Raw genomic sequence first — 144,179 nt, forward strand, 5'->3', positions numbered from 1 at the left:
GATGAAGGCAATAATTTTACAATATAAATTTCTCAGTTTAAAATTATTACTTGCATGTTCTATTTAAATAAAGGATGGTTTAATTATCAAAATCTGTAAATTGATCACATTAACAGATTATAAAGAGAATAAACCGTTACGACTGTCTTAATAGATTCAGGTAGAGTAATAGAATTTAACAGCCATTCGTGATAAGAAAAATTAAACTTGACAAGGCTAGAAAGGAGTTTCCTTAAGCTGATAGTTCTATGTGAAATCAACTAGCCAAACAAAACCAAGCATCAGCTAAAAAGAGGAAACTTACTTCCTTTTAAAGTCAGAAACAAAGATGACTGCCCACTGTTACTGCTTACTATTCAAAATTGTGTTGGAGATTATAATCAGTGGAGCAAGACAAGACAGAAAAATGATAAGAAAAGAGGTAGCACTCATTATTTGCACATTGTTTTTATAGAAAAATCATTACTAGAAATAATAGGGTTTAGTTAGGTAGCTAGATACAACATTCGTTTTTAGAAGACAGTTGCATTTCTTTACACCAGTTACCTAGAAAACCAGGAAACACCATTTGACAATAGTATCAGAATCTTGGTTACCTAGGAAATTGACAATATATGTTGATGGCCTCCTCAAGAAAGAATTCTAAAACATTAAGGGATAATAGGAATTCAGTAAATAGATGTTAGTGGATAGGAAGACAGTATCAAAAAATGTCATTTGTCCCTCAATAGGCATAGATTCAAGGTAATCCCAATCAAAATTCCACTTGATTTTTTTTCATGGAGCTTGTTTAGTTGATTCTAAAAGTAAAAGTTAAAAAGAGCAAAAGGCTAGAACATTTCAGAAGAGAGCAGGGAGACAGGGACTTGTCCTGCTAAATGTCAGGACTCACTGTGAAGCCTTGTTAGTTAAAATAGCATGTTATTAGCTGATAGGGACAGACAGATATCTGAATTGAATAGATTGCCCAGAGAACTCTGCACGGACTGAACTTTGGTGTAAGAGAGAGGTGGCACGTTGCGTTCAGGAAAGGAGACTTCGATAATTAGAGCTAGAAGAATTGGTTTTCTGTATGAAAAAGGAAAAAATCCGTATGTTATGCCATAGGAAAAAAGGACTTAAAACAAAATTTGAAAACTCTCAGAAGAAAGATGGCACCTGTTAGGTCTTAGGATAGAGAGACTTCTTGGCCAGTTACAGTGGCTAACGTCGGTAATCCCATCACTTGGAGGCCGAGGCGGGCAGATCACAAGACCTGGCCAACATGGTGAAACCTCGTCTCTACTAAAAAATACAAAAATTAGCCAGGCGCAGTGGCACATGCCTGTAATCCCTACTACTTGGGAGGCTGAGGCAGGAAAATCACTTGAATCCGGAGGCAGAGGTTGCAGTGAGCCAAGATCGCACCACTGCACTCCAGCCTGGGTGACAGAGCAAGACTCCATCTCAAAAAATAAAAATAAAAAAAATAAGACACAAAGCATACTATAAATGTATTATTAATGAATTTATCTATTTAAAGGATATTTTATTCTCTGAAACACATTAAAGTATCTTCGAAGAATGTGAAAAGACAAGTTAAAGGTGGGAGAAGTTCCACTGCAAATGAAGACTACCCATTCAAGCAACAAAAAATTAATCTGTCAATATATAGTGTTGGCAAATTTCTGTGTGTTCTCGCATTGCTGGTGTTAGTGCAAAGTGGTTCAATCCTTGAGAAAGTTTGATACTGTCTTTTAAAGTGGAACTTTTACATACCCAATAGTCCAGAAATTGCACTCCCAAGTGCATACCTAGGAAAAACTTACACATAGATAAATGGGGGACCGCAGCCAGGAGCGGTGGCTCAAGCCTGTAATCCCAGCACTTTGGGAGGCCAAGGTGGATGGATCATGAGGTCAGGAGTTCGAGACCGGCATGGCCAAAACGGTGAAACCCCGTTTCTACTAAAAATACAAAAATTAGCCAGGCACGGTGGCAGGTGCCTGTAATCCCAGCTACTGGGGAGGCTGAGGCAGGAGAATCTCGTGAACCCAAGAGGCAGAGATTGCAGTGAGCCAAGATCGCACCACTGCACTCTAGCCTGGGCAATAGAGTGAGATTCCGTCTCAGAAAAAAAAAAAAAAGACAAATGGGGGACCACTACACGAAGTTTTATAGTGCTGTTTACAGAAGCAAAAGCCCAGAAACAAGTCTTCAAATCCCCAGTGAAGAAGAGTGGATGAATATAATGTGATATATGCATACACTGGAATAATACACTGTAACCAAAACTGCTGATCCATAGTGACACAACAAAATAGAAGCATATTATGCAAAAAAGTCTTCCAGTATAGTAAGCTTTAGAAATACAGGAAGAAGTGCAGTATAGTAAGCAAAACTAGTCTCAAAATATGCAACATGCTCACCTATAAACACTTTAAAATACATTTGCATGTAATAGGTTTTTTTTTTTTTTTCCCGAGATGGAGCCTTGTTCTGTTGCCCAGGCTGGAGTGCAGTGGCGCGATCTCGGCTCACTGCAAGCTCTGCCTCCCGGGTTCACGCCATTCTCCTGCCACAGCCTCCGGAGTAGCTGGGACTACAGGCGCCCGCCACCGCGCCTGGAGACTTTTTTTTAATATATATATTTTTAGTGGAGACGGGGTTTCAACATGTTAGCCAGGATGGTCTGGATCTCCTGACCTTGAGATCTGCCCGCCTCGGCCTCCCAAAGTGCTGGGATTACAGGCGTGAGCCACTGCGCCCGGCCGATTTTTTTTTTTTTTTAGTAAGATGGAGTTTTGCTCTTGTTGCCCAGGCTGGAGTGCAATGGCACAATCTCAGCTCACGGCAACCTATGCCTCCTGGATTCAAGCAATTTCTCCTGCCTCAGCCTCCCGAGTAGCTGGGATTATAGGCATCTGCCACCACGCCCAGCTAATTTTGTGTTTTTAGTAGAGACGGTGTTTTACCATGTCGGTCAGGCTGGTCTCGAACTCCCGACCTCAGGTGATCTGCCCTCCTCGGTCTCCCAAAGTGCTGGAATTACAGGCGTGAGTCACCGCGCCCAGCCAATAGATTTCATGTGAAAAGAAAACAGGATAATGATGATGAAAAAATTCAGAACAATGCCCTTAGAGGTGGCAAGGGATGTGCTAGTAAGTGGTACTATATGGTCAAAGCTCCAGCTTTCTTGGGGTTAGTAGAGTCAGGATGCTTATATTAGGAAACTAAAAGAGGCCATGTATGAACCAATGCTGAGAGTGTCTTGAACCAGGGATTATGATTAATCCAATATTCTGTACCTAAAGTCCAAAGTATCAAAAGAAGAAAGTTAATTATAAAGCTGTTTTGATGATCACATTTTAGAACTTGAAGGTTATGCAAGGAAAGGTGTTGAATCAGCCTCAGCATTAAATTTGTATTTCTTTTTAAAATTGTCACACATAAAAAACAAACATTCACAGTCTTCCAGTTTCACTACACCTAAATACACTGTTAATCAAGAGTTTTCTCGTACTTCAGTCTTCCATACTAATTTTTCTGGGATGTTTGTGCTCAAGTCTGGTGCAAAGTGTCCTCTCCCCTAGTTATCCTACAATGCTAACTTGTACTGCACAGTGCAGTCTTGAAATCATTCCTTTACTTCAAGCACAACTCAAAAGCCGTGTATTTTCTAATGTGAAAACAGTTTTTACTAAACTAACAATGGCTATACTTCCCCTTTCTCATAGTTTCCAGAACATCTTACCAAGACCAGCTCGGTCATGGAGACCCTAACCCAGCGGCGCTAGAGGAATTAAGACAAAGACACAGAGTGCAGAGTGGGAATCGGGGCTGACAGCCTTCAGAGCTGAGAACCCTAAACAGAGTTTGACCTGCATATTTATTGACAGCAAGCCAGTGATGAGCATTATTTCTATAGATTATAGATTAGCTAAAAGCCTTCCTTATGGGAAACAAAGGGACAGGCTCTGGCTTGTTATCCGCAGCAGGAACATGTCCTTAAGGCATAGATCGCTCATGCTGTTGTTTGTGGTTTAGGTACGCCTTGAGCGGTTTTCTGCCCTGGGTGGGCCAGGTGTTCCTTGCCCTCATTCCAGTAAACCAGCAACCTCCAGCGTGGGCGTCGTAGCCATCACAAGCATGTCACAGTGCTGTAGAGATTTGTTTATGGCCAGTTTCTCATGGCCTGTTTATGGCCAGATTTGGGGGGCCTGTTCCCAGCAACATCTAAAGAGATATTATTGGGAATTTAGGAAAGGATACTTTGTTGTGGTGTCTTTTCAGAGACTGGCTTCTTGGCCATTTTCCCTTCTTTTTATTAACACATAAGCATCAAGATTAATTCAGAAGGCCAGTAGAATAGAAAGTCAGAATGTGGAGATGGGAGACAGAATGTAACCAATGAAAGATGTTAACATCTGGAATGAAATCAAAGAATCTACGTAAAGACTCTTGAAACTTATAAGCAATTATAGTAAGATTGCAGGATAAAAAATACAAAAAAAAGGTGAATATATAATACAAAAGCCAATTGCTTTGCTATATACCAGCAATGAAAAATTTAAATTTAAAATTAAAAACACCATTCACACCAGGTGCAGTGGCTCACGACTGTAATCCCTGCACTTTGGGAGGCCGAGGCAGGCGGATCACGAGATCAAGAGATCAAGACCATCCTGGCCAAGATGGTGAAACCCTGTCTCTTCTAAAAATACAAACAATCAGCTGGGCGTGGTGGCATGTGCCTATAGTCCCAGCTACTTGGGAGGCTGTGGCAAAAGAATCACTTGAATCCAGGAGGTGGAGGTTGCAGTGAGCCGAGATCATGCCACTGCACTCCAGCCTGGCGACAGAATGAGACTCCATCTCAAAAAAACAAAAAACAAACAAACAAAAACACCATTCACATTAGCCCCAACAAGAGGGAATGCTTAGGTATAAATCTAATAAAATATGACAAGATCTATGTGAAGAAGATGACAAAACTAATCAAGGAAATCAAAGATCATTTCAATAAATAGCTATTTCATTTCAGTGCTAGGAAGACTCAATATTGTCAGTTCTTCCCACGTTAGTCTATAAGCTCAATGTGATTTCAGTCAAAATCCTAGCATGTTATTTTGTGGATAGCAACAAAGTAATTCTAAAGTTTATGTGGAGGGGCAAAGGCCCAAAATGGCCAATGCGATACTGAAGAACAAAGACTGATGCTACCCAACTTAAACACCTACTATAAAGCTCCCATAATAAAGACTGGTATTTGCAGAATATATCAGAGAGCCCAGAAATAAACCAATACAAATATAGTCAACTGATCTTTGACAAAGGAGAGAAGACAATTCATGGAGAAAGTCTTTTTCATAGGAATACTTTTTCAAGCAGTAGTGATCAGCTGTACATTTACATGCAAAAAAAGTCAATCTAGACACCTTGAACCTTTCACAAAAGTTAACTCAAAATTTATCATAGACATAAATGTAAAACACAAAAATGTAAAACTTAGAATATAAGAAATTCAAGGCAACCTTGGGTTTGGTTTCGATTTTTCTAAGTAAAACACTAAAAGCATAACTTGCGAAAGAAAAATTATTGATGATTTGGACTCTGTTAAAGTTAAAAACTGCTCTGCAGAAGCTGCTGTTAAGAAAATTAAAAGACAAGCCACAGACTTGGAAAAAATTAGCAAAACACATAAAGGGCTTTCATTTAACATATACAAAAAACTCGTAAAGCTTGATTGTATGAAAACAGTGCAACCTAAAAATGGGCAAAATATCTGAATAGATATCTCATCAAAGAAGATACACTGATAGCAATTAAAAAAAAAAAAAGCCTGCAGCCTCAGCTACTCAGGAGGCTGAGGCAGGAGAGTCACTTGAGGCCAGGAGTTTGAGTTTGGTCTGGGCAACATAGTGAGACCCCATCTCTAAAAAAATTTTTTAATGATTTAATAAAGTATACTTGGTTAAAAAGCAAAAGTGTCCACACAAAAACTTGCACACTGACATTTTAGCAGCTTTATCCTTAATTGCCAAAAATTGGGAGCAACCAAGATGTCCTTCAACAGGTGAACAAACAAACTGTGGAACATTTATACAGTGAAACAGTATTCAACAAAAATAGAAAGGAACTTTCAGGGCAGGAAAAGACATAGAAGAATCTTAATGCATATCGCTAAGTGAAAGAACCCAATCTTAAAAGCTACATACTATATGATTCCAATTATATGACATTCTGGAAAAGTCAAGACTACAGAGACAGTAAAGAGATAAGTGGCTGCCAGTGGTCCAGGGGATGAATAGAAGTAGCAGAAGGGATTTTTGGAAATTAAGAAAACAATCTCATTTACAATAGCTACCAAAAAACCCCCAACCAAACAAAACACTTGGGAATAAATTTAACCAAGGAGGTGAAGGACCTGTACACTGATAACTAGAAAACATCAATGAAAGAAATGGAAGAAAACAGAAATAAATGAAAAGATATGGCCAGGCGCGGTGGCTCAAGCCTGTAATTCCAGCACTTTGGGAGGCTGAGGCAGACAGATCACCTGAGTTGGGAGTTCGAAACCAGCCTGCTAACATGGAGAAACCCTGTCTCTACTAAAAATACAAAATTAGACAGGCGTGGTGGCGCATGCCTGTAATCCCAGCTACTCTGGAGGCTGAGGCAGGAGAATCGCTTGAACCCGGGAGGTGGAGGTTGCGGTGAGCAAAGATCATGCCACTGCACTCCAGCTTGGACAGACAACAAGAGCAAAACTCCGTCTCAAAAAAAAAAAAAAAAAAACAACATAAAAAATATCCCATGTTCATAGATTGGAAGACTTAATATTGTTAAAATGTCCATACTACCCAAAGCAATCTACAAATTCAATGGAATCCCTGTCAAAATTGTAACGATATTTTTCACAGAAACAAATGAACAAATCCTAAAACATGTATGGAACTGCAAAAGACCCTGAATAGCTAAAGCACTCTTGAGCAAAAAGAACAAAGCTGGAGGCATCACACTATCTGACTTCAACATCTACTACAAAGCAGCCAGATGTGGTGGCTCATGCCTGTAATTCCAGCACTTCAGGAGGCTGAGGCAGGAGGATCACTTGAGCCCAGGAGTTTGAGACCAGCCTACACAACATAGCTAGACTCCATCTCTACATTTTTTTTTTAAATATTGGCCAGGCATGGTGGCAGATGTCTATAGTCGCAGCTATGCAGAAGACTAAGGTGGGAGGATCACTTGAGCCACTGGGAGATTGAGGCTGCAGTGAGCCGTGATCATATTACTGAATTCCAGCCAGAGAACAGAGCAAAACCCTGTCTCTAAAGCAAAGCAAAACAAAACAAAATGAATCTACTATATAGCTATAGTAATCAAAACAACATGGTACTGGCATAATAACAGACATATTGAACAGAATAGAGAGCCCAGGAATAAATCCACAGATTTACAGCCAGTTGATTTTTCACAAAAGTGCTGAGAATACGTGATGGGGAAAGGACAGTCTCTTCAATAAATGATGTTGGGAAAATTGGATATCCACATGTGGAAGAATGAAATTAGACCCTTATCTCACACCATATATAAAAATCAACTCAAAATGGATTAAAAACGTAAACTTAAGAAATGAAACTGTAAAACTAGAAGAAAATGGGAAAAGTTCCATGTCATTGGTCTGGGCAATGATTTTTTGGAATATGAACCCAAAAGCACAGGCAACAAAAGCAAATACAGACAGATGGGATTATATCAGGCTAAAAAGCTTCTGTATAGCCAAGGAAACAATCGACAAGAGAAAACCTAGGAAGTGGGAGAAAACATTTGCAAACCACACATCTGATATGGAATTAGAATCTAAAATAAATAATGAAGTCAAACAACTCAATAGCAAGAAAACAAGTGACCTAATTATTAAAAAATGAGTAATGGATATGAATAGACATTTCCCAAAAGACATAAAAATGGCCAATAGATATGTGAAAAAATGCTCAACGTCATTATCAGAAAAATGCAAAATAAAACCACGATGAGATATCATCTCACACCTGTTAGAATGGCTATTATCAAAAAAACAAAAGACAGCAAGTGTTGCAGAGGCTGTGGAAAACAGGGAACCCTTGTACTTTGTTGGTGGGAATGTAAATTAGTACCGCCATTATGGACAACAGTATAGGGGTTCCTCAAAAAATTAAAACTAGTGCCACCATATAATTCAGCAATTCCTCTGCTGAGTATATATCCAAAGGATATGAAATCAGTATGTCATAGAGATACCTGCACCTCCATGTTCATTGTAGCATTATTCACAATAGCCAAGATACGAAATCAACCTGAGTGTCCATCAGCAGAGGAATGGATAAACAAAAGGTGTGTATACACAATGGAATACTATTCAGCCATAAAAAGAAATCCTGTCATTTATGACAACATGGATGAAGCTGGAGGACATTATATTAAATGAAATTAGCCAGATGCAGAACAACAAATACTGCATGATCTCACTTACATGTGGAATCCCAGAAAAAGTTGAAGTCAGAAGTAGAATAGAATGATGGTTACCAGGGGGTAAGGGCTGGGAGGTTGGGGAGATATTGGTTAAAGCCCACAAAATTTCAGATAGGAGGAATAAGTTCAAGAGATCTATTGGAAAATATGCTGACTATAATTAATAACAGTGTATTTTTTTTTTTAGTCCAACTGAGTCTTGCTCTGTTGCCCAGGCTGGAGTGTGGTGGCGCAATCTCAGCTCACTGCAACCTCCACCTCCTGGGTTCAAGTGATTCTCCTGCCTCAGCCTCCCGAGTAACTGGGACTACAGGCACGTGCCACCACACCCAGCTAATCTTTGTATTTTTAGTAGAGACGGGGTTTCACCGTGTTAGCAAGGATGGTCTCGATCTCCTGACTTTGTGATCCGCCCGCCTTGGCCTCCCAAAGTGCTGGGATTACAGGCGTGAGCCACCACGCCTGGCCTTATTATATTCTTGAAAATTGCCAAGAGAGTAGATTTCAAATGTTCTCAGGACAAAAAAAATGAAAAGTGAGGTAATGTTTATGTTAAGTAGCTCAACTTAGCCATTGTGCAATGTATACCTATTTCAGAATGACATGTTTTACATGATAAATACGTATAATTTTTATTTGTCAACTAAAAAAGTAAAAAAGAATTCTCCAGGTGTTGTCCCAGACAGCCGCTGAGATGTGGAACACATCTGACAACAACAATCAGAATCCTGGTGAGGAGGGAGGGCAGGACAGAATGCTCTCACACAGGATGTTCTTAGACAGAGTCAATCTACTTCTCATGCTGCATGTTATACTTTTATGTACATTAGTGATGGGGAGGTAAGGAAGAGGAAAACAGGATTGCTGACATTTATTGAGAACTTTCTGTGTGTCCCACAATATGCTGAGAGTTTTTGCAGGGGTTTTCTTATTTGATCTTCTAAACAACCTTACAAGGCAGGTATCGTTTTTATTATTTCATTTTTCCAATGCATGAAATTAAGATTTGGTGAGGTACAGTAACCTAAACCCAAACTCAATATGAACATTCTAGAAAGAGATTTCAAATCTTTCTTATTTGAAACCTTAACACATATATTCTTACAGCTGGGTGCAGGGGCTCACGCCTGTAATCCCAGCAATTTGGGAGGCCGAGGTGGGCAGATCACGAGGTCAGGAGTTCAAGACGAGCCTGACCAACATGGTGAAACCCCATCTCTACCAAAAATACAAAAATTAGCCAGGTGTGGTGGTGTGAGCCTGTAATCCCAGTTAGTCGGGAGGCTGAAGCAGGAGAATCACTTGAACCTGGGAGGTGGAGGTTGCCGTGAACCGAGATCGTGCTACTGCACTCCAGCCTGGGCAACAGAGCGAGACTTTGTCTCAAAACAAAACAAAACAAAAAACAAACCAACAACAACAACAACAGACATGTATATTCTGTTACCACATACTGTTTCCTTTTGTTCAACATCTAGGGAAAGGGCCACAAGGAAAAATCATGCCTAGCCAACTTTTTTTTGTGTGTGTGTGTGTGTGTGTGTGTGTGTGTGTGTGTGTGTGTGTGAGAGAGAGAGAGAAAGAGAGAGCAAAAGAGAGACAGGGAAATTTTAGTGTGGATTTATTGTTGACAAACTAAACAATGTTTGCAGAGAGAGGCACTGAGAATGATCTATTCAGCTATGCCAAACAGGTTGAATACAGAGGTTGTAACTTACGTGTCAACATTCCTCTGTATTTCTGGGAGCAGAGTGGGATCCACAGCTATAGCTCAAAAAGGCACCGAACATTTGGATGGGAAAAAAGGGATAATTCATATGGGAAAACTATTGAATATGTATTTAGTTATAAGAAAACAAAACAAAATTAGAAGTATTTTGTTGAAATAACAGTGAGGGAGAATCTAAAAAGTGGCTCCTGCTTTGATAATTGTAACAGAGAACTCATTATATGGTACACATTATTAAGTCAGATGGCAATGACATGTTCTTTATTTAAGGTGCTGCTTGTTATTTGTGAGTCTTGCAAATCCAGCTTAAATCCAAAATGGATTTGAGGTAGTATTCCATCAGAACATAGACACAATAGTACCTGAAACAGACTAAAGACAGAATTAAAGAGGGCAGGAAGAAGAAAATTTATATTGCAGAAAACCTAGCCCTGGTTGAGCTGGTTCACCTAGGACTTCATCCAATCCCCTTCTCCCCACCCTACAACATGCACTTGCACTTGAATTACTTACGTTCAGTTCCAAGATCCTCTAAATTTTGAACTCCTTTGAGAGGACAGACTGTCGTGTATATTTGCGCATGACATATATTCTTGATACTAAAATGTACTGGACACATGCCAAACCCATGATGCCCACTACAAAATGTGTACCATAAACATCACTGAGCTCAGACCTGAAAAAGAGAGGACACTTACTTTGCTGAAGTGCTTGACCTTTGACATAGTTTCCTCTTTTTCTTGACGACCATGCAGCAGCGCTGAGTGTTGCAAAAAACGCCACCCCATCCTGCTTCCCAGTGCAGGCAGTATCCACACCTTGCTTATCTGAATGGCAATTGCCAGCTTCTCAGAACCGTTGCAAGACATCAGTGTCCTGGATCCGGAAAGTTCTCTCTCAGCTCTCTTGTAAAGGAGTGAGGGACATGCTTTGTGTGAATGAGGCCTGCAGTGCAGTGTGTTGCTTTTTAGCATCAGAGGGAGGCATTAAATATGGTGCTACAGAGACCCAAACCAGCCTTCATTGCTGGAGATGCTGAAACTCACTGCGAGTCCTGAAAGTGTTCATACTCTTTGAGTCAGGAATCTTCCTTAGGCAATTGTCAAGGAAAAGGAAAACATTCTGTGCATGCACATCTTCACTGAACCGTTATTATTACCATCTAAAACATTGCGACTTCCTTAGCCAATGACAATGATCATAATGAAGCCTATTGGGCCTCAAGGAAAAATATTCAAGAGAATAAGGTAGGGAAAGACTGAAAAATTGCATCTATGTAAAGTTTATAAGGATGGAAAAGCCATGTGCATACAAATGGAATGAAAAAAAACATGAAAATGTGAAGACTACGTTGGTGGGATTATGGGCAATCTCTTTGTTTTAAAATTCTTTTTAAATAATTGTTGTGATATACGTGGCCAACACATTCTCTTCCAAAAAATGAGAAAGAAGAAATATAGTATACTTGCAAGTTATTTCAAATGCTGTTTTCCAAATAGAGAACAGCTTTGGCGTTTTCAGACACTGTGTATAATTAGTGGGTTGGTTAAGTCTATTTTAAAACTATGAAATCTTACTCCCTCTTTAGCCATCTCATCCCCACACCCTTTCCTACACATACATCTGCCCCACGTCCTTTCCCTAAAATACTTTGGTTTTCTTTCTCCAAGGGTTTTATCATTTAGGCTTTTGTTAACTTGTATGTATTCAGTAGAAGCTCCTGGCCTAGCATCCCCCACACAACACATGCTCCATAAAAACAGGAATTAAAGATGTGAGTTGCTGGTGTATCCCCATGGCCTGGCATAGGGCATGGGCTTATTAGTTATTGCTTCATTTCCTTTTGGTCAACAGTTTTATATTGATGACATGTATTTATGGAGCACCTATTCTGTGCCAGGTGTTTTGCTGGGTATTGACAGAGTTGCACATGGAATAAGAAAGCTCGTGGTTTTAATGGGAAGGAGCAGGGCAACTACAGAACGTGGAAATAATTCATTGCGTTGCAGCTGAGGACTAGCTTGAATTAGGCAGGTATCAAGTGCTCCCTGGAATGCCTCTTTATAAGGCCACCAAGTTGGGATACTCTCCTCTTCTTTTCCTCTTTCAGGAACCTACCAGAACAAATCAGACCACCTTCATTCCCTCCCCAGGGCTGACTTAAAAGAACTGAAGCCAGTCCTTGGCAGAGCCACTCAGGGCAGGAGATGAGAGCCAAGAGGCTGTGCCCAGATTACACTCCTTACTGGGTGATGATCACTGGTCACGCCTGGTGGACAGGCACCAGAGTGATCTCAGGGGCTAGGAAGGGGGGCTCAACAGCGGGCCCTGCTGGCCGTACTCGCTCCTCTCAAGCCGTCTGATTTCAAGCCCACTTAGCTCACATTATTCTGCCATCTTCCAGCCTCTTCTCCCTAAGCTGAAATGCGGAGCAGCCTCCCTAACTCAGCAGTCACTGTGTCACATTCCTCAAGGATCTTCAGGGAACCCTTGCCCAGACTATCGTCTACTTTTCTAGATTTCGGCCGGCATCCTGGCTGTTTAAAAGTGTACCTGAATCATTCACACCAACAATAACACAACGACACACTCTCCGGTGTGTTCCAAGTGTCCTGGCTGTGGCATGGTCTCAAAAAACTGCAGCTGACTGCACATGAGTGATTAGATAACACCTTGAACCCACCCTAAGATAGTCTGCCTTTCCCTTCTTCCCTGCCTTCCTTTTCTTTCTCCCTCTCTCTCTTCTCCTATTTCTCTTTTTTCTTTCCTTTCCTTTATCCCCCTCCCCTCCTTTCCTCTTTTTCCCTCCCTTCTCTCTCTTTCCACACACACATAACCTGTATATGCCAGGCACTATTCTAGGTGCTTCACAAATATTAATTCATTCCATTCTCATATCAACTTTGTGAAGTAGGAACTATTATCATCAACATTATACAGAGAAGGAAGCTGAGGTAGAGAAAGTTTAAGTAACTTGTCCAAGGTTGAGCATCTTGTCAACGTCATTTTACTACTGGCATGTGAAACAGGTGAGTTATATTTTTTAGAATATTAATTCTCATTAATTGAAGCCTTCCAAACAGGCCTAACTGTCCCCTTCTCTGACATACAAGTGGAAGTGTCATAGCTGGACGGAGCATCATGGTATGAAGGCAGAAAGGACGCGACTGGGTGTTCTTCTGAAGCTCAGGGAGCAGCTCTTGGGGAGAAAGTGTTTCCAGGAAGCGGACAAGAGTTCTGTTGAGCTGAAGAGCAGGGCAGCAGCCGGGGCGAGCGAGGCTGGAGTCATGCAGGGTAGAGCCTTAAATGCTAAGCTGGGGTTTGCTCTCGGTAGGACCAGCTAGCTGCCCCGAGCGGGGGCTGGAACCAGATCTCCCCGACGTGGACTCGCGGACAGGGCGGGGATCAGGACGGGGGCGGGGCCAGGGGAGGGGCGGGGCTCGGGGAGTGAGGCGAGACTGGAGGGCCTGGGACTCGGGTACCCGGGCCAGGGGAGGGGCGGGGCTCAGGGAGGGAGGGAGAGATTGGATGACCTGGGGCTTGCAGGGCGGGGCGAGGGGAGGGGCGGGGCGAGAGGAGGGAGGGTGAGACTGTGGAGGACCTGGGGCTCGCGGGGTCGGGGCAAGGGGAGGGGCGGGGCTCAGGGAGGGAGGAGAGACTGGAGGATCTGAGGCTCACGGGGGCGGGGCCAGGGGCGGGGCGGGGCTCTGGAAGGGCGGGCGAGACTGTGGAGGACCTGGAGCTGGCGCGGGTCAGGGTAGGGGGAGGGGCAGGGTTCGGGGTTCGGGGGCGGGGTGTTCACGGTGAGACCAAAAGTCAGGTAGGAGCCTCCGGGGTCCCTGCTGTGTCACCCGGACAGGCCGTGGGGGCGGGCAGGGGGGCGGGGCCGGGCCTGACCACAGCGGCCGAGTTCAGTCCTGCTCTCCGCACGCCACCTTAGGCCCGCAGCCGTGCCGGGTGCTCTCCAGCATGTCCTTCATCCCGGTGGCCGAGGATTCCGACTTCCCCATCCACAACCTGCCCTACGGCGTCTTCTCGACCAGAGGCGACGTGAGCAGTGGGGCTTTGGCGTCCGGGCGCGGGGAGGGAGTGGAGTGGAGTGGAGTGGAGTGGAGTGGAGTGGAGTGGAGTGGAGTGGAATGGAGTGGAATGAGGGGCGGGATGGAGGCTTGTGCCACTTTTCTCTTAAGATTCGTTCCGTGAGAGTGCCTATGGGCTCGAGTCCCGCCTCGTAACTTTCTAGCTGTGCACGTTGTTTAACTTTTCAGCCTCATTGTCCGCAGGTTTGCTGAGAATTAAATGCAAAATGAAATGAATCGTGTCACTCTCCCAGACAAGCAGAGCAAGCAGGATTCTGTTACCGGAAGCTGCAGCACACAGGCATGCTGCCTACTCCGAGGTGGTTGCGGTGTGTTTCTCTCGCCCAAGAGGCCAGGTCAGGGCTGGTGGTTCATCTCGCTGGATAGCCCCTAACCCTAGAACCCGGGAAATGATAACCCGGTATGCGTAGCAGGTCAGAGGGGCACGCGCGTTTCTTGGCTTAGAGTTGTGAGATCTAAGATGGCAAGTGTCTCTGCCTATAGCTGAAATTCTTTCAGCTCCTGGTGTGGGCTCCCTGGCATTCCCCTACTGATCAGAAGAAAGAGGGCAGGGAAACAAACTTTGACTAAGTCAGTGTAGTCTGATTGGTAGAAAGAAGTATTTGAAAACTGGGGGTTTATCAGCAAATAGATAATAAGAGGGTCCCTAGGTTGGAAAAGCAGATTCCCTTGGATTTGTTGATGATATTTTTGGCTTAGATTTCTGCTCCCAACTTTAAAGGTAAACTCCTGATTCAGCTCTGTAAGCCATAGAACCCCAGAATCAGGAAATGTTTGCTAAACGAGGGGCCTGGCAGTTGGCTTCTTCTTGGAAAGTGGGGTCCCCTCCTTCCCCCATGGCTTGTCATTGGATGCAAGTGGCTGGCCTTTTGTGGGCCTGTCTGCGGTAAGTGCTTTGGTCTAGAAGGGTCAACTTGTGGTTTCACATCTGGCCGGGCTGACCAGATGTTGCAAGGATACAGAAAGTGGACACTCAATCCCCTGGAGGACACAATCTGAGGTACATTAAATCTTAACTTGTGATGGCCAACAACCTTTCTGCAGACAGAGCCCTCCCTCTGCCCTCCTCAAACACTTTGCCCTCGGCAGATGTGTCCTCCCTCACCTTTGCTGGGAGCACAAATCCATTAGACAGAAACATTTGTGAGAGGCAGGCACACCCCAGTAGGGAGCTCTGACTTGCTTTCTCAGGGGAATCGAATTAATATCCGTTAGAGTGTGGCTGGGTGTTTTCAGACACCATGTCCCGCTGTTTCAACATCAGAATGTGCAGGGCAGCCACTACAGATGTCTGGAAGAGAGAGCCCCATTCCGCTGTCCTCTGATACAGTGCTGGGGGTGGAGAGTTGGCCCTTTGGCCTTCCAGCTGAACAGGCCTCTTCTGAAGCTTTCTCTGCAGGCATTGGACATTCCAACCGTGATGGCTGCCTTGCCAGGCAAGACTAGTTGCCAAGGCAAAACCTCCCTTCCCCCATGTCAGCAGTCAGCCTTTCCTAATTTGAGTGGAATAACAATGAATCCTGCCATCACTTTATTCATTTTTTTTTATTCGGCGAATGCTTATGAACCCCAACTCTGGTCCAGATTTTGCCCGGGCTCCGAGTTGGCATCAAAGACACAGGAGACGCCTTCCTTCCATTTCTGGTTGCTCATGGACTAGTAAGGTGTACAGGGGTGCTCCCTGTGAAGGTAGGGGTGGTGGCCTCTGAGAACGGGATTGTAGTAGTGTGGAGCTGGTTTTGCCGGGTGCCTTGTTAAAGTCCCCGTGGTCTGGCCGTGCCGCTGCCTCCTGGCCTCTGCTCTCTCCAGCCACATTGGCTGCCTTTGAGTCTCTGAGATGTGCTAAGAGCAGCTTCCTGCCTTCAGGCCTTAGCACATGTTGTTCCTTCTGCCTGGAATACTCGTCCTAATGCTCTCTATATGCTTGGCCCCTTCTCACTCTTTGGGACTCAGCTTAAATGTCACCTCCTAAGCACCCTCTCTGAATGAGCTCCCCGCTGCGGCCCAGCCTTGGTTATCTCTCACCACACCCTGTGTTTCCTTTTGCTTCTGGAGAGAAGGAACCACGTCACTGTTCCCAGGACCTCAGCAGCCTTTGTGTAATGCTGGTACTGAGAAGATGCTCTCTAAATGTTTGTGGCATGAATAGCGTCTACCCTGTGTCTGTTCTTGTGGTGAGAGATTTACAGATATTAATTAAATTCTCACAATAAACCTACTGTGAAGTTATTGTCCCCATTCTACAGATGAGGAAACTGAGGCCCAGAGAGGCAAAGCATCATGCTCCAGATCTCACAGCCAGTAAGAGGCAGATATGGGGTTGATCCCCACATCTGTCAGCCTCCCAATCTGTAAGGTCCAGCCCTACGGGGCTTAGCGGGTGTTCTCCCTGTGTGCGGAAATGGGAGATTGTAAGAAATAAAGACACAAGACAAAGAGATAAAGAGAGAACAGCTGGGCCCGGGGGACCACTACCACTGAGACACAGAGACCGGTAGTGGCCCCGAATGGCTGGGCACACTGATATTTATTGCACACAAGACAAGGGGGGCAGGGTAGGGAGGGCGAGTCGTCCAAGTGATTGATAAGGTCAAGCAAGTCATGTGATCATGGGACGGGGGCTCTTCCCTCTAAGGTAGCCAAAGCAGAGAGGGAAGGCAGCATACGTCAGCATTTTCTTCTATGCACTTATAAGAAAGCTCAAAGACTTTAAGACTTTCGCTATTTCTTCTACCACTGTCTACTACAAACTTCAAAGAGGAACCAGGAGTACAGGAGGAACATGAAAGTGGACAAGGAGCGTGACCATTGAAGCACAGCACCACAGGGAGGGGTTTAGGCCTCCGGATGACTGCGGGCAGGCCTGGGTAATATCCAGCCTCCTACAGGAAGCTGGTGGAGCAGAGTGTTCCCTGACTCCTCCAAGGAAAGGGAGACTCCCTTTCGTGGTCTGCTAAGTAACGGGTGCCTTCCCAGGCACTGGCGTTACCGCTTGACCAAGGAGCCCTCAAGCGGCCCTTACGCGGGTGTGACAGGGCTCACCTCTTGCCTTCTAGGTCACTTCTCACAATGTCCCTTCAGTACCTGACCCTATACCCACCGGTTATTCCTAGGTTATATTAGTAGTACAATAAAGAGTAATATTAAAAACTAATGGTTAATAATGTTATACTAATAATCGATAATTGTCCATGATCATCTGTATATCTAATTTGTATTACAACTGTATAGCAGTATAGCTACAGTTTGTGCCTTCGGTCTCTTGCCTCGGCACCTGGGTAATCCTTTGCCCACACCAATCCCATGCTTCCCCCTCTATGTCAGGCTGGGAGTTGGGTAATGCTTTCCTTTGGACAACTTTATATCAGATATGACCAACTATTTTAAAACAGAGGCAATGCACATTCATTCTCTTGAAGTTAGACAAATGCAGTCTCCCTTCTTAGTTTGTTTCCCTCAAGTTGCAGATGGGAAACTGAGGCCCAGAGACTTGTCCAAGATGATAAGATGGTGAATGAGGGAGCAGACTTGGAGCCCAGGAATCCTGGATCTGACTTGTGAGCCCCCTCTAGTTTTGTGCTGAAGAAAATAACTCCCAAGGTTGAAAGTAGAGGGACTCACTCTCTCAGACTTTTTCTGGGTCCTCAGGTCATAGTTTGAAGCACAAGTTTGAAGCTTCTAGGCTTTGTTTGCATTTGAGGCAGCAGGCAGCTGCACTTGTGACCCCAGTTTGGAAGTTGCTCACTGGTGGTGACTCCTTCTTGCCTTCAGCTGGGTGTGGGGACCAGGGTCAGAGATGTGGTCCAAGGGTCTGCCCTGCACATTCCCTGAATGGAAAGCCACTTGGATTCAGGTGGTTCAGCTCTTTGCCTAAAGCAGATTTGCCATTTTCAGGAGGGGAAGACTGAGGCCCAGGGAGTTGGCAGTGGGGCTGAGAATGAGTAACTAAGCTCTCCAGGCAGCCTCTTCTAGGGTAGGCTCTGCTGGGACCTCAGATGAGGAGTATGGCTCTGGTCTACCCCGATTCCAAGAGCTGACATGCATGGAGAAATGGTCATCTTTTCTCAGCCCACCCCAGTGAGCAGCCAATGGAGATAAGGCCAGCCAATAATCCCACCACTAAGCTCGCTGGCACTGAAATGGCCAAGCTGGTGGTTCAGGAGAGCTGGAAGCCTGGCTCAGGACAGAGCCCTGGGAAGTTGAGTCTGCAAACATGCCCTCGGGTTCTTGTTGACGAGCAAAGCTCAGGGTTGTGGGGACAAAGACCAGGACTTAACAAATATTTAAGACATCTTTGTTGATGCTGGGATTTTGTGGTGCAGAAAGGAACTTGCCTTGCATGTTCTGAGCAGTCTGGCTTCCTGCAGCTCCCTTACAACCCGAGCTCTCCTCCATTTGAGCTACAACAGAGCTCATTAATCCAAGCCACCTGGCCCTCAGCACTGTGCGTTGGGCACTCATGCTCCACCGCACAACTGAATTACCCTAGTCAAGGCCTAGAAACCTGGAAAATAATCCAACATCCTGGTAAGGTGGTGAGCTCCTCATCACTGGAGGCATTTATGTAATGCCTAGGGAACTTTGCAGGGGTCTTTGCCCAGGTTAAGTGGCTAGGACCAGGCTGACTGCTCTTCCCCCCGTCCAAGGGATATTTGATTTATTTCCCATTCAGGGAACACAGATTATTTTTCCTTTTAGTTCTGGAAGCAGAGATGGCACAAGGGAGCTGGGGCAGGATGCTGAGAACATGGTTCTTCAGTCCGCTCTGCATACAGGGCCACCTAAAGGGGGACCCGTGGACTCTTCAATAGACAGGCTTTCTGAGTAAATGAGCCAAGCCCAGCCAGGGGCTTTTTCTGGTGCTGACGGTGTCGTCTTCCTCCTAGCCAAGACCGAGGATAGGTGTGGCCATTGGCGACCAGATCCTGGACCTCAGCATCATCAAGCACCTCTTTACTGGTCCTGTCCTCTCCAAACACCAGGATGTCTTCAATCAGGTAGGACATTGTGAAACGACTTGTCCCTGACCTCAATGGCACTTACAGTGGATGCCAACAAGAGAATGCTCCTTGCATTCCATTTCTGATAGAGGTAATGCCATCGGAGGTCTCAGCGGTTATACTTGGATAAGGCTGGGGTTGTTTTGAGACAGACAAACTGGTAGGAGGTGGCCTTGGGACAATTCAGGGTGGCTTCTCACCTCAGGGCGAGTTCCTAGGTGAAAAAAGTGTCAGTGTCTGCAGTCCTGGGTCGTTCCTAGTTGTCTATGAGATGAAGCTCTTCAGGAACTCTGGTTACTTTTCTTGTCAAGCTGTTTGAGCCTCTGCCTGTCCAAGGGCTGTGTGGGCCCCCAAGGGAGGGAGCTACGAGCCTAGCCCTCCAGTTCTGTGGAAGCAGCCACGGAGGAGTCAGCCTGAAGTACATGTTCACATGGGATGGACATGAATTTGCTTCCCTGTAAATGGTCATCTACTTTGATGTAGCATCTTCTCATTGCATGGGTCAGGAAGGAGGGTGGGATTTATGGGTACCTCTTGTGTGCCAGGAGCTTCGCACACATCCTCTCCTTCAATCCTCCTGACCACCCTCTGGCATAGGAATTGGAATTCCTATGGGGGCCGGAGCATCTAGATGGGGACCTGAACTTCTGGAATGAGACATCGTTTTCCCAAGCTGCACAGCTAGAAGTATCAGAGCTGGGACTGGAACTCTGACTCTTAGAACCTACAAGGGCTTTTTCTGCTATGCCTCACTGGCTATAAAACCTCTTCTTTTTTTAAATTAAAAAACTTCTCGGCTCACGCCTGTAACCCCAGCACTTTGGGAGGCCGATGTGGGCAGATCACTTGAGGTCAGGAGTTCGAGACCAGCCTGGCCAACATGGTGAAACCCCCTCTCTACTAAAAATACAAAAATTAGCTGGGTGTGGCAGTGCACGCCTGTAATCCCAGCTACTCGGGAGGCTGAGGCAGGAGAACTGCTTGAACCTGGGAAGCAGAGGTTGCAGTGAGCCGAGATCACATCAGTGCACTCCAGCCTGGGTGACAGAATGGGAAAAAAAAAACAACTTTTTTTTTTTAATAGAGATGAAGTCTCACTATATTGCCCAGGCTGATCTTGAACTCCTGGGCTCAAGTGATCCTCCACCTCGGCCTCCCAGTGTGCTGGGATTACAGGCATGAGCCATCACACCTGGCCCAAAACCTCTTCTTAACTAACGTGAAAGGAATTAGTTTAGGCTGTGATCACTCTGCAGACTGGAGTGTGCCTCTACTGGAAGAACATGGCCACCTTCAACTGTGGGCTGGGCCAAGCTTAGCACAATTGCTGTGCCAGGTAGCAACTCCTGGGCTTGGACAATTGTGTGCAGGTGCACGAGGGCCTGAGGCAACGTCAAGAGAGGATATGCTTTTCTCCAGGTTGATGAATAAATGACAAAACTAAGAGCAGATGTCCTGAGAGTTTGAGTTAGCGGGAGAGAAGTGGCAAGGGCTGGCAGGCTGGCTGGCCTTCCATTGGAAGGAGGGATACTCCCTGGGTTTTCCTGTACCTGATCTTCTTTCTCCCTGTTTTGGTCTTAGCCTACACTCAACAGCTTCATGGGCCTGGGTCAGGCTGCCTGGAAGGAGGCAAGAGTGTTCCTGCAGAACTTGCTGTCTGTGAGCCAAGCCAGGCTCAGAGATGACACCGAACTTCGGAAGTGGTGAGAAGCACATGGTCATAGTGGGGATGAGGGGATGCAGCAGGGGAGATGAGGGGATGCAGCAGGGGAGATGAAGGCTGTGTGGTTGTCAGTGCCATTCTGAGTCACGGCTTGGCAGCCTTAGTGTGGCCAAGTCAGACCTGCCCTCATCCAGCCCCTGCCTGAGCTGCCTATTGATGGGAGGGCTTTGGGAGGACTGGGATTGCCTTGGCACCTGGACTGGAGCTGCCCAAGCTAGGCCAGGCCAGGCCCATTGGCCCTCTCTCTTACTCAGGCTGTCCTCATTAGCATCATCTGTGACCTCATCTGGTTTCTAGAGTAGGAAAGAGTTTCCACTTGTCTAGTCCCATTTCCTAGGGTAGAATATAGAAACGGCTTCAGTGGGTGGATGTCCTCTCAGCTGTGAAAGGTTCAGCATAGCTCTGGCCCCAGGCCAGCCAGAAGGTGCCCACTGGAGATTGTGGATAATCTTGGGGATGGTCTAGGCTGAGCCTGTGGGTGGGACCGCGCTTTGCTGCCTACTTGACTTTGAAGCCCCTGGTTCTGTGTTTCAGTGCATTCATCTCCCAGGCTTCTGCCACGATGCACCTTCCAGCCGCCATAGGTGAGTGCAGTCTCTTCACCAAGACAAGAATGGAGCAGCTTCGTGGGCCAAGAGGGCTGGCCAGGTGCTTTGGTTCTGCATCTGTGTGGAGGGTCCCTGCTGGTGGGGGGAGATGGAGGAGGGGCTCTGGGGCTGTTACCCCCTCCTCATCACTGACCTTTCCCAGCATCCAGGCCCGGCATTCACTCAGGCTATTATCTTGCCTCAGGTAGTGAGTTGCAGACTGCTCAAGTTCATGACTAGCTGCATGGCTCCCTGCACAGCAAATTGCTTTCCTTCCCCCAAAGGCTATGGGACAAATTCTCTGAGCTCAGTCCGTGAGTCAGCAGTTTTGAGGATAGAGGCCAGAGGGCTATGAAGGGCCCCAGTTTGAGCACGTGGCAGGATGTCTGGTTGGAGTGTCATTCAGGAAGTTGGAGCTGTTGAAACTCTCAACCTGAAGCAGAGAGAGAGGCTGGCTCAGCCTGTGGCCCAAAGCACAGCCCTCTTCCTTGTGCACAGGTCTCCTCTGCTGGGCTACCCGGGCACCTGTGAGCTGAGGGGCCTGTTGACCCTGCCCTGGGGTACACTGCCTCTCTGGAACAGCTCCTGCTGTCCGGGGAGAGTCCTTTGCTGCTGGGCTGCTTGGGCTAAGCTGACTGGAGGATGGGGTTGGGGACAGGGGCCGAGTCACCTGCCTCCTCCCAGCCCCTCTCACTCCCCACTCTCATACACTCATGGGACTGTGCTATGTTTTGGCAAACCAGCTGTTGTGCAAACCATATGTCTTTCAGGGATATCATGTCTGGTTGACTGATGGTGCCCTTTCTTGTTTTTTTTTTTTTGTTATGGATTTATTCTTTTGAAAAATCTCTCAGCTATTACTTCTGTGCATTGGGACTGAAGATGGGAAGCAGCAGCTAAGGCTCCACCTGCCCTGTGGACTTTTCTTCCTCTCCTCACCCTTCACCATGACTGTTGCTAGTCTAGGCTGTTGGTATTGATGAATATCCAGCATTTTTTTTTTTGAGGAGACATTTAGGAAGATAAAACAGGCAGACTGTCCCAACTGGTTTTTCTTTCAGATTTTTAATTCTCCGAATGGTAGATATGCCTACAGCTTGCTGGCCAGCCCGTTCAGTTCATCATAATCAACAGGCACTGATATGCATCTGCAGTGTGCAAGCCCTTGTCCTTGGCACTCGGGCAGAGTCCAAGAAAATGAGGACTGGGCTGGGGCTGTCCTGGAATGTCCACAGTCTAGCAAAGATGTGCACACACATAACTGGAGCACCAGTGGGAAGCGAAGCCTGCCCCAGAAGGATTCAGGGGAGGGGATTTGGAGGGGGAAGAGATCCTGCTAGAGAGAGCAGGGAGGGCTTCAGGGAGGAGCGGGCCTCAAAGAGTTGCCAGGATTTGAATACACAGGGACAAGGGAGAAGTCAATCAGTATAGGCGTGGTGAGGGAGCCTGTGGGAACTCGGGAATGGCAGTTGTGTGTGGTAAAAGTGGGGAGCCTGAGAAGGGGGGTGGTATCAGCCACTTGGTGTTCACATTCCACTGTCAGTTTCAGAAAGTCTGGACTCCTGATTTCTTATTTGTTTCTCAGCTGAGGGCTCTAAAAACAAATATTCAGTGAGGATATTTTATATTGCATTTGGTGCTGCCATTGCTGGCTGCAGGCTGAGCTCTGGATGTGTAAACAGTATTGTGTGCACACTCGTGGCTCCAGTGCTTGGAACAGTCCATTTTTCCTGAGGCATGTGGGTTGCTGATGGGATCTGTTGGGTCTTTCCTCTGCAGGAGACTACACAGACTTCTATTCCTCTCGGCAGCATGCTACCAACGTCGGAATCATGTTCAGGGACAAGGAGAATGCATTGATGCCAAATTGGTATGAACTGGGCCAAATGTTTGCATAAGTTCAAAGTCTTTCATTTCCAGCAGCATGTTTGTCTCAGGAGCTGCCAAGTTCTTCTTAAAGTAAACTGGGGAGGAAAAGCAGTTATGATGTTGTTGCAACCTCTGGAGGCAGTGGTCTCAGCTTCTGGTCTCCTGCTCAGCTTGGCTTAGGACTTGCTGTGGGATCGAAGGGCAAGTCCCTTAAACTTCTTTGGACAGCAGGGGTTGGAATTAGATTCCCTTAATCCCTATGCTCCTTCTGGAGTCTTTCATTTATAAGCTGTGTATTATTGTACTATGGGCAAGTCTTAGACTCTAGCATGCTCCATACTTACATTTTCTGATAAATGAGAATCCTCAAATGTGCCCAGTGCTGTATATTCCTCAACATGTGATTGGTTTCATTCATTTGTTTGATCCTCGTAGTAGTTCTGTGATGTCACAAGGCCATGATTGTAAGCCCCATTTTACAGACAGGAAAATGGGCTCAGAGAAGGATCAACTTGCCTGAGCACAACAGGGCCACAGCCTGTCTCCCAGCCCCCAGATCAGGCCATTGACCAAGCTGAGGATGCAGAGCTGGGATCCTTGCCCTTTGTTCTGTGTTGTCCCCTGGATGTGATGGTTCCTTGGAACTGAAGAGGGCCTGGACTCAGTGGCAGGCATACACTCCAGGCCCCAGTGCCATCAGTCACACACAGGAGCTGGGTTAGGGACGGGGCTTTACTCTCTCGCGAGTGAGTGTCTCCAGTAGGCTATGCCATGAGGGGAGGGTCTGTTAGAACCAAGATGAGGAAGAAAGAAAGGGAGACAGAGCAGTTCCAAGCCAGAGATGATGAGCAACAAGGCCAAGGTTGCAGAACAAGGCAGGGGTGAATCTGAGACCAGAACCCAGGCTCCAGGTTCCAGGCTCCCACGTGAGATGGGCAAATATTTGAGAATCTTGCATTGTACAGGCTCCAGGCTGTATTTGTCCCCAGCCAGCTTCAACTTGTCTATCTGATGGGTTGAGTGTCTATATGAGTGTCCTTGGCAGTGATGACTCAGTGGACTGCCCAGCCCCAGAAGAGCTGGCTGTCACCTGTGTGCCAGGATCCCAGTGGCCAAAGGGCAGGGGCACCAGGAAGTGAGAGGAGAGCCGGGACCTGGGAAATGAGTGTTGACTGTGTCTGAAACCGAGTGTGGGGGCCGCAGCCATCCTTGCCCCATGTCCTTCTGCAGAATAAGAGCAAACAGGCCTTCTCTAGCCATGTTTGATGCAAGATGGCCCGCAGCTGTGACTTTTTAGCTTTATGTACATAGTCTTTATTATAAAGGTAACATATATTTACTGGAATTAACCCAAATACTACAGAAAATATGTAAAGTAAACATTTACAATTAAAAATGTGTCTACTCTTTGACCTGCAATGCTCACTTTCATGCATCTATCCTACAGAAATAAAAGCACCAGTGGGTTGTATCCAAGAGCAAGGATGTTAATTAGCAGAGTTTCTAGTGGCCCAGAACTGGAAGTAATTTGAATGCTTATCAGTGGAGGAATGGTTGAAAAATTGGTCTATTCACAATATGAAATGTTTTGCAGCTAGTGAAAGATTTAGATCAAGAGAGATGTGCATTGATCTGTGTTAAGTGAAATAGGTAAACCATAGGCAATTAGGTAAAGTGTGTCTCACTTTTATTAAAAAAAGCACAAAAAATATATATGTACATACACACTGTATTAGTTTTCTGTTGCTGCTGTAACAAATTACCACAAACTTGGTGGCTTAAAACACAAATATATTCTCTTCTAGTTCTGGAGGCCAGAAGTCGAAAATCAGTCTCACTGGCTAAAGTCAAGGTGTCAGCAGGGCTGGTTCCTTCTGGAGGCTCTAGGAGAGAACCCATTTCTTTGACTTTTCAGCTTTAGAGGTTGCCTGTATCCCTTGCCTTTTGACCCCTTCCTCATATCACTCCAACCACTTGCTTCTGCTGTTACATTTCCTACTTCCTCCTTTGACCTTGCCTCTGTCTATAAGGACCCTTGTGATTACATTTAGCGTTCACTCAAATAACCAGGGAGAGTATCCCTATCTCAAGATCCCTAACTTAATCACACCTGCAAAACCCTTTTTGCCATGTAATAATATCGACAGGCTCCAAGGATTAGGATCTGGATATCTTTTGGAGGGCTATTTTTCAGCTTAACACACACACACACACACACACACACACGTACACATGCACACACACACACTTATGCATACATTATTTCCATAGGCCGGTATGAGCATAGAGAAAGGCAAAAAATATTAGACTCCAGATTAACATTGCTTTCCTCAGGGGAGTGGCCGGATGGGGAGAAACTACTAACTCCTTTTTTTCATCTGAATTGTTTGAATTATTACATGCCATGTAATTGCATGCAATGGAATTTTATAATTTAATCCAATAAAGGAACCAAAGTGGGTAAAAAAGGGAGCTCTTCCTCAGCCACTCACCAGAGGCAACTACTTTGAACAAGTTGGATGTGCCGCTTCCTGTACTTTGCTCCAGGTTACATATGCATGACCACACGTATGCACGCATACATATGCATTTTATTTCTTTAGTTAACAAAACGAGGCCATGCTGAAATTTGCTTTTTTTACTTCTTCATTGACATCATTGACATATCTCCATGTAGATAAGTTTAAATCTATCTCAGTCTTTTACAAAATAAGTTTTTTGGGGTAGGTAATACAAGACAATTACACAGTAAAATAGCATTTTTATAAAAAGATACGAAAATACAGTACAGTAGGGCTGGGCGCGGTGGCTCACATCTGTAATCCCAGCACTTTGGGAGGCTGAGGTGGGTGGATCACAAGGTCAGGAGTTTGAGACCAGCCTGGCCAATATGGTGAAACCCTGTCTCTACTAAAAATACAAAAATTAGCGGCCGGGCGTGGTGGCTCACGCCTGTAATCCCAGAACTTTGGGAGGCCGAGACGGGCGGATCACCTGAGGTCAGGAGTTTGAGACCAGCCTGGCCAACATGGTGAAACCCTATCTCTACAAAAGTACAAAAATTTGCTGGGCATGATGGCGGGTGCCTGTAATTTCAGCTACTTGGGAGGCTGAGGCAGAAGAATCACTTGAACCTGGGAGGCGGAGGTTGCAGTGAGCTGAGGTTGTGCCATTGCACTCCAACCTGGGTGACAGAGCGAGACTCCATCTCAAAAAAAAAAAAAAAAAATTAGCTGGGTGTGGTGGCGGGCGCCTGTAGTCCCGGCTACTTGGGAGGCTAAGGCAGGAGAATCACTTGAACCTTGGAGGTGGAGGTTGCAGTGAGCTGAGATCACACCACTGCACTCCAGCCTGGGCGACAGAGCGAGACTCTGTCTCAAACCCCACCCCCCACCAAAAAAAAAAGAAGGTACAGTAATAAAAGTGTATAGAAATATAGGGAAATGAGGACCATGCTGGTTTCCTCTAGGGTGAGGGGCAGGAAGGGAGGGAAGGAGAGTGAGACCAGGGAGGGATCCCAAGGATGCATTGGACTGGATAAGTGAACTGTTATTTCTTTAGCTCCTTGGCGGTGCATGGTGACTTGTGTTACTACATGTTTTTGTATATCATAAATATTGCAAAATAATTTATCAAACATTTAAAAAATTAAAAGCAACAAAAACAGTCAATATATATATACATGGTTGAGAATTCAAAAGGTACTCAAGGGTAAACAATGAAAAAAACAGAACTCAACCACCTATGGGCCACCATCCAGTTCCCTTCTCCAGAGACAAAACTGTTAATCGGTGTCATACATATATTTTCTTTCTCTTTTTTTTTTGAAACTGGGTCTTACTTGGTCACCCAGGCTGGAGTGCAGTGGCATGACCTTGGCTCACTGCAGCCTTGACCTCCCAGGTGAAGCCATCCTCCTGCCTCAGCCCCCTAAGTAGCTGGGATTAAAGGTGCACACCACCATGCCTGGCTAATTTTTGTATTTTTTGTAGAGATGGGTTTTCGCCATGTTGATCAGGCTGGTCCCAAACTCCTGGACTCAAGTGATCAGCCCACCTTGGCCTGCCTTAGCCCCACAAAGTGCTGGGGTTATAGGCATGAGCCACCATGCCCGGCCTTCTTATATATTTTTTCACAGATGTTTTTGCATACTTTGCCAGTTTATATATACAGTCATTTCTCTATTATTAGTTTACAAGAGTGTTTTATAGGTGATAGAAATTAACCCTTTGTTGCAATGCATTGCAAATATTTTCTCCCAGTATGTTATCTTTTTTCTTTGTTTGCCAGTCTTTCTAGATACAGAGTTTTGCATTTTCTTTTTCTTTTTTTTGAGACAGAGTCTTGCTCTGTCACCATGGCTAGAGTGCAGTGGCACCATCTCGGCTCACTGCAAGCTTCGCCTCCCAGGTTCACGCCACTCTCCTGCCTCAGCCTCCCGAGTAGCTGGGACCACAGGTGCCTGCCACCACGCCCGCCTAATTTTTTGTATTTTTAGTAGAGACAGGGTTTCACCTGTTAGCCAGGATGGTCTCGATCTCCTGACCTTGTGATCCGCCCGCCTCGGCCTCCCAAAGTGCTGGGATTACAGGCGTGAGCCACCGTGCCCGGCCTAGAGTTTTGCATTTTCATAAAGTCAGGCATGCCAATCATTTTCCTTATGGCATTTACTTTAGTGTAATGTTTAGAAAGGCCTTCTCCACCCCAAGAATTTGGAAGTTTTTTGTGTTTTTGTGTTTTTTTTTTTTCTAGTGTCTGTAATAGCCTTTGTTTGTACATTTAGATCTTGAATCCATCTGGATTTCCTTTTATGTGTGAGGTGTGGTATGGGTCTGTATCCATTTCCTGGGGCTGCTGTAAGAAAAAGCCACAACAACAGGAATTTATCCCCTCAGTTCTGGAGGCCATAAGTCTGCAATCAAGGTGTCAGCAGGGCCATCTCCTCCTGAAGCTTCTAGGACCATCCTTGTCCTTGCTGCTTCCAGCTTCTGGGGGCTGCAGGCGTTCCTTGTGGCTGCATCACTCCAGTCTCTGCCTCTGTCTTCACGTGGCCTTCTCCTCCTTTCTACATCTTCTCTTCTCTTCTGTCTCTTATAAGGACATTTCTAATTGGATTTAGGGCCCACCTGGATAATTCAGGATGATCGTGTCTCAAGATTCTTAACTTGATTACATGTATAAAGACTCTGGGAGTTAGGACATGGCTGTATCTTTTTTATTTTTATTTTTTGAGATGGAGTCTTGCTCTGTTGCCTGGGCTGGAGTGCAGTGGTGTGATCTCGGTTCATTGCAACCTCCACCTCTCAGGTTCAAGCGATTCTCCTGCCTCAGCCTGCCGAGTAGCTGGGACTACAGGCGTGCACCACTATGCCTGGCTAATTTTTGTATTTTTAGTAAAGACGGGGTTTCACCATGTTACCCAGGCTGTTCTCGAACTCCTGGCCTCATGTGATCTGCCCACCTCAGCCTCCCAAAGTGCTGGGATTACAGGCGCGAGCCACTGCGCCCAGCCCAGAATTTTCTTCCTTTTTGAGGCTGAGTAATATTGAACTGTATGTATGTACCACAGTTTGTTTATCCATTCATCTGTGGATGGAAACTTGTAAGCACCTTTTGATTTTTGAGCCATGTGTATATGGCCACTCTTTGTTTCTAGTTTTTGAAGTTTTTAAAGTTAATTGACAACATATAACAGTTCTGATGCCCTGCATTCTCTTGCCTTCCTTTCTCAGGCTGCACTTACCATTGGGCTACCATGGCCGTGCCTCCTCTGTCGTGGTGTCTGGCACCCCAATCCGAAGGCCCATGGGACAGATGAAACCTGATGACTGTAAGTGACCCCAGCGTCCAGGCCTTGCTGGTGCCCAGCTTTCTGTTCCCACACAGAGAGTTCTGTGGCCTCACTCACAGCACCCTTTTTTTTTTTTTTTTCTGGTGTTATTCCAGCTAAGCCTCCCGTATATGGTGCCTGCAAGCTCTTGGACATGGAGCTGGAAATGGTAAGTGAGCTTGGTGTTTTATTGCCGTGGGATCTATAGACACCCGGCAGGAGAGCCCTCTGGGATGGCTTCCCGCACCATGAGCCGCCCACTCCTCTCCTCTTCAGCCACATCGGCAGCCGCTCTGTGTCCCCACCTGGCCATCAGAAGGACAGTTGATCCTTATTACTTGCAGATTCTGTATTTGAGAATTCACAACTACTTGCTAACATTTATTTGTAAGTCCAGAATTAATATTCACAGAGCTTTTGTGGGCATGTGTGGACATGCGCAGAGCAGTGAAACGTTTGAGCTGCCTGGTGAGCATGTTCCTAGGTGAGGCTGGACAAGGTGTTACTCTGCCTTCTTGTCTCAGCTCATGCTGTAAACATGTGTCCTTTGTAGTCTGTTCGGTGCCATGTTTTTTGCATATCTGTGCTTTTTTGGCTGTTTCATTGTTTTTTTATAATGGCCCCAAGCGCAGTGCTAAAGTGCCGTCTAGTGTCCCTAGCACAGGAAGACTGTGATGTGCCTTATGGAGAGAATATGTGTGTTAGTAAGCTTTGTTCAGGCAAGTTACAGTGCTGCTGCCTCAGCTCAATGTTCATGAAGCAACAAAATATATTACATAAAGCATTTTTAAGCAGAAACACACATAAAACAAGGTTATATAGTTAGGTTTTGATTAGTTGATAAAAATTTTCTGACCAAAGGCTTGTAGGAACCTAATCCTGTGTTTCCTCTAGGAACAGTCATTCTATATTTGCTAATTCTGTGTTCATGGTGACTTTATAAAAAATAATTACCTGGCCGGGTGTGGCGGCTCACACCTGTAATCCCAGCACTTTGGGAGGCTGAGGTGGATGGATCACCTGAGGTCAGGAGTTCAATACCAGCCTGGCCAACATGGTGAAACCCCGTCTCTACTAAAGATACAAAAATTAGCTGGGGATGGTGGTGGGTGCCTGTAATCCCAGTTACTTGGGAGGCTGGGGCAGGAGAATTGCTTGAACTGAGGAGGCGGAGGTTGCAGTGAGCTGAGATCGCGCCACTACACTCCAGCCTTGGTGACAGAGCGAGACTCTGTCTCAAAACAAAAAACAAAAACCCAAAAATAATAATTACCACAAGTGACAAGAGTCAAGTGTATCAGCCCCATGGCTGGGCCCATACAACCTCAGAACTGTGGTCACTTTAGGCTGCATACTTTTTTATTTGTTTTTTGTTTTGTTTTTCTGAGATGGAGTCTCTGTCACCCAGGCTGGAGTGCAGTGGCACTATCTCAGCTCACTGCAAGCTCCGCCTCCTGGGTTCACACCATTCTCCTGTCTCAGCCTCCCGAATAGCTGGGACCACAGGCACCTGCCACCACGCCTGGCTAATTTTTTGTATTTTCAGTAGAGACAGGGTTTCACCATGTTAGCCACGATGGTCTCGATCTCCTGACCTTGTGATCCGCCTGCCTCGGCCTCCCAAAGTGCTTGGATTACAGGCATGAGCCACCGCGCTCGGCCAGGGCTGCACACTTTTTTAAATTAAACTTTTTATTTTGAGGTCATTGTAGACTCACATGCAGTTGTGAGAAATAGTACAGAGATCCCAATACCCTTCACACAGTCTCCCCCAGTGGCAACATCCTTCGTAACCATGGTGCTCTATCACAACCTGGATGTTGATGTTGGTACAGTCGGTCCCACCACCTGAGGATCCCTCATGCTGCCCATTTTTCAGAGGGGACACTGAAATCTGGGCAGCCCCCAAGGTGAGGGGACCAGGAAAGTGATGGAAAGGAGGAGCTGACCTGGGGGAGGCAGCGCTCCAGGGACCTGGCAGGGTCTTCAGCATCTGCTGGGTTGTCTGATGCCCAAGGTTGGAGTCAGTCTCCGTGTGGGAAATGCAGACAGGCAGTTGGAGGGGGCTTTCCCATAGTCAGCACCTACAGTTTTAGGCGTTGCCTCAGGAAGCTCTGAGTGCCTCATCACTGATGGTGTAGAAGAAGCTGTCATGGGGCCACCGAGTCAGGCTGAGGCAGTGGGAAGCTCTGATTGGTGGAGGCAGGCTGAAAGGCCCATCTGCTTTTCTGGAGCTCCCTCTCTCTCCTGGGCTTCCCTGTGATTTCTCTGGATTCAGTCCAGAGGAGGGAAATGAGTGGGCACTGCCAAATAGCCTGTGGATAGCAGGGCATTCCCTGCCAGCCCTCTGCCTCCTCCTGCCTTAGCAAGGGTACTATGTGAGACTTCGGGAGGAGGACCCCCAGCTGAGATTCATCAGAGCAGGGCATCTGAGCCCTGGTTTGGGGCCACGGTCTTCTGTCTGGGAGAACTAAGGACTCTGCAGGCAGACGCTTCACCTGTTGAGAGGGAGAGAGAAAAGACAGAGAGTCAGCATGTGGAGAAATGGTTGGGGCAGAGAACCCAGGTCGCCTGGACTGAAAGTCATGGGATTCTCCATAAGATAGTGCTTTTGGGTTCTTTTTTTCATCTTGATGAAAAATTTGCAATGTTTAACTATTGTCACAGAACAAATAAGATGGTGACTAAGTTTTGCAAATGTCATGGCTGAGTCTATGTTTTTCAAAGAGATTTTCCCAAATTTTTCTTTCTAATGATGCCTGGCTAGTCTGTTGGTTCATGGACATCACGTTGGTGCTGTTTTTCTTTAGAGGTAGTGGGATGATGGATAGGGGTTAGAGGCTGTGGGGTGTGCTCTCTCTGGTACTATTTGCTGCATGAAGGAGGCAGTCTTTTGGTTTTTCATTAAAAAAATTTAGTTTTATTTTTTATTTTTATTTTTAAATTTTATTATTATTATACTTTAAGTTTTAGCGTACATGTGCACAACGTGCAGGTTTGTTACATATGTATACATGTGCCATGTTGGCTTGCTGCACCCATGAAGTCATCATTTAGCATTAGGTATATCTCCTAATGCTATCCCTCCCTCCTCCCCCCACCCCACAACAGACTGGATTAAGAAAATGTGGCACATATACACCATGGAATACTATGCAGCCATAAAAAATGATGAGTTCGTGTCCTTTGTAGGGACATGGATGAAACTGGAAACCATCATTCTCAGCAAACTATTGCAAGGACAAAAAACCAAACACCGCATGTTCTCACTCATAGGTGGGAATTGAGCAATGAACATTTTTATTTATTTTATTTTTTTATTTTTTGAGACAGGGTCTTGCTCTGTCACCCAGGCTGGAGTGCCGTGGCGTGATCTCGGCCTGCTGCAGCCTTGACCTCCCTGGCTCAAGCAATCTTCCCACATAAGCCTCCCAAGTAGCTGGGACTGCGGACATGTGCCACCATGCCTGGCTAATTTTGTTTATTTTTTGTAGAGGTGGGGTCTCACTATGTTGCTCAGGCTTGTCTCGAACTCCGAGGCTCAAGTGATCCTTCCACCTCAGCCTCCCAAAGTGCTGAGATTATAGACGTGAGCCACGGTGCCTGGCCTGGTTTTTCATGACATGAATACAAACCCTGATAGTTTCAGTTTTACAAGCCCCATGTGGCTGTCAAGTCTTGAAAGACAAAGCCTGTATGGGATGAAGAGGAAAGAGCAGAGTGGCCTGGGATGCACTGAAGGGAGGGGAGGCTGCTTTGGAGCTCGGGGGCGCGGAAGGAAGGCCGAGGGCGGGGGCAGGGCACACCACTGCACGCTGCTTTCCTGAGGCGTCCATCTGACCTCTGACTTAGAAACACAGTGGATTCATGCCAGGCCCCTGTGGCAGTCCTGGTCCATGGCTGGAGTTTGGAAATACCTGACCTTTGCTCTCTAGGTGACAAGTGACCTGGGCAGCAGATCAGCTCCAGATTCTAATGAACTCTCCCCCATGTCAGGCTTTTTTTGTAGGCCCTGGAAACAGATTGGGAGAGCCGATCCCCATTTCCAAGGCCCATGAGCACATTTTTGGAATGGTCCTTATGAACGACTGGAGTGGTAATTACTGGAGCTCTGCTCCTGTAGAGATGACCGGGAGGAGACTGGGGACTTGGGGCAATTTCATAGAAGCTGAAGATCTGGTGCAGGTCAAAAGTGGCAGGTGATGCAGTGACTGAGAGTGGGGGTTTGGGTATCAAACAGACTTTCAGCTCTAAGAACTCGGGCCACTCACTTAACTCCTCTGAGCTCCAATTTTCTCATGAGTGGCTAGGGACATGGCTGACACCATAACTAATATTTACTGAGCACTTATGTGTCAGGCCCTGTGCTTAACACCCTACATATATTCTCCCGCTGATCCCTACACGGTATGTGCAATATTATCTTCCCATTTTACAGATGAGGAACTGAGGCACAGGGAGATTTCAGTTAGTTGCTGAACTAAGATTTGAAGCAAAACAGTCCAGCTTCTGAGTCTGAGCTCTCAACCCTTTGCCATACGTGGGAGGAAGATGGCACCGTAAGCCCCAGAAAGTGTCTCTCTCATAGTTTGAGAATGAGCTTCCAGCCCCTTCCTGGGAGATATCCTGACCATCGTTTGGTCATCCTTCTCTTTGCTGTAACCTGGCACGGTGCCCTCAGGACCTCTGTCCTTGGCATTGAATGCTCTTGCCCCTTTGTCCTGGGGCAGCCTGACTGGGGCTGATCTTTGTGGAGATGGCGGTGCTAGGTGTCTCTGCTCCTTGGTCAAGGGCAGGAGGGGGTCATTGGGAGATGCCCTCATCAGCCTTTGTAAGTCCTGGCTGTGCCCTTCTTCTGCAGCACGAGACATTCAGAAGTGGGAGTATGTCCCTCTCGGGCCATTCCTTGGGAAGAGTTTTGGGACCACTATCTCTCCGTGGGTGGTGCCCATGGATGCTCTCATGCCCTTTGCTGTGTCCAACCCGAAGCAGGTAAGCACATTCTCTGCAGGAAGCTCCCAAACCCAGCCCTGCTGCATCTGAGGCTGCTTGCCCACTGAGTGGACATGCCAGGCATGCAGACCATCAGGAGGGAAGCTCTGTGCCCACGGCATGCCCACAGCAGAGTGCCTGGGAGTTCCTGGCCACGATTACTTCCAGGCAGCCAGGGCATCATTCTCCCTTGTGGTTTCCCTGGCCCTGGCACAGTTCTTGGAGAAAACACAGAATTTTGTAACCTTAAGAATCTTGCAAGACCAGGGGATCTGGCCAGTTGGCAGGAGGAGTCCCTGCAGGTACCAACATTGCACAACCTCCCAGGTGGCCATCAAATCTTGTTCTGTGCAAATGGCGCCACCTGGACCCCAACTCATAGAATGCAGCTTGGAGCCCAGCAACAGGGAGTCCCTGCAGCCTCTGGTTCCCAGCACCGCTTGGTCTACCACTGGGTCTAGGCCTTGACCCCTGGTTCCAGTCCTCCCTTCTCAGCCTGTTGCAATCTGCCCCACTCCATCACTGGCAACACCTGGCCAGAGTCACCTGTGACCCGATAGTCAGTGTCATGACCTTGTGTCCCCTTCAGCATGGACTTCCTGTGGCCCCTCACTCTTGTTGGCATTCCCTTACCCCTTGGTTTCTGGCATGTGACCTGTCCTCGTTCTCCAGTGTCTCTGAGTCCTCATGATGCCCCTCTCCAATTCTGACCTCCCTGTGGGGATCCAGGCTGAGCTCCCAGCCATTTGCACATCCTCGCTTGAGCATCTCACCACGCATTTGCTGGGGGCCTCTACCAACACCCGGTGCTGGTCCTGCACCCACACTGCTCTCCCGTGCTCCTCTGCCTCTGGGGTCATCTCATGTTTGCTGTGCTACAAACAACCCTGAGGTCTTTCCTTGCAAGCCAGTTCTAGTGAAGTCCTGTGGGGCTTTCACCCTCATCCCTTGCTCTCTCCTCGCTGCTCCCTGCCACAGCACCCCCTGCCCACCCTGGTCATTTTCAGTCGCCAGGACTTGACTTTCTCTCTAGCCGGCAGCGGCCCTGTCTAGTCTCCCTAGGGCTGCAAGGCCACAGCCTCTCTTTGCTTGTCCTCCAGTCATCTGCCTTCTTCAGAGTCGGTCATCACAGGGTTTTGCCTGCCTTCCTCTGTGCCAGCCCTTCCCCAACACCATTTAGGTACAACACTACTATTCCCCCTCTGAACTATTATTTACTTAATGTTTTTCTTCAGAGTGCCTCCCAGTTTAAACTTAATATATTAAGAAGGGAACTTTATATTCCTACTGGCATCACTAGCTACCCTGTTTCATAACCATTAGTATCACCAAAAACGATCTCATGTCCCGTGGGTGACTCATGTACCATGCTTTGGAAAACACTGCTTTTGGCCAGAGTGCAGGCGTTCTGGCCCAGCCATCCAAGCTGCCTCCCTAGCTGGCTCCAGCACCAGCCAGGGCTGTCTGCTTCTGTTGTGACCCCTCTGCCTTCCAGGGGCCCTGCAATGCCCTTTCAGGCCCAGCCTTTCCTCACAGGCCAGGCTTTGTTCTCCATCTCGGCCCGTCTGCTGCCCACCTTCCCTTTCTCTCCCCTCCCGTGGCTTTCAGGAACATCTCTGGTTTGGCTCCTGTGACCTTTGACCTGCTGATGCCCCTTCCTTGGCTGCATTTCCTGGAGACCCACAGTATGATCCCCCCACTGCTATCCAGGGACACAGTGCTGGGTCCCTGGAGAGGGAATGCTCCTGCTGTCTCAGACCCTCTGCCTAGGGGAGCAGGTGCTGCCGGGGGCCTGGCTGGTATGGGGGCCCAGCCGGGTGAGCTCAGCCCACCTGCCAGTGACCTCTGTGCTGTGCTTTGCCCTCTCAGGACCCCAGGCCCCTGCCGTATCTGTGCCATGACGAGCCCTACACATTTGACATCAACCTCTCTGTTAACCTGAAAGGTATGTTGTAGGGGGACTGACATGGCCAGGAGCTCTGAGGCAATGTGTGCCTGTGTGCCTTGTCCTGAAGGCTCCTGAGCTTTGGCAAGGGTGGGGGCACATGCTACAGCCCTGGAGATGTGTGTGGCTCGTCTAAAGGAAAGAGGAGGGGAGGGGAGGGGACACCCTGGTGCTCACTGGGAACCTAACTGGGCCCATAGGGCATTAACCCTGTCACTGAGCTCTCAGTGGTAGGGCTGAAAGGATGGAGTCCAGGACTTCCATCTTCTGCTTGAATCCCCTCCCCAGCCTCTCCAGGGGCTGCCTGGCTCCTGCTCACATATCGCCACTGACCCTCACTTCCATGGTGGGTGGCACATTTCATTGAGTGCCTGTTTGAAAGCATGTCCTTGTGGGTCTGTTCGCTTGGCTGAGCCCCTGGGGCCACACAGAGCCAGCGCATCAAGACCCCAGATTCCCACCATGGGCCAGCCCCGAGTGTCTTGCAGACAGACCCGAGATCCCCACCCTGGGCCAGCCCTGACATAGACAGGGCCCACATCTCCCTGTGGCTGCTCAGCCCGCCTCCGCGAACAGACCCAATGGGGTGTTGGTAATAAAGAGACTGGCTCTGCAGGCCATGACTCTGCTGCTCAGCTGTGGGACTTTGGGCAAGTTGCCAAACCTGGCCATGTCCTCATTTGTCATCTATGAAATGGGATAATAGCGGCGTTACCTCATGGTGTGTTGTGAGGACCAAACATGTCAATTCATGCAAAGGTCTGGGACAGGGTCTGTACCTAGAAAGAGTCAGGTGTCATTTTCCAATCCCAACGGGGGCCCTCGGATGGGGAGGGTTTGCCTGGTGGCCACACACAGACCTCCTAGCACACTCTGGCCAAATCTCCTTTTTAGCTCCATTCCATTCCTTTTTCTTTTCTTTTCTTCTTTTTTTTCCCCCCGAGATGGAGTTTCACTCTTCTTGCCCAGGCTGGAGTACAATGGTGCGATCTTGGCTCACCACAACCTCTGCCCCTGGGTTCAAGCGAGTCTTCTGCCTCAGCCTCCTGTGTAGCTGGGATTACAGGCATGAGCCACCATGCCTGGCTAATTTTGTATTTTTAGTAGAGATGGGGTTTCTTCATGTTGGTCAGGATGATCTTGAACTCCTGACCTTAGGTGGTCTACCCGCCTAGGCCTCCCAAAGTGCTGGGATTACAGGCGTGAGCCACCATGCCCGGCCAGCTCCATTTCTTTCTTCTGTCTGCTCTGTCTGTACACGCCAGGCTTTGCCATGTCTGTCTCACTGTCAGTTCCAGGGTCTCGGCCCTTCATGAGGTGGTTCCTGTCAGGAGGCGCGGTACACTGCAGGAGTGAGGAGCTGTCGCCATGGGAGCAGGATGCTCCATGGAGAAAGAGCTGTCACAGAGAGCCTCCTGGCTGCCCAGGGCCCTCTGGGAAGCTGTGCTGGGCCCGCTCTTTCAGGTTCCAGGTCAGGAAGCTGAGGCTCAGAGAGGAAAAGGATTCACCCCGAGCCACCTACCTGGCTAATGGCAGGGCTGGGACTCAATCCAAGTGTGTCACAAGTTCTAGGTTGGCCTCCTGCCACCCACAATGTGTGCTTGGAGTATACTTTCTATCTGGTTTTGTCCTCGGTATTCCTGCCTGCCTAGAGGTGAACCTGCCCAGGGGAGGCCACTGGTAGAGAAGGGACAAGATTATCCAGAAAGCACAGTGTCCAGAGATGTAGTCCTGCATTTGCAGTTCTGATGTTCTGAGTTGGGATCTGGGCAAAAGGGTCTGGGGAGGAGCAGCCTTGGCAGACCCAGACCTTGCATGGCTGAAGAGCACACCTGTTCTGTGCCACCTCAGAGGGGAAGTTAGGACCAAGGGAGGAAGCCAGGTTTTGGGGGAGCAGAGGAGCTTTCTACTTATTAGTGCTGTTCAGAAGTGGAACGGCAACAGCCCGGTACCTTGCATGTAGTAGATGTTTAGTAAATATTGTTTAGTACGTTGTGAAGTAGCACACTGCCCATCACCGGAGGAGCTCGGCAGGGGACAGATGACCCAGCTATCCAGAGGACTCCTGAGGGGACAGCAGGTTATCCTTGATCAAAGGTCACAAGTAGCTTTCAAATGGCATGCTATCTCCAGTGGATTTGCGGGTGCCAGGATCACTGTGTTAAGAAGGATTCTGAGGCTACATGTGGACTCAAAGCAAACATGCGCTGTGATCAATTAATGCTGCCTGCTGTAGGTGTGGGAGGAGGAAGTGATGACTCGTGTGCATGTATTGGCCAACCCTGGACCTCCCAGCTCTGATGTCCTAGGAGCTAATTGTTTCACAGACTCTAAGTGAAATCATGTTGGACAATGGGAAGCTTCAGCCACAGAACAATTCTTTTTTTATTTTCCTCCCTGTTGTATGGAATTAAGTTTTCATCAATATTGCTTTTCTTTCCAACAGGAGAAGGAATGAGCCAGGCGGCTACCATATGCAAGTCCAATTTTAAGGTAAGCTTTGACGCTGATCAGACTGCTTTTTAGAATTGAGGGAAAGAGAGACTTTTCTTCCTGGCAGGAACAGGAGGAGAGCATTCCTTTTGGGATATAATGATGGGTCAGCCTGTGGGCCTGGAGATTCCATGGCCTGTCTCTTTTAGGAGTGGCCATGGGGTCACAGAGTTCTCTCGAGATAGAGGCTGCATAAATGTGGCCAGTGATTTTCTTGGGGGAAAATAGGTGTTCCTGTAAAAGTCTAGTTCCTGGTTTATCCTGTCCTGCCAGCGGCTGTATTGATGAGAGTGACTTATTTTTTAAGTGAACTTTTAATTGAAGCATAATATACATAGATAAAAATGCACACATTACTGTAATCCCCGCACTTTGGGAGGCCAAAGTGGGAGGATCACTTAAGCCTAGGAGTTTGAGACCAGCCTGGGCAACATAGTGAGACCTTGTCTCTGCAAAAAGTAAAAAAATTAGCCGGGCGTGGTAGCATGCACCTGTGGTCCCGGCTACTTGGGAGGCTAAGGCAGGAGGATCGCTTGAGCCCAGGAGGTCGAGGCTGCAGTGAGCCATGATCACACCACTGCATTCCAGCATGCGTGACAGAGCAAGACCCTATTTCAAAAAATAAAAATTAAAAAAAAGTGCATATTATACATGTACAGCTTGAAGAATTTTCCTAAAATGAACATCCCTGTGCAACCAGCACCCAGATCAGAAATGGGAAATTTCCAGCACCTCAGCAGCCCCGTGGGGCCCTCTAGGTCACTTCATCACTCCCTCCAGCAAAGGTCACTCCTCTCCTGACCTCTGTTACCATGTATTATTTTTTTTCTGTTTTTCAGTTTTATAGAAATGGCATCATAAAGTAGCATGTATTCTTTTCTAGCTGGCGTCTTTGTTTTAGTGTTAGATTTGTGAGATTCAACCCTGTTGCTCTTTGCAGTGACAGCCCATTTTTCTCATTGCCTTATAGTGTTGCACTGTATAAATATTCCACAACTGACTTAATTGTTTTTTTTTTTTTGAGACGGAGTCTCGCTCATTGCCCAGGCTGGAGTGCAGTGGCGTGATCTCGGCTCACTGCAAACTCCGCCTCCTGGGTTCATGCCATTCTCCTGCCTCAGCCTCCCGAATAGCTGGGACTACAGGTGCCCGCCACCATGCCCGGCTAATTTTTTTTTTGTATTTTTAGTGGAGACGGGGTTTCACCATGTTAGCCACGATGGTCTCGATCTCCTGACCTTGTGATCCGCCCGCCTCAGCCTCCCAAAGTGCTGGGATTACAGGTGTGAGCCACCGCGCCCGGCCAACTGACTTATTTTGTAAGTCACATCAATTCCACAATCGATGGACATTTGGTTGTTTCCGTTGTTTTTGGCTATCATAGAGTTACTGTGAACATTTTAGTACACACCTTTTGGTGCACATATGTGCACATTTCTGTTGAGTGTATATCCAGTAATAGGCTTGCTGGGTCATAGAGTACACGTAGACTCAGCCTAGAGGTACTTCCAAACAGTTTTTTGAAGTGGTTATACCAGTATATACTCCCACTCGCAGCATGTAAGCGTTTTGCCTGCTCCACATCCTCGTCAGCTCTGGTGGTGTTTGCCTTTTCGTTCAAACCGTGCCTGGGATTGTGACTTCAGTTTGCATTTCCCTAATGGCTAATGCAGCTGGGCATGTTAGTCATATGTTTATGGTTCATTTGTTTCTTGGCCTTTTGAATATCCTCTGAATCATTGAACTATTCCTAGTTTCCCTAATTTCCCTTCTAATTTAATATTATTCTGGGCTCCTTAGGGCTACTAAGAAGAAATTAAGGGGCCTCCTTGCAGGGGCTCGTGGGCAAGAATCCATCTTTTGGGCTTCCTATGCCGGGATGTGTGGCTGTAGGAATGGCAATGTGAGAAGCTGTGGCCTGGGACAGGCATGGGCGTGCATTGCGTCTGAGCGTCTCGGTGGGCACGTGGTGCCTTGGCCCCCTCTGCCCACAGCCTGACCTCCCACAGCTCTCCCTCGCTCCTTGGCCTGCCCTGACATCGTATTTGAATCATTCAGCTCCATTGCCCAGTGTCCATCCCAAGGCCCGGCATGGGAGAATGGGAACGAGGGCTTTGCTCATGAGAAGCCTCTGCTGTGGTGTGGACTTAGATTCTCCCACTACGGGACTGGAAGGTGTTCCCAGGGCAGAGTGGAGTGTTGTACACAAGGGCATGTTGCAGGCTGAGGGACTGAGCAGTAAGGTCAGCCCTTAGGGGATGCTGCTTGGAGAAGGTGGTCAGTGTGGGCTTGAGGTAGCAGAGGAGCTGAGGTTGGAGCTTGTGAAGGAGATGGAAGAGCTTGGGGGAGGTCTCTGGGCAGCTCCCCAGGAGGACAATGTGTCCTTGCTATAAGGGACTGGAGAGAGCTGGCTGGGGGAGCTGGGGACCGGGGAAAGGCCAGGGAAGGCAGTCGTGAGCAGGGCAAGCTGTGCCCAGCTGCCTCCGGGATGCTAGGCTAAGCCTGCAGCTGCTCATTCCACCTCGCGTCCATTGCCCGCAGTACATGTACTGGACGATGCTGCAGCAGCTCACTCACCACTCTGTCAACGGCTGCAACCTGCGGCCGGGGGACCTCCTGGCTTCTGGGACCATCAGTGGGCCGGTGAGTATCTGGCTGCACTGAGGGCTGCCCACGCAGAGCATCCCTGCTCCCCACACAGCCCCGAGGGCCCTCAGCTCAGCCTCAAGAAGAGATTTCAGGCCCGAGGTGGGTGTATCTCACAACTCTGTCTTCCTCATAGCCTTTCTCTCTGGGTGCAGGAGGGACTTCTCATCCAAATTCAAACCTAAAGAGACTGGTGTGAGAACGGAAGCCTGGGTCTCTGCCTCTGTAGGGGAGCAGCGCAGTGACACCTGGGGAGGAGTCAGGAGACAGTGATAGTGTCTTGGTTGTCACCATCTCACACTTCACCCTCCCAGGATGAGGTGGCCATGCTGCTGTGCCCCTTCCCGCCCGCTTGTCCCCCTGTAAGCCTGTGGGAGTCACAGAACCTTCAGAGATGATGACCTTGGGGTGGTGCATGTGTCACTCACTTCCTGCAGGGGCCTGGCCGAGCCCTCTTGTTCCTTGAGCTGTCGACAGGAGGGTGTTAAGCATCACGATATCTGGGCAAACTGCAGCCTCCAGAGCAGGGAGGGGATGCTGCAGGGGGCACTGGGCACTCTGGTCAGGGATTCACTGATTCCTAAACAAGCGATGTCCTTAGTGGAACCATTGCTGTCCCCACAGGAAGAAGGGGCAGAGTTCCATGTCTCAAAGGCATCTCTGCAGTGATCCCACCAAGGCCGAGGCAGGGTCTCTGAGGGGCATGAGGGCCCCCTGCAACTTCTCGGGACTCCCAGGTCTTGCTGAGCATGGTCCATGCCAGAGCCAAGGCATAAATTCACGTTATTCTTTCTTCCCTTTCCTGTGATGAAGGAGCCAGAAAACTTCGGCTCCATGTTGGAACTGTCGTGGAAGGGAACGAAGCCCATAGACCTGGGGAATGGTCAGACCAGGAAGTTTCTGCTGGACGGGGATGAAGTCATCATAACAGGTGAGGGCTGCCAAACCCAGCGGCTCGTCTTCCTCCTTGCCCGCCATGCACTGTTCTAGCTGCGGGGCGCTCCTACCTGGCCATGAAGCCATCTGTTCTCACGCATCCTGACTCTGCCTCCCAGAGTCTGTGCCTGCTTGTTCTGTCCTTCCCCACAGCTATGGCTACCCGGGACTTCAAGTGTGAGTCTCCCTAGGCCAGAAAGACTGTAGACATTCTGCTTGGTCTCCCCTCTCCCTGAGCATAGTTATAAAATACTGGCAGGTTCCTCAAGGTCTAGACTTTGCAGCAAACCCCCTGTGCAGACACTTGGTGACCTATGACTAGGATCAAGGAAGGTTCAGCTGAGTTAGTGACTGAGGCTTCGCAGCAGCCTGTTCCAAGGAGGTGAGGGTGCCTCTTAATTCTTCTGGGGGGGCCATTCTGCCTACCACATTTTACTAATAGAGGGAAAGGGCACCATAATGGTTAGCAGCACACTCTTTAGAGCTGGAAAGATTCAAGTTGAACTCCCAGGTCCCCCACCAGCTGTGTGACCTTCATTAAGTTATTTAGCCTTTCTGAGACTCAGTTTACCTCATCTTTAATTTTTTTTTTGTTTTTGAGTCGGAGTCTTGCTCTCTCATCCAATCTGGAGTGCGGTGGCACAATCTCAGCTCACTGCAACCTCCGTCTCCCAGGTTCAAGCGATTCTCCTGCCTTAGCCTCCCGAGTAGCTGGGATTACAGGCGCGCTAATTGTGTATGTGTCAGTTTCCGTGCTTAACTAAAAGCTTGTGTTAGTTTCCTGTGGCCGCAGTAACATAGTACCGCAAACTTTGTGGCTTAAAACAACTGAAATGTATTCTCTCACAGCTCTATAAGGTACAAGTTCAAAATCCTCGTGTTGGCAGTGCCATGTTCCTGGAAACTCTGGGGAGCGTCTGTCCCTGGCCTCTTCCAGCTTCTGGTGGAAGCCTCTTTGGCTTGTGGCCACATCACACTGATCTCTGCCTCCACGGTCACATTGTCGCCTCGTCTTCTGTCTCATCTCCTTTACCTCTCTCTTATAACACACATGTGATAGCATTTAGAGCCCACCTAGACAATCTCCTCATTCTAAGATCCCAACTTAATCACATCTCCAGAAAATTTACTATATAAGGTAACATTCACAGGTCCTAGGGATCTGCCGTAATTTAGTCCACTCCAGAGCTCTTGGAGAGCAAAGTTTAGTCCAAGTAGCAGCCACATAGTGCATGCCCAGTGTGGCTGTTGGTTAGTTCTTTGAATAAAGTGGATTTGGTAGAGAAGATGCAGGCAGAGCTCAAAACAGCAGATGATACCCATTATTAATCAATAAATACCCATTTTGCTCCCATTTCTGCAGCCTAATTATACCTCTCTAATTTGAATTTGACAATATTTACTGAACATCTGCTAGGAGCCAACCATATTGCAGGCATGTCCACCTTCCTTATTTCATTTTCTACTCACAATAGCCCTTTGATGATATAATATCATTGCCCCCATTTTGCAGAGTCGAAAACTTAGGCTGATAGAAGGCAGGTTACTTGACAAAAGTCCCACAACTGGGGAAGCCAGTCTGCAACCGAGGTCTTCTGATTCCCCTGCCAAGTTTGTTTCTAGTCTTTCTGCAATGCTTGCCAGACCTACCGCAGGCCTTTGGTCACGGTTCTGTGGATTGAGTGAAAGCATTTTCTGAAGTTTTGATTTGGGGAAAGGAAGGAAAGAGATGGTGGCAGAAGAGAAAATGATGGCTTTAACTCTCTGTTGTCAGTGTGATAAGGGCCCCTGACTAAGCCATGCTAGACCAGGCAGCTGTCCAGGGCCTGGGAGAAAGGAGGCTGGTATCTAGCAGTTGGAATGCACATGTGTTCTTGACATTTGAGCCAGAGAAGGAAGGAGAAAGGAGCCAAGATGCCATGAGAGTCATTTCCATGTTTGTTTGTGTATACAACGCCTTACTCCGGAAGGATTTTTGGAGGCCAGCAGAGGAATTCAGGGAAAGGCAGTTCCTTGGATCTGAAGAAGCACATGTTGGCAAGTGAAGAGGGAAATGGGAACAGATGGGCAAAATCCCCTGGAACCAAGAAAGAAGAATTATAATTTGCTAAGAGGAGAGGCATACATTATGTGTTCATAAAAAGAAAAAAGAGAATTTCATACAGAAGCGGACACTGAAAAACTCAAAAGAATGCATATTGCTAGAATTTGGGCTAAGCAGGGGGTAAGCAGAGGAGCGGGCAGGTGGAGGTGGTGCGTCAGCTGTGTTACCTTGTGCAAAGGTTCCGCGCATTGGCGGACGGCTCTGCCCTCACCTTCTACGACTTCACTGGTCACGTGGCCCTGCTGAGCTGCTTTCTTGCTTGAAAGCCACACATGGTTTCTTCAGCTCTTCCCGGCTTTCCTCCTCCTTCTCTGCACCTGCTCAGATGCCTTTATGGCTGCCTCTCATTTCCCTGCTTGCTCTTCACGGATGCTCCTTCCCCAAATCAATTTCTAACCATTGGAAACGCGATAGAACATTCAGAAGTGCTGGCATCAGCCAACGCCGCAGCACTTACTGCAGGCCAGACACTGTGCCAAGTGCTTTACCTGCAATACATTTTCTATTCCAAACAAGGCAGCTACTCTTACTGTCTCTATTTTTCAGATGTGGAAACTGAGGCCCAGAAAGATGCATACTTACCCAGGATCACACAGGCAATAAAGAGTAGAGCCAGGGTTTGAACACAGGCAGCTGGGCTCCAGGAGCTGTGCTCTGAACCCTTGTGTCCTGTTGCCTCTTTAAATGGCGCAATGAAATTCTCATTTCTGAGAGAGTCCAAAAACCACAAAATCTTCAGCAAGAGAACAGGTGAAGTAAACAAACCAAAAATATCAACAAAAGTCTCTGATCGTCTTCGTTTAACTCATCCATCCCCTAGTCTCGCTCACAAGCCCCATCTGGTGTTCAGCTTGCAACTTGCAAGGATGTGTTCTCGCAGGCATTTGCACGGATGGCTCTGCACTGCTGGACGCATGCATGTCTCACTCTCCTTCAGATCTTTGATTTGTTGATAGTTATGGTTTGTTGTGGATTCTTTCTTGGTATCTGACATTATTTGGAAACAATATCTGAGCAAAAGTCTTTCGTTTCTTTCCCTGCGTCTCTCAGTGGTGGCGTCTTTCACCTGGTGTTCCTGTGTCTCTGTTTATTCCAGTTTCTTTCCCCAGCATTATTGCTTCCCTTGCCTGGCACAGAATTCCTGGGCAAGGCTGACCAGGGGTCCCAGGGTGTAGAAGCGGTGACCCTTCTCCTTCAGGACCATGGTTGGGAGAGGCTCTTTAAAAATGCTGCAGTTCCGAGTTAGTTGTTTTGATAGATGTTTAATAAATTTCTGCTGGGAGCCAGTTTTACTTTAATAGGCTTTTTTTTCACCCCAGTGGTGTGGATATTTCTGAGCATTGAGGTGGAAAAGAGACTGACAGAAAATAATGAAAATGAGCAACAGAATAGGTGAAGGCATTGCTCTCGACAAAGGGCATCCCTGCATGTTGTCAGCATGTGGGTCACGGGGCTTCTTAGGGCCCCCCAAAGGACAGCCTCACTGAACAGATGTGACAAATGCATCTTGTGCCTGAGTGTCTGAGCCTTTGCACGTGTTCTTCCCTCTGTCTGGAATGGCATTTTCATGTGTCTTCCCTAATGAACTCCTAGCTACCCGTCAAGGCCCAGCTAAGATGTCCCCCCTTCCTGCTCCCTTTCCCTCCATGCTGCTCGCTCAGCACCTGTAAGCATTTCTCTGTATCTCTCGTCTGGACCTCCCACTCCCTCTAAGTGGACCCCTCTCAAGGGCAGAGATGGGCTTCTCTCTGCTTTTCCATCATCCTTGTTGAAATGGAATTAAATGAAGGAAACTAATATTTATTAGTTTCTGAGATGTGCTGGGAATTTCACTGAAATATTTAGTCTAATCCTTACATCCTTGAGAGATAAGCGTTGTTTTTCTTGTTTGCAGATGAGGGAGGTGAGTTCTGAAGTCAAACAGCTTGTTCCCAGCCACCCAGCTCATAATGGTTATAATGACTGACACTTACAGGGAATTTCAAATGGGGACTGGAGGCTGTTCTCAGAGTTTTCTATGCATTTGCTCCCATCATCCTTGCATCAGTCCTGTGCGGTGGGCACTATCATTAGATCCATTGCACAGATGAAGAAACTGAGGTCTAGAGGGACCCAAGGTTACAGAGCCAATAAGTAGAGGAGCCAGGCTTTGACCTCAGGCATTCTGGCTTCAGGCTAATTGGCAGAGCGAGGATTTGAACCCAAACCCATGTGGGGAGAGTTGACCACTGTATTAGTCTGTTTTCACACTGCTGATAAAGACATTCCTGAGACTGGGTAATTCATAAAGAAAGAGAGGTTTAATGGACTCACAGTTCCACATGGCTGGGGAGGCCTCACAATCATAGTGGAAGGCAAAAGGCATGTCTTACATGGTGGCAGGCAAGAGAGAATGAGAGCCAAGTGAAAGGAGAAACCGCTTATAAAAACATCAGATCTCATGAGACTTCTTCACTACCATGAGAACAGTATGGAGGAAACCGCTCCATGATTCAATTATCTCCCACCGTGTACCTCCCACAACACATGGGAATTATGGGAGCTATAATTCAAAATGAGGTTTGGCGCGGGACGGAGCCAAACCATATTAGCCACAGGAAAGCTGTTGAGCCTTGCAGTGCCTCTGAGGATCCCTGGCTGTGGGGTGGGCCCAGGTTCTAGTCCAAGGGCTCCTGCGTGCAACTCTGCCCAGCTTCTGTGGAGGGTTATTCTTGTGTTTAAGATATGTGTGTATGATTCTGATGGCACCTTCCTGCCTCGGGCCATCTGTGTGCTGACGGGCACTGCCGCTGCCTAGGTGTTGGTTCCGGTGAGCCCAGCAACTTTGTGACTGATCCTTGTCCTCCTCTGTTCCAGGGTACTGCCAGGGGGATGGTTACCGCATCGGCTTTGGCCAGTGTGCTGGAAAAGTGCTGCCTGCTCTCCTGCCATCATGAGATTTTCTCTGCTCTTCTGGAAACAAAGGGCTCAAGCACCCCTTTCAACCCTGTGACTGGGGTCCTCCCTCGGGCTGTAGGCCTGGTCCGCCATTCAGTGACAAATAAAGCCATTGTGCTCTGAGGCCTGCACTGCCGCAGATGCAGCTGTGCCCACTTATGATCGTGATTTGATCCAGTGGGTCAAGGTGTGTAAAGCCTCCCTGCCAGATATTCATTAATATGTTTTCTCACTCTTACTAGTGAGGTCAGGGGTCTTTGTGGGATTTTCTTATTAGACATCCCAGGCCTCCTGGTATTCCATGGAATATGAAAACAGACTGGCACCTGTAGTAGTCAGGGCTCTCCAGAGAAATAGAACCAAGGAGAAAGAGATCGATTTATTGATTGATTGATTGATTGATTGATTTTAAGCAAATTGGCTTCTGGGATTCTGGAGGGTGGCAAGCCCAAAACCTGCTGGGTGGGTTGCTGGCTGGAGACCCAAGGAAGAGCTGCAGTTTGAGTCTGAAGCAGTCTGCTGTCAAAATTTCCTCTTCCTCTGGGAAGTGAGTCATTGTTTGGTGAAGGCCTTCAACTGATTAGATGAGGCCCAGCCACACTGTGGGGGTCTCCTGCTTTACTCCACTGATTTAAGTTTTATTTCACCTAAAAAGTACTTTCTTAGAAACATGTAGAATAGTATTTGAGCAAATATTTGGGTACCTTAGTCTAGCCAAATTAATACAGAAAACTGCCCATCACAGCACCCTGCATGTCCAGTGTTTCTTGGGGCCAGCGGATGAGCACATATGGGTTGTAGGCTTGGTTCATGGGCCCCGTGGCTGTGTCTCCACACTGTAAGCCTTGGGAAGAGCCTCCGAGTCATGGGTGAGCACCTGAACTGTGATGATGGCAGAAAAGGACCTAGCTTTTCACCTCTTGCAAGCCCACCAGAGTCAGGAGAGTGAGCTCTGCCCCATCTCTTCTGTCCCAACCCATTGCACACAGGAAGCCCTGGTTCTACCCTAGTTCCTTGGTGATGACAGCAGGGGAGTATGCCCTGCGACCTTTCCTGGGCCTGATGAGCCTTATACCGGGGCCTAGGGGGATAGTTGAGGATGCAGAGCCCATCCGTCAGATCGCGCCATTCATTCATTCACTCAACAAATCTTTATTGAGCACCTTCTGTGTGTTAAGCACTGTTCTAAGGATGAGAGGCACAGCAGTAAACAGAATAGCCCATTTGAAGCTTACATTCGAGTGGAAAGAGATAGACAATAAACAGATAAGGAAAAGACATGTGGTATGACAGATGGTAATAAGTTTTATGGACAATTGGGAGATGTGGATGCTATTGTAAATGTGGTTAGAGAAGGCCTTAATCCCATAGTGCATTTCTGCTAGAGAGCTGAAGGAGTGAGGGGAGCAGGCCAGATGGATATCTGGGGACAGGGTCCTCCAGGCACAGGAATCAGCCCGTGCAAAGCCCTGAGGATGGAATATGCTTGTCATTTCTAAAGAACATCAAGGAGGCTGGTATTTCTTCCTCACATAAAAGCAACCTGGGGTCAGGAATGCTGGAGTTAGTGTGGCAGCTGCACAGTGTCATTAAAGATACCTCTGCTCTGCCATCCTCGGTATGTGGTTTTTAGTCTCAGGGTTACCTTATGATACAAAATGGCTGCTGGAGCTCCAACTAGTACATCTAAGTTCCAGGCCAGCAGAAAGAGACAACAAAGAGGTGAGGATTGGGAGGATGGAAGGGGAGAACAGCCCTCCTTCCTCCTGAGTTAGGTCATTTTAAGCAGCTTTCCTGGGAGTCCCATACCACACATGTCTTAGATTTCATTGATGAGAATTTGGTCACAAGGCCACACCTCATTACAAGAAAGCCTGGAAATGTAGTCTTTCATCTAAACACATTGCTTGCCCTGTGAAAATTGGTTTGATTGCCCTAAAAGAAGGGGAGAATGGATACTGGGGGACAATTAGTAGTCTCTGCTACACACAGGCTGGGAAATACCATGCTCTGAGGCTAAACTGCTCCCCGCGGACTTTACTTCCTAGAGCTATGCTCTAGGGCCATATTCTCCAGTGCTTTGCTGATTTCAGTGGAAATGCTGTATAGGGCAGATGTCAGCAGGATCTCCCAGATGCTACTCTCCAGATCAGTGATGCAAACAGTTCTCTGAATTTGGAAGACCAAAGCCTTCCCCAGGATTTTTCTGAATTCCTGGGGCTTATGTTCCCAGGGCTACATCTGCTTCTGTTGACTCAGCTAAAACCCCTGCTCTCTAGGCTGTGTTCTGAGATTGTTCCTAAACCCTTCTCTCCTTGTTCCTAAAGCCTTCTCTCCTGGCATCAACCCACAGGAGTGACTCATCTTTTTCTCAAGGCCCTCACCTGCACATGGATAAAAGGCCCTCATGCTCTGCACAGTAGGGCTTTACTGGAGATCTCTGGGTCACAGGCAAAGGTCACTTAAAAGAATTATTAATCCACTTGTTCCCACTGGCACCAGAGAATGCTGGTGTCATCTGTAGAGATCACACGCTTATCCCCTTGTTGGGCATGTAATGCACTTAAAGGGCTTGGTGATGTTGGGAAAACCCAATGGACCTGCCCCAGAGTCTGAAACACACACAGGGCAGAAAGAGCCAGAAACGTTCCTGGCATCAGATTCGCTTAAGAAACCAAACTAATGGATGTTAATTCTGGGTCCAGCCTGGGCTTTACTTGGCAATTACTTTTCCTTAATCTTCAGCGACAAGAGCCTCTTTGTTTTACTGTCTCCGACTCCAGAAATGCTCACTGCCAGCCCCACATGACAAGTGACTTTAATGGTCTTTAGTTTTGGAGATCTACTTTATTGAAACCTATCTGTGTGTAATAATATGAAATAGACAAGAATGACTTTCAGGGTCAAATTTCCTCTGTTTGACAGTGATATTTTAAGGACTAGAAGCATTTTGACCAGATGAATGGAGCTTTCAGATGGGATGATGAGCATCTCAAGGCAGGTTGGCCATAGTTATCACTATATCTTCCTTATTAATTTGTATTCCATTTATGCTTCCTGTTTTTAACCAGTGGCCCATTCGGAATATGAATGGATGACTGTGAAACTGAGAGTAGAGTTCATTTGAAACTTTACCTGACCAGGAGGAGTCAGGCCAGAGGTGTTTCTGGCAAGATGGGGCCCACTGCAGGTTTTATTGTAGGGTGGCAAGGGAGCTAGGCTCAGGGGCACGCTACTGCCCGGGGCCAGGGCAGGCACTAGGGGTTCCAGGGGCTGGGAGCCCCTGTCCCTATTGCAGAGGGGACTGGAGGAAGAGAAGCCTTGTTGCCCCCACCATGGGACTTCTCTGTCCTGAGGCCTCTCACACACATTGGTTTACCTTTGAAACACTGTACATTGAGAGCTCTCCTGAGGGTGAGTGTAGACTTGAACCAAGACAATGTTTTTGAGGACTAGGGAACTTTAGGGATTTTTTCTGTTTTTTTGTTTCGTTTTGTATTTTAATTTTGAGAAAGGGTCTCACTCTGTCACCTAGGCTGGTGTGCAGTGGCACAATCTTGGCTCACTGCAGCCTTGACTTCTCTGGCTCAGGTGATCTTCCCACCTCAGCCTCCCAAGTAGCTGAGACTACAGGTGCACACCACCATGGCCAGGTGATTTTTTGATTTTTTATAGAGACAGGATCTCACTATGTTGCCCAGGCTGGTCTTGAACTCCTGTGCTCAAGTGATCCTCCTGCCTTGGCCTCCCAAAGTCCTGGGATTACAGGCATGAGCCACCACGCCTGGCAATTTTGGGGTGTAAAGTATTACAATTAATATTATCTCAAAGATTCCTGACACCAAAATGGATCTCAAAAGTGGTTCTATTTTCACATTTTCTCCCTTTCTTTAGTTTGGAAGCATATTCCTTTTAACACCCCCAGAAAAAGTAATTTGGCAGGGTTGTATCCTGAAGTACGAATTTGTTTTCTGTGTATCCCCTCTCTTTCTGTCCTCTCAGCAAGATTTCCAGGGCTGTGGGAGTATTTTGCTCTCCTTCCTCCTGCAGAGAGGCAGAAAGAAACTCGTGGGAGAGGGACCAAGACTGGATGCTTGCTTGCAAGCCTGTTTTTGTTTTTTAAAATTCTGCTCTTGAAAACTAAATAAGGCTGAGACCAGTCTTATTTTCAGACTGTTTGCCAACAGCACACCAAAAAGCTGGAGTGACAATTTCTTTCTTGGAGAGGGAATGGAGTAGCATGGCACATCTATTCCCACCAAGGTCATGATCCTGGAAATAAATAGACCTTTGTTGTCTATGATGATTTGATCAATATCTGCCTTCACTGGATTTTCAGCTCCTTGAGGATAGTCTGCTTTTGCTTACTGAAAGTTCATCAGTACCTAGCACGTAAGAGCCACTCGATGTATACTCATTCAGTAAGTGAATGAATTCTAGGGGATCACTGGGAGCAGACTGTGTCTTACTGATAGGTCTACTTCTAGCATTTGCAGGGCCTAAGCTGAGAGTGCTCATGGAGTCTCAGTATTTAGGGGGTATAAACAAGCTATACACTGTTAAATAAAATACTTTCTATTCTCCTACCTAGATATATTTGCTTTCATAATTGCAAAACAAACATATTTGCAAAGTGATGGCTTTTATGTGATTGAAAATTGGTAAAATATACAACTAAACTTAATTATCACCGCACTTGAAGAAAGTCGATGGGATGGCAATGTTTGGATGAGCATTAAAGACATAAATTCATGAATTTTATACTTTATACATTTTTAAAATCAGACTTTATTTTTTACTATTATTTTTCTTTCTTTAATTTCATTAGAATCATTAATTATGCTCTCCTGAGCTTTTCATATAAGGTGTGTTTTACTGATGATATGAAAGATTAAAAAGTACATTGAATTATACTTCAGTGTACAAGAAGTAAATATCTTCATCAAAACTCTGTGTTAAAAATTGAAAAATTAAATTTTTCCTATGCATTTTCAAAGTTAGTTTTCTTTGAAAATATTCAAAATTATTAATAATAAAAAGCAAGATACAAATAATTAAAGAGCTTTAACATTTAATCTCAAAATTCTTTAAATCAAAATGAAATGTCTAAATTCATTTTTTGAAAATGTAATAAAATCTGTTTTTGTTTTGTTTTTTGATATGGGGTCTCACTATGCTGCCCAGGCTGGCCTCAAACTCCTGGGCTCAAGGGATCATCCTGCCTCAGCCATCTGAGTAGCTGGAACTACAAGCCCGTGTCACTGCACCCAGCTCAAAAAAATTAATTAAATCTTATTAAATATATTTTATAAAAACAAAACTACTTTGCAGTCTTAGTGTTCACTGTCCACTTAGTTGCCAAAGTAAAGAATTAGTGTCACTCTTCGTTTAGGTTATGAGACCCATGTGCCAACGAGGGCGCATGTGGTGAGTCCCTTCAGAACCCCAGATCGGAAATAAAGTTTGGTTTTAAAAATCTATAAAGTAGGTATGTAGTTGATGAATTTATGTCTTTAATTCTCATCCAAACATTGCCATCCCATCAACTCTCTTCAAGTGCAATGATAATTAAGTTCAGTTGCCTATTTTACCAATTTTCAATCATATAAAAGCCAAAAAAGAAAAAAAAAGCAAGAAAGTGGATATTTGATATAAATGGGAAATGTCATTTGTTTGGGGAAGAATCAGTTACATTCTGGCTAGGAGGAAGTGTGTAACAAGTTGAATAATCATTCCTTTCTCTTACCTAAGCGCTTCCACTGACATGTCCACCTCCAGGGTTGGACCTGCCACAGTCCTGCGTGACATTCACACAGTCTCTTTTATTTTGGGGACACAGGGCAGGGATGTAAAGAAGAACTCCCCTGGCTTGGACAGTATTACTCATATTTGCGGTACAGGTTGAGCTGCACCAACCTGAGGCCCGAGGGATAGAGGTGCTTGTATGAATTTGAACAAATTGATTTGTATGTGCGTATCTGTTATAAGCTGGGCCCTCTGTGGCGTGAGTTCCAAGGAAGCCCCCACTCCATACCTTACCCCAGCCTAAGGGCAATATTGCTTCTTTACCTCCATCTTTGGACCCCACACGGTCTCTGATATTTGTTTTGTAATAGCAGAGACTTGTTCATTTCACACAACTAGTGAGTGGCAGAGCTGAAACTGGATTCTAGAGCTTTCAGCATCTAGGACAACACTCTCCCCATTTATGGTCTAGTGGTATGCGGACTTTGATTTCGGCCTGTGGAAGCAAGATTCTCAAGGGCAGGGCTGTGCTCTACGCATCTTTGTGTCCAAAGCCCCTGTTAGACAGTAGTTGCTTCTAAATGTGTGTGGCATTGTACTCACAAAGTTCCCTGTTTCGTAGCTATAAGCTCAAGCAAACTCTTCTTTCAAATGATGTTAGTGCTGTATTTGGTAATCTAAGAGAAGAAAAAAGGAAAAAAAAAAAAAAACCTGTGTGCACCAAGGTTGGTCACTGAAGCACTATTTTTGTAGCCTAACTTTCAGCCTCCTGAATGTCATCAAGTCATTTAGCTTTCTGGGGTCTCTCTTCCCTTAATATATATTCGTGGAAAGCTTGAGCTGCTGTCCTATCTCCACAGTGAAACCGCATATCTCCCCACTTAATGGGATGACTGCTGTGAAGTGGACGTGGCTTCTAAGGGACAGCGTAATCTTTTTTGGGGGTATATGTTGACCAGCAGCCTCTGTATGGTCAGCTGAAGTATTCTCAATTCTGGGGTCCTTCTTAGTTATGTAGATGAGGCAAGTGGACACTCCTTTCCTTGGAAAAAGGGTATAGTTGGATATAACCAGGGTGCCCCTCTCTTTGGTGCAGAAGGGTGGAGAGGGAGTGGACCAAATTGCATAAGAAGTCCAAGGGATGTGAGAAACTGGTATTCCAATCCTCCCTCCTAAATAGTCAAAGTTAGAAAATTGGTTTGGGTGCACTGGTTGGGTCCTGACTGAGGTCTGTTGGCAGGAAGAACACCCAGGGCCCTCTGCAGATTCATCTCCCTTTGTCCCTCCAGATCTATTCTCCATCCTTCCCTGCCCTGCTGTTTGCGCACCTGGAGGCTGACCTCGTTGGACAACATCACCCAGGCTCATGCTCTCTGGCTGCTGGTTAGGATTGGCCAGTGGAGGTGCAGGCAGAGGTTGGAATATAGAGGAATAAAGCAGCAGAGAGCATCATCCTCCTTACTCTTTCCCTGCTGAGCCATGGTTTGGGCAGTGGCTGTGTCCCACTATGTCCTACTGCTCCTGTGGGCAACATAACCACAGTCTTTGCTAGATTCTGGTGCCACTGTTTTCTCCCCAGGCAAGGGGCAGTAATGGCTTCGTATCATTGTTAACCCTGGATTAATCGTCAACCCTTACTGATTCTCTTTACCTTACCTGTCCCTCTGAAAATTGTCCCAAAATTAAACCCTCTTCACTGAACCTTTTGAATTTGCCGCTTAAATCCTGATGAATAAAGTCATTGGTATTAAGGGTGACAATTGGACCCATGGAGTGAGGGCTATTATTGTAGAAGTGGCCCCATGGAAGCCCTTGGAACTGCCTCTTTGTGACAAAATAGTAAACCAAAAGCAATTCTGCATCTTCAGGGCAATTGAATTGTGCCCCCATCAAAGACTTGAGAGATGCAGGACAGGTGGTTCTAATCACATCACTATTTAAGTCACCTGTCTGGCTTATGCAAAAGCCAGGTGGGTCCTACAGATTTTCATAGACACAATCAGGAATTAATGCCATTTCAGGAGTTGTTCTGGATGTGGTATCTTTATGAGAGAAGATCCGCTCAGCCCCTGACACCTGGTGTGCACCTGGTATTGTACCTGGTGACTAGAACAGTAATTCTCAAAGGGTAGGTCTGGATTAGCAGCTTCAGCATAACCTTGGAATGTGTTTGATGTACAATTTATAGAACTCCACTGAAGACCACCTGAATTAAAAATTCTAGGGGCTTACCAGCTGTGTTAGAACGAGCCGTCCAGGTGATTCTAATGCATACTGAAGTTTGAGAACTGTCATATTAGAAATAGTTTCCATTGCATCACAATCAATACAGATAATCAGAAGGAGTTCACCTTCACCTGTTACAAGACTGCGGCACACCCTAAATGCATTACCTCAGGGATCTGCCAATTCTCCTGGTTTCTGTCATATGATATGAGACCCTTATCATCTTGACAGCCCATAGAACTTTATGGTTGCCTGCTACATTGATAACATTATGCTAATTGGATGTGGTGAATGAGGACTAGCAAGTGCTGTACTGCCACATGCTTGCCAGAGAGGGGAAGAAAACACATGTGGAGGTTCAGTGACCTGACACATTGGTGAAACTTCTTGGGTTCTAGCAGGCTGAGGCCTGTTGGAATATCCCCACTAAGATGAGAAACATGTTGCTTCACCTTGTGTCTTCCACCATAAAGAATGAGGCTCAGCAGTTGATGGATCTCTGGATTTTTGAGGCAATATATAGAACATTTGTGTGTGTGTCTGATGGATTTACTGGTTACATCATAAGATTGCTGGTTTTGAATGGGGCCCAGAATAATACAGGGCTCTAGAAAAGGTATATCCAGACTGTGATGAAAGCTACTCTGCCATTTGGACCTTAAGATCAGCAGATCCAATAGTGCCAGAAGTATCTGTTGCAAATGGAGTGCTGTATGGAATTCCTAACCATCTCCAATAGGAGAATCACAGTGTTGACCCAACTGAACAGGATGGGAAGAGAGGGTCCAAGACAGTCTTGGGCAGATATGTGTGAAAAGACATCTTTGAAGGGGCCCTGGGTGTCAAGATATTCAAGAGCCATCTAAATGCCTATCAGAGGGCATCCACTGCAGAAAAGACTCTCAACAATCAGCTGGATAAGATGACCCAACCTGGGGGTGTGAGCCTCTTCCTCTGTCTACTCTGGTGTTTGCTCAATGACATCGTGAACAGAGTGACCGTAGTGGAAGGGATAGAGGCTATCAACACTATGGGCTTTCCCTTGCGAAGGTCCATTGGTTTCCATAACTTCTGGATATGTAGCCTTCCAATGAATGAGACCAATGCCAAGCCCCTGATATGGCACCATTCCCAGAGATGGGTGGTAGGAGACAGACCAACCGCTTACTTGGTAGCAGGTTGATTACACTGAATCCGTTTCATCATGGAGGGCAGTAGGAATAGACACATATTCCAGATATGGATTTGCCATCCCTGCCCCTCCCCGCCATTTGTGGTGTTTCATTCTTTCATTTTGTGCTGCTAAAACAGAACAACACAAACTGGGTAATTTATAATGAATAGAAATTTCTTTGGCTCACGATTTTGGAGGCTGCAAAATACAAGATCAAGGAACCAGCATCTGGTGAGGACCTTCTTGTTGCATCATAAACATGGTGGAAGGAATAACATGGGCAAGAGAGAAAAGAGGACCAAACACCCCCTTCATAACAAACCCACTCTTGAGATAACTGCATTAATCCATTCACTCCGCCCTCATGGCCTAATCACCTCTCATTGGGCCCCAGATCTCAACACTGTTGCAATGGGAATCAAGTTTCCAACATATGAACTTTGGGGGACACATTCAAACCACAGCATATTCATCTCAGCATATCCCACAAACATGGCCTTTAACCAAGAAACCTTAGGTTTTGTGGGTTTGGAAATCTCTAGTGACCAAGAGGAACTGCTTCCACCAGGGAATATAGTTATGGGTCTGTTAAATTGGAAGATGATCTTGTGCCATCTGGGGCTCCTTATGTTGAAATATTGGCAGAGAAAGAGATCACTGCACTGTCAGGATGGTTAACCCCAATATCCAAGGGAAAGTGGGGTTTCTGCTACACAATAGGGGCAAGGAGTACTAGCTTTGGAACCCTGGGATTCGCTAGGGCACTTGGTACTCCCTGTATCCCTTGTTCTCATTCTGTAAGCCTGAGGTGGGGGCATGAAATTAGATTTCTAACAAGCTCCCCAGAGATGCCAATGCTGTCCATCCGTGGACCATAGTTTGAGTAGTGTTGCCCTAGAGCACCTGCTATTCTTTCTGATAATTTTACAGAGCTTCCAGGTGAGATCTTCAAGGCCTCTTCATATTCTTTAGGAATCTGTGGATACTGTGGCAACTCAATGAAGACACGGCACTAAGAATTTGAATCCTCTGTGGATGAAGATTTGGGTCATTCCACCAGATAAAATTCTCCAACAGCTAAGGGACTGCCAGAAAGTAGAGGGGCTATGGAATGGGTGGTGGGAGAACAAGACTGCAGTTACCACTCTGGGCCTCATGACCAGCCACAGAAGGGGGCACTAGCAGTTGTGCTTTACAGGAAGTGTTCCACTTACCCAGGAGTGGCTACATTATGATTTAAGTTGCAGGAGGGAGTGGGACTAAATTGCTATCACCCCCAGACAATATGGCTGCTGGTGAGATTTTATGTTTCCCCTGTGCCGGGGACAAAATATTTTTCTCCCATCTAAGCAAAGTTTGTGAATGGCTGCTAAGTGGTAATAAGATGAATTGTGCTGGTTTTTCTTCTTTTGCTCCAGTGTGCTGCCTATGTGGACCGTATCACCCAGGGTACCCTGACCTTTAGCTTCTGTTGTTTTTGGCCAATGGAAGACCCAGACAGGAGATTGGAGGGCAGGAGGCAAGAGGTCAAGGTATTTATTCCCCCAGCTCTCTTCCTACTGAGCTGCAGTGGGTGCAGGAGTTTTGACCCTCTAGCTGTGGCCAGGGCTTCCATTGGGTGACTCCTTCTCCATGGCTATAGCTCTCCCTGGGTTCTAGATCCTTCTCCTTGTCTCTCTAGGCAAGAGATGGTAACAGTTGGTGACCTGCCTGTTCCTGGGTAGTTTGTTTTTGTTTTTTATTTTTAGAGACAGCATCTCTCTTTGTCGCCCAGGCTGGAGTGCAGTAGTGTGATCCTAGCTCATTGTAACCTCAAACTCCTGGACTCAAGTGATCCTCCCACCTCAGACTCCTGAGTAGCTGGGACTATAGGTGTGCAACACCACAGCCAGGTAATTTTTTTTAATTATTTTATTTTTTGTAGATAAACAGATTCTTGCTTATGTTGCCAGGCTGGTTTCAAACTCCTGGGCTCAAGCAATCTGCCTGTGTTGGCCTCCCAAAGTGCTGAGATTACAGACATGAGCTACCTTGCCTTGTCATCCCTGGGTGTTTTACTGTTCCCTGTTGTTTTCCATACCCTTGCCCAACCTCTGTAAATATTCTTTCATTAAACTATCTTCAATCAGTGCTTCGTGTGTGCCATCTCTTTCCTGCCAAGACACTGAAAAGTCCCAAGGAGAATCCTCCTAAAGGGAGAGAGTCTTTGCTGATGACCATCAAGCTCATAAGTAAGGGCTGGTGTGGCTGAGGCTGTGTCCCTCTGGACACAGGCAACCTGTCTTTGTGCTATGATTGGACAGAATAGCTGGGCACATGGATGTGGACCCAGATAACTCTGTTTGGGCACCTCTCCACAGGCTGGGCCACAGGACATTGTGGGTGGTCATTGATCATGCCTGGCAGAACCAGTCCTCAACAGCAAGACCTAGGGGTATGAAACCACACTAGTGGACACACCAAACTTTGTAGTTCTCTTCACTTGGTGTTTGAAAGCAGGGCCAGCCCCTTTTGGATTGATTTAGCCTCTGAAGTTCTGGAAATTTAATGAGACAGGGAGACACTGATCTTTCAACTCGATAAGAACATGTAGACATTTCAGCAACTAATTGGAAAAAAATGAAATAGCTATGATGGGAATGATATGCCAGGATGGTAAAGCTAGGGTCCTACTATACATATCCACCTGTCTGAGCATCCTTAGAGGCCACATTTCTTCTAGTGACCATCACTCTGAACTCTTGGTTCTGCATATTTCTGCTACCCTACTTGTCTCTGGGACTGTTGGCCCCTTCCAGATCGTATTTCCCTAAGTGACCCACCACCGAGGTGTCTTCATTGTCCCAAAGACCACTGCTGCAGAGTGGATCATTTATCAGACTTTAGAGAGGGCTTGGGGCAACATGAAGGGAGTGTAGCTGAGCACAGTACAAGCAACAACTTAAAACTGGCCACTAGGCACCATTGCCTGGAAAACCCACCACCCATTCTCTGCTTTGGAGAGTTCCTCTCCAGCCTGTGTTCTCCTTAAGTCCTGGGTTGTGGCCACCTTCACAGGCCTCCCATTCTGTAAATGCTTTTCATTTCTTCTCTGCCAACTTCTAGCCTTCAGTACTTCTGTGCATTTCTTTTGCAGATCAGTTTATCTTTCTATCCACAACCCCAAAGTTCATCTTAGCTTGCCAGAAACGAGTTGAGACGCTCTGATCACAAAGGACCATCTCCTCTGTGCTTCAGCAGCATAATGCAACAACTGAAGCCTGAGATTCCAGTTGCTTTTTTCTCCTTAATATGATCCAGTTCTTAGACAGTTCTCCCTCCCCCATGTGCTCCATGTGTCTCTTAAATGGAGGGAGTGTACTGTAAATATTTATTCTCCCCTGTCGTAAGCAAGCTCCCCGGCTTCATCATATCTATCTTGATCTTTCTTTTTCTGCTTGGAACATGTACAACAGGGAAAATGGAAGAAATCCAAATATTTAATAATAGGAGTCTACATAATTATATATGTGCACTAGATGTCATGTTTTATGGCTATTAAAATGACAAGTGTGAAGAATGTAGCAGCAACATGAAAGTATACTTGTGATGTAATGTTAGGAGAAAGAGTATGATATAAAATTATGTAGCAGATCATCTTTATGAAAAAAAATCTTGCATGAGGACAATGACTAGAAGGGAATATATGGACACAAAATGAAAATTGCTGTTTTTTGGAGGCTTGGGTTGGGAGTGATTTTTATATTTTCCACCCTTCCTGAAATGCTACTATTTCCCGTTGCCATCAAACAAGAGTCAAGAGATAAGGTGAAACCCATTAGCAAATCTGAGTGTGGAAAAGAATTAATTAGGACCAAGGGATTCTCAGGCAGTGCTTCTTAAAATTTAACGTGCACATAAACCACCTAGCAAATCTTGCTAATGTACATTCTGTACGTAGGTCTGGAGGGGGCCGTGAGTTTGGGTTTCTAACAAGCTCCTCAAGTATTGCAGAGGCTGTTTGTCCTTCAACCACAGTTTAAGTTGCACTGCCCTGGAGCACCCTCTTTTTCACCCCTGAGGGTTCTAAAGTGTGTCGGGGAGGTCTGGATGACCTTTTCTTTTTCCTGGGGTCTGTTATTAGCTGACTGGGAGTTGGTTCTAGTTTGCATTGTAAATGCATGCTGATGAGCTTTTCACAGAAATGCCTGGCTTCTCAAGGTAGGCTTCAGAGTGAGGGCTGCTGCTGCTGAACCTGAGGCAATGCACAAAAGGCTTTTGCTTTAGATCCTCCCCATCATACAGGGCCTTCCCTGCATCTTGGTTCACTGCCTTTGCCAGCTGTCCCTTTGTGCATTCCACAATTGTGGGGATAGGGGTGGGTAGGAGAGGGGTATGAGAGGGATGACAACTGGATAGCCCCTGAAATGCTGCCTGAAGACCTGTGGCCTTGTCCACATTCAGGGGTCACCTAGTAGTGATAGTGCTTTGGAACCCATTTTCCAGGTGGCCTGGGCTGTGGTGGGGACTAATGGCTGGGAGGCAGGCAATGATAAAGAAGTCTTGAGCTTCTTCACAGCTGCAGGTCTCTTGGATGGGGATGGAAGGCCACAGCTTGGAGGGATGGAATAAATGCACTCAGAGGAAGGGGAGCTCAGGTGCTCTCATTTAACTTCGTACCACGTTATGGGAAAACTGATGACAGAGGCAATTATGTAAATTGGTAGACACCATATCCCTTGAGGTCAGGTGCTGGGAAAGGCTGCTGTGAGTATTCCTCTGACCAAGTGGTTCTGGCTGGGAGATTTGGCCTGTAGGAAGCAGCCCTCAGAAGTTGAGAAAAGCTGAAGGTTCCAGGCTCTGTAGGGGCAGGGGGCACCCAGAACCTCTGCTCCTCCCAGCTCAGACCCCTGGCTTCTCCTGGGGTGGTGAATTCAAGAACATTCATGTTTGCGCATGTTCTCTCATTTCATCCTCACAACAACCTTGCGAGGTAGATGTTATTCCCTCACTTTACAGATGAGGAAATTGGGGCTCAGAGAGGCTGAGTTATTTGGGGTCCTATAACAAGGAAGTAGAGGAATTGGGACTTGGGGCCGGTTTTGTAGGCTCTGCTCTAATGATTTTGCTGCAAGGTCATAGATGTAGGTGATGGAGTGGGAGTGGGTGGAGGGCAGAAAGAGGTGGGAGGAGGGAGGGCCTGAGAAGAGCCATCATCGATGACCTCTTCCTTGCCCCCCAACTCCGACCATAGCACATTCATAGCATATTCACTCCCCTTTCTGTCCTTTTGTTCACATGAGGTATATGCAAAAAATAAAATTTTAAAAATGACAAGGCTTTTCCTATCTTACAATGAGGAAACTGAGGCGCTGGGAGGTGAAGTGACTTGCTCAAGGTCGCATTGTAACCTGACTGGTAAATGCGAGACTAGAACCCAGGTCTCCCAATTCAATATTCATCTCATGGACTGTGCACCCCCAAAAAGGGTACCGGGCGAAATCATTTTGTGTGAGGAAAAAATAGTGGAAAATAATTAAATATGCAACCAAAGGAGACGATTTTTTAACCATGACCTACCCAACCGATGGGATGCCCTTCGGTCACTAAAACTGGCAGCTAAGAAGAGTGTTTGATGTAATGGGGAAGTATTCCTGCTATCATATGAGGCGATACAACATCATGCACAGAGTATGAATTTGACTAAAAAATACAAGTAAAAAGGCTGGAAGAAAATATATCAAAATGGTGGTTTCCGGGAGATGGGATTATAAGTGTTATTTCCTCCCCCTTTCTTTCTATTTATCTGCATTTTCCCAAGTTTCTAAAATGTACATTTTATTTATAACAGGAAAAATATATCCCTCTATATTTTAGTTTAAAAAAATACTGCTTGGAAGCAGCCCATATCCTGTGCGTTTTGTGAATTTTCAGGTGAGACTCCCTCAACCCGCTTTCCCCGCTCACTGCCACACCACTGCTAGTCCATGGGGAGGGGGCTGGGCTTCAGGTGGGACCTCTTGGTTGGGAGCCTCCATTGCTACTTTGCATTTAAAGGACCGAGAGTCTCCTCAAGACAAGACCACTGTTATGTGATGGATGGGGGGTGTCTGTTGCTGGATCCAGTTCCAAAAGGTGCCCAGGAACCTGGGAAGGTGACTACCCTATCATCTCACAGGGACTCCCCACACTGGAACCCCAGCCTCCTGGGTCCTGGTCCAGGGCTCTTTTCCCCTGGCTGCTCCATGGTTGCGACACCCACGGCACCCGGGCATTCCACGCTGGTGCTCGAGGGAGGGCTGAGAGGGCTAAGCTGCACCTTCTGCTTCCCTGGGTGGCCAGATTCATTCCTTGCCTCTGTGGGATGGCAGGCTGGCAGGGAACACACGGATGCATCCTGGGGCACAGCCACCCACAGAGCGCCAGGTCCAGTCCCCACAGCCGCTGTGCCTCAGTCGTCCAGGTGCTGCTCCTCCCAGGTGGATGTGGGGATGGCGCTGTAAGGGTCCATGATGACCTTGGCACAGCGGATGATCATCACGACAAGGAAGAGGCAGAGGAAGACGAAGCAGGCCAAGGTCAGCCCTTTGTCCACGTCGACATAGACGGGCTCGGGCGTGGGCTCCTCCATCTCGCGGCAGCGACTGCGGGCTGCTCCTCCTCTGCCTCGGGCTTGACTGGTACCATTTTCCACCCCTGCAGAAACAGCCACAGCAGTGGGGAAGGAGGGGCATGGTCACGTGCCTGGGGTGATTGCAGGGCACCAACCTCTGCTCCCTCTTATCTGCTACCCCCGCACCGAGAGCTTGCTGCTCAGACCACCCTGCAGGAGGGTAGGAGGGGATGGGTACACATGGACCCACATGGTCACAGCCCGAAACCTTGTAGGTAACCAGAGTCTCTAGCAGGGTGCAGCCAGTGCCTCCCCAGACTGGGGCAGGGGAGGTGACAGATGAGTCCCAGCAGGCATGGGACTAGGGTGGGGCTGAGGGTTGGGTGGGGATAGAGGCCCTGCAGCTGCCTCCACTCCATGAAACCCTTTAGAAAGGCAGTTAGGATAATGCTTTCCATTTAGCCAAGCCACTATCTGAGGGTGATCTGAAAGCATTCCCAAAATTGGGTAATTATTATATTTATACATGTATTTTAGAGACAGGGTCTCACTCTGTTGCTCAGGCTGGAGTGCAGTGGCACAATCATAGCTTACTGCAGCCTCCAACTCCTGGCTCAAGCAATCCTCTTGCCTTGGCCTCCCAAAGCGTCAGGATTACAGGCGTGACCACTGTGCTTGGTCTATCATGTTTTGAAAGCAAAGAACCTAGATTTCAAATGAAACCTATTGTGGAAAACCACAGAGGAATAGACTGAGGAGGGGCTGCTGTCATGGAAGAGAGTGAGAGGCCTGGAGGGTCTATATCCCCTTCCCTGCTGCAGGTCCTCACAGGGACTCTCTAGAGACTCCTGCTGACGCCAGCACATGGCCTGAAAACTGTAAGTGTTATGGGAAGAACAGTTTTGGCAGTCACGTGGAAGAGTCCCAGCTCTGCCACCGCCCTGCAGGGCAGGTCTGGACAGCTCTCAATTATTGTTAGGACTCCAGCGGTAGTGCCTACACTGACACATTCATCTTGGGATGATTTGCAACTTCTCTGGGTCCTAATTTCCTCCCTGCTGAGGAGAGGTGGCCATACCTGCTTCACAGGGATGTGACGACCAAATGCACAGTCCCTGGCTCCAGTGGATGGTCAGTACATACTTTGAGTGAACTGGGAGCTCGAGGAGCTGGCTAGGAGCGAGCAGGCAGCTCCCCAAGTTCAGCTGCCAGGGACAGCTTTAGGAGGAGGGCCGGCTGCTGCTCCCTCTCCCCATACATAGCATTCGTCCCTATCCTCATCCCTGAACTTGTGGAGTGCTTGAACTGTACTCTGTGCTTCGTGTTCTGTCTGTTATTTAAAGCTCATGATACCCCTGGAAGCAAGTTACCCAGGCATCCATAGGCCCATTTTATAAATGTGGAAACTGAGGCACTGAGCAGGGAAATGACGTATCCAAGGTCCCACATCCCACACCCTAGGTCCCTACATGTCTCTGCCTCCTGTAGTGGGGCTCCATCTTCCCCACCCACTCTGGAGCTTCAGGAAGATACCTGTGTGTGCAAGCTTGGAGCCCGCTGGCTGGGGAATATCTGTAACCACAGTCAACCACGCCTTCCCCTCTCTTAGACCTTGTCTCAGCCCTCACCACTCTCGGGGGACACTGACCTGCTGACTGGAGTGGTCACCACTTCATAAGGACCCTGGCTGTTCCAGGAGGCACGAGGAGCGGTCAGGCATCATGGGGGTCGCCCAAGGAGAACAGTGGCCTTTCACTGAGAGCAAGCACTGTGCTGGCTCGTGGGGGCGCTGGAGTGTGACTGTAAGAGAAAGAGACAAAGAAGACTAGTTATTTCCTGAGATGCCCAGCCCCAGATTTGATGTGGACTCGCCTGGGTAGCTCCTCCCTGGCATGGGGGTGGGAGCTGCCACACTCTGTTACTTGATGTTGATTTCTTCTCTCTTTTTAAAATATAACAACTTTCAAGTCTGTAATCCCAGCACTTTGGGAGGCTGAGGTGGGAGGATTGCTTGAGCTCAGTTCGAGACCAGCATGGTGAAATCCTGTCTCTACAAAAAGTACAAAAAGTACAAAATTTTAGCCGGGCGTGGTGGTGCATGCCTGTAATCCCAGCTACTCAGGAGGCTGAGGCAAGAGAGTCACTTGAACCTGGGAGGCGGAGGTTGCGCCGCTGCACTCCAGCCTGGGCGACAGAGCAAGACTGTGTCTCGAAAAAAAGTGTGTGTGTGTATATATATATATATATATATATATATATATATACACACACACACACACAAACACATATATATACACACACACATGCACACACACATATATATAAACTTAAAAAAAGTGACCACGTACACATAATATAAAATCTACCATCTTGACCATTTTAAAGTGTACAGTGGCATTTATGTGTACTGTTCAGTGGCATTAAGTACATCCACACTGTGGTGCAGCCATTGCTGCCATCCATCTCCAGAACTCTTCATCTTGCAAAACAAACTGTGCGCTCATTAGACCATAACTCCCCATTCCCCTTCCCCCAGCCCGGGGCGGCCACCATTCTACTTTATGTCTCTATGAATTTGACTGCTCTACATACTTCATATAAGTGGAATTGTACAGTATTTGTCTTTTTGTGACTGGCTTATTTCATTGTGCATAATGTCCTCCAGCTTCATCCATATTGTAGCATGTCAGAATTTCATTTTTTTTAAGGTCCGAATAATATTCCATTGTATATATATATACCACATTTTGTTTATCCATTTTTTCATCAATGGACACTCAGGTTGTTTTCACCTTTTGGCTGTGTAAATAGTGCTGCTATGAAGGTGGTTGTACAAATCTCTCCTTGAGACCCTGCTTTCAATGCTTTGGGGTATAGAAGCAGAAGTGGCATTGCTGGATCACATGGTAATCATGTTTTTAACTTTTTGAGGATTAAATTGAACATTTTGCGTAATTAATAGTTGTACACTTTTCAAAACTCAAAAAGCACAAAAAGAAAACAGTCAAAGCAGTGTTTTTACTACCCCTCTCCCCAGCCATCTAGTTCATCTTCATAGAGGAAGCTACTGTTATCAGGTCTTTATACATCCTTCTAATCTGGAGATATTTTATTCTTATACAGGAAAATATGTATGTTTATGTATTTGTTTTTCAAACAAATGCAAGCCTGTTATATAAACTGTTCCACATCTTTTAAAATTTAACGTATCTTGGAGATTATTTCATGTCAATACATAGAAGGTTGCCTCTTTCTTTTTAATGGCTCTATTGTATTTTGTTGTACTGATATCCCATAGTAAATTCAACCGTTCTTCTATCAGTTAGACAGAATTTCCAGTCTTTTGTTTTTCATGTATTGATGGAGTAAATGTCCTTGTAGCAGTCATTTTGCACATGTCTGAGTATGTCCGTAATTAAATTCCTTCAGGCGAAACTGCTGTGTCTAAGGATAAATTCATTTTAATTCTGATTGATAGTATTATTCTTGGAGGTTGTACCTATGTAAGCTTCCATTGGCAAAGGTTGTGAGGGATGGTTGTCCTACAGTTGAAACCAACCCAGTTGTCCCATAGAACTGATATTTATGGGTTTTTTGAATAAACATAGAAATTGACCCTCCCAGTCTTAAAACTTGAAACTTACATTTGTCTCATCTGAGTTTTTTCCTTAGAAAACTGACTCTCAGGCAAGGGACTGAAATGCACCAGATCCCGGCATCCAGACAATGAGACACCAGACCCCTCGTTCATCTTTCTTACTCTTCCTTACCTTCCTAGTCCAACTTTTCCACATTCTTTCCCTAGTCTATAAACCCCCAGTTTTAGTCAGTTGAGGCGATGGATTTGAGACTTATCTCCCATTCTCCCAGTTGACATCATGAGAATAAAAAGCCTTTTTCCCTGGAAATACTCATTGTTTCAGTTACTGGCTTTCTGAACAGTGAGCAGCAGGACCCAGACCGAACCCCTGGTGTTTCAGTCACACAATCTTGAAAACCGAGTTATCCTTTATTTTTGCCAATTTGAAAGAAAATTTGAAAGAAGATGTTACAACATCTTATAGCAAACATTTTCAAACACACGGAGAAGTTGAAAGAATTATACAGTAAACAAATATATACTCACCACCTAGATTCTATAGTTGTTAACGTTTTGCTGCATTTTAAAAATTTCATAGTTACCCACCTATCCATCCTTTTTATTTTTGGAATGCATTTCAAAGTAAGACGCAAACATTAGTACACTTCACTTCAAAGCACTTCAGCGTGTGTATCATTAACTAGAATTCAATATTTGTTTACAGATTTCTTAAAAGGTAAAATTTACATGTAGTGAAATGTACAAATATTAAATGCATCATTTTGAGATTTTACAAATGTATATACCCTTGTAGCTCTCAGAGTAATTTTCATTTATCTTCGTGAATGAAGTTAAGCATCTTTGCATGTGTTTAAGATCCATTTGTCCTTCCTTTTTTGTGAACTCTCTGTTAATATCCTTTATCTATTTTTCTATTGGTTTTTTGGTATCTCTCCTTTTTGGCCTTGAAAGCAGAGAGTTGAAGTAAATATACTCATTTTATTTATTTTTATTTTAGTTTATTACTGTTTTTTTCTTTATCCCTGATTCTTACTCTTATTTTCTCTTCCACTACCTAATTTTAGTCACTAGTATTAGCTTTCTAATTGTTTACGTTTGTTCTTTTAAATGTGTGTCAGTTTCTGTAATTTGAATTGTCAACTTTAGATGTATATTTATTCCCAGCTGTAAGATATTAGGAAATTAGGGAGCTTATTCTAACTTTCACCTCCTTTTCCCATTCTCTTTCCATTGTCAGTTAGTTCTGTTATTTCTACACGGTTAGGGGATGTAACATTTATATGTTGTTTTTGCCCTTATGTCTACCTTAGTTTTCATTCTCAGTTTTACAGTGACATCTATTTAAGGCTTCCCACCAGTCCTTTGGCTGAAGTTTTTCTATCATCTCTTGTTTGGCTGTAGATTGTTGTCTACCATGTCCTTCAGGAAGAGGTCATGTGAATAATATTCCCCAAGGTCTTGTCTCCTTTGAAGGGAATGTATATTTTTCTCTGCCTGCCTTAAAGATTTTCTCCTTCTCTTTGGTTTTCAGCAGTTTTCCTGTGAATGTGCCTATGTGTGGTTTTCTCTGGATTTTCTTGCTTAGTGTTTGTACTACTTCTTGAATGTTACTTGATGTCAGCTTCTGAAAATTCTGGGCTTTTCCCTTTTAAATATTCATCTGTCCCATTTTCTCTCTCTTCCCTTTCTGGTGCTCCAGATACACTTAGACCTTTTCACTGTGTCACAATTTTATTTGTTATGCTTTTTTCCTGTTTTTTTTTCTTTTTATGCTGTAGTCTGAATATTTTTATGAACTAACTTCAAGTTCATTAATCTTGTCTTTAACTATGTCCCATCAGCTATTAAATCTACCTATTCACATTTCCCTTCAGCCATATTTTTCAGTTTTAGAATTTCCATTTGATGCTTTAAAACAATTTCCAGCCCTCCAGTGCCATTTTCCACCTTGTCACTGATATCATAATTTTTTTGAAGTCCTTATTTGATAACTCCAATATCTAGGTCATCTGTGAGTTTGCTTCTATTGTTTATTTTTTCTTTTGGTTCAGTTTCTTGATATACCTGATAAACATTTCAGTGAGTTACTGAGCACTGATGTAAAACATTGTAGTAGCTCAGGGTGATGTTATTTTTCTGCAGAGAGGATTCACCATTTTCTCTGGTAAGCAACTATTGTGAAGCAGATCACCTCCATTCAATAAGGGGCTAAGCCCACTTCAGGTGGGGTTCACTTATTGTAAACAAGGCTGTGTCTATTTTTGGTTTGACAATATTCCTAGGGTGTTGCACTGTAGGGTTCCAAGTTGAGATCCTGGGATGTTTACTTGAGCTGTTCCTTTCTTGGCATATCTTAGATTCTAGCTTTTCTCCTTAGTGCCTTGAGATAGCTGAAAACTTCCTGGGGGAAATTATTCAGGATTATCCAGCAACTGGTTTTTGATTCTGCGCTGTAGAATGCAAGTTGTGAAACTTAAGAACATTGGCCATTCATTAACAGCCACTCACAACTATGAGGCCAGGCTTGAGGATGAGGAAATAGGTGTTTGGTCAAAGTTCTGCTGTTCTTTTGCCCCGGGATTTTGAAAGACGTTCACTGCAGTATTGTAACAGTGAAAAACTGGGAACAAAATTAACTTCTGTCAATAAGGAATGGTTAAAACAGCCATGGTATATCTGTGTCATGGAATACTCTTACTTCACTGGAAATACACGTGTGCACACATATGCACATACACACAATAGAGGGCTAGAAATTTTGTTAAGTGAAAAAGTAAGTTGATGAGCAATATCACAAATATGATATCATTTATGTAAAATAAAAAGAAACTATAAATTTTTTATGTACAATCTGCACATGCTGGGGGTGGAAGGTCAGTGCTCTCTACTCACTGCTAGATCAAGACCTGATCCTGCTTTAATTGCTTTTTTTTGTTTGAGAAATTTAAGACCTAGAAAAGTACAAACAATACTATAACAAGTACTTACATTTCCATGATGCAGAATTTGCAATTATTATGTTATCGTTTTTGCATTGTCTTTTTTTAAAAAATAAATCCTTACATTGTAACTCCTAACCTATAGAACCATTCCTCACCCTCTCCAGCAGTATCACCATCATTAGTGTGGTATGCACTCTCCACTTTGGGCATCCACAAAACCTCTAGGATTCCTTGGACCATGCTTTGAAAACATGGATCTAACCCATCTCCCTCTATTTCATAGATGAAGAGACTGAAGTGTAGGGGGAGGAAGACTTTTGCTCAGAGTCTCAGAGCAATAACACAGCAGAATTTGGAGAAACCCATGTTTCCGACCCCATGCCTCTGCCCTGGGCCCTGCAGCGTGCATTCCACGTAGTCATTTAGCAGCTGCTAGAGAAAGTTGAATGTGCGAGGGATTCCTGCTCCCATGTTTCACAGCAGGACTCAGCCTAGCCTCTCAAACCTTGATTCTGAAATCTCAGGCTCTGCCTTAAGTTAATATCAGATAACTTCTTACAGATTGCAGAGGTCAGATCTCACAGGGATCACCTTGTGACCCTCCACTGTCTTGTCTGGAACTGGGATTGGGTCCTATAACCTGGTGACATATCCCAGGGGAGGATTATCACTGTCTCCTGGATCCTTCTGGGTGGGGTGAATGCCAAGAATGTGGACTCAAAAACCAGATTTGCTTTTCTGCCTTGCAGATGGAATGTGCTCATTAACCTTAATTACCAGGCAGGCATAAGTCCTATCCAACTCTGCTTTGAAGCAAGGACACATATCCAGGAGAGAAGGCAACACTGAACTCAGCTGTGGTTCCCTGGGAGCTGAGCTGCTGGCCTTCCCGGTGGCCAGCTCAGTGGGCCCCAGCATAACTGCATCATCCTTCAACACTGAGCCTGTACGAGCCAAGTGCTCCATCTGCCATGTTCTTGCAGCAGCTGGAGGTGGATTTGCTTCAGAGTCAGGGACTCTGACCTAGGCGAATGAGTGACCCTCAAAGAAAGTGGCCGCTGGGCTGACCCAGTGTACTTGTCAAAGCGTGAAAGTGTAAGGTTGGGTTGTAGCAGATCCAAGTGGAAAAGAGTCCTGCCAAATGCTGTGAGAAAGCCATAGGACACGATGAAGAATCCAAACATAGACCTGGAAACAAGCATCCGAATATCAGGATTTTAGGAAAAAACTAGCAGCAAGGCAATCACAATTCAAAGGGTGCACAAATACAGGATTTATGTACAAATTTGTGTACCACACCAGGGCTGGGAGTGAGGTGCTCAGGGAAGGCGCATATATTTGAATAATCTCACCCCGTTCTCTGTTTTACAGCTATGCCTTGGGCAAGCCTAATTTAGACTCACATGTATCTTTGGTAATTTATTAAAATGCCAATCAGGGCAATTTTTCATTTCAAAAATATGACACCTTATTTGTACTTTTAAAGCATACATGTAACTATTAATCTAAATCAAACAAACTCAATTTAAAAAAGTTATAGAAGATTAGAAACCTACTCAATGCAGATAAGAAAATAATGTCCTCAGCATTTTGGCTACATTTGAGGAATTTTGCCCCCGATCATCTGGTAATAGAAACACAGGCCTGGCCAGGCAGACCTTTTCTTCCACTGGCCTCTGGATCTCTCCAGATCCACCTGTTCGCTGCCTCCTTAATGTTTTTTCTTTACTCTCTGGGGCAAGGTGGGCATGAGACATAGCCAGGCTTGTTCTAGCCAGTCCACTGAAGTTTAGTATTAAGCGTGGATACTAAATTAAATATTAATACTAGTAAGTATTGGTACTCATTAAATATTTTCCCCAAAATGTAAGACTCTTTCCACCTTCAATCTGCTTTATTTAAACCACAGTAAGCCAGAAGCTGTTTCTCTCTTTTGTGGCTTTCTCTTCCCTCTCGCAGCCAGAGAACTTGGCATGGGTAGGAAGAGAGGGACTTGCCTTGTCTGTCCCACATCTTGACTCTGCTTCTGCTGTGTCACCTTGTTCCCCTGGACCTGTATTTAATGAAATGATGAGACAGTAGACGCTGTATAGTGTGCGGAGCTTTGTTATCTGTTTGGAGGATCTATGAAAGGCACCAGCTTAAGGCCATCCCTTGCCTGAACACTTCAGAATCAGCAGCCTCGCTTTCTATGCTGATGTATTTCCTTATTTCTGTACATGTGTTTCTTAGTTCGCTCAGGCTGCCATAGCAAAATGCCACAGACTGGGTGGATTAAACAGTAGAAATTTATTTCCTCGCAGATCTGGAGGCTGGAATTCCCAGGTCAGGGTCCAGTGGGGTTGGCTGCTCCCCAGGGCTCTCTTCCTGGCCTGCAGACGGCTGTCTTCTCACTGTGTGCCCACAAGACCTTTCCTAGGTAGGTGAGTCTTCTTGTAAAGCCACCAATTTGATTTGATTGGGACCCCACCTTATGACTCATGTAACCTTAATTACCTCTTAAAAGCCCTATCTTCAGATACAGTCACATCGGGGGTTAGAGGTTCATGAGTTTGGAGGAGGAGGGAACAAAATTCGGTCCATAGCAATGAGATCCTCGAGGACAGAGTCTGAGTCTGCTGAGGGGCACTGCCTCTCTGGAGCCAGGCCAGGCCCACACCTGTTAGGCCAGCTCACAGTAAATGTCAGAAGGTGAGAGCCAGTTCCTGGCTGGTGCCCACCAGCTCCTGAAAATAGGAAGAGGAAGGGACTGAGAGAGCACGCCACTTCTCACTGTGGGGATAAACAGTACGCTGCAGCGACATTATAAATTCACTCAGGGTAAGAATAATCCGAGCTGACCATGTGCAATCATCAGCTGGTTCTATAAATAGAAGTGCAGCCATTATGAAAGGTGACCTGTCAGAATCACTTCCCCGAACTGACAAATGGGTTAAATGGATGGCATTTGCTCAGGACAGAGAAGATGTTCAGTGTCCTAACCCCTCACCAATCACATCGTTCTGTGGGACTGCACTTGGTGGCCTCACTCCTCTACCAGAACAATTAACAGGCCTGTCAGGGGGAGGTGATGAGTATATGTTAACAGATAATTAAAACGATGACAATCAGCAGGGCGGGGGAGAGGATGGGATTAATGGAATACTGTGTTTAAGACTTGTTATCTTCCGATATGTAAACACCCTCCTTGCACCTTCAGAGCAAGGAGGCAGTATGAGCTAACACCATTTTAGATGAAAGTAAGAAAAGAGGGGTATTTCTGCCGAGAGAATGCATTGTTATTACTTCATAATTCTAAGAACCACCATACCAATTCTGCTGAATTATGTTACGATAGTGCTGATGCTGTTGGTCTCACTCAGATCTCCTGGATTCCCTTTACCATTTGGTATGCACAGCACCCAGGCTCTGAATGTTTTTTATTCTTTTTCTTATAGCAGGTCACACTTACAACTCCGTAGAAGACTATCCTTAGACTACTAGAGCTGCTTCACCCGTGTGTATAGAGAGCTGGAAGTGCCTGGGAGTTAGGAGTTATGTTACCCTGGGGTGGCCCATAGCTAATGGCTAACTTGTGCAGGAGTATGAAAGTCTAGCTCACTAGTCCTGAGGGAGGAAAAACTCTGTTGTGTAATTTACACTACAGAGCACCACAGGATCAGGCTGAGACTTGCCCTTCATCTGAAATTGCACCCTTGCTTGGCTTCTTTCCCTTCTAGCCCTGCTTCCTCCAGTCCCGTGTCAGTTTCTCCTAGGAGCCCTTCCCAAATAAATCCTTGCACATGAATCACTGCCTCAGAGTCTGCTTTGGGGTAACCTGATCCAAGGTAGATGAATATCAGTTTTCTGTATTTATTCCATACTTTTCAATTCAAGATATCAAACTTCCACTGAAAGCCACAACAGGAAACATAGTATGTTTTGGATATTCAATGTTAAATCAGACCTAGTCCTTACCCTCAAGGATTCTCTGCATATCTGGGTTGCAAAAGATGCTAAAATTAGGATATTCACTGTTGGGAAAATATGCTCTGGAGAGAAAGCCAAAGGTGGGACTGGACAATCTTTTGCTAATGCTGTAAAAATTAGATGTGTCACTCGCAGATCCCCTCAGCCATCTCAGCAGAAGTTAGAAATAGAGATACAATTATCCAGAAAAAAATATTGGAAAACTCTCTGGTCTGAAGGACTAAATCACCATGACATATATGGGAGATCTGCAAAAATTTTTCAAATGTTATATCAGCAGAAACACTGCCAGCTTGGATTAAAAGGGACAGAGACAAAATGAAATAAAAGAAAGCTGTTGGACTCCCAAAATTCTACAGGCAGAAAACATACTGATAAAACTAACCAGCTAAAAATATGTGCTACCCTTCAGGAAAAAAGGGAGGATGACTCTGTGGGAAGAGCTGTGGCCAAGAGGGCAGAGCTGTGGGCAGAAAGGGTGGAGCCTTCAAAAATAGAGGATTATTCAGGCTTTGGAAACCAATGGAGTTTTTCTGGTTGGATTTTGAGATTTCTTGGGACTATGATTCTTTTCTTCCTTCTGTTTTTTTCTCTTTTGAAATGAGAATGCATGCAACTGTTATCCTATTCTTGTCCCATGATTTTCAGAGCAGATAACTTGTCTTCCAGGTCCACAGATGGAGAGGAATTTTGTCCCAGGGTGGATCATAGCCAGAGTCTCACACATATCTAATTTAGATGATCTAGATTATGAGATTTTGGACTTTAATGCTATAATGGGTTGAGGCTTTGGAGTAATGTTGGAATGAGGTGAATATATGTAGCATAGGCATGAATCTTTGGGGGCCAAAGAGTGGACAATGGTAGGTTGAATAACGGCCTCCCAGAAGTTCACCATATAATCCTTGGAACTTGTGAATGTTAAACTTATATGGCAAAAAGGACCGTGCAGATGTGATTAAGTTAAGGGTGTTGGGATTGGGGGAATTATCCTGAGTTATCTGGGCGGGCCCTAGATGTAATCAGAAGTGTCCTTATAAGAGAGAGGCAGTGGGAGATTTGACTATAGGAGAGGAGAAGGCAATGTGACCCACAGAAGCAGAGACTGTAATGATGTGGCCAGGGGCCAAGGAATGCTGGCAGTGACTAAGAGTAGAAGGAGCAAGGATAAGAAAAATCTAAAGACGTAAAGAGAAAGAAACAACAGGTTATCCACATAGGGGAAGAAAATTATGTTAACAGGCTGGCATAGGAGTCTCCTCTACAACAATGAAAACCTGAGGACGAGGAGCAACATCTTTAGGATTTTGAAGGGGAAGATTATAAATAATACATTCTATATTAAGTGGTACTATTCAGCTGTGACAGCAACAGAAAGACATTTTCAGACATTAAAGAATTGTATATACCTGTCTGAGATACGCAAAAACCTTTCTAGCAATAAAAAATTGCTTGAAGAGTTACCTCTACCACTAAGAGATGAATCAAAGTGAATAAATGAAGGGAGGAAAAGGCATATAGAGAATAATGAGAATAATAAAACTGGTAAGGCAATAACCTACTGTGTTTATATAGGTATAAAACAATATAAACATTAAAAACAATTTTTGAAAAAAATTACCTATCGTAAGAGCTTTATAATAATAATTTGTACCTATGAGCCCATAGTATTTCAATAAAAATTAGTGGGAAAAGGTAGAAGGAAATGAAAGTACAATACATTTTTCACATTATTGGATAATGTCAATAAATATTATTTTATTTTAATATTGATAGAAAAGTGTAAATTCAGATATGTGTTTGAACATTTAAAGATAACACTAGTAGGATGATATATTAATACAAAATTTGAATAATACAATTAATTAGCTGAATAAATGTTTTTATTACTGGGAGGGAATAGACATTGTTTTCAAATGTTCGTGGAATATTTACAAAAATTGATTTCCAAAGGAGACATCCACAAATTTTAAAAAGTAAAAATTCTGCAGACTGCATTTTTGACCACAAAGTAGTAAACAAAACAACAAACCAACAAGCTTCTTGATTTAAATAACATTAAAAAAAATTATTGAGTCAATGAGAAAATTAAGCTGTAATTACAGAAGATTTAGAAAATTACTATAATGAGAATACTTCCTATTAAAACTTATGGGGTGAGGTGAGTGACAGCTGTTTACTACACTGAGGGGCAAAATCATAACTCTCATCACTGAACAAAGGGAATTAAATGTAGTGAAACAAGGAATCAACTTAGGAAGTTGTATAAACAGCATGAAGAAAATCCAGAAGATGAGATTAGTATAGTTAAAAGTGGAAATTAATAATTCACAAAACACAAAATCAACACAGTTAAAAATAAACCCTAGAGCAAGTTCTTTAAAATAGTTTGAACCTGGGCAAACTTCTGGCAAGTTTAACCTGGTTAAAAAGAGAAAAGGCAAATGCACACCATTAGGAATGAGAAACAGGATATAACCACAGATGCTATACAAAGGAGATCAAAAATATAACGAGGCAGTACTATGAAAACTCTGCCATTACATTGGAAAACTTCAAAGATATGGATGTTTTCCAGAAAAATGTAAATACTTAAAATTGGCTCAAAATGAAATAGAAAACCCAAATTAAACAGTCTCCATGGGGTGTTTGTCAAGAGTGTTTACTTGGCCCAAGTTGGGCTCCAGTCCAGCAGCCAGACCAAGGCCAAGTCCATGAAGCCACCCAATGTTCTCCAGCACATAGTGACCTACGCTTGAAACTCCTCCATATTGGGGGTACCATTTCTTCTTCTGAGAGCTGGGGGAATCGTGTTGGCCACTATTGGAGTTCCTCCTTGCCCCTTTGGGGTACAAACACATTTCCTGTTAGTACTTCCATTGAACAGCTCAAGCTCCAATATTGACTATTTTGAATATGTTTATGATGAAAGAAGTCCCCAAGGTGCTTATTTATGACCAAAGAGCCGGTTTATTCATGCCTTCCAGATGGCATGTCTCCTCTCCTTGAGGACAAAGGATGTCACATCACCAAGAGAAGGTGATTAGGAAGTCTATTCCAGTCCCTGCCACAGTGGCTCTGCATGGGTGGTCCTTCAAGGTGTGGGAAGGGGGCTTCCTGGTCTTCCTCAGCTCTTTGTCAAGAGTTCCAACGTCACAGCTTTTTAGATTTGTTTTCTCATATAGGGCACGTTCCTGGGGCATTATCTGGCCTCCAGGATGGCTGGATTGGAAACTGTCCTAGGATCCACAGCATTAGGGATTCAGAACCATTCCTCTCTTAAGAGCCCAACTCAGCAGTGGCCCGCCCCAAGCCTAATGCTTTTTATCTCCAAGATGATTTCATTCCAGGGGCTTCGTTGCTCTTTCCTCCCTCTGGACGTTGCTTAGGGGAGACTGGGCTACTGAAGCCGATTTCTGCAACTTCAATCTTGGGAAGAAGTGGGTGGAGTCTCAATCACTTCCCACTTTCAAGGGTCCTGGGGGCCTCATACAAATGTGCGGCCTCTCCCTAGCATCTTCCAAGGTCTGCTCATTAGCAGTTTTTCTCCCAGAAAGATATGTTAGCTACGTTAGATTTCCACCTTGTTGAACATTCTATGTTAACTGTGTTGACACGGAATATTCAACAATTCACAAAATGGCATTTAAAGATGTTTGTCTTTATCTCATCTTTCAATTGGAAAACTCTGAAGATCATGTCCCCGTTCTCCAGGGCTGGGGCGGCACCAAGCTGCATCAACCATATGTTTTCTGGCTCTACTGCTGCTGGACATATGGCAAAAGGGAACACTTCCTATTGATAGTATTTCCCCTAAATTAATGCAAATCCCCTCTGCGCAGCTACATAAATTGATTTTCTGTGTTTGAAGGGTAAACTGACATACGCTCAAAGTTTTGCAAACTAGGGAAGAGAGGTTTCTTTTCCAAAGAACACATTTCATTTGTTTACAGCCATGAATTGAGATGTTCGCATTTCCTTCCTACAAATTTGACAACTGTTACATAGCAGCAGGGGGACCAACAAACTGTCATTTACTTTGCCGCAATAGCAAAAGTAACTTGAGCCTTGTTTATGGCTCATCATTTAATATAGAAACAGAAGTGATGACGTTGGAGATCATCCAGTCCCTTCCATTATTTTATTTATTTATTTATTTATTTATTTATTTATTTGTTTGTTTATTTTTGAGATGAAGTCTTGCTCTGTTGCTCTCCCAGGCTGGAGTGCAGTGGTGCGATCTTGGCTCATGGCAAACTCTGCCTCCTGGGTTCAAGGGATTCTCCTGCCTCAGCCTCCTGAGTAGCTGGGACTACAGGGGCACGCCACCATGCCCAGCTAATTTTTGTATTTTTAGTAGAGATGGGGTTTCATCATATTGGTCAGGCTGGTCTCGAACTCCTGACCTCAAATGATCCACCTGCCTTGGCCTCTGAAATTTCTAGAATTACGGGTGTGAGCAACCGTGCCTGGCCCCTTCCATTATTTTAGAGTTTGATGGACTAAGGCTCAGATAGGGCAAATGATTTGATCAAAGATTCTTCTTATATGGACCAGAACTCTTGAGTTCTAGTCACTGGTGTGTGCAGCGACTTGACACTATCCATGATAGTGGCAACTAAATCTCTGCTTTCCTTGAATTGGTTCCAACAGCAGAAGGTAGGCTCTAGTGCCAGGACACAAGGGAAAAAACATTCATCTTGGGGTTTTTCTATGCCAATTGCAAGCTGAACCTCACTTCTGCTGTGGGTTGAATGCAACATATCAAGCCTTGGGGAGTTAAAAAAAAGGTCTAGGAAACTGACAAAACTCCCACATGAGTTTGCTTCTTTGTCTACAAATAGATATCTTAATATAGAACCAATTTTACATCCTGAAATAGATCCTACTTTGTATACTAATTTCTAATACACTGTCAGATTCAAATGTTAATATTTTATTTAGGATTCTTACAACAATTACTAAGTAAAATGGAATCTTTTTTTTTTGTACTATTTTGTTAATTTTGTGTCAAGGTTGTGCTAATTTCTTAGCACAAATTGGGAAGGTTTATATATGTGTCTGTGCTCTCCAATAGCTTGCTTATTTATTTATTTATTTATTTATTTAGAGACAGTGTCTGGCTTTGTCACCCAGACTGGAGTGCAGTGGCAAAATCTCAGCTCACTGCAAGTTCCACCTAATGTGTTCAAGCCATCCTCCCACCTCAGCCTCCCAAGTAGCTGGGTCTACAGGTGCACACCACCATACCGGGCTAATTCTTGTATTTTTAATAGAGTCAAGGTTTCACCATGTTGCCCAGGCTGGTCTCGAACTCCTGAGCTCAAGCAATCTGCCTACCTCAGCCTCCCAAAGTGTTGGGATTACAGGAGTAGGCCACCATGGCCAGCCCACTAATAGTTTAAGTAAGGGGAATTATCTGTTCCTTAGAAGTTTTTTGAATTGTAAAACACCCTGTGTGACTTGGATCTTTTCTGGAAATAAATGATGGTAAATATTTTTCAATTTCTTCTATGGATGCTGATGTATTTAGATTTTCTACCTTTTCTTATAGGAATCTGGGAAATGTATAACTTCTTGGGAAATTGTCCATATTATGTATTCAACTTCAGTGATAGAAAATTGTATGTAGTATTCTCATTACTTTTTGGTATCCTTCTTGGCTGTAATTATCTGCTTATTATTATATATATTTTTAGAGATAGGGTCTTGTTCTGTCCTCCAGGCTGGAGTGCAGTGGCACAATCATAGCTCACTGCAGCTTGGAACTCCTGGGCTCAAGTGACCCTATCACTTCAGCCTCCCAAGTAGCTAGGACTACAGGTGTGTACCACCACACCTGGAAATGTTTTTAAACAGTGTTTTGTAGAAGTGGAGTCTTGCTATGTTGCCTAGGCTGGTCTCAAACTTCTGGCCTCAAGCAGTCTTCCCACCTGGCCTCCTAAAGTGCTGGGATTACAGGTGTGAGCCACCGCTCCTGGCCTATTTGCTTATTTCTTATTGCATATATTATTTATTTGTGTTTTCTCTTGGTTAGGCTTTCCAGAACTTTCTGCATTTTGTTGGTGTTTTAAAAGTATTGATATTACAGATCAATTGTATGCTTTCCTTGCTTTCCAATGAATTGTTTTCTTATTATTTATTTTACCTTTCTTCTCAATATTATATATATATTTTCCGTTGATATTTTATTTGAAATAGTTAAACATGTACAAAATCTGAGAGAGTGTCTGTATATCTACTATCCAACTTTAACCAATATTAGTATTTCACCCTGCTTGTTTCCTTTTTAAAAAGGAAAGATATTACAGATGTAAGCGAAGCCCAGTATGTATTTGAACTAGATCCCACTCTCCACTTTCCTTCACCAGAGCTGAGTACCCTCCTGAAGTTGTGGATCATTCCTATGCATATTTTTATATTTTTATTATATAAGAAGAATGTATTCATACACCATACTGAGTGTTATTTTCTGTGATTTTTTTTTTTTTTGAGACAGGGTCTTGTGCTGTCGCCCAGGCTGGGGTGCAGTGGTGTCATCATAGCTCACTTCAGCCTCTGCCTCCCAGGCTCAAGGGACCCACCCACTCAGTGTCCATAGAAGCTGGGACTACAGGTGCGCACTACCACTCCCAGCTAATTTTTTTTTTTTTTTGTATTTTTTTGGTAGAGTGAGGGTCTCACTACGTTGCCCAGGCTGGTCTCAAACTCCTGGGCTCAAGCAATCCTCCTACCTTGGCCTCCCAAAGTACTTGGGATTACAGGCATAAGCCACTGTGCCCAGCCTATTTTCTGTGGTTTTTAAAACTTTAAATATTATTGAGTATGTATCATCTTGCTACTTGCTTTTTCATTCAACTCAATGACTTTGAGACTTTTCCTCATGCCAATACATGTAACTTTGTTTCTTTCTTTTCCACTACTGCATAGTATTCTGTGGTTGGAACAAGGTTTGTTCACTGCTCATTTCTTCTCCAACTAATGGGCTTTTATGTTATTTCAAAATTTTAAATTATAAAAACAATTCTTCAGTGAACATTCCTATACAGGTACACTTAGGTGAAGATTTTTCTAGGCTATGTTAATTGGTATGATTCCTGAGTTGTAGAATAGGCATATCTCTAACTTTATTAGACATTGCCAGTTTTTCCTCCCAAGTGGTTATTCCTAATCTCACAGTCACCAGCAGTACCTGGGAGCTCCTGCCACTTCATACCCTTGGCATGAGCTGGTATTATCAGATGTGAATTTCTGCCATCATGGGGTGTGTGAATGGTATGTCATTATGGATTTAATTTGCATTCCTCTGCTTTCTAATGATGTGGTGCATCTTTTTATAATTTTATTGGGCATTTAGTTTTCCTCTTTATAAATTACTATGTTAATTTTCTCTTTCTCGTTTGTCTTTTAGGCTTTATCTTTATTCTAAATATCATTTCTTCGCTGGTCTTGTGCTTTGCCATTCTGCAATCCCTCCCGCCCCGCAATCTGTGGCTTGTTTTTCAAATTTGTTCTTAGAATCCTATTTGTTCAGATGTTTCGAATTTTAATGTAGTAAGCCACATTAATCTTTTCTTTTATAATTTTTGCTTTTTGTGACTTCTTAAATCCTTTCCTGTCCTGATGTCAAATATACTCTCATCTATCTATCTATCATCTATCTATCTATCTATCTATCTATCTATCATCTATCTATCTATCTATCTATGTATTTATCTATCTATCTATATTAGAATTCTACAACTTTGTTTTTTCACATTTAGGTTTATAATCCATCTGAGATAGTTTTTCATGTGGGGGGTTTATATTTATGTCTCCCTATAGGGATAAACAATTGTCTCATCCCTATTTATTGACGAATCTGTCTTCTCCCAGGGATTTGTAATGCCACTTCTAGTTTCCATCTACATGAGTCCATTTCTGGGCTCTCTATCCTTTTGAATTTGTTTATTGTCTATCTCTGCCAATACCATACTGTATTAAATTGCATTAAATGGCTTTATAATACATCTTGTTATATGCTACTCCAAGTTCTCCACCTTGTAATTTTTATTCCAGAGTGCCTTGACTCCTTACACTTTTATATATTAGGATCACCTTGTTGAGTTCATGAAAAACTCTATTAGGGTGTTGATTGGAATTACATTGAATTTATGATTTAATTAATAATGAATTATCATCTTTATGATATTGCGTCTTCCCATTTGTGATAAAGGTATTCAGACTTTGATTCATGTCCGTTAATCGTGTGTTATAATTTTCCCTATGGGAAAACACATTTTCTGTTTGTTTATTTCTAGGTATTTTGTGGTTTATAGTATTGATTTTTTTTACATCTTATAATTGGTTATGGTTGGTATGGAAGAACAATATAAGTTTTTATGTATGAATTTTAAATCCAGAAAATTTACTGAGCTCTATTATTAATTAATTAATTAATTAATTTTTTTTTTTTTGAGACAGAGTCTCGCTCTGTCGCCCAGGCTGGAGTGCAGTGGGGCGATCTCTGCTCACTGCAAGCTCCGCTTCCCGGGTTCACGCCATTCTCCTGCCTCAGCCTCCCGAGTAGCTGGGACTACAGGCACCCGCCACCATGCCCGACTAATTTTTTTTGTATTTTTAGTAGAGACGGGGTTTCACCGTGTTAGCCAGGATGGTTTCGATCTGCTGACCTCGTGATCCGCCCGCCTCGGCCTCCCAAAGTGCTGGGATTACAGGCATGAGCCACGGCGCCCCGCCTCTATTATTATTTGTTAGAAGATTTAGATTTAGAAAATCATAGTGCCCGCCAAGAACAGTTTTGTCCCTTTCTTTGCACATTGCCACTTTTTTCGTTTCCTGTTGAATTGGCTCAGACCACAAGTGAAATAATGAATAGTAGGGATGATAAAGGGCATCCTTGTCTTGTTCTTTATTGTAAAGAAATATTACTAATCTTTCATTATAAAAATGATTTGTTTGGACTCGACATGGTGGCACGTGCCTTAAATCTCAGTGCTTTCGGAGGCTGAGATGGGAGGATCACTAGAGCCGAGGTGTTCCAGGCTGCAGTGAGGTATGATAGCGCCACTGCACTCCAGCCTGGGCGACAGAGAGAGACCCTGGCTCTAAAAATAAAAATGATTTTTTTTGGTAAGTCTGATTTAACCTATATTAATCCCTTTGTCCTACTTTTGGTAACATTTTTGTTCTTTTTCTAGCTTCTAAAGGTGACAGTTTAGTAAATTTATTTTAAATCTTTTTTGCTTAATAGAAAAATAAATAATTTTTAGGGCTTTATATATTTCTTTGAGTATAACTTTGGCTGCATGCCATAGATATTGGAAACCATGGTTCTAACTGCTATTAATTTCTATGTAGTCTCAAGTTGATATTTTGATTTAAATGTTGTTTGGAAATATGTTTCTCAAAAATTATTAAATAGCTAGAAAATTTTATTTGGGGTTTCTCTTAATTGTTAATTTCTAGTCTCATTGCACTATGGTCAGAGAATATAGCTTGTATAGGTGTTGCTTTTTGCATTATATGTGTGTGTATACATAGTCAGTTTCTTGAAATGATTCCATGGACATTTATAAAAACGTAATATTCTGTTTTGGGGGCATATAGGATTTTAGATATATTCATTAAATCAAGATTATTCATTATGCTATTAGAATCCTCTATTTCTTCATGGCTATTTGATCCATCCAATTTTAAGGTTTATATTCTTTTTGTAAGGGAAAATTTGAATTTAAAATTTTATGGAAATTTAAAACATACACAAAGTAGAAATGGCGATATAATAAATCCACATGTACCAATCATCCAGATGATCAATTATGAATATTATACCACTCTTATTTCATCAACATACCCCCACTTTTTGGAGTATTTTGAAGCAAATCCCAGGTAACATATCATTTTGCCAGTAAAATACTTCAATTTAAAGCTTTAACAATTAATGACTCTTTCTTAAATAGTCATAACTATAATACTTCTATCATAACCAACAAATGTAACCCTAACTCTCTAATATACAATATCCAATTCATGGTCAATTTTCCCCAATTATCTCAAAATTGTTTTCTTAAAATAGGTTTGTTTGAATTAAGATATGAATGAGTTTTACACATTATCTCTTTTAATTGTTATTAACAGTTCCTCCTCTCTTTTTAATGCAATTAATAGGAACGTTTTTGAAATGGGTATAGTTGTAATTCTGCCAAGTTTCTTGTTTTTCTTACAGTTTTGCCTTATCATTATTTTACTTTTATTGTTGTTCTATAATGCTTTTTATTTTTTACTGCATCTTTTTAAAAAAATTATTTCTTTGTTTCACTAAATCTGCCATAGTATTTCCTTGAGTGTGTTTTTCTTTTACAATGGATTCACATATGACAATGTTTCTTAGATATATTTGTTATAAATAAACAAATAAACACAAATACATACAGACACACATTTGTATCCTGTCCCCTAGAAGAAACCACTATTCTGATATCACCACAGATTAGTTTTACCTGTCCTGAAACTTCATATAAATGGAATCATACAGAATGTTTTCTTTTGTGTCTGGCTTCTTTCACTTAACATAAGGTCTATGAGATTTATTCATATTTTTATTTATTTACTTATTTTTTTGAGACAGAGTTTTGCTCTTGTTGCCCAGGCTGGAATCCAATGGCGCGCTCTCGGCCCACCGCAACCTCTGCCTCCTAGGTTCAAGCGATTCTCCAGATTATAGGCACGTGCCACCACGTCCGGCTAATTTTGTATTTTTTTAGTAGGGATGAGGTTTCTCCATGTTGGTCAGGCTGGTCTTGAACTCCCGACCTCAGGTGATCTGCCCGTTTCAGCCTCTCAAAGTGTTGGGATTATAGGCCTGAGCCACCACGCCCGGCTGAGATTTATTCATATTTTTGCATGTATTAGTAGTTCTTTTTTATTGCTGTGAAGTATTCCATTGTATGAAATGCATGATATCACGATTTATTCACTCTACAACTAGTGGACATTTGGGTTGTTTCCAGTTTGGGACTATGATGAATAGTGCTGCTAAGAAATTCTTGTCTGTCTTTGTTTATCTTTTGGTGGATATATGTATCCATTTCTATTAGTTGTATATCTAGAAGGTTGCTGGACTGTATAGGTGTATGTTTAATTGTTGCAATTATGGGCAGAGTTTTCCATGGTGGATGGACAAATTGACACTCCTATCAACAGTCCCAGTCGCTCTGCATCCTCATCAGCACTTGGTAGGTTTGGCCTTGTAAATTCCAGCCATTCTGGGGGTAGATTGTGGTTTTTATTTGCATTTCTCTGATGTGAAATTAGAACCTTTTAATATGCTTTTTGGCCAAAAAAAAAAAAAAATACCCAAAACAAAAAAGCAACTATATGTGAGGGTTGATGTGCTAATTTAAAAATATGTCCACAAATACTTTGAAGAGGTTGAGTCCATGCGTCCCCCCATTGAGCCTGGGTAGGCCTTTGTGACTGCCTCAGTGGATAAAATGAGGTAGAAATGATGCTGTGTGACTTGGCTGAGTTAGAAAAGGCCACATCATTTTTGCTGTTTTCTCTTGGGACACTCACTTTGGGAACCTTGAGCCGCCAAGTCAGGAATCAGCTGCTCGGACGATCACTAAGTGGAGAGACTAAAGAGGAAAGAGGGATGCCTGAGGAACCCCAGCAGTTCCAGCCCCAGCTGTGTAAGTCTCCCCAGCTCAGGTGCCAGACATGCAAGTGAAGAAGACTTTAAGAAGACCCCAGCTCAGCTCCAACCACCGACTGACTGCAATCAGCTGAGAGATCCTGAGTGAGAACTGCCTAGCTGAGCCCACTTAACTCCCAGATTTGTGAACAATAAAATAATTGCTATTGTTATAAGCCAAGATTTGGGGTCTTTAGCTACACAGCAACAGGCAACCAGAACAGTCTAGTTATGGAATTATCTATCCATTCTATTCCATTGTCCTTCTTTTCAACAACACCACTCTTTCTTAATGATTCTAACTCTATTTAAGTCTTGAAATCTACCAGAGTAAGTTCTTCAGATTTGTTTTCAAGATTGTCTTGGATATTCCTGGCCCTTTGCATTTCCGTATAAATTCAGTTTATCAATTTCCACAAAACATAAGCATGCTGGCATTTTGATTGGGATTGTGTTAAATCTGTATAGATCAACTTGGAGACAATTGACATCTTAGCAATATCAAGTGACCCAAACAATGAACAAGGTATATCTCTCCATTTATTTAGATTTTTCGTATTTTATTTGAGTAGTGTTTTCAAGTTTTCCGAACTTTTTTTTTTTTTAATTGAGACAGGCTCTCACTGTGTCACCCAGGCTGGAGTGCAGCGGCTTGATCTTAGCTCACTGCAACCTCTGCCTCCTGGATTCAAGCGATTCTCCTGTGTCAGCCTCCCAAGCAGCCGAGATTACAGGCAGCCGCCACCATGTGGGGCTAATTTTTGTATTTTCAGTAAAGACCAGGTTTTGCCATGTTGGCCAGGCTGGTCTCAAACTCCTTACCTCAGGTGATCTGCCTGCCTTGGCCTCCCAGATTGCTGGGATTACCGGCGTGAACACCATGCCCGGCCTTCTGAACATTTTTGAATGCCTCACGATGCCTTTCTTTTATCCTTATACGTGAAGTGTTGTTTTGCTAACATAGATTTCTAGGTTCAAGATGTTCCTTTCTCAGAACTTTAAAACTATTGATTCATTGTTGTCTGGGATTTTAGCATGTAGTGTTAGAGATGAAAAAAATCTTATTTTTCTTTCCATTGTTGGCAACAAATATATTATTTACTAGTCTGGAAGCTTATAGGATATAATCTTTATTTTTAATATCCAAAAATTTTACCAAGAGATTTTTAATGTGTGTGTTTTTTTGTGTCTTGTTTTCATTTGTTTTTTTCTTCATCTGGTGGGCACCTTTTATTTAAAAATTCAAGTCTTTCTTCAGCTCAGAGAAATTTTTTCCCTTTTTTCCCCACCATTTCCTTGTGTCTGTCTTTCTGGTTTTATTATACAAATATACAGATAGTGAATCTGATGGATTTATCTTCCATATCTCTTATTCCTTTCTCTCATAGGTTGTTACTTTTCCCATCCCTCTGTCCTTGAGGAATTCCTCAAGTTGGTCTTTTAAATCAATAATTTCATTTTCAGCCATGTTTCACGCTGCTACTCACTGCTTCTATGAATCTTTCTGTTTCATCCATTATGCTTTCAATTTCAAGGATTTTTTCCTTTCTTGCTCTCTTTTTATGAAGTGGTATGCTATCACTCCATAAAATCAGTCTTACTGAGCATACCAATTAGAATTTAATCTTTCCTTCTGTTCCTTCATTGCCATTTTTAAATTAGAGGCCATTTGTTCTAATTGCTCAGTTTGTTGAGATGCTGGTTATCCTCATTTTTTTTTCTGCTCACGTTTATAAATGGAGGTATAGATTCATTTATATTGGTAGCTGATGTGGGCTCTTCCAGCAACTGCCTCATTGTTTATACCCTAGCTATCTTTTCCAAGAGCTTACGGGTCCATGGGCAGGGTTTATCCTGAGCACAGTGACTAGAGGATGAAGCAATAGGTGGGTTTTATTTCAGGGTGCTTGGGCTTGGGCCAGAAACAAAAAGAGGAGGTTAACCTTTCTCTCCTCTCACTCCACCATCAGGGTAAAGTGGGTAGCTCAAAGCTACTATGGAGGAAGTCCCCAATTGTCCAGTTGTAGTCAGTAAAAAGAGAATGAGGTGGGTCCCTGAGCTGGTGGCTCCCTAATGGATTTAAAGCAGAGCTTTATGAAGACTTTCTTTTGTTCGCTAATGTCCATAAGTCAACCTGCCTAAATCTGCTGTTGAGATCTCAGGAGGGTCTTTTTGCTCGGTTGAAAATATGTTATAGCAGGAAATAAGGAAGTAATTCCAATGAAGGTAAAAAAAAATTAGGACATGTTTCTTTTGTAACTCCCACTCAGTTTCTGCTGTAATGGCCCCAAGTTGTCCCTCCCTGATCTCTCTCTGGCCCTCCTGCTAGTGTTAGAAAGCTCCCAGAACAAATGCTCTGCCTCATTTAGGAGTCAGTCCACTCATGAAGCCCTGTGGCAAATAGAAAGCCTTTCAAGTGAAAAGAACACTGTCAAATTGAATTCTCCACTTTCCCCAACTCCCCCACAGCTGAGTGATCCAGGGTCCCCTTGGCCTGACACTCTGACCCTGGCGGCCTTCTGCTGCTCTACTAGGGACAGCCATCCACTCCTCCCCTGACAAGGATCAACCTTTGACATGAGAGTCAAGCCTTCAGCCATTGGTTGTCAATCTGACCCCATCTGCTTTATATCTTCCTGAAATTCCTATACCCGTCTGCTGCATTGAGAATGCCCTGACTTGTTTTCCATGACTGCTACAGACTTTTGAATCTATTTTTTATTTCTTTGGTAATTTCAGTGGGATGTAAAGAGTGAAGAGAAGGAAAAGAGTAATAAATTCACCATTCTGAAATCCTGCCACATGAGCAGGATTCTTTCCCCATCTCTTTGCTCTTTGCCTATTAACTAGTCTTCTCTTCATATCTTATTCATAGGGATCATGGTTTATTGAGTTTTATTGAGTGCACATAGCAGATGCTGTTTAAAATTTATTTCTGTTTTGTGAAGTACATCATTTTCTATGTTTCCTCTGACTCTTGAATTCTAGCATTTTTTTCAAATGCTACAAAGAAAAGCAAATCAAGCAAACAACTGGTACACAAGTAGTGTGTTCACAGTACCTTTGACATTAAAAAAAATGTGCCTCTGTTTCCTGTAACAGATTGAAAGTCCTTTATAGGCACCTACCTCATTGAGTAGTGAAGGTAACTTACTAACTAATATCACAGTCTTCCACACTTAAAAGTCTCTTTTCAGTTTAAATAGTCATCCAGTTTTCTCACTAGGGGTGATTTCAATGATAAACATGATTTATTTAGGTAAACATGCAGGCTGTCAGAATTCTGTCTATTCTTTCTCCTCCTCAAGTAGACATCCGGCTATATAAGGGCTTATGATAGGGTCATACATTGGAGATATTGTGGGTTCGGTTCTAGACCACCACAATTAAGTGACTATCACAATAAAGTGATATTTTTGGTTTTCTAGTGCATATGAAAGGAATTTTTTGGTTTCCTAGTGCATATAAAAGTTATATGTACCCTATATTGTACATTAAACATGTAATAGCATTACATCTGAAAAACTTACATACCTTAATTTAAAAATATGTTATTGCTAAAAAATGCTACTGATCATCTGAGGCTTCAGGAAGTTGTAATGTTTTTGCTGGTGGAGGGTCTTGCCTAGTCGTTGAAGGCTACTAACTGATCAGGGTGGTGGTTACTGAAGATTGGGGTAGCCATGGCAATGTCTTCAAATAAGATGATGGTGAAGTTTGCTACATCAATGGACTCTTCCTCTTATGAAAGATTTCTTGCAGCATGCAGTGCTGGTTGTTTGACAGCATTTCACCCACAGTAGAACTTCTTTAAAAATTGGGGTCAGTCCTCTCAAACTCTGCTGCTGCTTTATCAATTAAGTGTATGTAATATTCTAAATCCTTGGATGTCATTTCAACAAGGTTCACATCTTCAAGGAACCACTTTCTTTGCTCATCCATAAGAAGCCACTCCTCATCTGTGCAAGTTTGATCATGAGATTGCAATAATTCAGTCATATCTTCAGGCTCTACTTCTAATTCTAGTTCTCTTGCTATTTCTACCACATCTTCGGTTACTTCCCCCACTGAGTCTTGAACTCCTCAAAGTCATCCATGAGGCTGGAATTAATTTCTTCCAAACTCCTGTCAGCGTCGACACATTGACTTCCTTCCATGAATCATGAATGTTCTTAATGGCATCTAGAATGATAAATTCTTTGCAGAGGTTTTCAATTTACTTTGCCCAAATCCATCAGAGGAATCACAATCTATGGCAGCTAGAGCCTTACAAAATGTATTTCTTAAATAATTTCTTAAATAATAAGATGGGAAAGTTGACATTCTCTTTCACATGGTAAGCATAAGCTGGGCTTATCCAAGGGCCCCACAGTTTCCTTCATGTTATGCCAGAAAGGGAGCTACTGGCCCCATATTCTGAGGTCCTCACCTTTAGCAGGGTGCAGGTTGAGTATCCCTAATTTGAAGATTCAAACGCTGAAATGCTACAAAATCTGAAACTTTTTTTTTTTTTTTTTTGGAGACAGAGTCTTGCTCTGTCACCCAGGCTGGAGTGCAGTGGTGCAATCTTGGCTCACTGCAACTTCTGCCTCCCAGGTTCAAGCAATTCTCTGCCTCAGCCTCCCGAGTAGCTGGGATTACAGGTGCCCACCACCATACCCAGCTAATTTTTGTATTTTTAGTAGAGACGGGGTTTCACCATCTTGGGCAGGCTGGTCTTGAACTCCTGACCTCGTGATCCACCTGCCTCGGCCCCCGAAAGTGCTGGGATTACAGGCGTGAGCCACGGTGCCGGGTTCAAAATCTGAAACTTTTTTTGAGTACTGACATGATACTCAAAGAAAAGGCTCATTGGAACATTTTGGATTTTCAGATTAGCGATGCTTAGCTAGTCAGTATAATGCAAACATTTCAAAATCTGAACACTCCTGGTCCCAAGCACTTCAGGTAAAGGACACTCAACCTACATTTTGAAAGCCTGTAAGGTGTATGACCCTGAGCTGAGTAAAGCTGGCAAACAAGATCCTGCCACCTGATATCCCCACTCACCTGGCTCCTGTTTCTTTCCCACAACCCTCCCACCCGGCCCCGCACCCTGACTGGGGCTGGAAGGGACAGGTTTCAGGGTTTCTGGGTCTTTTACATCAGTGTTTTATGTTCATTCTGGAACTGTGGTTGCTGGTCATACCAAGGTAAATACAGAATTGGAGAATAAGTGTTAGGAAACCTTTAAAGCGATGTGACGCTGCAGTGTGTCTAAATGTGTGAGAATGGACTCTCTTGGAGCAGGGCATAGGCCAGTTATGTGTGAGTCATACGTGGTGCTTGCTGAGTGCTGACCAGGCAAACTATGGTCAGGTCCATGACAGACTGGAAATTTAGGAAGAAAGCCAACAACAGGTCATTCACTGCAAATTCACGCCCTGGCCACCACAGGGGTTCATGTGTGGGCATCCATTCTTACATTGAAACTCCGTGATTTTGATACTCTGATGCAAATTCAAGGATGTTAAAATATCCTTTGTTCCTATGGTATTTTGGCTTTGAAAAGCAATATCGTCTTGACTAAAAAATTCTGATATGGTCCGTGCTAGTCAAAAGCTGAAAAAGCCATTCTTTCTTTTTGCAGTCCTGGTATAGCGTGCTTTGGGCAGACTAGGGAGAAGGTTAGCTGCACAAAAATACAAAAAATACATTACATGGAGTTCTTAAAAAATCCCTTTTTATGTTGGCCTCAAACAGAGAGAGATCTATCCAGGTTGGAAAATGCTAAGTATTAAAATTCTCCTTTCACCTCAGGCTGGAAGGCCCTGTGTTGAAGTAAGGTAAGAGGAGCAACTAGGGTGACAGGATAAGCATCTGTAAGGATGGGCAGCAGGACTCCTGGTCGTGTTCAGAATTATTTGAACGACTTGGAACCAATGTTCTTTAATTAAGCTTGGTGAGTTTCTTTCTAGATACTTTTATAGACATTCCCCAAATTAATTAATTAATTTCTAGAATGACTTTCTATAATTCTTAAGTTGGTAGGATTGTGTCAGGTAGAAAATCAATTCTGTTTCCAGATCTGCAGCAGTGTAATCATATAGTGCATCTTGCTGTGCAGGCAAGTGTGATGATGGATCTCTAAATGCCTCTTGGAAGGCGGGGGCGGTGTCTCCATTGATAAGAAGGAGTACTTTTACTTCCTATTACTTAAATATTCACAATCTCCCACAAACATAAGCACACGCTCACACACTTCTGTGCTGGGATTACAGACGTGAGCCACCACGCCTGGCCAGTCATACCCTTTTTTATTCCTGATATTGGTAATATTCTTTCTCATTTGCTTCATCAGTTTATCAATCTTATTACTCTTTTAAAAGAATCAGTTCTTAACTTTGTTGTATACTTTCTATTTCATAGATTTCCATCCTTATCTTTATTATTTCCTTCCTTTGATTTTCTTTGGGTTTTGTTTGCCATTCTTTTTTTTTAACCTTACTAAGTTGGAAGCTTACATCACTGATTTTAGACCTTTCTTCTTTTCTAACATATGCATTTGGAGCTATAAATGTTCCTTTAAGTAGTGTTTTGGCTGTAACCCACAAGTTCAAAGTATGGGTATTTAAAAGTATGGGTATTTAAAAGTATGGGTATTTAAAAGTGTGTTGCTTAATTTGGCTGGGTGCGGTGGCTCATGCCTATAATCTCAGCAGTCCAAGGAGGCTGAGGCAGGTGGATCACCTGAAGTCAGGAGTTTGAGACCAGCCTGGCCAACATGTTGAAACCCCATCTCTACTAAAAATACAAAAATTAGCCGGGCAGGGTGGCACACACCTGTAGTCCCTGCTACTCAGGAGGCCGAGGAAGGAGAATCGCTTGAAGCCTGGAGTCAGAGGTTGCAGTGAGCCGAGATAGTGCCACTGCACTCCAGCCTGGGCCACAGAGCAAGATTCCATCTCAAAAAAAAGAAAAAAAAAAGTGTGTTGCTTAATTTCCAAGCATTTAGAGATTTTTTTTTTTGGTGTGTGTGTCTTCTTGTTATTGCTCTCTAGCTTAATTCTGCTCTGGAGCCTGACCGCTGCTTCTCTGTGCCTACTTCTCTCCAGATTCACATGGGTAGTCTTTAAGATGGCTCAGTCCTGCATGGTCAAGCCCTCAATGCTCCCCCATTATCTCATGCACCTTGCCCCATCCAAATCTAAGCTAGGAGAAGAGAAATTGAATGACAGAGCCTTGCCACCTTCTCTCTCTCTTTTACCATCATCTTTGCCTGCCATTTTTATCCTGCATTTAAAAAAAAAGAAAAGAAAAAAAAAAAAGAAAAAACTTCTCCTGTGTCAACTTCTTCCTGAATGCAGCTAATACCTCATTAAGGACACAAACATGGCTCTAAACCATGGGAGAAATTTATAAGCCAACTCCTCTAAATTGGTCTTTGATATGCTAAATAAAGAATGAAATAAAGGAGTTTGGAAAATTTCTTCTCGAGAAAATAGCTGGCTTGCAAGGCTATTATTCTGCTGTATAATCGTAATTTTGATTGTCAGGAATGGACTATTCCTGTGGCCTTTTTTTCTACATGCCTCCTGTAACAGTCTAATCTCCTTCCAGGCAGAGTGTTGCCCAGGATGAACTAGGCTGAAAGTCACATACCCAGCAATGAGAAAGAGAAAAGCATATTAACTTTTATTAAAAAATTTTCCATCTTACAAAAAGAGAAAAGTCTGTCCACACTGAGAATAGCAGCCGCTATCTGTGCATAATTTATATTTTGGAAGAGGTTTTTCCATTCACGGTATTGTTTAAGCATGAACAATTGGACTGTTACGGTTATTAAGGCTAAGCAGGTTCACAAAGGTCCCAGGAACCCAGGTCCCAGGAACTTAGGAACTTGGATGGCGTGGAGCTTCTGGGGCCACAGTGGGACCTGGCCATGGGGATCAGCCATGGTTCTGGTTGTGGTTGGAGAGAAAGACTAGGGATGGGCATAAGTGGAGGGAGGCTATAGGAGTGGTGGGTATCTGACTGTGACAAGCCTGGAATGCTGGCGACGTGCAACTGATCAATGGAGAGATGAGGAGAGCTGTGAACCAGGCAGTGAGGATGTGATGTGTGGGAAATTCTCCTGAATCAAAAGAGATAACCCCTGGCTTCTGCATACCTCCCTGCCCCCGATCCTTTTGAATCACAGAGGAATCGCTTACAGAGTCTCATGTATTTAGAGATATCCAATTATCTTAGATCAGACTCGTGGCCAAAGAAATGCTCAGGAAATCGAGCTCATGTTTCGAATCTGATTGTAATTTCATCAGTGGCCCCTATGTAATTATTTCCCTTTTATTTTACTTAACACTAACAAACAGCCTTTATGATTTTTTTTTTTAATGGAAAGAATCAATCTTTCTTCTCCAAATAATGAAGTTGAGTGGAACACCATGCATGAGCAGGAGAGTCGTCCTGGCACAAACGCTCTTGCTCAAGGTGCCCTTTCCTTCAAGCCCTTTAAAGCCCCAACAAGAGCCTCAGGCCCAGGCCTCCCTGAACCTGTGTTGCTCTGTCTGTGCCCTGAAGCCCCCAAATAAAACTCTCCATCTCCCCAAAGCACCAGCAGGTAGTTTCTCTTTCACAAGACAGTCAGGTAGACTCAGGTGCGCATGCCTTTGCAATGATTTCCCATCACCATAGTTAAAATCCCAAAGCCCTTCCCAAGTGAAAAACAGAAGCCAGACTACTTGAAGAATGTTCGTTGGAAATTCAGGTCCTGGGCATAATGTCCAGGCTCAGGTTCTGGCTCCCGAACTACCAACAGTGTGATATTAGACGAACAATGCAACTTCCTTTTTTTTTTTTTTTTTTTTGAGACTGAGTCTTGCTCTGTTTCCCAGGCTGGATTGCAGTGGCGTGATCTCGGCTCACCGCAACCTCTGCCTCCCAGGTTCAAGCAATTCTCTGCCTTAGCCTCCTGAGTAGCTGGGATTATAGGCGCCCACCAGCACACCTGGCTAATTTTTGTATTTTTAGTAGAGATGGGTTTCACCCTCTTGGCCAGGTTGGTCTTCAACTCCTGACCTTGTGATCCACCCGCCTCAGCCTCCAAAAGTGCTGGGATTACAAGTGTGAGGCACTGTGCCTGGCCAATGCAAACTCTTTAAGTCTCTGTTTCCTTATCTTTAAAATGGAGAAAATAATATCCCAGTGAATTTCACTGGATCTCTGGGAAGAGTAAATGAGAATATATTTCTAAAGTGCTTAGCATAGTTACTCAGCATAGTAACATATTTACTCAATGAAAATATTAGCTGTCATTCTTAGTTTTGTTCTTACAGTTTCCCTCTCTAGGTGTCCAAGCCTCCAATCTGGCTGCTGGAATACAAGATGCTCCTGTCCTTCAGGCTGCAAACTGCCTGGCTCTTGGTGGCTTCCACGGAAAATAGCCCATGGTTTCCTCTAACGAGGAGACATCACAGAATGACCAAGTCTCCCAAGGATTCTTCCTCCCTGATCAAAGTGAGCTCAGAGGGCTGGGGGCTGCACCACGCCAGGCTCGGATTCTGCCCTACAAAGAGACTGGGGGAGCTAGACAAGCCCACTTCCCCCACAGCGACTCAGACAAACAAAGGCAACCTGCAAGCGACTGACTTCACTGTCTCACGGAGTAATTAATCTCCCTGAAATTAATGGCCCCTCAAAGGCAGGCAGCTGCAGTGGCTGTGCGCATCTGAATTGCAGGATTCCTCTGCATGCGTGAAGACATTTAACAGGACAGATGACACGTTGTGGGTGCCCATGGCCCTCGGGAACCCACACAACTTGACCATAGGTTCCATAAGCACGCAGGAATGGGGTCACCACCATGAGGTTCCCTCCTCCATTCCCATTAACAGAGGTAAAAAAGCTGTCCCTCAGAAGAGGAGCAAGCCTGTGGTGGAGAAGCTAAGTGACCTTGAACAAGTGAGTGAGCCTGGGTCTTCTCCACCAAAACCAGCACATTGCTTTGGAGGACTAGGTCCTTTGTGTGCAGAGCATCATGCGGAAATAAGAAAACAAAGAAAGCCCAGCCGTCTTACTTCAATGCATCTACAAACTTATTGGGGGAAGGCTTTGGGGATACAGATTGATTATGGAAACCTGACATTTTAGAGGCTGTTTGTCTGAGACCAGGGGACATTTGGATGAAATTTAGAAAACCAATTATTAAATATGTTTTATTTTCATCCAAGCGATGGGCTAAATCAGTAGAATGATTAGGGTCAGGGATGGGCGGGAATCAGGGGAGAGGTTGGGTCAGGGATAGGGTGAGACAGGGCTGTGTATTATACACAGCATCCTGAAATAACATGTATTATTCCACAATTTGAACATGCTCTTTTTTTTTTTTTTTTTTTTCTGAGAGGAAGTTTCACTCTGTCACCCAGGCTAGAGTGCAGTGGTACAATCCCAGCTCACTGCAACGTCTACCTCCCGGGTTCAAGTGATTCTCCTGCCTCAGCCTCCTGAGTAGCTGGGAATACAGGTGCATGCCACTGTGCCTGGCTAATGTTTGTATTTTTGGTAGAGATGGGGTTTCACCATGTTGACCAGGCTGGTCTCGAACTCCTGACCACAGGTGATCTGCCAGCCTTGGCCTCCCAAATTGCTGGGATTATAAGCGTGAGCCACTGCTCCTGGCCTCAGCATACTCTTTTGATGGGGCTGTGTTCCATCGCCTGTGTCAAAATGTTCCCTTTATCTAAACAGCTGCACAGTGCACAATCACTCAGACCAGTTGTGGACAGAAACCTGCCGTGTTTTGTTTCCTGCTTTTGGGGAATGGCCTTCTTCAATGAAGCAGTGACAGCAAGATGCGGAGAGCAGCAGGCTGAGGTTCAGTCCCCAGAGTTTGAGTTATGACTCTGCCCCCTGGTGGCTGGGTGACCTTGGGCAGGCTGCATGACTTCTCTGTGTCTTGCAACCAGGGCTCTTCCTTTGCCTCTCAGCTGCTCTTCCCTGGAGGGTTGCGGGCGAGGCAAGGAAAGGGGCCCTTGCGGTAGTTCAGCTACTGAGTCACAAGGCAGCCCTCCCAGCCTGGCAGAGCAGATGGAAAACTGGCCTCCCGTGTTCCTCTGTTCAAGGTGTCCTATGGAGTCAACCCTTAGGGGCTGGCAGGACCTAATAGACAGCCTGAGCCCCAGAAGCCTAGGGTAAATGTTTTTCTCTCCAGGTACCAAAAGTACATCATAAGGCCAGCTACAGAAGAGATGCAGGTCAGGTGCCCTCCCAATGCAAGGGCCAAGGTGCACACGTGGCCCTGGTGGAGTGCTGGCCAAGATGGCTGGCATCCTTGGCTTAGCATCTCCGAAAGAGCTCGCCGTAAATTGTGCTCATTTGCATAACCTAGTTGTGGGCTTGGTTGACAGGGACAGCAAGCATACTGGGAGTGGCATAACGCGACTGTGGAAGATTGCAGGGGAAATCAAGTCCCAGTTACTATTTTCAGCCTTTAACTATCTCCTGAGGGCCAATCTTGCCAGTTGGACATCTTCACTGGGATGTCCTGGGCTGTTGCTCTTGGCTCCATAAAGTTCTTATTGTGTAGTTCTGTAGTTATGACCCAGAACAAACTCCCCTCTACCCACCTGCCACTATCACAGGGCTACCCTACCAATCCCTTCTTCTCCTCAACAGGCTTCAATGTGGCTCTGCCCCTCACTGACTGGGTAGCCTGACACAAATCATTCATTCCTTTGAACCTCAGCTTGCTCATTTGCAAAATGGGGATACTAAGTAACTACCTCATGGGATGATGATGAGGACTTAGAGGAATTAATATACATAAAGTACTTAGAGGAGTGTCGGGTTCCTAGTCAGCACTACATAAATATCCCTCAACCAGCTTTCCATCTGGACTTACCTTGTGCTGGGAACCATACTAGATCCTGCAAGTTCAAACTCTTAGCACCACATTTCCCAAAATATGCTTGATGGAACAGGGTGGGGAACACCCCAGTAATGCTCAGCCTTTTGGGGAAACATCCTATGTCATGGTCCTCTCTGGGATATTCTCACTGCATTTGAAAAAGGAACATCTTCCTTTTACTTCCTTTCAAGGTTGGCCCGCTGCTCATTTCTGTACAGACATAAATAAGAATGGTTTCTACTTTTTTTAATGGTAGGAAACAAAACGATTAAAATCATGACACATGAAAATCATGTGACATTGGGATTTCAGCGAATGTACAGTTCTACGGGAACACAGCAGTGCCTGTTCATTTACACACTGTCTATGGCTGCCTTTGCACTATGACAGGCAGAATTGAGTAGTTGGGACAGACACTACCTAGATTTGCAGTCATGGTAATTTATAATGATGTTTCCATCAACCATAGTGGTCCCGTAAGGTTATAATGGAGCTGAGCCAGGTGCGGTGGGTCACGCCTATAATCCCAGCACTTTGGGAGGCTGAGGCGGGTGGATCACCTGAGGTCAGGAGTTTGAGACCAGCCTGGGCAACATGGCGGAACCCCATCTCTACCAAACACAAATATTAGCCAGGTGTGGTGGTGTGCACCTGTAGTCCCAGCTACTTGGGAGGCTGAGACAGGAGAATTACTTGAACTGGGGAGGAAGAGGTTGCAGTAAGCCGATATTGTGCCACTGCACTCCAGCCTGGGTGATACAACAGGACTCGGTCTAAAGAAAAAAAAAAAAAAAGATTATAATGGAGCTGAAAAATTCCTATCACTTCATGCTTAGTGGCATGGTAGCCCTCTTAACATCATAGTGCAATGTATTACTCACGTGTTTGTGGCAATGCTGTTGTAAACAAACCCACAGCACAGTCAGTTATATAAAAGCATCACACTTACAATTATGTCTAGCACATATACAAAAATTTTACTGGCTTATGTATTTGGTATATTATTTATTGTTATTTAAGAGGATATTCCTTCTGTTTATTAAAGAAACAGTTGGCCAAGCGCAGTGGCTCATGCCTGTGATCCCAGCACTTTGGGAGGCCGAGGCGGGCCGATCACGAGATCAGCAGATAGAGACCATCCTGGCTAACACAGTGAAACCTCGTCTCTACTAAAAATACAAAAAATTAGCTGGGCGTGGTGGCGGGTGCCTGTAGTCCCAGCTACTCGGGAGGCTGAGGCAGGAGAATGTCCTGAACCTGGGAGGTGGAGCTTGCAGTGAGCCAAGATCGCACCACTGCAGTCCAACCTGGGCGACAGAGCGAGACACTGTCTCAGAAAAAAAAAAAAAAAGAGAAAGAAAAAGAAAATAGTTAATTATACGATAGCCTCAGGCAGGTCCTTCAGGAAGTATTCCAGAAACAGGCATTATTATCTTAGGAGATGGCAGCTCCATGTGTGTTACTGCCCCTGAAGACCTTCCAGTGGGATAAAGTAAGTGAAAGACATATAGTGATGCTCCTGTAGGCCCAGGCTCATGTGATTGTTTGTGTCTTAGTTTTTAACAAAAAAATTTAAAGGTTATAAAATAAAAATAAATTTAAGTAGAAAACACCTTAGAGAATAAGACTAAAAGAAAGAAAATATTTTTGTGCAATATTTTGTACAATATGTTTGTGTTTCAAGCTAATATTTTTACAAAACAGTCAAAAAGTTAAAACACACTGGGTGCAGTGGCTCACGCCTGTAATCCCAGCACTTTGGAAGGCTGAGGCAGGCAGATCACCTGAGGTCAGGAGTTCGAGACCAGCCTGGCCGACATGGCAAAATCCCATCTCTACTAAAAATACAAAAATTAGCTGGATGTGGTGGCATGCATCTATAATCCCAGCTACTCAGGAGACTGAGGCAGGTGAATCGCCTGAACCCAGGAGGTGGATGTTGCAGTAAGCTGAGATCGTGCCACTGCACTCCAGCCTGGGAGACAGAGTGAGACTCCATCTCAAAAAAAAAAAAAAAAAAAAAAAAAAAAAAATTAAAATTAAAACAATTTAAGTTTATAAAGCAAAACACTATAGTAAGCTGTTAATTTATTACGGAAGAAACAAAAATTTTAAAATAAACTTAGTGTGGCCTAAGTGTACAGATTTATAAAGCCTATACTAGTACACAGTAATGTCCTAGGCCAAACTCACCCACCACTCAGTCAACGACTCACCCAGAGCAACTTCCAGTCCTGCAAGTTCCATTTATGGTAAGTGTCCTGCACAGGTGTACCACTTATCTTTTATGCCACATTTTTACTCTACCTTTTCTATGTTTAGATATGTTCAGATATATAAAACTTAACTTTGTGCTATAATTGTGTCATATGATTTTTATGTGTCATGATTTCGATCTTTTATTGTTTTCAATAATTTAAACATGTAGAAACCATTCTTCTTTCATGGGCTGTACAATAAGAAGCAGCGGGCAGACTTTGCCCAACCATGTTTGTTTTTTTTTTTTTTTTTGAGACGGAGTCTTGCTCTGTTGCCCAGGCTGGAGTACAGTGGCGATTTCTCGGCTCACTGCAAGCTCCACCTCCCAGGTTCACGCCATTCTCCTGCCTCAGCCTCCCGAGTAGCTGGGACTACAGGTGCCCGCCACCACGCCCAGCTAATTTTTAGTAGAAATGGAGTTTCACCTTGTTAGCCAGGATGGTCTCGATCTCCTGACCTCGTGATCCACCCGCCTTGGCCTCCCAAAGTGCTGGGATTACAGGCGTGAGCCACCGTGCCTGGCCTGCCCAACCATGTTAAACTCAGGGAACAAGTTCTACCATTGCCTACAGTATTCAGTACAGTAACATACCGCCCAGGCCTGTAGCCTAGGAGCAATCAGCTACACTGTATAGCCTAGGTGTGTGGTAGGCTCTGCCATCTAGGTCTGTGTAAGTACATGCTATGATGTTCACATAAGAACGACATCCCCTAAGAATGCATTTCTCAGAATGGATCCCCGTTGTTAAGCACCACATGACTGAACTGAACTGAATCTTCGTTTTCTTCCAAGTCACACCTGCTGGCATCCCGAGCAGTCAGCGACAGAGCAGCACAGTGTCAGAGCTCTCCTTGACCTCTCGATTTCTGCCCACACCTACTCACGCCAGCCCTGGAGGCTCTGCCGTCTGAAGCCCTTCCCACCAGCTCTGGCTTTCCAGGCCCCTCCCTGAGCCCCACAGTCCTCTGTGCCTGGGTCCCTTATATGGTCTCTTGCTCCCCACCTCTCCATCCTATGCCCTCTGGTGACCACCCACCCCAAATGGCTGCATTAATTACTGTGATGGTTAATACTGAGTGTCAACTTGATTGGATTAAAGGATACAAAGTATTGATCCTAGGTGTGTCTGTAAGGGTGTTGCCAAAAGAGATTAACATTTGAGTCAGTGGGCTGGGAAGGCAGATCCACCCACAATCTAATCAGCTGCCAGCGAATATGAAGCAGGCAGAAAAATGTGAAAAGGAGAGACAGGCGCAGCCTCCCTGCCTGCTTCTTTCTCCCATGCTGGATGCTTCCTGCCCTCCAACATCTGACTCCAGGTTCTTCAGTTTTGGGACTCGGACCGGCTCTCCTTGTTCCTCGGCTTGCAGACAGCCTATTGTGGGACCTTATGATTGTGTAAGTTAATACTTAATAAACTCTTTATATATATATATCCTATTAGTTCTATCCTTCTAAGAGAACCCTAATACAATCACCAACTCGCTACAGCTCCTCATCGTCCACAGAGTCCAGTCCCTTCAGCCAAGCATTCAAGGATCACCATGCTCAGGCTCACTCAAGCCTCCCTGTCTCCTTGTGATGTCTACGGTATTTTTATCTTGTTTGACTGTTAAAAAAAATTAAGTCTTTTTTATTATTGATCATTTGCTGTTATTTTCTCATCCCAAATATTCACTTTTGTGCTTACTTTTGTTTTCATAATTTTGTATTACTTTATTTATTTATTTTTGAGACGGAGTTTTGCTCTTGTTGCCCAGGCTGGAGTGCAATGGCACGATCTCAGCACACCGCAACCTCCGTCTCCCAGGTTCAAGCGATTCTCCTGCCTCAGCCTCCCGAGTAGCTGGGATTACGGACATGCACCAACACGCCCGGCTAATTTTGTATTTTTAGTAGAGACGAGGTTTCTCCATGTTGGTCAGGCTGGTCTTGAACTCCTGACCTCAGGTGATCCGCCTGCCTCGGCCTCCCAAAGTGGTGGGATTACAGGCATCAGCCACCACACCCCACCTATATTACTTTATTAAGGGGGGTCCCCAAATTGCATAAACCTTAGGACCCATAAAACCTGAATTTGCCCCTGTCCCTCATCTCCAAGGAGGACCAAGTTCTCCCTCTCTCTACCACTTTGTTTTCCTGTTCTGCCAGGCGTCCCAGATTGGAACATGGCATAGGTCCCCTAGCCAATCTACAAGCCTGCACTATTTGTTAAATTGAATTGCATGCTTGACTTACTGTTGTGTGCCTGCCAACACCCCCACCACCACCCAACAAATAAAAAGCTGTTAGCAATGGAATCAGTTCCTAATCACTGTGTAGAGCGGAAAACCTCTCCCGAAGACTCTTCTGGAAGTCCTAAGAACTTTCCAGACATCTGTTAAAAGGAACAGGATTTTGGAAGCTAATTTGTTTAATTGATTCATTGATAAGAGCTCTTGAAAATGCATCTGCTTATTGGAGACACTTTGTACAAGACATAAAAATCAGTGGCAAATGTCACATTCAAGGGAAGATAAATCCAGTGAATAAAGACTTAAGTAGCTGTTAATGAGGGATGTTATTTCCTCATAACCAGGCAGCCATATGAATCTCAGTCAAAGCATCCGGATATCCTGGTACCTAGAGAATCCCCAGGACAAAGCTGGCTTCCTTTGCCTTTTCATCCTGCTCTGTGCCAGGCTGTGAGGGGGACCCACTCGGGAGACAAGTTCTACAGAGACAAGCTCTACTGCAGAGAAAGTGTGGAAATGCTGCTGCTCACGGAATCCTTAAACTGGCATGTGATACACATTTTGTTGATGCTCATTGCACCCTCACCTTCCCTTGTGAATGAAGTCTGTTATCCCTGTGTTATAAACAAAGAGATGGGGGCAACTACCGGCCAACAAGAGCTAAGCAATGGAGGTGGGAGCTGTGCGTGCATCTGTGGGCAGAAAACAGAAAAGCCCCATGTGTGACTCCCTAGACCACTCTCCAGGGTCAGGATTCAGGAGCTCAGGGAAAAAGGGGCCCTGCAGCACCATTGTCTGAGACGGATTCTCTTCCTTTCCTGCCTCCTGTTCCTTCTTTTCTCATATATTATTCTCCAAACACTGGGCTTCTCAAATGAAATAGGAACTTTTCCCCTTTTCATGCCTTTTTTCAACAGACCTTTCTATGTCGAGAGCCCACGGCCTCTAGGAAATCTTTCAGGACCACCTTCAAGTATCACCTGCTATGATCTGAACTGAGGACCCCCTTTTGGGTTTCTGATGCCTCTTGGCATCAGAAACATGCTCAGACATGTAAGGGCTTCAGCTGCCATGAGGGCAGGGGCCCCCCATTCTCCTTTGCTTTGCTCTGCAGGGCAGGGTGGGTGCTCAGTAACCATGCACAGTGAGGACAGCAAGCTCAGCTCTGCGTTCCACCCTCCCCCACAGAGCTGAGATGATGGAACAGGGCCTCATGACTGTAGAGACCCCAGGTGCCCACGGAAGTCAGGCGCACTGGCCCTTGGGGGAAACAGCTGCTCGTTGGCCTACCCTCCCTTCCACCCACAGCACAATTTCCTGGAAACCTGCCTAGTGCAGATTGAAGAAAGAGAAGCAGAAATACCAAAGTCCAATTCTTCCCATCCCACCCATAGAAAAACCCACATATGCAAAATGATAAGCCCTTTCCCCTGCCTGACTTCACCTTCCAAAACACTTTCATGTCCATATCCCACTTTTTCACTCCAATAACATCCTTGTGAGGTAGGCAGAGCCGTGAGCATTCCTGTTTTATAGATGAGGAAACCGAGGCTCAGAGAGGCTACCTGGTCTGGACAGGACATTCCTGTTTTATAGAAGAGAAACTGAGTCTCTTTATTCTATGTTATGTAGGTTGAGAGAGACACCCTAAGAGAGACAGAGAGGCTGCACTTTGACCTGCATCGCGGTCACTCTGAGTGACCGTCCCCTATGCTGAAAGGCAGGAAGGAGAGGAGAGGCCCTAAAATGAGTTCCTGCACCCCAGGTGTCCACTCTGTGCTTTCAGGACTTGATGGCAAGTTAGATGTCTTTGAAATCTGCAGAAACTCTCCTGGCCCGCAAGGGGGCTCCTGTGAGCCCGGGCAAGAAGTTAAACAACGTGGAAGCCTTTCGGGCATGCTGGGCAGGAAGGGGAGGCAGAGATATGGCCCCGTCTGGCTCCTCCTCAACCAGAATGGCTCTGAATTATCTGTTTTCTAGATTGGGGTATCACAGGGGACTGTGTTTGAAACAAGTTCCACCTCCCCTGGAGTTTGCAAATTTGCATGAACAATGCCTCACTAGTCAATGCCGAGGGAGGAGCCTGTAAATCCCAGGTCACAACACGGGGCCCTCTGGTAGATCAGGGCAAAGCTATGCTATGTTTGGGCTGCAGACTGGCTTTATGTTTAATTTTGTTTTACCTTGAAAAAGTTGGCCCTTGGAGAATTTCACATAAAATTCAGGATTTCTGCTTTTGGAAGACTGGCTACACTGGGGCTGCCTTTCTGCCCCACAATGTGCAGGTGGAGCTGAGCTGCCAGAGTCCCCTTTACACTGCTCATGGGGTTGGTTTTTCACAGCCCCCACCACTCCCTATGGCTCAGACCCAGCCAGCTTTGGTCATTGATGTCATCTGCCCAGCCCCTGGAGGCATCTGATTTTACCATCTCGTGCATGTGTGGCTTTAAAGAAGTAGGCTGTGAGTTAGACTTTCCAAACTTTGTTGCACAGGCAGGTCAGGAGGCTTGGATTTGTGAAAGACTTGATCTGTGACCACATGAGCTGCAGCTTCCGTCTGCCAACCCTCTGATTCCTTTGAACTACCTCCTCTTCATTCAGGAAGGAAGCCGTGCCAAGTGCATCTGCCCGGTTCCCTTGACCCGCCACCCAGAACAGATGCCAGTCAGTGCTGCCAGCCAGGCCCAGCTTTGGGAGTCTCAGGGTCTCCTACAGGGCCTAGTTGTTGAGGGCTGTGTTAAGCCATCCCAGGCTGGTGAACACAAAGTTACATTCCCAAGTTATACCTACCAAGCCTGGGGTATGGTGTAAGCTGTACATTAGGCAGTGGCTACTCTAATGGGCATTAAGACACTTTCCTGCACAGGGAACTCCCTTTGCCAATTGTCACCTTAGCATATTCTCTGGGTCAGGCCCCAAGAGCCCTAAAAGGGAAGGCATGACGGCCACTCACGGGGTGAGTGGTGAGAGGTGGGGGCAGGTAGAACCTTGCAATGGTAGAGTCTTCACAGGGTGGTGTCCCAGTAGCTATAGCAGATGCCTTGGACAAGAGGTCAGAGTTATTTTCTAGGGCTAGGCAGGTAGCAACACACTAAGAGAATCCAGATTATTTACCATCGTCATTTTCCCTCCTTTCTTCCTGCAAAATTCAGATGCAAAGCCATCTTTCTCCTTGCACCCCAAGGGTAAATGATGCCTCCCAGCTGAGAGCCAGAGAGATGAGGCAGACAGAGTGTGCAGATGTGGCTGTCTCACATTGGACTTAGTCCACCAGTCACAGTGAGATGAGTCCCTTCAGTCGTTGAGTCTCTGTACCCTTCTCATGATAATGGAGCAATGACACCCCTTCTTTTGGGGCTACCAGCTTAGATGGTGTAGTCAACATGGAAGAGCATTTTGAATAAGTGGAAAGAGCTGTGTTAACAGCTCCTGGGAGGAGACCAGGGGATGTTGGAGGAGTATGATGCTCTGGGCCATCTGGAAGGCAACAAGCAGTCAGGCTCTGCTGAAGTCCACTGTGGAGCCCAGGGCTCAGCCATCCTTTCCATCTCCTCCATCTCCTGCATCTCTGCATCCATGGAGGGAAGATTGACTTTTCCCATCCTGCTCACCAAGGAGGTGGGAAATGGGAAGATCAACCAAGCCATTGTTATTACCTTTCTCTCTTTAGAGTCCTTGAAACTGTCTGCTTGTTTTCTGCTGAACGTCAGTAATCCTACTTATACTCTGCTAATGCCTTCTTTCCTCTGAGCCTAGCAAGTGAGATTTAAATGAACAGATGAGGTCTGAAAATTTATGTGCAAAGCCCATGTTCACGACAGTGAGGGATATGCTGTCAAAGGATGTATCAAAGTCAGCTGAAGCTATAATGATCCTTACATTATTCTTGAAAAATTGAACCACGAGGAGGCACAGCCCAACACAGGGTTGGTCATGGGAGGCTGAGCTCCTCAGGTGCGTCACTGGCTGGACTCCATTCTTCCAGGGGGATGTGCAGAATGTGATGAGATCCCTAGTTTGGAAAAAGTAAAGGAGCTCTCTGATTGAAGATCAGGCAGAGTTTCCTTTGAGTCTGTGCAGAAGGCCTCACACCAGAGTGGTGCAGGGTGAACCCGTCAGCAAGGACTTGGGTGGCTTTGGATAGTTCTGGCTGCAAGAAACAGTGAATCAGCCCCAGACACTGCCCTCTGTGGTTGAGGCAAAGAAGACACAAATGACTAGAAATTGTGTTTCTAATAAGTTTCCTGGGGATGCTGATGCTGCTGGTCTGTGACCCTGTGGGCTAGATCTTTCCCACAGAGAAGGGCACGTTCAGCCCCCTAACACCGTCGGCACCTTAAACCATATAAAGCACTATCAGGTACACAATCTCATCATCTCATCTGCATTCCAACAGCCTCCACTGAGCTGGAACCGAGTGTAAGGGTTGAGAGTTGGGCCTGGAGCTAGTCCTTGGGTTTTGAATCTCAGCCCAAATCCCATTTATCAGCAACATGACTTGGGTGAATTCATTCACCTCTTTGTGCCTCGGACTTCTCATGGGTAAAATAGGGGTGAGGATTAGGGTACCAGCTTCACAGAGTCGGTGTGAGGATCAGAGGCATGACTTTGTGGAATGCACTGAGGACAGTATTACACAGAGGGATGGTAAGACTAACACCAGCGGCTATCATGATCATGCAATCCCTCTATGGGCAACAGCTCATAGCTGAACAGCCTGTGATACCTCTCAGTGCTGCAGGCATCAAGACCTCTAGGTTCTGCCCCAACCAGCCTCACCAGGCACCTTGCCAGTAGCAAGTTTGTGTTTACATCAAGACTGATGTAAACACTGTTCCCGAAGAGACAGTTCTGGTTCTTTATTCATAAATCACTAACAATCATTTATTTTGCTTACAAATCTGGAGGGTGACTGGGTTCAGCTGGGCAGCTCTCGCATGGAGCTCTATCGTGCAGTTACCTTCAGATCCTGGTTGGGACAGCTGGCTCCTGATATGGCGGCCCAAGGCTCCCAGAGCACATGTCCCAAGATTGCCTGGCAGAAGCCATGTGGCCTTTTCTATCCCAGCCTTGAAGTCATACAACATCACTTCCACCTCATTTTATACATTGAGGCAGCCACAGAGGCCCACCCAGTTTCAAGGACAGGGGGCATGGACTCCACCTCTTTGTGGATTGATTATCAAGGAACTTGTGGACATATTTTAAAACCACTCTGAGGCTCTCACCCTTCCCACCCCTTTCTGCCACCACCCTCTCCCTGTGAAATGCCACCTGCCTACCTCTGCTGCCCAAATCTGTCCATTGCTCAAAGTCTCATCAAACTCCACTCTCACCACGATCTTTCCTGGCCAGCCCCCATGCTACTGATGGACAACCCCCAACCCCGCAAGCCTCATGAACACAATTTATTAGGTGTCATTCTCACAGATTCCACTTTTGTAATGAAAATCAAATCAACAACAACACCAGAAAAACACCAGGGAGACAAAACTGGAGGAAATACTAACGTGGTAATTATGTGTCTGAGATCATAGGTAGTTTTTATTTTCTTCTTTTATAATTTTCAGTATTCCAAAATTTCCACCTAGCACATCTGTAATTTGTATAATGAGAAAAGCATTTTCCTCCCAAAAAGTACACTTAAAAAATAAATGGTAAACATTTCTTGCTCTGAATTCAAAGGACTCAGCTGTTAAGCTACTGAAATCTTTGTCTTCCAAAGAAGCAAATTTTCTGTAATTCCAAAGTTCAATTCGTATAAAGGTGGAAAAAATACTATGAGATCAAGTAAGAATAGAGAGAAACTTCCTAGTGTATAGGTTGAAATTGGAGTAATTATGGACTTTTGTTGTGGAAGAGTCATGGTTAAAAGGCACCTGGCATCAGATCTGGGCTTTGCTGTTTATCCGTTTGTGATTTTTCCTGGGCTGGTACGATGAAGATCGGAGCCATATGAGCCTGGACAGGGAAGCTTTGGCTACTGGCAGTGCTGACAGCCGACTGCGTCATGACATTGGAGGCAGCAGGAAATTATGAAGTGCCCTTGTGTGAAAACCGTTGTGGGAGTTAATGTGTGTCTCTCTATGTTTAGAAGGAGAAAGAGGGCATTCATTTTTCTGCCCAGGCAGAATGAACTGTGGACTTTGGGGGATTTGGAGTTTGAGTCAAGCAAGTATGCAAACTGCTAATTTGCCCAAGCTGGGTCAGTGATTCTCAGATTTTAGACTCTAATGTTTATCGTGCCTAATAATCTCTCATAGAGTTTGTTTAAAAATGTCTGTTATCAGCTCTGTGCCAGGAAGTTGCGGTTCAGGGATCTGAGGTTGGGTCCCTGAATCTGCATTTTACAATGAGCCTTACAGTTGATTCTTTGGGCATTTCTGTGCTGCCCACTTAGGGACACTGAAAGGTTTGTCCTCACAGTCGGATTCAGATGTCACATACATTTTCCCAGGCCTGCTGTGTGACAAGCACGGTGCTGGTTAATTTCATATAGTCTCCTCTGTCAGCCTCTCTTAAAACTTAGGAGGTCAGTATTCCGCTTTCCATTTTACCCATGAGAAAATTGAGGCTCAAAGCAGTGGGGTGGTGTGTCTGTGGTCTCGCAGCTGGAAGTGGTGGAGTTAAGATTTGAAGACAGGTCAGGTGAATTTGACACCAGGAGGTCCCCATGCTCCCCTAGGAGAATATCTCCAAGGCTCCATAATTTGTGAATCCAACTGCTAAGGTATTGATGACTAGATCTCTCCCTTCCCCATCCTTCCACCACGTTAGCAACATTCCACATGTAGGAGCTTCCTCAAATTGTCCCTCATCCCCATCAACTATGCTTGTGAGGTGCATAGTTGCACCCCTAAGAGGGGTGCCTTTTGTCTTGTGTGAATAGTCAAAGGGTTAAAGTAAAAGGCTTTGTTGCTGGTCTCCATTGGGGGCAGAAGTCCCCTCCTTGGAATGACAGATGAAGAACGCCTCTTCTGAATTGCAGGGGTTGGGTGCTCCTGGGGAGGGTGGGGAGTGGGAGTGGTAAGGGAGGAATTTAATCTTAGGTCGAGATCTGACCCTTGGAACACTCAAATCCACCCTCCTCACACTAACATAGAAACCCATTATCTTGCTGAGGAGTATCCTCAGAAACCAGAAAAACTGCTGAACAAGAAGACAAATTTTAGGAGAGTTAGATTTCACTGGGCATGCATATTGATTAACAATAATTTCCTTGTTCACATGGAAATGTGGACACCAGGGAGAGGCAGGATTTCACAGTTTAGTTTCCTAAAGGTAGCAACTTTTCTCTGTTCTTCTGCAGACACTGAGAATGAATATATTAACATTTTAACTGGGGCCCAGGGAAAGGGAACATGCTTTGACTATCACCGCACAATTCTGCCATACTGTTAATGCTGATGGAGACCCAGGTCACTACTTGGGAGCTGAATCTATAATGACAATTTGTCAAGTCAATTGACCTAGCGAAAAAGTGCACCCCTCTGAAACATCAGCTATCGTAGAGGGCACCAGACTTATCTTCCAAGAGGAGGGTCATCTTGGGAGCTGAACAGCCTACTCTCGATGGAGAGGATGCCGTCCCATGCCCTCCAGGGACCTGAGGCTTGTGGCTCTTCCCGTGCATGGGCCTCATTGCTGTGCCAGCCTAGACTATGCCCTCTCACACACAAATGAACCAACTCTAAAGTCTCATTGTCTTTGATGTCCTGGTCGTACAAGTCATACCTGATTCGATGCAGGCAGCCCAACCTGGGAACAGACCTGTTCTCTCAGGCCTAGTAGCAATGCATCAAGATAGCCTGCAGCTGATGTGGGGAATCTTGGGGCAGGTTTGCCTGCACAGGGGTCATTTCTACAGATGATCCTACGGCTTATAGGAGACGCAGCGGAAAGGGTAAGGAGAGAAAGAAAGGTACATTAGGGAAACACTTTCAGGAGTTTTGCCACCACATTACTCTCCTGGCTTAAAACTCCTCAATCTCTCCCCATTGTCTACAGTACCTAACTAGATACCATTTCCTAAGCCAACTCCAGGCAGTTGTAGAAAAGGATTCTGAGGCCTCGTTCTGGCTCCATGGGAAAGAATATCATGATTGATTAGCAATGTCTGCTCTAGGCAAGAGAGGGAGGTGCGACAAATGTATGCCATTAATTTGCAGTTTTCTAGAGCACAGGGAGCTCCGTCTGAGTCAAGAAGCCAGGGTAGCCGAAGGGAACTGGTTGTGATGATAAAGGCCATGCAGTGTCAGGCCACTTGTCAGCGATTAATAATATCAGCCTCTAAATAACAAACAGGTGTCAGTATGCCTGCTGCCTCTGGTCAACTCGTGGTAACCACCTGGGCATGGAGATTCATGTCTATGGAAAGAACATTGTATTTTAATTACCCATGTCTGCCACCAGGCTGGGTTGCAGGAGTGGCAGCACAGTTCTCTTTCTTTCTTTTTTTGATGTTTTTTTTTAATTTGGTAGAGACAGGGTCTCACTATGTTGCCCAGGCTGGAGTATAGTGGTGCAATCACAGTTCACTGCAGCCTTGAACTCTTGGGCTCAAGTGATCCTCCTGCCTCAGCTTCCCAAGTAGCTGGGACTATAGGCATACCACCATGCCTGGCTAATTTTTAAAATTTTTTTGTGGAGATAAGTTCTCACTCTGTTGCCTAGGCTGGTCTCAAACTCCTGGCTTCAAGCGATTCTCTTGCTTTGGCCTCCGAAAGTGCTGAGCCACTGTGCCCAGCCTCAATTCCGTGTCTTTCTGACCCTGCTCCAGTCTCAGGGGAACTCAGCTCTTTTCCATCACGCCATCCTAAGGACAGGGATAGAATGCCATTTTGGGGTCTCTGGGATTCTAATGGGACAAGGGCACTAGGAGTCAGATCTTTTAGAGGAAGAATACAAAATTCCCATAAAGACAGAGCATAAACTCCGTATTGAATATGAAATCTGTGCCTTGAGGTCATTTACTGAGAACCCAGGGTCACATTTTCTGTCAAGGGGAAAATCTGAGGGCTCTAGTTTAAATGAGAAAGGTCCCTTTCTTTTTATTCCCCTGTCTGGGCCTGTCCTTGCCACATAAGTAGTAACAACTTGAGGGCCAGGGTGATGATGTGGCCCTGAGGAGAGGATCAGGTAGCACTTGTTCTGCTTTCAGACTAGACCTTGAGTGAGGGCTAAAAGCAGAACTGGGCCGGCAAGCGGGCAGGGCACCAGCAAAGGGGCCTGAGGCCACAGCCACAGAAACACCAGAGGATGCTCGTGTGTGTAGAAGCCTCTGTGCTGCAGGGGCCTCTTAGAAGCCTGTGGCTCTAGGGGTGAGTGATGGGCTGGGGATTCCGGGGTTAGGGATCCCAACCTAATCCTTCCCATCCATGATACTGTTTTCCTGTATTTCCGTCTGAGTGTGTTTTCCCAGGGGCCTCCACCTGTGGGGGCTTGAAGCATCACAGTCACCGGGGCACAGCAGGGACTCTTCTGGGAATGTCCAGCCCTAGAGTCATGTGTTTGAGGATGTGTAGATTACAGAAATCTACAGAGCACTGAGGCCCATAATGAAGCAAAAGGAACAGACTACGGAAGGGAACGGTTTACAAGGACTGTTTGTAAAACACCTATTAGGTGCCAGGCTCTCACATACATCAACTACGAGTCTCACAGCAATCCAGCAAGGAAGGCAATGCTTCCCTAAGTCATAAACGGGGAAGCTGAGTCTCAGAGGCATGGAGGTTCCAGGGGATAACTGACACAGCCGTGATGACTTCCAGAGGGGCCACGCTGCAGGCCCAAAGCATGACTTATCTCACTTTATCCTCACTCAGCGCAACTGGTCATCATAAGTTAAGTGTAGCTACATTTTTTGAGTGCTGACTTTATATCAAAGATATTTTTCTCTGAGCAACCCCATACCATAAGTTCAACATAGGTGAGAAGAACACAGGCTTCAAAACCAGGTGACCCCTACTCAGAATCCCAGTTTTCCTACCTCATTTAACCTTGGGTAATTCAAGTTGCTTCTCTGATCATTAATTTCCTTGTCAGGTAAATGGGGATAATAAACCTGAGAATTAAATGATGGAATATATAAAATGCTTAGTATATACTAAGTGCTTAATAAATGGAACTGACTTTTAGTAATTGATGATTCTGGGGTTTTACAAATAAGAACTGAAGATAAAAAAGGTGGCTTGCTTAAGGTCATCTGACTTAGCGGCAGAGCCAGGACTAAACACTGATCTGTCCCCCACAAATGCCAGTGTTCTTCTCCCCTGGTGTCCACAAGGCAACTGATATTCACAGTGCTGATCTTGAGTTGTCAGGAAACACACAAATTCCCATTCGCTGACTCTCTGATTGTAGAAAGCATGTAATGTGCTTTAGAAATATTTCCATCCCAAACAGTTCTAAATGTTGTCACTTTTAATAGCAAACTTAAGCTATCTAAAAAATTTGCAGACATGGACCGGTTCCAGAGCCTTCAATGTCAAAATTCACACTCATTATGGTCTTCTACATCAGAACTTATTAGGAGCATTAACCTCAGTCTAGGAACCATGTCAGTTTTATAAACACTGTTCTTTCTATTATGGTAAGACAGGATACTTAAAGGATATTTTCCTTGATACCATTTCATTTTCTATTTAAGTCATGAAAATAGTATTGAATTTGGGCAATACTACACACAAACTATTTTAGGGTTGCAGATTTTGAGTCTGTGCTGTAATAGTGTGGCCAGGTAGTGTAAATATTTGTTGGAGAAAGATTAACTAGCAAGGCAGTATATTCAGAATGGCTGGCTCTTTCATTAACCCTGTAAGGAAAGAAACTGGAAAGACACACGCAATTCTGTAAATCACAATTTATAAGCAAGCAGCAATTGAACTTCTAGTTGAGCTAGTTTTTTTTTTCTTCAGGCCAATTAAAGTTCATATTATTTTTTAAACATCTCCTATTCTGCCATAACTTTATTTTAAATCTGCATCTTAAACATGTAATGGCGAGAAATTTGCTATAATTTTCCACATGTATTTGGGTTAGAGACACATTATGCGCTATGCATTCATTACTTGCATGCTGTTGAAAAATCATAAATAGTGTTACTGGGAAAACTGATTGGGAAATTAATCCTTTGAAACAACAATATATGAATGCAATGATTACACAGAATAAATAAACAGCTTACCCACAATTTCTCTTTTGGATAAATGTAAAGTCATTAGTTTCAGAACAGTTTTCCCAAGGACGTAAGGTTTTGCTTTTCCTCCGTAATGCCTCCTCAAAGCTGGTACATATCTTATGCTGAGCCATCCCTGAAAAGGTAGCCTTAATCAAAATCTAATCTATAAATCACCTTTAAAGCCTTGAATGTTTGGCTTTATGAGGTCTTAAACACACTTTGCAGGTTCGCAAAGACCACAGATCAGATTATTACAGTTCCTCTCAAGATGTGGCTTAATGAGGGTGAGGGAAGTATAGAAGACTTCAACTCCAGACCCTCGGAACTAGATCCCCTAGTTCACTGGATATATATTTTATGGAAAAGGGTAAGACTGTATCACAGTGTTAATCCAGAAACTCGAATCCTCTGATTAGAATCAGAGGAGAACTGAGAAGAACCTGCCGGCGGATGCACGAGTGGGTTAGAATGGAACTTCTCCCCACGAAGGCAGCACAGGCTTCGATGGAGCTTTTTTCCTGGGTCCCGAGCCACATCCTGACAGGCCACTGTGGCCCTATTGCACACCTGGTGAGGAGGGGCATCAGCTTGGATTTTCTAACAGGTTCCTTTCCAGAACTTTTGCTGCGGGCATGGAGACTCTTACCAAATTCGGCCCCATAATACATTCCCCAAAACATTAGAACTCAGGATAGGTCTACGCCTCCACTGATATGGAAAAATATATGAAAGCGTGGATTAGGGTTTTTGCCACAGATGAGAACAAAATCCAACGGAGACTTGACATTTCTTTAGAAAGGCTGCCACCAACAGAACTTTTCCCAGAAGTTACATCCGTGCTGACCTTCATCAGTTACATTGAGAAAAAATCTGTTCTATGTGACTGTCAGCCACAGGAGACGGAATTTTAGGCACTGAACTTGACGAGAAGGACTTTCTAACTTTGATTCAGTTTCAACTCACACTCCCCAAACCCCTCAATGGCAGAGAGGCCGAGGATCCCCGAATGGGGAGGTGAGGCTCAGAACAGCGAGGGTGCCTGAGCACAGCACCACACTCTCCCGGTTTCTGAGCCCCGAGCCCCGCAGTGGAACTCGGGCCGCTGCGACGCGGCTCCCGTGCGACTCCCACCGAGGCTGCTGTCACCTGCCGCGCGGGTCCGGCCCTCCCCGCCGACCGAGGCGCGCCCCGGGCGCAGTGCCGCCGAGGAGGGGCTCGGTCCCAGTGTCCACGCGGGTCTCCTCGCGGCCGCGGCAGGGCTCGGCCCGACTTCAGCGAGCAGATCCTCCGCCTGCGGCCGGTGACCCGCGCGACGCCCCGGCGGCACCGACAATGCTGTGCTCCAGCCCCGCAGGCGCCGCGGCAGCGGGTCCCGGGATGCTCCCGCGGTCCTTACCTGGCGAGGCCCGTCCCGTGCGCTCCCGGGGTCCTGGCTGGGCCGGCGCCGAGCCCGGGGCGACCGCGGATCGCTGGCTACGGCGTTTCCCGGTGCCGGGGGCGCGGGCGCGCGGGGCGCGGGGGGCGCTGCCCAGGCCCAGCTCGGCGGGAGCGGCCGGGCTGCGGCTGAGTCAGAGACCCCGGCGGCGCGGGCGAGCCCGGACCAGCAGCCGAGAGGGGGCTCTGAGCGGAGCCGCGGCCGTCCTGGCATTTTAAAGGCGAGGCAGCTGGACGCTGTTCAAGCGGAAACGCAGAGAGAAACTTCAGCCCCCGGGGCAGAGCGTTGGCAGCGAGGGGAGGGGGCCCAAGAGCTCCTTGCAGGCGCACAAACCAATCTGGGCTATTCCAATATGCTCTTCAAATGCATTTTCTTCAGATATTCTCTTTACAGTTAAAAAAAAAAAAAAAATCCCCCAAACAACAACGACAGCAAAACCCTATCAAAGCCTTCTCCTGCAGTATGCTTCATAGCAAGCCAAACATTTCCATTAAAGTTAGGGGCAAGAGCAGGGGGCCGGTTTGGGACGTCTGGTCAATGCAATCAGACAAGAGAAGGAAATAAGGTGTAAAAATACTGAAGTTGTGCCTTTGTTAAAAAAAATATATTCTATATGTGTGTATATATGTATATATATTATATATATGTGAAGCGGGAGAAAAATGATTACTGTTTGCAGCGGCTGTGATTGTGTAGTTGGAAAGTGCAAACTGAAGATTGTTGAAATAATAGCCTTTCCAAGGAATTGGCAGGCTACAAAATAAACATACCAAATTAACGGTGTTCTTGTGCACTTACTAACCAGTTTGAAAGGCAAATAAAAAATCCCATTCTCACTAATAGCCAAGCCACAGTAGCTAGGAAAAATAAACTTATCATGAAATGTGAAAGAAAAAAAAAAAACAACAACCTTCTCTACTAGGGGACTAGAGAAGACTTGAATCTATTATGACGCACGCCTTATTCTTGCACAGGAAGAAGTAAACACTGTAATCCCATCATGTCCTCTTTGTCTGTCAATTCAATGCCATCTCTATCAAATTCCAAGTAGAATTTTCTTTTTAACTTGACATGATTTTCAGTGTCATGTGGAAGAATAAAGAGAACAGGCAACAAAATGTTGATAAGGAAGAGCATAAGGGAAGCTAGCCCTGCTGGATATTAAAATGAAGAAATGCTTGCATGCATAAATGAATAAATGAATAAATAAAATACATTGTTTGAGTGCTTACTATTTAAGGAAGTGCTCTATGTGGATTAATGCATTTTATTCATCACAACAAGCTATGATGCAGGTACTGATACTGCTGCCATTTTCAGATAGGAAATGGAAGCCCAAAAGTGTAAGTATCACACTTACACTTTTGTGTAAGGTCACACAAGTAGGAGTAGGGGATCGGGGTTTGATGCAGGCGTTCTGCCTGCAAAAACTATGCATCTGTGTGCTTCAACCCCGTCACACGACACCGCCTCTGTCGCAAGGCAAAAACCAGCACATTACTGGTCCGGACATGACTGTTCAATGGAATGGGATGAAGAGCCCAGAATTAGAAGTACATGAGAAACTGTGGTGTTTAAGGTGGTACTTCATGTTAATCAGATAGATAGTTTTTATTTTATTTTATTTTATGTTTGAGACGGAGTTTTGCTCTTGTTGCCCAGGCTGGAGTGCAATGGCACGATCTCGGCTCACTGCAACCCTCTGCCTCCTGCATTCAAGCAATTCTCCTTCCTCAGCCTCCCAAGTAGTTGGGATTACAGGCGTGCGCCACCACACCTGGGAAATTTTTGTTAGGTACAGGGTTTCACCATGTTGGCCAGGCTGGTCTCGAACTCCTGACTTCAGGTGATCTACCCACCTCTGCCTCCCAAAGTGCTGGGATTACAGGCATGAGTCACCACGCCTGGCCCAGATAAATAGATGTTTAAATAAATGATATTGGAATAACTAGATAGTGAAAGTGTGGGGATCTCATTTTCTACCTAGTTCCCCAGAACAAAATAAATTCCAGATCCGTCATAAACTGAACATAAAAAACTGAAGTCAAAAAATAATTAGATGAATATATACATAAAAGTCATCATAAACCTAGAATTCTGAAAGCCTTTCTAAATATATCATAAAAGCATAAAGGAAAAGACTGATATATATGATTATAAAATATCCAAATAAATGTCTTCATGGAAAAAGGCACCGTAAACAGAATTCAAAAATAAACAACAAACTGGAAAAATATTTGCTATCCATATGAGATGGGGTTACTAAGTTTAACAGAGATATAAACCCGGTTGAATTGGAATTTCAGATAGGCTATGAATAATTTTTTAGTATGATTATGTCCCATTCATCATTTGTCTGAAAGTCAAATTTAACTTGATGTCCTGCATTTTAATCTGAAAGCCCTAACATAACAGCAACATTTTAATGTAGATATCTTACAAAGAACGCTTATAATCATTTTTTTTAAAAAGATGATCACCACAATAGAACAAAGAATAAAAGAGATGAGCGGCCAGTTCACAAAAAAAGAAATATAAATGTCCCAAACAAGAGAAAATAACTGTCCTCTCTAGCAGTGAAATAAATGCAAATAAAAAATTTAGGAAGTTGTACTTTTTACCTACTAGCTGGCAAATTTTAAAATATTGAACAAATTCAGTGCTGCTGAAGGGTCTGGAAAAATGGGCATTCTCTCTCACTGTTTATGAGAATGTAATTTGGTACAATATTTCTAGAAAGCAGTTTGAGGACAAATATCAAATTGAATACTTTATGTACAAGCAAATTCATTTTCAAGAACTTATCTAAAGACATCATCTGACAAGTGGACAAAATATATATAGCAGATGTTTGTTGCTTTGCAGAAATAATTTATAATAGTAGAATATTGGAAACAACCCAAATATCTGTCAATAGGGGATTAGTTATTGAAATATAATTAAATCATAATACTATGCAATGAGACTTACTGTGATGTGTGATGCAGGCATTATTCTTTTTTATTCTTTGTTTTTGAGACAGGGTCTCCCTCTGTCGTCCAGGCTGGAGTACAGTGGTGTGATCTCAGTTTACTGCAGCTTGGATCTCTTGGACTCAAGCGATCCTTCCACCTCAACTTCCCAAGTAGCTGGGACTACAGGTGCATGCCAGCACGTCTGGCTAATTTTTGTTTTGTTTTGTTTTGTTTGTTTGTTTTTGGTAGAGACATGGTTTGCCATGTTGCCTGGGCTGGTCTCAAACTCTTAAGCTCAAGTGATCCTCCTGGCTTGGCCTCCCAAAGGGCTGGGATTACTGGCATGAGCCACAGTGCTGGGCCGATGCAGGCATTATTCTAAACACTGCCTGTGTAATAACTTGTTTAATCATCAGAACAAAACAAAACAGAAACACTGTAAGAAAGTACTATTAGCATCTCCATTCTGCAGAAGACAAAACACACAGAGAGGCAAGCAACTTTCTCAAGGTCTTATAGCTGGAAAATTGAGGACTAGGATTTAAAGCAAGGTGTTGTCGCTCCAGAGACCACACTCTCAGCTGTTATGCAATGTTGTGTACTGAATGGAATCCCATGATAGCATGCCAGAATAAATGCATCCATAGGATGGAATACCAAATAGGTGTTAAAAATGACAATATAATTCTGTACTTACTGACATAGAAGATATTTATAACATATTGTTAAGTGAAAAAAGAAAATTTCAAAACCACATACTTATATGATTCCATTTGCATAATGTTGAATCTATTTACATGTGATTATACATATAGACAGAGAGAAATATCTGGATGAATAATCACTAGCATATTAACAGCCTTTCTTTCTGAGTGATGGGATTTCAGGAGAGTTTTTACTTTCTTCATTGTACTTTTCTAAATGGCTTAGGTTTTGGTATTATGAATATACATTTTTTTTTGTTTTGTTTTTGTTTTTTGGGACAGAGACTCTCTCTGTTACCCAGGCTGGAGTGCAGTGGCACAATCTCGGCTCACTGCAAGCTCCATCTCTCAGATTCAGGCCATTCTCCTGCCTCAGTCTCCCGAGTAGCTGAGACTACAGGTGCCTGCAACCACACCCAGCTAATTTTTTGTATTTTTAGTAGAGACGGGGTTTCGCCGTGTTAGCCAGGATGGTGTCGATCTCCTGACCTGGTGATCCACCCGCCTTGGCCTCCCAAAGTGCTGGGATTACAGGCATCAGCCACCGCACCTGGCCATGTTTTTTAAATATTTAGAAAAACAGGAAAACAAAATCCTGGGGGGAATTCCCATTTTATGATTCCATGCCTCAGTGTCTTGATAGTCTAGGCTTTCTGCAAGCTTGTTATTTCTCCCTTCAAATTCTGACTGCTGAGATACCTGGCTAGGACTCAGCCTGGAGGATCATGGGAGTTCCCAGCAGCAGGTAAACCCCAAGTATCCCCCATGCACCTCCTGCTGCCTCTGGCTGAATGAAGATCGTGCACTGGGCTATGTCAAGTGAATTTTGCTGCTATCAAAAGGGGTGCTGAGAACATGGGCAGGTCCCACCCATTCTTCATGACTAGTGTCTCATCTGTAAAGTTAGATATATAGGTTAGGACTCTAATTGCAAAATACAGAAATTATTTAATACAACTTACACTGGTTTAAAAAATAAGGCATATTCTCTTGAAGGTTTAGAGAATCCAGAGAGAGTAAGACAACCAAGGCACAGTAAGAACCAAGATGCAATTTACTCTAAAGAACTGCTGTCATCATCACCTCTAAGGATTCTCCATCTACTCCCTGTTTCTGCTTCTGTCTGGGCATCAGTTTCATCTGTTTAATTCTACACTGGTGTCCTCTCCTCCTCAATCCATGAAAATATGGCAGTCACCTGAGTTTTATGTAACTTCTTCAGTCACCCAAATAAATTAATTTTCTTGGTCCTTAGGTTTAAAATTTCCAGACCAGGGCTTCCTTAACCCAGCTTGGGAGAATATCTATTCCCTTGGGCATCAGTCAGGATAGGCTGGGTTATGCTGTAGTAACAAACAGTTCCTAAATCTCAGTACCTTACAACAACAGAGTTTACCTCTTGCATGTGCTTCATGTCCATTGTGGGTTGGCTGTGGCTTGGCTCCATGTTGGGAACTTTACTTGGGAAGAAGTAATTTACAACTGGAGGATTTTCGTCTCATGGCAGATAAAAAGAGAAGACACAGGAAACCATGGGCTAACACTTAAAGCTGCTGCCAGAGTAATTCACATGGCCAAGTCTAATACCAGTGGGATAGGGAAGTCTACAGCTCTGCCAGAGTAACAATACAGCCAACAATATAGCTTCATACACCAGTAAACTGTGGCCAAGGGGATGGGGTCCTAACAGAATATGACATTGATCACCACAACCACTGGATGGGACAGACAAAGATGCCATGTTCTGATACAGCTCTGTGTAGAAAAAGGTGGCAGGAACATTGGGAAGACAATTGCATCAATCTTGACCAGAGTCATCATTCAGTTAACGGATTCTGTGAAACTGCAAATAGGCTAAATCGTCCTTGGGGATAACTGGGATACACTGGAAAGAAAGCTGGACTTGGAGTCAGACAGGTCTGGGTTCAAGTTCTGGCTCTGCAACTCACTATGTGTATAATCAGGGCCAAGTCATGGTACAGATTGAGTGCCCCTCATCTAAAATGCTTGAGACCAGAAGTGTTTTGGATTTCAGATGTTTTCAGATTTTGGAATATTTGCATATACATAATGAGATAACTTGGAGGTGAAACTCAAGTGTAAACATGAAATTCATTTATGTTTCATATACACCTTATACACAAAAGCTGAGGTAATGTTATATAAATTTTAAAACAATTTTATGCATCTAATAAAGATTTGGCTGTGTTTTGACTGAGACCCATCACATGAGTGTGGAATTTTGGTGCTCAAAAGGTTTCAGATTTTGGATTTCAGATGTTTTTTGTTTTGTTTTGTTTTTTGGGGACAGAGTCTCACTCTGTCATCCAGGCTGGAGTGCAGCGGTACAATGTCGGCTCACTGCAACCTCCGTCTTCCAGGTTCAAGCAATTCTCCTGCCTCAGCCTCCCCAGTAGTTGGAATTACAGGCATGTGCCACTACACCCGGCTAATTTTTGTATTTTTGTAGAGATGGGGTTTTGCCATGTTGGCCAGGCCAGTCTTGAACTCCTGATCCCAAGTGATCCACCTGCTTTGGCCTCCCAAAGTGCTGGGATTACAGGCATGAGCCACCGTGCCCGGCCAGACTTCAGACTTTTGGATTAGGATGCTCAACCCATATTTAATGTCTTCTCAGTCATGAAACAGGGATAGCAATGTTTGCAGGATTGTTGTAGAGATCAAATGCAACTTTGAATGTAAGCCATCTAGAAGAATGTCATAGGTGAGCTCAGCCCTTATTATTAACCTTTAAAAAGAGATAAAGTGTCCCACCTGTTCCTGTTTAGTGTCCACTGGGAGTAAACGAATGTAATCCCTCCAATTTATGTCTGAGTTATTAACTGTGGCACTTCCTTTGTCACTCCCAAAGTTCAAAACACAGGTCGCCTTCAACAGAATTAGTTAAGTCTCACTCACTTGCACCTGGTTTCTGTGGGTATTTGAGCTCCCGAGCCAGCTTACATAGAAGCCTACTTTCTTTGTGGTAAGGACAAAAAGCCCTAGAATGGCACCAGCTGTAGCTTCCAGACCAATCTACTTGCTTTGTCCTGCACAGAAGTGTTGCCTTTGTCATGAGCTTGTACCCAGAGATACCATCAAAAGCCCAGAGTCTTTATCTGTGGGATCCTGATACATTCATAGGTATCGGCACCTTCTACGCAGCAGGTGACTTGCATCTGTGACCACCATGTCACAAAGCAGGCATGTCCTTCTAACTTATTCATGCCGAATTCCTGCCAAAGGCTCAGGGGTTTATTTCAACAGTGAAATTCACAAGAAGCCAGTTGGTAAAAAATTTTCCCAAGCACTTGGCTGGGATGGATGATGACTGACTGCAGTAGGCTTTCTGTATGAGGAGTTAGGTAGCCAGAGGATGGAGGGCATTAATGCCCTACGGCCAGCTTGTACTGGCTTGTAGAACACAGTTGTTCAGTTATCAGAAATTTTGCTGGGTGGTTTTTAAGCCATTGGTAGCTTGAAATCAGCCATAGTTGGAGTATTTACACCACAGAAATTGGTAAATGCTACAGATCAGAGTCCCCCACCCCTACCCCAAACCAGCTGTTAAACATTTCCCAGCACAGCCTTGGTGAATGGCCACTCTCTGGAGGGCTGCTGAGGGACTTCAGCTCTGGTACTGGGTGAGAAAGTTGTCCCAGGAGTTCTGTGACATTTCTTCCAGACCTGAGGCTCCTGACTGCCCTGCAGAAAGGGGACTTGTTGCCTGTGGCTGGCAGACTCATGGTTCTGGCCAAACAGGGTCCTCTCTTGATTCTCACAAGGGGAGGACATCCAGACAGACCAGTTTTGCCATGTGTAAGGAGGTTCGGGCAGCAAATTTCTTTCTGCCTCAAATCTACGTTTTGATGCTCTTTTTCTTACTCCCACTTACAACTACTAATTAATTAAATTGGCTCTATAAAATACATTCTGAAAGCCACCATTCTTCCAAACAGCAGCCAGAGTTACTCCTTTAAAATCGAAGTCAGAAAATACCACTTCTTTGCACAGAAAACAAACAAACAAACAAACAACAGTTTTTACTTTCACTCAGGTTGAAATCCAGTCTTTCAATGTGACATATACCCTGGAAAAGATCACTCCCATTCTTCTCTGACCTCCTCTGGCTCCCTTGTTCATGCTTCCTCAGCCAGGACAGCCAATGAATGATTCTCCTGGCACACCTGGTTCATTCCGATCCTGGCTTTTACACATTCTGCTGCTTCTGTTCGCACTGTTCTTTCTCCAGAGATCTGCAAGGACTGCCTTCTTCCTTCTTCTTGGGCTCCTCTGTCAAGTAACTTCCATGATTGTTCTGTACAAAACAATAACTCTCCCCTTTTCACTCTGTCTCACTGGCTTTGCTTTTTCTGTTTATAGCATTTAGAGCCTCTCTCCTCCCCTGCCATGTGATGTACTTAATTGTGGAATCATTCGTGGTCTGTTTCTACCCGCCAGATCGCATAATCATGAGGGCATGGACTTTGTTTTCCTGGATTCTGTGTCATGGGTGGTTGGCCCCAGTTGGGGGCATGGATGCTCAGATGGGATGCCTGGCACAGCTGTCTCCTAAGGATGGATGGGCCCCTGCCTTGGCATGCTGGGTGGTGGGTGCTGGCTCCTAGGAGAGGGTCTCCCCGTGAAAGCTCAGCCTTGGGCTCCTGCCCTGGTTGGCCAGTTCCTAACTTAATCCCAGCCTGAGAGCCTCATAGACCCAGGGAAAAGAGACCTAAAGACCCTCAGAAAATATCTCAGAGGCTACTTCAGGAGGCGGCTTGGAAAGGGCACACTGGACAGAGTTCCTTTGGAAGTGACTTTGAGGCAGCCCCTTGCTCTCTCTCTCTCTCTCTCTCTCGCCTCCTTTTCTCCACTGGACCAGGGCATGGGGAGCCCTGAGCTTTCTTCCCGCTTTGACATTTCCTATTCCATCCCTAGATGGGCCGAGGAGGCAGCTTTTGAGGGAAAGCTTTGGAAAATTCCCAGCTGTTGGCTGTTGTTTACATCTCAGTTGCTGTTTATGCTTCTCCTCTGGGCTCCCTGCCTCTGCGGATGACACAGTATGGCCACTGTGGGGTCAGTTCCTCCTCCCACCCTTTGCCCTGCACTTCAGGGCCACAGCCTGCAGGCTGATTCATGCCCTTTAGAGGCTAGAAAGGTGGCAGGGAAGCAAGCATTGGTGGCAGCCGGTCCCTCCTCTTTGCATTTTGGGGAGGGCTGATGGATGACCCCATCCTAAATGAAGATACTCAAGGGAAGAAGATGATTCCTGACAGCTGGACCAGCCTCAGGGTGTGCAAAGCCCTTTCTCATACATCGTCTGCATTTCCAACCACTTCTTTATAGGCAGGGCAGGGCAGGCAATGCTTAGTGCTTATGCTTGTTTTGCAGATGAGGAAACTGAGGACAAAGACCAGTTGAGTAGCTGGTCCAAAGTCTTAAGACTTCAGCACCAAATTCCGGAACTAGCACCCAAGTCTCTGGAGTCCTTGTCTGGTGCAGTTTCTGCCACATCCAACTGCCTCACATGGCACATTGTGAAATTGAACACCTGATATTGGAGTTGTTACTGTGTGGCTGAGTAGCATCATACCCCCTGCTCTAATGCCTGATATTGTTTGGATGTGTGTCCCCTCCAAATCTCATGTTGAAATGTGATCCCCAGTGTTGGAGGTGGCCTCCTTCAGGAACAGCTTGGCACCCCACGAATAGCTTGGCATCCTCCCCACTGCAATGAGTTCACTTGAGATCTGGTTGTTTAAGAGAATCTGGCACCTCCCTTCTCTCTCTTGTTTCCTCTTTCACCATCTGACACACTAGGTTCCCCCTTTGCCTTCTGCCATGATTGAAAGCTACTTGAGGCCTCACCAGAAGCAAATGCTAGTACCATACTTCCTGTACAGTCTGCAGAACAGTGAGCCAAAATAAACCTCTTTTTTTTATAATTATCCAGCTTCAAGTATTTCTTCATAGCAATGCAAAAACGGACTGACATAATGCCTCCCTAGGTTCTGCCATTCCAAGGGCTTAGGACATTTGGCTGGAAAAGAAAACTCAAGGTTTTCTCTACTCTGGGTCCCTGAGGGCTTGTGGTGCAGAGAAGGGGGCTAGATCCAGCAAGAGGAGGTACCGGGAGGCGGGTTTCAGCTCAGCTCAGGAATGCTCTCCCTCATACCTGCAGTCACCTGCAGTCACCTGAAAAGGGATGTGCTGCTCTTCTGTGCCCTGTTTCCACATGGGTGTGCCCTAAGGAAAAACACAAAGTATGAGGGAAAAGACATGACTGAAAAAATGCCCTTTTAGCTTATAAACATGTGCACTGCCCTCTGTCACCTTCTAAAGAGGAAGGACTCTTAGCTGGCCTGCATCTTGGGTTTGCATCTAGGATCACATCATGCTGAATGGAGCATGGAGAAGAGAGCTGGAGAGCCAAGATAGGGACAAGTAGTTCTGCTTAAGGAAAGAGACAGTCAGCAGAAACTCTCTGGGAGAGGAATGGGAAGCAGAGGAGAAGCCTGTTCCGGGGCAGGTGGCCCTGAAGGAGGTTTGGGAGCTGAGGCTGGAGCACAGCAAGAAGGGGGACTTTGGAGGGAGGCAGTGGGGGAGAGGGAGGCAGGGAGGGAGCAAAGGGGCAGAGGGAGGAAGCTAGGCGGGAGAGAGGGAATTTTAAGTAGCTGTGTGTGTGTGTGTGTGTGTGTGTGTGTGTGTGTGACATTTTGTAAGACAGAAAGACACAATTTTGTCAAGAGAGAAAGACACAATTAAAACACACTTTAGGAAGTCCTGCTGAGTGGTACACAATGTCACCCTCTCTTGTCTACCCTCACAACCTTCAGTAAAGAGCCACATTACCTTGAGTGCTTTGGGAGCCTGTTCTGGGGAGGGTCTTACTGTGCCAGTGAGTTGGGGTCGTGGAGGTGCCAGGAAGGACAAGGGGTCTGGGAGGCATGAAGCCCTAGATGGGCTTCTGAAAGCAATGATGACCCACCATAGAGAAAACCTGGCTACCATCATGGGTTCAAATTCTGTCTCCGCTACCTATTGTTTAAGAAGGTTTGGGCTCTTTATTCACCATCTCTGAGTCCCGCATTCCTCACTTTTAAATGGGGATACGATGGGGTCTGATTTTAGGGATGCTGTCAGGATTAAGCCAGGTGACACATGAAAAGCTTCAGTGCTGAGCCTGGTGTTCAGTGAGAGCCCAGTGCCAACAGCGAGGGAGCTATTAAATCATGGAAGGTGGACCCACAAATGCAAAGAGTTGACTGTCATTAGAGAATGCTAATGGAGATCATAGAGCAATGTGGAAAAATGTTTGGCTTATAATATTGGGTAAGACATAAAAAAACACTAAATCATGTAACATTATTTACACAGGTGGATAGAGCATGGAAAAGAAACAATGAAAAACAAAAGTAGTTGATTTGTTAGAGTGATGGAATTGCGGAGGGCTTCCTTTCCATTTTTATTCCTTGTATTGTTATAATATTTTTGTACAGTAAATATGCAGGAAGAAACGAGTGGTCTCAGAAGGGGAGGAGGACTCATCCATAGCAGGGACTGTGGCAGAATCTTCTAGTGCTCAGCCACAGCCAGCTCTTCCCTTTTTTTGGGGACCATCACGTTTGACTATTTCTGATTAATAGTTTGTGAAAGGAAATGAGTGTGTCCCTTCTAGGCTGCAGCATTTAATTGCCAGTCCAAAGGCTCCTCATCTCCTCCTTTCCCTGCCAGGTGACCCAGAAGGCCATGGATTCCAGAAGGTGCAGCCACGCTGTGGCAGAACCTCCATCAGCCTCCATCAGGGTCCTTGAAAGACATGTGGAGAAGAGCTCCCTGCTGACCCCCTACTGGTCATGTAAGACTTGAGCAAGAAGTGGATTTTGTAGCATTCAGCCACCGACATGTGTTGGTTAAATTATGCACAGTATAACAGCCCATCCCATGTCCAAACCTCTGCTTGCTGCAGCAATGTGTGCTGAGTTTTCCTTAGATTGATGCGGACAGGCAGACGCCTGAGTCTCCTGTGTCTTAATAGCTCAGTTATGCTTGACTGAAAAGCCTGGTCCTTGCTTCTCCCTGGAATAGCTTCTCAATGCTGCTCACAGAACTTTTTGAAATCTGGTTTCCAGCTTCGGCTCAAGGTCTAAAGAAACCCCCACACCCCATGCACAGGATTTAGCTGAAATGGTGCAAAGGAACAAAGGAGTGACTCAAACTACAACTAAGCAGGAGAGCCCACTGTGGCATCCAAGCCTTGCTCCGAGGCTCAGACATCACAGTGGGATTCTGAGGAAGTCAGAGTCTACCTGGGATCTGAGAATTCAGAGTTATGGTGTGAATATTTGCTGTTGGCTCTGATGTGGGTCCAGTTACTTCCTGCTGCCCACAGTGCAGCTTTCCCCTTAGCCTTGTCATCTGAGTACCTTGTCCTTGGTACCCTTCAACTCTCACTGGTTTATCTGAGCCAGGGGCACACTCTCCTTCCTAGAATTGAGATGACCTTGGTTAAAGAGAGATGTTAAGAATCAGTTAGCCCTAACCAGGCTTTCTCTCAAGTCAGTTCTACCAGGAGAGAATGAGGAGGCTGCTGTCCAAAGTTTTGGGTGCTGAAACCAAATATGCCTAGATCTTGGAAACCAAATATTTCTGAATCTCTCATCTTATAAATCTGAGATTCTTCTTCTTCTCTTTTTTTTAGATGGAGTCTCACTCTGTTGACTAGTCTAGAGTGGAGTGAAGTAGCTCAATCTCTGCTCACTGCAACCTCCACCTCCCAGGTTCAAGTGATTCTTGTGCCTCAGTTTCCAGAGCAGCTGGGATTATATGCACACACCAGCACGCCTGGCTAATTTTTGTATTTTTGTAGAGACAGGGTTTCACCATGTTGGCCAGGCTGGTCTCAAACTCCTAACCTCAGGTAATCTGCCCACCTTGATTTCCCAAAGTGCTGGGATTACAGTTGTGAGCCACTGTGCCTGGCTGAGATTCTTTTTAAAGTATAATTTACTTCAAGTTATTTAAGTTATTATTTTACTTCACATCCAGAGGGATAAGGAAGGAAACAAATAGCATGTTTCTAAGAACCCTAGAATCATTATTGTATTATGTCCAAAGGGCATCCCATGGTTTAGAATGAATAAAAACAAACTAAATTTATAAAAATTGCTTACAATGGCTTATTTATTTTTTAACAATGAATTTTGCCAAAGAGCTATATTTTTGAAGAACTCAGTGAATCTGATGACTAGTGCAACATTATAAACTGAGTTAAATGAAATGTTATGACATTTATTCAGCAAGTCATGAGACTTTCATATCAGATAAAGAAACCAAGACACAGAGGAGTAAGTGACATCACCAGGTTACAGCAGTAACAGATGTGGAACCTTACCCAAGATCCAGGCTCTCCAGCAGGGGGGTGGCATTGAAGGGGTAGCCCTGACTGGACTGGAAGCTCCTTGAGGGCAGGGGCCCTGTCCTATCTATTGCTGGAGCAGTGGCCATGACAGTGCCTGACACATAGAGGTAAATGCTGACTGAGATAATGAGTGAATGAAGGAGGACGTGGTCCCTTCCAGGTTCAGTGACTCAGTTAAGCCAGTGACTCAGTGCCTCTGGTGGGGGCAGGGATGAGAGTGAAGGGAAGTCTGTGTTGTCTGTTGAATCCGCTCCAGGCTGCATTGTCACTGATGCTAGTGGCCATCTGCCCATCCTCCTACTGACTCCATGTACCAGGCAGCATTTGTCCCTTCACGGCACTGATTAGGAGCAAGCCTGCTGTTTGTAAGGTAGGTTTGCTTCCACCTTTAGAGGCTTGAGAGAAGGAAGTTTGCATTCTCCTTCTGTATAATATGAGCTGTGTTACATGGGATGGAGGCAATCATTCTTCCTTCCCAAATGCTACAGGAGTAGGAGCTACTGAGCCAAAGTAAATGAATGCAAGGCTCTCATTCTGAGCTACTTCCCTCGAAGTGTCTGTCCTTTTCTGTGTGATTGCTCCTCAGTAAGTCCTGGATTCAAGCTTAGCCCTCCTGAATGGGATCTAGACAGAAGATGTAAGCAGATACTTAAAATATGTTTTTATCGAGGTAAAATATATGTAACATAAAATCACCATTTTAAGTATTTTAAAGTATACAACACAGTGGCTTTTAGTAAATTTGCAATGATGTGCAACTATTGCCATTATCTAATTCAGAATATTTTCATCACCCCTCAACAAAACCCCATAACCATTAAACAATCACGCCCTATTCCTTCCTCCCTAAGCCCTAGCCTCTGGAAATCACAACTCTGCATTTTGCCTCTATGCATTTGCCTGTTCTGGACATTTCATATAAATAGAATCATACAATATGTGGCCTTTTGTGTCTGGCTTCTTTCACTTAGTATAACGTTTTCAAGATTGATGCATATTGTAGCAGGTATCATTCCTTTTTATGGATGAATAATATTTTATTGTACGGATATGCCATATTTTGTTTATCCATGCGTCACTTGGTGGACATTTGGGTTGTTTCCCCTTTTTGACTATTATGAACAAAGCTGCTGTAAACATTCGTGTACTGGTTTTTGTGTGGACACCTCTTCTCCATTCTCTTGAATCTATACCTATGCTTGGAGTTTCTGAGTCATATGGTAACCGTATGTTTCATTTTTGAAGAACAGAAACAGGTTCTTAGGGAGTATAAAGGCCCTTCTGGCTGGTGGAGCCTCAGGGGCTATTTAGAGCCTTCCAGTGAAAGGAACTTAATCTCCATCCGATCCCTCTCATTCATTCCTGCTTCAATATCTTTGTTAAGGCTCCTTCCCAGATGTCAGATGTCAGTTGCCATGACTCCTTTCTGTACCAGGCTCTCCCAGGGCCACTCCCACAGTGATCTTCCTATAGACTGACCATAAAAGTCTCTGAGAACTCAAAGTGTGGGTCCTGAGACCTCAGCATCAGCTTCAGCATCACCTGGGAATTTTCAATTTTGTCTGCAATGCCATTTCATGAGCTGCACCCCAGATCTGCTGAATCAGAATCTCTGGGAAGGTTGGGCTTGGGCCATCTTTGTTCTAACACGACCTCAGAGGATTTGCATGCACCATGAAGTTTGAGAAGCTTGGCTCTGAGGAGTCTGTGCTCTTTGGGATCTGTGCCACTTGAGGCAGAGAAAGCTCAGATCACTGGGCTCTCATTTCCCCCTTCAGCCCAGAATAGGTGACCACATTAGTGTGCATGTTTGTGTGTGTGTGCATGCAAGGCATGGGGGGATTGTGTTGAGAGGTGGTGCTGAGATGCACCTGCTCCCAGGAGAGATGACGCGGGTTGCTGACACCACAGGAGCTCTGATGCTGCAGAGCCCTAGTCTACTGCGGACTCTCCTTCCTGCTGGAGTCTGCAGTTGCTCCTACTTCTCTGGGACCTCAGTCCCACCACAACTCTGTCTCTTGGGGTTTCTCTTGGAGTGGGAGATCCCTTGGCTTCCCTCCTGCATCACCTCCAGAGATAAACATGCTGGCTGTTTGCTTGAAGGAGCTTCCTTTGATCCTCTGGGTAAGCAGAAGGCAGTGACAAATGGCAGGGGGCAAGTGGAGTGGTGGTTTCCAGAGCTCATGGAGTGCTTGTAGTCCAAGCCCTGGGACTGTAGTTCCTGACTGTCCTCCTTGTGTGTGGGTCAGGATGGATGCGTCTGCCTGCCTGGAGCCCCGTGCTACACTGAAAAGCCCTGACGGACCCCACTCTGAGAAGGACCCTTTTCCTATTCACTCCTCATCCATCCTCCTGATTGTCACAGTGCAGCTCCAGGCACTGCTGGCATCTCCCCAGATCGTCTAACTCCAGGCTCTAGACCTCAGCTTTTTCTACCTGATGGGACGCACTTCTAATCCAAACAAGCTGTGTCCCATGAAGGAAAGACCAGACAGAAGAGAGGAAAAACTGGGAGATGACATTTATAAAAAGCTTTGAACCTGAGACAGAAAGGGAGAGGAACTGAAATGAAATCTCAAGCCACTCAATCTCTGTTTGTGATCCATCCCTGTCTTCTCCCCTAAGGTTAATGAATGCCATTGAAAAGGGTTAACGAGGCAGTGGGAGGGTGAGTGTCACAGGTGTTCTTTACTGTGAGTCCCACCACCACTGCTGATGTCCTCAGGATGACCTGCCCCAGGAGCCGGGCTTTCCAGACTGCAGGATAACACCCTGCCATCTCCAGCCAGGGAAGAGGGCAGGAACCCTATTTGTGTGTATCTGCTATTTCCTGTCACCACGCCCAGTAACGCTTTATTCCCCACAAGCCTACAAAGGGATGATAAAGATTTTCCTCACTCTCATTTTATCTTTTTCTTCCCTAGCCACACACATATGTATCTGTTCCCCAGCCCCCATTCAATGAGTATCTACTGAGTTCCCACTGCACATTTGGCAAATAAAGAAGGCACTGTCTCTGCTCTCATGGAACTTCCAACCCACTGGGTTAGAGTGATATTCAAGAAACATTTACACACTATCTGGTTACAATTGCATTAAGTGGGTGATGGAGACGAACGGGGTGCTGGGGGAGGATATGTTAGGAGATCCGACCAAATCTGGGCATTTGTGGACGTCTCCTGGAGGAAGCAACATTCATACTGAGACTTGCAGCGTGAGCAGGAGCCAGGACAGCAATGGAGAAAGGGCAGATGCACAAAGGACTGCGTGCAAAGGGCAGATGCACATAGGAGTGTGTGCAAAGGCCCCGAAGTAATGACGAGTTTGGGGTAAAGGAAGAACTGAAGGAGGGCTAAGCTGGGGTGGGTGTGGCAGGAAATAAATTCAGAGTGGTGAGCAGGAGTCAAATGCCAATCACCATGGAGACCTTGACCCTATTCTAAGAATAATGGGTGGCCTGAGACCGTTTCTAAGGAAGAAGCAACATCTTAAACTAGCATAGAGAGAATGTACTAGTTAGCATGATGGATGCAGAGGTCAACGCAGAGGCAGAAGATGGGCCTGGACTTGGATGGTGATAGGGACAGATGACACAGACAGAGGGATGTGTGGGAGTGGAGCCAACTTACCAATGACTACTTGTAGGGGTCTCAGGACAGGGGCCTCTCAGGGACAGTGCTCAGGTTTGTAACTTGAGCAATTGGGCAAGGGTGAGGCAAGGACAAGAGGGACTCATTTGCTGACTCAGGAGCAGGCTTGAGGGGCTTTGCACCATGAGTTCAGACTTAATATGTCAAGCTTGAGATGTCTGTGAGATGTTCAGGTGGAGATTTTATGGATATGGTTAGATGCACAGAGCTAGAGCTCAGGAGAGAGAGAAAACTGGAGGATGCTGTGGGTAACTGAAGTCATGCACCAGGCTGGGATTGCAGGGAAGGGAGCAGAGCCTACAAGGAGGGGTGGCCGAAGGGCTAAACCTGGGACACCAGTGTTTAAACACTGGGTAGACAGGGAAGAACTGGCTAAGAAGATGGGCTGGGAGTGGCATTGAGGAGCCAGGGGAACCTTGAGAGAAAAGCATTGCCCAGAACAACGGAGCCTCCTGCAAGAAGGAAGGTGTGGGGAATGCAATAGAAACCTGAGCAAATCTAGTATCAAGGGGACCAGAAAGCAGCCTGGAATTTAGCAACATTAAGGTCAAGGGTGACCTTCACAAGAACAGGTGCCTGCCATGGAATGATTGGAGGGTATCAGATAAAGGCAGGTTTGTGGATGATGTAGCAGGATGCTAAGGGGTGTCCTGTCTGGTGGCTTCTATCTTCTCTGTGAAGAATGAGGCAAGTTTATCCTCTAAGAGTGAGGGAGGCAGAGGAGAGGTCAGAGATTCAAAAGGGTGACAAAGGTTTCAAATATGTATTAGCAAGAGGTGTTTGTCAGAGGTTAGCGTTTTTGGCAACAAGGTTTGGGGATAATGAACAGATTCCCCATCAATGGCCCTGAGCCACCATACACTAGGCATACCCAAACCAAACAGACCCCTTTCTCTTTTCACCCACCCTTCCCAGTTTCTTATCTCTATCCTTGGCACCACAACCCAAACCAGGTTTCTAAGGCATACACTGCAGAGTGAGCCTAGATTCACACCTCCCTAACATCCTGATTGCAATCAGACCCCAAGGGCAGTTGACATGAATATCACCACCCACCATCCCAGCTCTCCCTCTGCTGTATCCAATACCACTGCTGTATCCACCCACTTCCTTCTCCACTACGTCAGGATGCTGAAAAAAAAATCACAGGGAAGTACAGAGCTTTTTGTAACAGATACCCATGTACCTGCCACTTATTTAATGACTACTAACATTTCGTCTTATTTCTCTTAATTTTTACTTCTTTAAAAAAAATGCAGTAAGTACACTGACATCCTTGCCTTCACAACATTTGTGTTTCATCTGATTCATATTTTTAATAGGTAAAAGTCATATCGTACAACACTTAAAGAGTATGAGAATTTGCCCCTTTCTCATGTCCCGATTGTGTCGTCTGATGCTGTGAGCATAGTTCAGCTGGTCTGTAATGGGGAAGGGGAAGAGGCAGTGAGACACCACGCCGCCAGAAATCCCATGATTCTTCATCCTTCCATGTGCCTCAGTTAAAGAATCCACAGACCCAATCTTCTGTTGACAATTCAGTTTGGGTGTAATTTAGACTCAGAGTTGGGGCCTGCATGGTTCCCAGACCCACGCTCTTTCCTGTCTCTACCAGACCACCCAGGAGAATGACATGGCAACCCCTCACAGTCTCAGCTGCCTTCAAGGTTGCAAAAATTATGAGTAAGGTATGCCAAGGGACCTGGCTGCTATTTCCACAGAGCTTCTGGGCCAGTGGAGCAGGGCCTCAGGTCCCACCAGCCTGGTGAGCACAGAGGTCAATGTTTCCATATGACAATGGAAGCAGCCCTAGGGTCTATGGCTTTTGTTGCCATTGCAGGATGATTAGATATTTAGGATCTGAACTAGGCAAGATGCAAAACTCCTTCCAGCTCTCACTGTGTTACAGACCTCAGTTTGCACCTCTTCTTGCATATTCTGGGGCTCACGGGAGCTGGAAGCCTCTACTCCCAGTCGTTGTCAGCACCAGACCATATGGCGGAAGGAACAACAAATTCCCAGCATGGCTGAGCCAGCACAATATGCTTTTTGCTCAAGTGGAGGAACTTCCATCCTTCCAAATTCCACAGAAGCAAGTCAGGTAATATATATTTCACCCTGTGGGTAGGCACAGGGTGGTCTAACCCAGGTACTACCTGTCATTCAGAAAATAGAAACTAAAATCCCCAAACTTTTATTGAGTAGCTCTTGTATGTTAGGTGCTTCTAGGGCCATAAATATGAATAATACTGGCCCTGGGTTTGAGGTGTTCAGGGGCCAGCTGGAGAGGCAGACACACAAAATCAAATAACATTTAGCAGCAAGGCATTAAATTCTGGACAATGCAGAAAATAGAGCACAAGCCTGTATATTACCAATCCCCTAGCTGCATCTCTCCAGCTGCCCCATCACTCTGTTCCTTCCCTTGCTAATGTTGTCTACATCTTCCACACACTACTCACGTTACTAAAATCTTGCTTCCCACTCGTACCACTTCAAAAAGCTAATTCCACAGAGGATATCAGTGACTCTAAATGTCTCTAAATCCAATGGGCATTTCCCTCTCTCCCTTCCTTCCTTCTGTTCTTTCTTTACCTCCTGTCAATATTTAGCTCAGTTTCCCTGTCCTCTTTCTTCCACTGATCTCGTGCTGTCTGTCTCCTGTGGCTTGCTTGCTTTCTTCTCTGATCTCTCTTTTAGCCTCCTTGGTTGGTGTGTCCTTTTCCGTAGGGCTCAATGGTCCCAGGGCTCTGTTCGCTGCACACTCTTCCTGCCTTGCCAGCTCACCATCGCTTGGTCACTTCATTCATTCTCAAGGCTCCAATGACCATCTCTGTGCTGAGAATTCCCCAACCCCCAGCCTGAGACTCCCATCTGGTGAACAGCAGGTCCACATACCCAATGACCACTTGGATGAATGTGGGGTGGCTCTACCTCCACTTGTCTCAGACCCAACTCATCATCTTCTCTACACCTGCTCCTCTTCCTGTATTTCTTATCTTTGTGGGTGGCACCACTCCCCACCCAATTTCTCAAGTCAGAAGTGTAGGAGTCATTCATGAGACCTATTTTGCACTCACTCCACAGGACCCACAACCAAGCCCTCCAATTTATCCACTCCTCTCTGAACCATCAAGGTCCCTCACCTGCCTCATTGACCCCAGCTGTTCTCTTATTTGCAGGCTGGCCCCTCTCCATTCCTTTCTTCACTGGGAAGTTGAAGCAATTTTTAAGAATGGAAATTAGATAATATTATTCCCCTGCTTAAGGTCTTTAAATGGCTCCATTCTCCATTGTGGTAAAGTAAAATCAATTAATATAGAAGCATTTTAGGATCTTACTGAAATCAATGTCAAGTCCTTTTTTTTCCGTGCCTAATTTGGATTCTTTTATGATAAAGTCATAAGGAGAAAATTTCAAGATATGGATATACAGAGATGAATCCAAGGAGTTTTCTACCATCCTCTTTACCTTCTGCCCTAAACAGCTTCAAATGACATTCAGATATTGCCCACCCTGGCTTTGGTCAGCTGTGCTAATTTGATTCAGTTGTTCTGAAATAATTTTTTTTAAGTCTGAGCAATTCTGGATACATATCTTTTGTTTCTGGAGGGGATGATTGCCCACCCAGAAGGTTTTGCCTGCAACTGGACAACTGCCTCAAAAATAGAAGGTATTTTAACTCCTTCATTACCTTCCTGGCAAAAATGGTTGATTATCCGTGATGACATTTAATGATACCTTCATTACTTCATAGGAGGTGGGTTCGGTGGGAAGGGTCTATTCCAGGGTTTATAATAAACAGAAAGCTAACATAATTTCTACACAAAAAGGTTTCCTGCTGGTATTTTGTAAACATTGCATGCTATATTTGCTGCAATATGTAAAATATATCTTTCCTAAAAAGGTATACACATATTTTGTCATGTGATATGGTTTGGCTGTGTTCCCTCCCAAATCCCATCTTGAATTGTAGTTCTCATAATATCCACATGTCGTGGGAGGGACCTGGTGGGAGGTAATTGAATCATGGGGGCAGTTATCACTCACAGTGATAGTGAGTGGGTTCTCATGAGATCTGATGGTTTTATAAGGGGCTTTCCCCCTTTTTGCTCATACTTTTCTCCCCTTTTTTGCCCCCTTTTTGCTCATACTTCTCCAAGTGAAGAAGGACATGTTTGCTTCCCCTTCTGCCATGATTGTAAGTTTCCTGAGGCCTCCCTAGCCCTGCAGAACTGTGAGTCAATTAAACCTCTTTTATTTATAAATTACCCAGCCTCGGGTATGTCTTTATTAGCACATGAGAACAAATGAATACACCATGCCTTAAGTTCAATGACACAAATCAATAATGTCTTTTCACAGGAGAGAGAAAACATTATTAACAGCATGGTGAGTGCTGGGGGACACAGGCCCATGGGAAGCTGATTGCTGGTGCCCCTGGAGGAGCTTCAGGCTTTTCCACAATCTGGCTGCTGCCACCTCTCTGACCCCATCTGCTCCCTCTTTTTCACTTCCACTCTCTGCTCTTGCCACAGCCATGTGGGCCTTCTTTCAATTCCCATGATAGAAGCCGTGCTTTCTGCCCTCTAGATCCCCCTGCATGTGCTCACCAACTCCGCTCATCCCTTAGGTGTCAGCTGAAGTGCCTCTTCTTCAAGGAGACATATCTGAGCCCTGCTCCCATGGAGAAAGAGAGAATGCCCAAGAGTCAAGCCCTCCCAGTCGGACCTGGCATAGGGTAAGCACTCACCATGTTATAATCACCATCGTAGCACTTGAGCCACTCACTTTAATTATGTGTCTCAATTTTGCTAGATGGGAAGCTCCCAGAGGGCAAAGTGCATGTTTCTCTTTTTCATGGCTACGTCCTTCATGAAACACAGCAATTAGAACATAGAAGGTGCTCAATGCATAGTTTTTGAATAAACATAATAAATACACAAGCAAATGAATAAATAAATAATTGAATAAATTATTGTGGGTATGCCAGAGTGTAGGAAAGGATTTGTGGTTACCCTGGTCAAAAAAGACATCTTGGAGAAGCTGAAATTCAGCTGAGTCTTAAAGGGTAAGCAGAATTCACACAAAGAGAAAGTGAAAAGATGCTTGCAGAATGGGAGAAAATGTTTGCAAATTATACTTCAGATAAGGAACTTGTAACCAAAATACACAAAGAACTCACAACTCTACAATAAAAGGACAGACAGCCCAATTTAAAAATGGACAAAGGGTTTGAATAAACACTTCTCCAAAGATATATGTATGTGTACATTCACACAAGCTAGACAAGATGAACAAGAAGCACACGAAAAGATGCCTTCATCATTAGGTATTAGGGAAATCCAAATCAAAATCACAATAAGATGCCACTTATTTTGGCATCAGTGAGATGCCAAAATAAGAGAAGACAGACAGTAAGTTTTGGCAAGGATGCGAAGAAATTGAAACCCTCATGAACTATTGGTGGGAACGTACAATGGTGCATTCACTTTGATAAACAATTTTGCAGTTTCCCAAAATGTTGAACATAAGAGTTAACATCTGACGAGAAATTCCATGCTTAGGAATATACCTGAGAGAACTGAAAACATACCTCCACACAAAAAAACTTGTACAAGGTTGTTCATAGTAGCATTACTGATATGGTTTGGATGTGTGTCCCTTCTAAATCTCATATTGAAAGATGATCTCCAATGTTGGAAGTGGGGCCTGTTGGGAGGTGCTGGGTCATGGGGCCAGATCCCTTATGAATGGCTTGGTGCCTCCCTTCTGGTAATGAGTGAATTCTCTATTCATTCACACAAGATGTGGTTGTTTAAAAGAGCCTGGAACCTCTGCTCCCTCTCTTGTCATGTGACGTATCTGTTCCCCCTTCGCCTTCTGCCATAATTAAAAGCTTCCTGAGGCCTCACTAGAAGTGATGCCAGCACCATGCTTCCTGTACAGCCCGCATAACTGTGAGCCAATTAAACTTCTTTTATTTGTAAGTTACCCAGCCTCAGGTATTCCATTATAGCAACACAAAATGGACTAAGACAATTATTAACACTAGTCCACACAGTGGAAACAACCCAAAGTCCATCAGCTGATGAATGGAAAAACGAATGTAGTGTATCCATACAATGGAAGGTTTGACCACAAAAAATGTATGAATTACCAATACATACTACAACATGGATGAATGTTGAAAACATTCTCTGTTAAATAAGCCAGTCACAGAAGGCCACATATTGTGTGACTCAATTTATATGAATTGTCCAGAATAGGAAAATCTGTAGAGACAGAAAGTAGATCAGTGGTTTCCAGGAGCTGGGGAAGTGGGGAGTGACTGCCAGTGGGTATGGGGTTACCTTTTGTGGTAATGAAAATAAACCGAAATTAAATAGTGGCAATGAAACTGTCCCTAATAAAATTTTATAAAATCAACTAAGGAAAAAAAATCCTACTAGGCTTGCAGCACAATCAGCAGTTATCAGCAATCCACCTTACCCTTTGGCCTGCTTCCTTGTAGCTAGCTGCTTCTTACTATCCCAGGATAACATAGCCCTGTCACAAGGCTCTTTGCTCCTTTTCTGTTCTGTAAAGTCTAAGACATTATAAAATAATAAGCTTTCTGTTTGAGTTTCTCATTTGGGTTCTGTACACTGATAAAACTACCAGTGCCAACAGGGCTGAAGGACCCAGTAAGGAGCTGACTTATGGGAAAATGCAGTTTCCACATTCTAATAATTTTATCCCCCTTACCCCAACCAATCAATAACCCCAACTTTCCAGCCCCTTTCCTTCCATGATCTCCTTATAAACCTTTGCCCAGAACTCCCTGGAGAGATGGATTTGAGGCTTGAGGATTCCTCCCATCTCCTCACTCAGCGGCCTGGAGATTATTCAACTCTTTGCTGCAAGCCCTGTTGTCTTGGTGTATTGGTCTGTTGCTGCACAATGGATATTCAGACCACCCACTGGATGCAAACGGGATGCAGTGGAAAGATGAACTTCACAGTCCTGTAACAGTGATGGCTGAACAACTCTACGAATAGACTAAAAACCACTTACCTGTATACTTTAAAAGGGCAAATTTCATGGTGTGTGAATTATATCTCAACAAAGCTGTTACACACAAAAAGAAACAGTGATTAGGACAGTGTGGCTGTTATGGTATGGGATGAGCTTGGAACCAACTCATAGAGTGTTGGGGTCTGTGAAGTCCCTTGAAGCATCTTATTATGACAGTGATAACAGTTGAGTGTGGCCTGGCAAGACACACTTGACACACTTGATCAGGATGCATAGGGAGGGTTTGGAATGGGAGGAAATGAGGACCATCTTTTAGTGACTAAGGATATCTATTTGTAATCAGCTGGGCTGGAGTTTGAGTGGCATCTGTGTTTATGGAACTGAATAACTTCCTGGTTTGGCCTTAGCACCATCTGCCATGTGCCAGACTAAAAAGGCCTCCCAGGCACTGAAAGATGACTCACCCCTCCCCAGTCCTCACGATCCTAGAGAAGTTCTATTATTTCTTAGCTCATTTCTCATCAGCACCATCTGGGAGTGGCCTGGCTTACAGCCATTTTCCCTTGAGAAGGACCCTGGCAGGGTGTCGATCCCATGGGACCTGGCCCCTGGCCACAGGCTGATTGGTCACTGCTGACCCAGCTGGGGCACCTGATTCTGTGTCTTGGGATTCTGAGGCACAGAGAGAGTCACAGGTCTGGTCTGTCTGTGGCAGTGGCATCGAAAGGAGTCCCAGGCTGCAGCCCCCAGGCCTCTGACACCACCCGGGCTCCCCTCTTTCTGAAGCTGGGTATTCAGCTCTCCCTTGGATATCATGAGCTGCCTTCAATTCCTCCACTTTGGCTGCATGGGCTAGAGAGGTTTCTGAGGCTTCCAACAGGAGCCACTGTTGGAGCCCTGCGTGGACAGAGGGACAAGCTCAGTCACCAAGGAAGCCCAATCTCAGGGACTAGGGCTACCAAGGAGTCACCTCTGCCCTCAGTGAAGATACAGGTGACAAACAGTATGTTTTTGGAAGATCCCTCAAGTTCTGTTTCTCTCTAAGGTGCTTTCTATCTCTGCATTGGTCACCAGGAGGGATAAGGGTCAGGGTGACACCACCTCAGGAAGGGGGGATTTGGGGGTAGCTGTCCCTTCTGGTCGGGGCATCATGGAAGGGACAAAGGGAACATGTGGCTGACTTGTTGGTCATCATTTCCTTTCTCCAGGCTCAAATCCTGGATCTGGGGGAGGGAGGAGGTCCTGAAATCTAAGGGGCTCCTGCTTCTCTTCCTGTCTGAGGGTCTGACAGGAGACTGTGCCCAAACATCTCCCATGCCGACATCCCAGGCTCTCCATCGTGAGGGAAGTTTGCCCCAGCACCAGCATAGCAGGAATTTCATAGGCCAGTGTGCCAGATGCAGACACGGATGCTGGGAAACCTTTGGGGAGGGTCTGCTGCCCACCTCTGCAATGTGGCCACTGCTGTTGGCCCCTCGGGGACAGCCTCAGCCTCAGAGACCCACCTCACCAAAGGTACAAGGACCCAGCCATGTCAGCCTGATGCTGTACAACTCTGATGATAATTCTCACTCTGTAGTGACCAGCTCGGTTGGCAGGGGCTGCGCTGGGCCCCCAGCACAGGATGACTCCCCTCGGTCTGTGCCTGTGGCACCTTCCTTTCTCAGATGTGACCCCTTATCAGCATCGTGTGAGCCCAGCTCCATTTCAGCATCTGCTTCTGGAGAACTCACTGGCGGCATCAGAGTGTAGGCATGTGGTGTGGATGCAAAGATGCCTGGGCACAGAATGTCTGCCACACACAGACATCAGCTATTACTGGGGCTGACATGGATGGAGAAGGGGGACAATATTACCACTCTTGTTCTTCTAACCCAGCACAGCATTCCCTCTGTTCAGGCTGCCAAGACCTCTGACCGCCAGTGTCCAGCAGAAGGAGGGCACAGGAGTGAGATCTGCAAGGCTGAGATTCACCTACTAGGCTCTGTTATAAGAGATGAATGGGGATTGCTTAAAGGGACATCAATGTCACTGACATCACCCTGCCATGGGAGGCTCATAAGGAAGATTAAATCATACAGTGTGAAGAGACAGATGTTCTTTGCACATCTGAGAGACCCCAACAGATATTCAACCATGTAAACTTATATTTTGAGCCATTTTTCATGAGATTTTAAACAATTTTATCTACTGTAAAGTACATATGTGCTGTGGGACATCTCTGGCATAATTTTCCTCCTGTTTCTCTAGGGAACGTGCAAATAGATAAAAACTTCAGGCTTCATGTCCCTTGCCCACACTAGAGGCCTGGGGCCTCTCAGACAGGTCACCTACAGTATTTCTGTTGACTCATTTCCATTACTTGCTTTCAGAGACAGAGAGAGAGAGATTGAGAGAGATTGAAAGAGAAGAAGGAGTCAAGTTATTCTCCAGTGATATAAAGACTTGGGCAAGCATGTGGTTCTTGCAACCCAGGGGAAGGGGACATGGAAGGATGCTACCAAGGCCAGCCCTGGCAAGCCCAATGCCCATTTCACGGTGAAACTTTACATATTTGTGACTTTCTTTTTTCGCAAATCTCCCAAGGCTAGGTCCCCTGGGAGGAAGGGCCATGGACCCATCATGATAAAGCGTGATGGTGCCGCATGTGGCCTCCCTGCCATCCTTCTTGGGCATGCATTTACACCTGTCTGATGGAGTCTTTGCAGGAGGCTGGCCCACCCTGTCCCTTCTGTCTCACTCTCAGAAAGGGCGTCCCCCTCTGCACCACAAATCCAATATCTGCAGGGAGCTGCCGTGACCCACAGTGGACTTGCTATAGATGTGGTGAGAGAAAGAGGCAAAGCAAGGCTGTTCATGGGGGTGAGGGGGAGAAAATTTGACCAAAGGCTTAGATTGACCTCAATAAAACCAGCTCTGTGGTGTGTGTGGAATTAAAATTCTTGACGAAGAAGCCAAATTAAAATTCTTGATGAAAAAGCCTATCAGGAGTCAAAAGCGAACTTAGTTACGTTGCTGGGGTTCATTGAAAGGCAATCCTTTCCTTTTCCAGGCCCAGGGAATATGCTGCCCAAAGTGACGCGTTGAGGGAGGAACAAAGTTGAGGGTGGGGAGTCATACTTGGTCTTCTGATGGCCGATCTGGTAAGAGTTTTAGCTGGAGGATTTGTAGCCAAACTGCAAGATGTAAATAACAGACCCTGACATGTAGGGGAGGATGAATGTCAGGACCAGGGTCACCAAGGACCTCACAGAGGACCTTGGACACGGACTCCAAATGAGGCTTATACATAGATGTGTTGCGTTTGTGTGTCGTTTTGGTAAATGTAAACATTTAAGATGTAGTATAATTATCCTAAACTCATTCTGAAACTTTTTTACTTTCTTCCATATATGGGGTAAGAAAAAAAAAGGCAGTTCGTTCAAACCCTTCTCAACAGTGAAGGGTCCTGGCAAATTATATTCTATTAATCAGTCATCAAGTATTCAAATATTCATATAACCATCCACTGGGTGCAAATATGAACAAGAAACATAGATTATGTAAATTAGACATTTGAGTCCATTTAAAATAATTTCCTATCCATATGGGTCCTGTTGTTTTAAGTTTCAACCAAATTATATAACTTGTCATTGGCCCATTATGCTATTTCCTTTCTCTGTGAGTTGCAGCAGCTCAGGAGCTGGTTAAAGGCCAAAAAAGCTTCAGGGTCTCCATGTGCAGTTGGCAGCTCTGTCCTGGTGGGAGCTACCTGGTCCAGACTAGACCCCCCAGCACACCTGTTCATGACATTCAAGCAGGGCCAGGCAATCTCTCTTCTTGGGAAGTGAGAGAAGAGGGTTTGGTAGAGAGATGATCTTGCCTAATCTCATCCTTTGAGAGGCATGTTCAAGTGTCATCTGATGATGGATTTGGTGGCAAGAAAGGGACTCAAACTCAGGTTTCCTGATTCCTGTTCCCGTGTACTTTCCAGGAAACATCGCACAGGTTCTTATAACTCTTATGAACTTCTCAGCTAAGAATGCATGTGCTATCCTCTGACTTCAGTTCTCTGAGCAGCAGAGCCCAAGTATGTCATTTGTTAATGGTGTGCCCAAGGTGTTGTTACTCTAAAGGGAACACTTCCTTCCCTGGATGGAAATTATATTCCAATTCTCACCTTTCAACCACCTCCTCCACGAGCTTGCCTGCCCTTGTTCCCACACGTTTTGCTCTCTGGCCTGGTAGAAGGAGGTGACCCTCGCCCCTGAGGACTTTGTGTCTTGAGTCTTCTTCTCTTTCCTGCATTGTCACTCTTCCCCTCTTCATGGACGGTTGCTGCCAGCATCAAGCTGTCATGATGCTTCCCGAGGGTGATAGCATGGGAGTGTGCGTGGAAATGGTGGAGTGGGTTTCACGGGGGAGGGACCGAGGCAGTCTGAGGGTCCAGGGAGCAGACATTTCTATGTGTGGCAGCTGAGTCTGCAGTCAGAGAGTCTCTTCTGCATACCCAGTCCGTCCACGTGCCCTCCATCCGTGGAGTCAGCTGGTGTTTATCTCGTGCTTGTTATCTGCCAGGCTCCATTTTAGGGGCTGGGGATACAGCAGTGGACAAAAGCAATCAGTGTCCTACTGTCTTGGAGCTTAGAGTTTATCAGGGGATAGAGGGCCAGCTAGGGGCAAATCAATAAATAAAGAATTTTCAGGAAGTGAGAAGTGATTTGAAAATAAACAGGACAAGGGGGATGGAGAATGATGGAACAAAGGGGCAAGAGTGGGGTTGCTGTTTATATGGACTCATCAGGGAAGGTCAGTGTCAGGAACTCTTCTCCTGATGCCGCATCATCATTAGATCTCGGCTCCGATATCACCTCTCCCAGAAAGATTTGTTGACTTCCTTGACCCCGTCACCACCCTGCTGCCCCCATTGTAAGCTCTCGTAGCACCCAGTTTCCTCTCTTCTTAAAATGTATAAACTTTCAGTTTTACATTAGTTAAGTGGTTTTTTGTTTGCAAGGCAGGTGAGCTGAGTTCACTCACTAAGCGTCTCTACTGCCTAGAAACGGTGTCAGTGGTGGTTCAGTGAATGAATGGATGGGTGGCGGTGGCATCTCTTCCCCAGACCTGCTCTTCTGGTTGGGTTTGTTAACTTGGTACACGATGCTACTTACCTGGGGATCACTCTGAAGTCTTTCTTTTTCTCAGCCTTGGCCTCACAACACATTACTGGTCCTACTTCCCCTTCCGCCCTTTGTGAGACAAAGTAGCAAACAAAAGAAGCCACGCCTGCTCATTTCTGCTTGCCGGCATAACTCCACAAAGCCCCCGACTCTGTGACAATGTGCGGCGCTCCGGAAAAATGCTTTGAAGACAAAGCAGGCCAGAGCACATAGCCCCCCAGGTCTCTTGCCTGAGTCTCTATTCTCCCTACAAGATAAATGACCCTTATCCTTGCCTTTCCCTACACATAAGGTGACATCTGCTGGGGTTAGTGAGGATGCCTCTGTAATCTCTAACCAGATGCACTCTCAGGCCCAAACCTTGATGTGATTCTGCTTCAATGTCACTTCTCAGCAAGACTGATGCGATTTTGCAGGTACCTGACCCCGCCACCTGCATTTAAGCTGTGGCTAAAACACTGTACCGAGAACTGACAGGACCCCCACTGAAGGGCGGCTCTTGGGCTACCGGCCTCTGTCTACAGTCCTACAGGCTTCTGAAGGAAACCAACTTGAATTCTTTAAAAGCTTGGCTTTTTTGCCTTTAGTCAACACCTTCTATCATTGTCTGAGTTCAAACCCTCATTTTTTTCAGAACCCCTCTTCTCTGTATACATTTTCCGGATATATATATATATTGGCCCTTCCTCTATGTGGAATCACCAGGGCATTTTACTTCTAGGTGTGTCCATTGTTAACATGAGCATTGGATTTGTCGCTGTTTGTTTGTTGTTGTGCATAGCTTGCTTAGAATGTCTTTTACTAGGAGAGGAGAGCTGGGCGCAGTGGCTCATGCCTGTAATCCTAGCACTTTGGGAGGCTGAGGCAGGCAGATCACAAGATCAGGAGATCAAGACCATCCTGGCTAACACGGTGGAACCCCATCTCTACTAAAAACACAAAAAATTAGCC

General features: G+C 45.2%; 2 protein-coding genes across 5 annotated transcripts; one reads left to right on the top strand and one right to left on the bottom strand.

The window, feature by feature from the left end:
* The first annotated feature begins 13,235 nt into the window (after nt 1–13,235).
* FAH (fumarylacetoacetate hydrolase) lies at nt 13,236–47,752 on the top strand. Of its 4 annotated transcripts, none has more exons than XM_016927080.4 (15): nt 13,236–13,254; nt 14,166–14,275; nt 19,212–19,322; nt 20,907–21,028; nt 21,583–21,632; nt 23,415–23,505; nt 29,237–29,334; nt 29,451–29,503; nt 33,331–33,430; nt 34,196–34,326; nt 36,196–36,271; nt 38,718–38,764; nt 41,306–41,407; nt 42,224–42,341; nt 47,307–47,510. In XM_016927080.4, exons 2-15 carry the CDS (start codon nt 14,195–14,197, stop codon nt 47,384–47,386), a joined length of 1,260 nt encoding a protein of 419 aa, XP_016782569.1. In that variant the 5' UTR covers nt 13,236–13,254; nt 14,166–14,194; the 3' UTR covers nt 47,387–47,510.
* An 8,933-nt stretch (nt 47,753–56,685) lies between these two features.
* Nucleotides 56,686–114,510, bottom strand: CTXND1 (cortexin domain containing 1). The gene is made up of 3 exons (XM_024349318.2): nt 114,285–114,510; nt 64,773–64,924; nt 56,686–63,207 (listed from the first exon to the last, which is right to left on the bottom strand). Exon 3 carries the CDS (start codon nt 63,140–63,142, stop codon nt 62,963–62,965), a length of 180 nt encoding a protein of 59 aa, XP_024205086.1. The 5' UTR covers nt 63,143–63,207; nt 64,773–64,924; nt 114,285–114,510; the 3' UTR covers nt 56,686–62,962.
* Between the last annotated feature and the right edge of the window lie 29,669 nt (nt 114,511–144,179).

Source organism: Pan troglodytes, chromosome 16 (assembly GCF_028858775.2).
Source record: "Pan troglodytes isolate AG18354 chromosome 16, NHGRI_mPanTro3-v2.0_pri, whole genome shotgun sequence".
NCBI lineage: Eukaryota > Metazoa > Chordata > Mammalia > Primates > Hominidae > Pan > Pan troglodytes.

Coding starts and splice junctions, on each gene's coding strand:
- FAH (XM_016927080.4), top strand. CDS start 14,195: ATGTCCTTCATCCCGGTGGCCGAGGATTCCGACTTCCCCATCCACAAC. Junction 29,504..33,330: donor TGGACATGGAGCTGGAAATG/GTAAGTGAGCTT, acceptor CCCCCATGTCAG/GCTTTTTTTGTAGGCCCTGG. Junction 41,408..42,223: donor CTGGGACCATCAGTGGGCCG/GTGAGTATCTGG, acceptor CCTGTGATGAAG/GAGCCAGAAAACTTCGGCTC.
- CTXND1 (XM_024349318.2), bottom strand. CDS start 63,142: ATGGAGGAGCCCACGCCCGAGCCCGTCTATGTCGACGTGGACAAAGGG.